The 134,556-nt window shown below is 42.8% G+C and overlaps 1 protein-coding gene and 1 pseudogene across 1 annotated transcript; one reads left to right on the top strand and one right to left on the bottom strand.

The window, feature by feature from the left end:
- Nucleotides 1-15,805: 15,805 nt before the first annotated feature.
- Nucleotides 15,806-75,629, bottom strand: LOC135546884 (DNA repair protein XRCC4-like; annotated as a pseudogene).
- A 166-nt stretch (nt 75,630-75,795) lies between these two features.
- LOC135520764 (protein kish-A) lies at nt 75,796-83,216 on the top strand. The gene is made up of 4 exons (XM_064946578.1): nt 75,796-75,869; nt 77,754-77,863; nt 82,206-82,240; nt 82,375-83,216. The coding sequence occupies exons 1-4, from the start codon at nt 75,867-75,869 to the stop codon at nt 82,443-82,445; spliced, it is 219 nt and encodes a 72-aa protein (XP_064802650.1). The 5' UTR covers nt 75,796-75,866; the 3' UTR covers nt 82,446-83,216.
- Nucleotides 83,217-134,556: the final 51,340 nt, after the last annotated feature.

The following is a 134,556-nucleotide window of genomic DNA, read 5'->3' as shown; positions in this document are numbered from 1 at the left end:
TCATTCATTCCTGTAACTATTCCCCAGGTCATTGCTGTAAATTAAAACGTGTTCTCATTGAACTTACTGGGTTGCCAAGATAATCCATCCATCTGACTGGTGTGGCATATCAAGAAGCTGATTAAACAGCATGATCAGTGCACAGTATTGGGGACAATAAAAGGCTACACTAAAATATGCAGTTTAGCCACAGATGTCTCAAGTTTTGAGGCAGAGTGCAACTAGCATGCTGACTGCGGGGATGTCAACCAGAGCTGTTGCCAGAGAATTTCATGTTAATTTATCTACCATAAACTGCCTCCAACATCTTTTTAGAGAATTTGGCAGTACGTCCAACTGGCCTCACAACCGCAGACCACGTGTAACCAGCCCAGGATCTCCACATCCTGCTTCTTCACCTGCGGGATCGTCTGCTGATGAAACTGAGGAGTATTTATGTCTGTAATAAAGCCCTTTTGTGAAATCCATAGATTAGGACCTAATATATTTATTTCAGTTCACAGATTTCCTTATATGAACTGTAACTCAACAAAATCATAGAAATTATTGCATGTTGCGTTTATATTTTTTTCCAGTATATTTCTTAATGTGTAACAATGATGTGCCAAATCTGTGATTTAGTGCATTAGCCTTTTATAGAGACATTGAACCACTGGTCACTTCTGTTTCACACTGTGTATTTAAATACTGTATCCCTGACGTAAATCAACAAAATATTTCTACAACTGTACATTGTATTTTAGTTTAGTTTATACACACTGCATATGTATTTATACACTGGATTCTTGACATAGCTTATTGTAATATATCTACTGCTGTACAAACCATTCTTTGTTGATTTTGTGTAAATGTTCCTAGATTACATACGTATAGACTGTATTTGATTATTGCTACAGTGCTACTTGGGCTGTTAATCAGATTTGTCCCGCCATTCTTGATTTCTTGTCTTTTTTATCTTTTTTCCTCTTACATTTGAATTGTTCAACATGTTACTGCATTGTTAGGCGCTAGTAAGATAAGCATTTTACTGCGCCCGCTATAACATCTGCTAAACTGTGTAGGGTAAGCATTAGAATAAGACGCAATATTCCATATAGGTGATAATATCTCTCTAGGAGCTGATCCGTCATCAGTATTGTAGAATAATTATAATATTAATGTAAGATTTGAACGGAGAAAGTGGATCCAAGAGCAGAGCTGCCTTTCTTTCCATCCTATCAGTATTGACACTTGCTCCAACTAAGCACTTAGTGGAAGTCCTACGTACTGTTATGGGAAACACATGTGAGTTTTTTGGCCGTTATAGGAACATATATATATCCCATTTAGCAGACGCTTTTGTCCAAAGCGACTTACAAGTCGGCTGGGGCCACTACTTTTACATATGGGTGGCCCCAACATTATGCTCTACCGACTGAGCCACACAGGACCCTGTTAACACAAATTCCTGTTAAAACACAAATTCCATCGCTATTGGGAAACCAGGCCCAGAACAGTAATCCCAATGGGATGACTAACCAAACACCAAATCTGCATACCTGCACACAGTCCTACACGATTTGCAAATACACTTCTGTCAGAAAAGAGGTCACATTTTTTTCTTCCAATGAATCCGAGTAATTCCCAGCATAATGAAATGAGATTGAGTGAATCGATAATTTCATCCACCTACAATCTACCCAACTTTTGAAATTTCCTTCTGAGAAAAAGTGAGTTGATAACAAGAAACAGACTGCTTGCGTACTCATAGACTTACAGTAAATAGATTGCAGAAGTGTGGGATCCATTTCATTCCCTACCCCCTTGCTGTAAATAAGTTAATCAGTACATACTGCTTCATAGGGGATTCAGCATCACATATTTGTGGGGAAAATCTCCAGATTCTGCAACCGAACACGGTATGAGAAACGTCACGTGGGCTAGATTTCAGCTGACTGTGCGTTAATTCATTGGTTTAAAATTGCAACTCACAATGAAAACATTGATTCTTGCTGTAGCTCAGCCACAGTTAAATGAAAAGAGCTAAGTGAGTGAGACGCTTTACAGTCAGCAGTCTAGCCAGGTTGCAATTACATGGGAGAAGGCATGATGGGTGGGAACCTTGTCGATTGCCTAGTCTGACCAAGAGGCATGATAACAACATAATATCACAGACTGCTGATGAGAATAATCTAATTCATGCAATTAAGGAAAATGACTTTGAATAAAATCCATTTAGGATTTTCAAAGCATTTTATTTGAACAAAGCCCAATAATAACAGTTTTGGACCACCCATTGTGACAGCCTGAGGTGTGAATTTATGATAGGGACAATAAAGATCTTGCCATGTTTCCGTCGGTCTCATTGAAAATGTTCAGTCAGTTGGTGTGTGAGAATCACAGAGCACATATAGAATCATGCTCAAGACCACTCTAAAGCGAGGTCTTCATTAGCAAAATTATGGTCCTATTCAATCCATAGCGTTTGCCCAGTAAATTCACATAAGAATATTTCACACGAGACACAGTACCGTCAGATAAACTTCTAAATCATATAACACTAAACAAGATAGTGTTTACTGTGTCCATGTTAAATCACTTCAAGGGAAAGATAGAGGTCAAGAATGTGGTTATGAGCAAAGACTCAACCATAGCTTTGTTAATCCAAAGGATGAGCTTGAGGACATATACACTGTTCCCACGTCACCCTTGGCCCTGCAATAAAAAATAAAATAAAACATTTAAGTAATTTAGCAGACACTCTTATCCAGAGAGACGTACAAAAGCAAGGGTTAAGTGCCTTGCTCAAGGGCACATTTACAGAATTTTACCTAGTTGCCTCGGGGATTCAAATCAATGACCTTTCGGTTACTGGCCCAATGCTGTTAACCGCTACGCTACCTGCCACCATCTGCTAGCAGTTTGGGGAAGATTGTAATGATACTAAAGTAGGCCAAGTGAACATAGAATACTGATAATACAGGAGAAGAAGCTAACCATCTTAGAACACACACATACACACACACCAATTAGACTCGGAAACTCTGGGCTCATCTGGTTGTACTGTACATGCACACTCAGTCTCAATACACTCAGTCACTACAAAGATACTCAGTTGCCGAAGAGGATGAAAACCACTCAGGGATTTCACCTTGAGGCCAATGGTGGCTTTAGAACAGTTAAAGTTTGAAGGCTGTGATACGAGAAAACTGAGGATGAATCAACAACATTGTAGTTTTTCCATAATTGTAACCTAATTGACAGAGTGAAAAGAAGGAAGCCTGTAAATAATAATAACAAATATTCCAAAACATGCATCCTTTTTGCAACAAGGCAATAAAGTAATACTGGAAAAAACGTGGCAAAGCAATTCACTTTTTGTCCTGAGTGTTATGTTTGGGGCAAATCAAATACAACAAATTACAGAGTATACCATTTGCCATACTTTCAAGCATAATGGTGGCTGCATCATGTTATGGGTATGCTTTGAATTTTTAAGGACTGGGGAGTTTTTCAGGATAAAAATAAATAAATAAACAGAATGGAGCTAAGCACAGGTAAAATCCTAGAGGAAAACCTAGTTCAGTCTGCACTGAGAGATGAATACACCTTTCAGCGGGACAAAGACATAAAAAACACAAGGCCAAATCTAGACCGGAATTTTTACCAAGAAGACAGTGAATGTTCCTGAGTGGCCGAGATACAGTTTTGAATTAAATCTGCATAAGAACAGCCCTTAGCCATGGTATATTGGCCATATACCACATCTCAGGCCATATTGCTTAATTATACCATGGCGTTTTTGAATACTCGTTTTTGATTGGCTTGAAGGTCATTCTAGAGTGTGCATTAAATCGCTATAATGCATGGTATAACAGCACGGTATAATTCGATGGCTAGTTCATTCTTACATGTTCTATGTTTGAGCTGCTTTTGAAAGCAAAAGTTGAATTGAAAACATTCTCATTATTGCATTGTTGATTTAGATTTAGAAAGATAGGACTGATGGTTTGGTTTACTAAACTAGCAAGTCTATTTGGCTACCAAGGTAACTACTGTAGCTATCTAGTAAACTTGCTAGCTGCTTCAGTGGATGTTGAACACAATTCCACCGGCAAACAAACACATTTCTAGTGGCAAATGTGTTCAATTATAGCGATGGTATAAAAGGGATAATCAACTAAGGGCTCTATGCGTTCTCTGGAAAATAACGCAACTCAGTGGAAGGTTAGTTCCACTCCGCTAGTGCATCGTGGAACACACCTTCCACGTCATTCACTATTTTCCATAGAACGCAAAGCCCCTCACTGATTATCCCGTACAGATTTATAGAATAATTTCTCTAAAACTGTCAAATTTGTTATTTTACACAATATATTTCCACAGCACTGGCAAACCATGATTGACCAACTCCCTGACCAACATGGTTGACCTTAGGACCATCGTAAGAAGGTTAATATCCGCTCTAGTCTTCTAATTCCTAATTCTATGGTTCCACTCTTGCATGCAGTATCAAATAGGGACAGGCTATAAAAAAACAGCTTCATAGAATAGAATCTCAATCAAGCACAAAACATGAGTTTACAGGTCCTTATCGTGACACAATATTCCTTGTCAACATTGTGTGAATTGTAAAGAACAGGAGTCATATGCAATATACACATACCCACACTGAGAGGCTACAGTAGCCACTTTCTGATCATTCATGAAATGGCAGATCATGTTCCCTTTTTGGTGCTAAACAGACTTACAGGCCTGAGCCTCAGGGCAAAATATGGCCCCCTCTCTCTCTCACACACACAGGATGGCACAGTCAGTTCAAAGAGGGGCAGAAGGAAGGCCTACTGCTGTGTTTGTAATGCCCTGAAATGTATTCCTCCAGTTTCCAACAGCCTGCCTGCTGCCTGACCTACATACCTGTACCACCCCCAGCGTGAAGAGCCGCACTGCCCACTGCGAACACCAAGCTTGATGGGTAATGTGGTCTGACATTGCTGGGCCAACAAAATCAAATAAACTCATGAAAGGAAAGTTACCATAACTAAGAGGAGAACTGAACTGTTCAAATGTCTTCTTTTCTAGAAACAAAAGTCAGTACTATTTTTTTGATTTTCAAGTCCCATTGATTCAAATCAGATTCAGAGCCAAACATAACCCATGATGCTATGTTTTTTGGAGCAAACTGAACCTTTGTATCTGCCAAGCCTTAAGAAAACGCTTCCCAACAAACAAGATCATTCCAATAGTTATCTAAAAATACTGGATGACCTACAACAGACTGCCTGGGTAAAATGAACCAGTTAATTCACTACAATTGTTTCAGTAACAGAATACTGCAAAACCCTCAAATTAAAAGACACAGAAGTTGCACGGGGAAGTTGTACAGGGAACACAACATTCTCTAAATATTGCTTGTTGACTGCAGGAGCTGTGTCAGACATTACAGTAGCAGCACAGTGGGTAGTCTGAACACCACATACCTATTCCCCAGACAAGGAGCCCTATGTCTCTCCTCCAACATGGCAGGACAAGCAGCAGAGCAGGAAGAGTCCTGTCATCACCAGGACTGAGAGAAGGGTGCAGGTGCACACTTAAGTGAATTAAGATGATAAGCAAGTCATTGGACGCTTAATTTGAGGCTGGCATAGCAATCAACGCTTTCTCACTACCAGTGTTAACCTTTTCAGCTGCCAGGGATACTCTGGCTTTGACACATATAAGCCATAATATGGTATTACATGGAAGTCTAGAGTCTCTAGAGATTGAGAAAATAATTTCAAATTCTCTACTTCAAACTCTTCCTCATATACAGTACCAGTCAAAAGTTTGGATACACCTACTCATTCAAGGGTTTTTCTTTATTTTTTAAAAATTTCTACATTGTAGAATAGTAGTGAAGACATGAAAACTATAAAATAACACGTATGGAACCATGTAGTAACGAAAAAAGTGTTAAACAAATCAAAATATATTTTAGATTCTTCAAAGTAGCCACCCTTTGCCTTGATGACAGCTTTGCACACTCTTGGCATTCTTTTGGGGGCTCCCGAGTGGCGCAGCGGTCTAAGGCACTGTATATCAATGCTAGACGTGTCATTACAGACCCAGGTTTGATCCTGGGCTGTATCACAACCGGCCGTGATTGGGAGTCCCATAGTGTGATGCACAATTGGCCCAACGTCATCCGGGTTAGTGTTTGGCAGGGGAAGGCCGTCATTGTAAATAAGAATTTGTTCTTAATTGACTTGCCTAGTTAAATAAAGGTTAAATTCTCTCAAAACAGCTTCACCTGGAATGCTTTTCAAAGATTTGAAGAGTTCCCACATACACTGAACGCTTGTTGGCTGCTTTTCCTTCACTCTGCGGTCCAACTCATCCCAAACCATTTCAATTGGGTTGAGATCGGGTGATTGTGGAAATACCAAATACCAAATACATACATTCTTCATTAAAAGAAGAATGTATTCTTATCACGCTGCGCCTTGGTCTCATCATTACGAAGAACGTGACAAATTTCTTGTTTGATACACAATAAAAAATATTTTGCATAATACAAACCCCCCAAAATCTATTTCAATTCCAGGTTGCAAGGCAACAAAATAGGAAAAACGCCAAGGGGTTGAATACTTTTGCAAGCCACTGTAGGCATGAAGTGCTTTGAAAGGCTAGTCATGGCTCACATCAACACCATCATCCAGGAACCCTAGACCCACTCCAATTTGCATTTCACCTGGAAGGATCCTCAGATGACACAATCTCAACAGCACTCCACACTTTCCTTTCCCACCTGGACAAAAGGAACACCTATGTAAGAATGTTGTTCATTGACGACAGCTCAGCATTCAACACCATAGTGCCTAGAAAGCTCATCACTAAGCTAAGGACCCTGGGACTAAACACCTCCCTCTGCAACTGGATACTGGACTTCCTGAACGGTCGCCCCCAGGTGGTAAGGGTAGGCAACAACACATCTGCCACGCTGATGCTCAACACGGGAGCCCCTCAGGAGTGCGTGCTTAGTCCCCTCGTTTACTCCATGTTCACCCATGACTGAAGGCCAAGCATGACTCCAACACCATCATTAAGTTTACGGACGACACAACGGCGGTAGGCCTGATCACTGACAACAATGAGACAGTCCATATGGAGGAGGTCAGAGAGCTGGCAGTGGGGTGCCAGGACTACAACCTCTCCCTCAACATGAGCAAGAGAAAGGAGCTGATTGTGGACTACATGAAAAGTAAGGCCGAACACAACCCCATTCACATCGACGCGCCTGTAGTGGAGCGGGTCAAGAGATTCAAGTTCCCTGGTGTCCACATCACCAACAAACTATTATGGTCCAAACACTCCAAGACAGTTGTGAAGAGGGCACGCTAATGCCTTTTCCACCTCAGGAGACTGGTAAGATGTGGGTTCACAGATCCTCAAAAGTTCTACAGCTGCACCATCGAGAGCATCCTGACCGGTTGTATGGCAACTGCTTGGTCTCCGACCGCAAGGCGCTACAGAGGATAGTGTGTATGGCACAGTAAATCACTGCAGCCAAACTTCCTGCCATCCAAGACCTATATACTACGCGGTGTCAGAGGAAAGCACCAAAAATTGTGAAAGACAAGTCAGACTGTTCTGTCTGCTACCGCATGGCAACCGGTACCGGAGCACCGGGTCTAGGTCCAAAAGTCTCTTTAACAGATTCTACCACCAAGCCATAAGACTGCTGAACAATTAATCAAAATTAATCAAATGGCCAACAGGACTATTTGCATTGCTGCTACTCGCTGTTTATTATTTATCTATGCCTAGTCACTTTACCCCTACCTACATGTACAAATTACTTTGACTAACCTGTATCACCGCACATTGTATATAGCCTCATTATTTTATTGTGTTACATTTTTATTTTTTACTTTAGATTATTTTGTAAATATTTTCTTAAACCTCTCTGGGATATATGGGACGCTAGCGTCCCACCTAGCCAAAAGCCAGTTAAAATGCAGAGCGCCAAATTCAAATAAATTACTATAAAGATTTAACTTTCATGAAATCACACATGTAAGATACCAAATTAAAGCTGCACTTGTTGTGAACCCAGCCAACATGTCAGATTTCAAAAACGCTTTTCGGCGAAAGCAAACGATGCTATTATCTGAGGATAGCACCTCCGTAAACAAAGAGAGAAAGCATATTTCAACCCTGCAGGCGTGACACAAAACACAGAAATAAAAATATAAATCATGCATTACCTTTGACGAGCTTCTTTTGTTGGCACTCCAATATGTCCCATAAACATCACAAATGGTCCTTTTGTTCGATTAATTTCGTCGATATATATCCAAAATGTCCACTTATTTGGCGCGTTTGATCCAGAAAAACACCAGTTCCAACTTTCAACGTGACTACAAAATATCTCAAACGTTACCTGTAAACTTTGCCAAAACATTTCAAACTACTTTTGTAATACAACTTTAGGTATTTTTTAAAGTAAATAATCAATAAAATTGAAGACTGGATGATCTGTGTTCAATACTGGATTCCCAATGAAAAGACATGAAAAGAGAGTGACCTCAAAAAAATAGAAATCTGAAGGGTTTCGCCTGCTACATAAGTTCTGTTATACTCACAGACATGATTCAAACTGTTGTAGAAACTTCAGAGTGATTTCTATCCAAATCTACTAATAATATGCATATCTTATCTTCTGGGGATGAGTAGCAGGCAGTTGATTTTGGGCATGCATTTCATCCGGATGTGAAAATACCGCCCCCTGTCACCAAGAAGTTTTTAACTATTTTCTTAAAACTGCATTGTTGGTTAAGGGCTTGCAAGTAAGCATTTCACATACAACACCTGTTGTATGTGACAAACACAATTGAATTTGATTAAATCAGTGTCTAGGGGGAATCATCATTCTACTCCGCAGGGGGGCGAGGGATTCAAGTTCAGACTGACACAGAGCTTCAGTAACAGACTCCATCTTGGGCATGCTGACCCAGTCCTCCGCTAGATGCCTCCGTGGTAGACCAGGCCATGGAGGCACCATGGAGAGAGATAGAAGGGGAGTGGATGCTCCACACTACCATCAGTTAAAAGGTTTAGCACATCATGGCAGCCTTGTCATGAACAAGTCAGTAGACAATATAAATAAAAAAGATCTCTTTCAGTAAGACAGGTCACTAAAAGACAAACCACAATGTCAATGCACATGCTGCCTGTACAATATCACTAGTTGGTTTGGGATGTATCAATATTTCCAAATAAAAACTGTGCACATCCCTCCACACCCTCAGCCATTAAAATTAGCAAAAATATTGTCTATGGAAATAACCACAATCTGTGCCACATTTGTCAGAACATTCTGTTTGTTCCATTTTAATGGCCAAGTCTCAGGGCTCTGAGTAAACATGTCTAGTTTATGAGGAAATGTTCTATGTGTCAGTATGTGCCTCTGTGCGTGTGTACAGTGTAAGTGTCAATGGTTCTAGTTTTGTAAACAAAAGACAGTGAACGCAACATGTTTGTGAAGACCCTTTATTGCACTGCATATTCATGGTTTCTCTTTGTGTCTCGTGAGTGTCAGGTTTACTGTGGATCCTTTATGGGTCATTCTTTAAAAGAGTGCGAGATTAGCAAGTTCTCTTAAAAGGTGCAATGCAGAGGTTTTTATCTCAATATCTAATCATTTCTCAGTAACAATTAAGTACCGTAATGGGGTTGGTTTCAATTAAAATGGTCAAAAAGAAACCAAAATAGCTTGTTCGCAAAGAGCAATTTCTCAAGCAAGAATTTTTGTAGAACTGTCCGGGAGTGGTCTGACTGGGGAGGGGGACACTGAAAACTAGCTGATATTGGCAGAGAGGTTCGGAGCTATCTTTCTTATTGGTCTTTTAACTAATTTACCACCTGGTGATGTCACCAGGCAGGCTAAAACCCCATCCCACCCAAACAGGCTGAAATTTCAGGCGGTCTTTTCAAACAGCTTTAATGCTAAAAGGGCTTTATCATAATTTTCATAATTTCACAGTATTACTCCAACCTCATAGTGTGGACATATATATAAAACAGAGGAAAATCATGTTTTTGAGTGCACTGGGCTTTTAACAACAGTTCAGGTATAGGTGCTCATAATGCCTTTACAAGACTAGCAATTCTGTTTAAACAGACCATGATACAATAGATTACAACAGCAGCCGAAGTCAAGTAATTGTAAAACTGAACCTTTACGCTACCGTTCAATGCTAAATATTTGCAAGTTGAGGTGATCAAGACATAATGGCACCATATCAATTTGCAATCCGTATTCTAACCATTAATCAAAGGTAATTATTGCTGTAAGGTTTAAGAAACCACACAAACAACAAATTCAGACCCTTCCCCGAGTCTGACTGATCAGCATTACCACTGGGAACACACAAACGTAGTTTGCTCCAGAGGCGCCTCCTACTATGGCTGACCCTGTAAAACAACACATTTCACTGCACATATCTGGTATATGTGACAATGAAACACTTGTATTTTTTAGAACTGTGGTGGCAGGTCTGAATGTTATCAGACTCGACAAGACACCATGTGAAGGGAGTAGTCTCCACAGTCTCTGACATTCCCCCATGGTGTGCCGCTGCATGGTCTGACTCAGAACTTAGGCCTGGAAGTTGGCAGCTCCAGCTCTGGGGCGAAGTCAAGCTCTTGAGAAATTGCTTCCATATCTTTGGCCTCGAATTGCGACCGCGTCTTCCAAGTGATTAACTCCCAACGCCATTCCCGGGATGCACTGGAGAAGGATAAGTCACTGTCGTCACAAAACCACAAACATGTCTGTAGTGTGTTTTTGACGCACAGCACTGCGTGGAGAAAACCGCCAGAGGCATTTACAGTATGTAAGAAAGATGGGATGGTGTCAAATCATAGCCTGACGACTCACACTAAATTATTCCGCTGCTCTGTCGTTTGCTACATACTTTGGTCAGAGACTGCCATCATTGAAGTCATTTTTACATACAAAACAAAGACACCAGCGATTGGATCGTCTCTAACCAATCAGATTATCAAAGCCAATGACACATTTTCAAACAGACACATTGCGGTTAAGAAACGTTTGGCCGGAGCAAAGAGTCAAGTCAACCTTGTGACCTTGTTGATTGGATCAAGATGTTCAAATTACAGAAGGACAAGATGCAACTTGTCAAGAGACCCGTGCCAGATACAATTCTACTGAAAATGTTGTGTAACATTTCCACAAGCAACAAAGATCTAATGGTAATAAATGTGACCTGATGATATGTCACTGAATATGAATGAAACATGAAAAGATCTTCAGAAGACAGCTGCATAGTTGTTGTGGGTTTTGGTGTGAGGATCTCCTGGCTGGAGAGGTTTCATGGTTTACAGGGAGTTATCCACAGCACTAAGGAAGATTCTAATCAGGCTGGTTGGGAGCTCTGGCTGAAGTCCAGCCATACAGAGAGGGTGGGGGGATAGGGCGATAGAGAAAGGGACAGTGTTTGAAAGAAAGAGGGAGCAAGGGATGGAGAGGAAGAAAGACAAATCCAGGAGCAGTGCTCACTGTCGTAGATCAGTTTTCTTTTCCATTGCAGTGCATGGGCTAGGGCTAAATTGCCCTGAGTATTCCACTCCGGGCAACCGTGATATTTGTTTAAGAAAAAGAGGGTAACAACAAATTAATTCATACCGTTTGAACTGGCCAGAGTGCAAATGAGAGAACTGCATGTTTTTACTGGAGCTAATGAGCTGCAGCTGTTAACGCCTTGTTGTACATGCTGCGTCATGGTGTTCAGCTGCAGTCTTTTGGGTGGCTGTTTATTTGCAGACACCTTGAGGAAGAAGTGATGGGTTCTCAAAAACAAGGCGAGAGGAAGTGATGCGACGCAAATTCATTTGAAAATTGGAGGCAGCAAGCATAGAAGAATAAGAATTTGAAAAAATACTCTAAAAGCTTTAGAGTTGAGCAATTATCACAGACTCATCTACAGTGGAAGAACCAATACTAATGTGTAAATTAAAACTCACAAAGGCTAAAATGTACAAAACGCAAACACCAAATCATAACATCACATTTACATTCAGAAAGTGTGATGGGTCCTCTGCCAGTAGCTAAGGTATATGTTCAAGCCCATTACAGCAGTGCACTTTGACAGAGCAATGATTTACAAGTATCCACCCACCAAACAACAGACCACACATTCTTTGCATGAAACTGTCCACTCAAAAATGATTTCATTTCCAGATCGTTTTAACCCCAAATTGGGCCATATATAGCATTCTTGAGTCAGAATAGACATTTGGGGGGCATTTGGATTTTGTTTGATTTGAATTAATTAATTACTGTTGATATTATGTGCTATTAGTTCTACTTGTCACGAACCGGCTAAAAGTTTGTAACAAAAAGGAGACCACGTGGAGATAAAGAATAACAAAATATATTTATTAACTGAAGTAAACTAAATACAATTAACAATGGTGTGTGTAATCAGTAGTGTAAGTGAGTGTTTGCGTGCATAAATATGATAATGAGGGGTGTTGAAAGGTGCCAAAGCAAACATACAAAACAGCCACAAAAATGCCACAACAAAAATCTATCAGTGTCTGCATGGAATGAGTCTCCTCAATATAATGGGGAAGAGGTGTATTTATCCCGGGACACACCCGAGCCCATTTTGCTGACGACCCTCCCGGCTCCGCCCACCGACATCCTATTACGGAAAACAAGAGCAAATATAAATAATTCGGCAGACAGAGTGGGAGGGTCGTCACATACTGGTGAAATTGTTCTCCCAATGCCTCTTTGTGTATGTGGAGGAATTGCCAATTTATAGGATGTGGAAAGATTAACGAGATCAAGCATGATTCTGTCGAAATGACTCAGTATGTTTACCATTTGAAAGATGCATAGATCAGCTTCAGGCACATATGGACCGGGCTACACAAACAACCATGAAACCTTTAGGGTCAGGCCAACACTTTCTGTTTCTGCAAAGAAATACCAACCGACCTGCATCTAGTTTTTGTATGTATTTTTTATCTCAACCTTGAAAGACCCTTTGGTGATAATTATTAGTAGTAGTAGTAGTATTTATTACATGATTAGCAATATCAAGTTCTTGGCCAAAATAACTTTTAAGCCTGAATGATGCACAAAAATGTACTCTTTGTTTGATGTAGGCATCGAATCGGGATGCCAGTGGCTGACTGGTTAACCACCCTTTACAAATTAGCCTGTTAAGCTTATCAGTTTAATGGTTCATTTGCACTATTTATGGATGTTTGCATAAGGTACATTGTATTAGTGAACATTGCAGGACACTATGAAAGCTGAAAATAGTTTTGAACACCACAAGGGGTCACAAAGGTGCAACACAAAGGTGCAATAAGTAAGATACGGGGCAAGAGAACAGGTGAAGGGGTCTGAAGAAAGTTTCAAGTTACACTACAGCTGTTTTTATCTGAATATCAAAACATTTCAGGGAAACAATTAAGTACCTTACTGTGATTGTTGTCAAAAATAAACAAAAATAGCATCTTAGCAAAAAGAGCAATTTCTCAAGCAAGAATATTGCTAGGACTGTCTGGCAGTGGTCTGAGTGGGGAGGGGGAAACTGAAAACTAGCTGTTATTGGCAGAGAGGTTTGGAACTCTTTCTTATTGGTTAATTAACTAATTTACCGCCTGGTGATGTCACCAGGCAGACAAAAACTCCATCCCACCACAACAGGCTGAAATTTCAAAACAGCCCTTGTACTAAAAAGGGCATTATCATAAATTTCACAATTTCACAGTATTATTCAAACCTCATAGTGTGGAAATAAAAAACACAAGAAAATCATGTTGTTTTCTACTGCAATGGGCCTTTAAGGTTCTGTAAAATTATTGAAGTGGCCAAGCTGCTAGTTTTGACTATGATTAAATCCCTCGAATAGATATTCATTCAGGCTATATATGCATGATATTAGTATGCGTATTCAGGGATGATTGTGTAGACATTAACTTTTTGGCATGGATAACTGGTTTTCAACTGTTAAAAAAACTGGGCACTCACTTACAGTTGAAGTTGGAAGTTTACATACACCTTAGCCAAGTACATTTAAACTCAGTTTTTCGCAATTTCTGACATTTAATCCTAGTTAGGATCACCACTTTATTTTAAGAATGTGAAATGGCAGAATAATAGTAGATAATTATTTATTTCAGCTTTTATTTCTTTCATCACATTCCCAGAGGGTCAGAAGTTTACATACACTCATTTAGTATTTGGTACCATTGACTTTATATTGTTTAACTTGAGTCAAACGTTTCAGGTAGCCTTTTGGCCCATTCCTCCTGACAGAGCTGGTGTAACTGAGTCAGGTTTGTAGGCCTCCATGCTTGCACATGCTTTTTCAGTTCTGCCCAACAATCTTCTATATGTTTGAGGTCAGGGTTTTGTGATGGCCACTCCAATACCATGACTTTGTCATCCTTAAGCCATTTTGCCACAACTTTGGAAGTATGCTTGGGGTCAATGTCCATTTGGAAGACCCATTTGTGACCAAGCTTTAACTTCCTGACTGATGTCTTGAGATGTTGCTTCAATACATCCAAATAATTTCCCCCATCATGATGCCATCTATTTTGTGAAGTGCACCAGTCCATCCTGCTGCAAAGCACCCCCACAACATGATGTTGCCACCACGTGCTTCACGGTTGGGATGGTGTTCTTCGGCTTGCAAGCCCTCCCCCTTTTTCCTCCAAACATAACAATGGTCATTATGGCCAAACATTTCTATTTTTGTTTCATCAGACCAGAGGACATTTCTCCAAAAAGTACGATCTTTGTCCCCATGTGCAGTTTCAAACCAAAGTCTGGCTTTTTTTATGGCAATTTTGGAGCAGTGGCTTCTTCCTTGCTGAGCGGCCTTTCAGGTTATGTCGATATAGGACTCGTTTTACTGTGGATATAGATACTTTTGTACCTGTTTCCTCCAGCATCTTCACAAGATCCTTTGCTGTTGTTCTGGGATTGTTTGCACTTTTCGCACCAAAGTATGTTAATCTCTAGGAGACAGAACGCGTCTCCTTCCTGAGCAGTATGATGGCTGCGTGGTCCCATGGTGTTTATACTTGCATACTATTGTTTGTACAGATGAAAGTGGTACCTTCAGGCATTTGTAAATTGCCCCAAAGAAGGATGAACCAGACTTGTTGAGGTCTACAAAAAAATTCTGAGGTCTTGGCTGATTTCTTTTGATTTTCCCATGATGTCAAGCAAAGAGGCACTGAGTTTGAAGGTAGGCCTTGAAATACATCCACAGGTACACCTCCAATTGACTCAAATGATGTCAATTAGCCTATCAGAAACTTCTAAAGTCATCACATAATTTTCTGGAATTTTACAAGCTGTTTAAAGGCACAGTCACGAGCAGTGTTGGTGCAATGATTGAATAACATCTATGTGCAACTTCTGACCCACTGGAATTGTGATACAGTGAATTATAAGTGAAATAATATGTCTGGAAACAATTGTTGCAAAAATGACTGTCATGTCATGCACAAAGTAGGTCCTAACTGATTTGCCAAAACAATACATTTGTGGAGTTTTAATGACTCCAACCTTAGTGTATGTAAACTTACAACTTCAACTGTACCTAAGTATCATACATATATCATGTCAATGAGGCCAAAATCATAATAATATTAATTTAATACAATGTTGACATATGACATTTTGATAATAATAATGGTGGTAGGGAGGTCAAAGGTAATGAATAGGATCATTCTGATGTTGACAACTACCATATTAGGGCTTCATTGGCTGTTGCACTAACCTGTGAGTTTACTTCTGGTCTGGAGATGGCTTCTTGACCTTTAACTCTGGGCTCTGATGGTAACAGAGCACATGCTTGCTGCTGGGCAACACATCTTTACTGTCTTGCACAATGTCCTCCATAGAGCTCGTCTGGCTTGACATGTCTGGGTGACAAACACATAAACACACAAATTACATAAAAGACACCCTCTCAAAGCTGTTGGTGGTGTCAGTAGTCAGAGGTGATGTATTTACTTTAAGTCAGTTTGGCTGTAAAGTGATTAAGGGGGGCCATTCAGGGCCACATTCTTTGATGAGCTCATTCATTCACAATGCCAGAAAACACACGAAGGTTATGAAAAGATCTATGAAATGTCTATAAAAAAGGTGATTGTACGGAACCAGTTTACACCTACGTATGCAACTGCCCCTTGAGGTTTAATTCACATGTATCAAATGACTGTGTCTAAGGTCCTATTATACTTTCGGTGGCGGTGCAGCCAGCGGGTTTCTCCACGCATCGCGCCGACAGAAACAAACACCTTTCTGGTAAGAAGAGTGGTGGGGGTGTATGCCTTATGGCTAATGAGACGTGGTGTGATCACAGAAACATACAGGAACTCAAATCCTTCTGTTCACCTGAATTAGAATTCCTCACAATCAAATGTAGACCGCATTATCTACCAAGAGAATTCTCTTCGATTATAATCACAGCCGTATATATTCCCCCCCAAGCAGACACATCGATGGCTCTGAACGAACTTTATTTGACTCTTTGCAAACTGGAATCCATACATCCTGAGGCTGCATTCATTGTAGCTGAGATTTTAACAAGGCTAATCTGAAAACAAGACTCCCTAAAATGTATCAGCATATCGATTGCGCCACCAGGGCTGGCAAAACCTTGGATCACTGTTATTCTAACTTCTGCGACGCATATAAGGCCCTGCTCCGCCCCCCTTTCGGGAAAGCTGACCACGACTCCATTTTGCTGATCCCTGCCTACAGGCAGAAACTGAAACAAGAAGCCCCAACGCTGAGGTCTGTCCAACGCTGGTCCGACCAAGCTGATTCCACACTCCAAGATTGATTCCATCACGTGGACTGGGACATGTTTCGTATTGCGTCAGGCAACAACATTGACGAATACGCTGATTCGGTGTGCGAGTTCATTAGAACGTGCGTTGAAGATGTCGTTCCCATAGCAACGATTAAAACATTCCCTAACCAGAAACCGTGGATTGATGGCAGCATTCGCGTGAAACTGAAAGCGCAAACCACTGCTTTTAATCAGGGCAAGGTGACTGGTAATATGACCGATTACAAACAGTGCAGCTATTCCCTCCGTAAGGCTATCAAACAAGCTAAGCGTCAGTATAGAGACAAAGTAGAATCTCAATTCAACGGCTCAGAAACAAGAGGTATGTGGCAGGGTCTACAGTCAATCACGGACTATAAGACGAAATCCAGCACAGTCACGGACCAGGATGTCTTGCTCCCAGGCAGACTAAATAACTTTTTTGCCCGCTTTGAGGACAATACAGTGCCACTGACACGGCCTGCAACGGAAACATGCGGTCTCTCCTTCACTGCAGCCGAGGTGAGTAAAACATTTAAACGTGTTAACCCTCGCAAGGCTGCAGGCCCAGACGGCATCCCCAGCCGTGCCCTCAGAGCATGCGCAGACCAGCTGGCTGGTGTGTTTACGGACATATTCAATCAATCCCTATACCAGTCTGCTGTTCCCACATGCTTCAAGAGGGCCACCATTGTTCCTGTTCCCAAGAAAGCTAAGGTAAATGAGCTAAACGACTACCGCCCCGTAGCACTCACTTCCGTCATCATGAAGTGCTTTGAGAGACTAGTCAAGGACCATATCACCTCCACCCTACCTGACACCCTAGACCCACTCCAATTTGCTTACCGCCCAAATAGGTCCAAAGACGACGCAATCTCAACCACACTGCACACTGCCCTAACCCATCTGGACAAGAGGAATAACTATGTGAGAATGCTGTTCATCGACTACAGCTCGGCATTTAACACCATAGTACCCTCCAAGCTCGTCATCAAGCTCGAGACCCTGGGTCTCGACCCCGCCCTGTGCAACTGGGTACTGGACTTCCTGACGGACCGCCCCCAGGTGGTGAATGTAGGGAACAACATCTCCACCCCGCTGATCCTCAACACTGGGGCCCCACATGGGTGCGTTCTGAGCCTTCTCCTGTACTCCCTGTTCACACACGACTGCGTGGCAACGCACGCCTCCAACTCAATCATCAAGTTTGCGGACGACACAACAGTGGTAGGCTTGATTACCAACAATGACGAGACGGCCTACAGGGAGGAGGTGAGGGCCCTCGGAGTGTGGTGTCAGGACAATAGCCTCACACTCAACGTCAACAAAACTAAGGAGATGATTGTGGACTTCAGGAAACAGCAGAGGGAACACCCCCTATCCACATCGATGGAACAGCAGTGGAGAGGGTAGTAAGTTTTAAGTTCCTCGGCATACACATCACAGACAAACTGAATTGGTCCACTCACACAGACAGCATCGTGAAGAAGGCGCAGCAGCGCCTCTTCAACCTCAGGAGGCTGAAGAAATTTGGCTTGTCACCAAAAGCACTCACAAACTTCTACAGATGCACAATCGAGAGCATCCTGGCGGGCTGTATCACCGCCTGGTACGGCAACTGCTCCGCCCACAACCGTAAGGCTCTCCAGAGGGTAGTGAGGTCTGCACAACGTATCACCGGGGGCAAACTACCTGCCCTCCAGGACACCTACACCACCCGATGTTACAGGAAGGCCATAAAGATCAAGGACAACACCCACCCGAGCCACTGCCTGTTCACCCCACTATCATCCAGAAGGCGAGGTCAGTACAGGTGCATCAAAGCTGGGACCGAGAGACTGAAAAACAGCTTCTATCTCAAGGCCATCAGACTGTTAAACAGCAACCACTAACATTGAGTGGCTGCTGCCAACACACTGACTCAACTCCAGCCACTTCAATAATGGGAATTGATGGGAAGGATGTAAAATATATCACTAGCCACTTTAAACAATGCTACCTAATATAATGTTTACATACCCTACATTATTCATCTCATATGTATACGTATATACTGTACTCTATCATCTACTGCATCCTTATGTAATACATGTATCACTAGCCACTTTAACTATGCCACCTTGTTTACATACTCATCTCATATGTATATACTGTACTCGATACCATCTACTGTATCTTGCCTATGCTGCTCTGTACCATATCTCATTCATATATTTATGTACATATTCTTTATCCCCTTACACTGTGTATAAGAAATTAGTTTTGGAATTGTTAGTTAGATTACTTGTTGGTTATTACTGCATTGTCGGAACTGGAAGCACAAGCATTTCGCTACACTCGCATTAACATCTGCTAACCATGTGTATATGACAAATAAAATTTGATTTGATTTGATCCTAAAGCTAACATGCTGACCAAGTGAGCATCCGTCCTCGTGCACACTTCGATTTTGTTCACCCACACCAGAAGCGATCAGGATACACAGGTTGAAATATCAAAACAAACTCTGAACCAATTATATTAATTTGGGGACAGGTCAAAAAGCATTGAACATTAATGACAATTTAGCTAGCTAGCTTGCTGTTGCTAGCTAATTTGTCCTGGTATAGAAACATTGGGTTGTTATTTAACCTGAAATGCACAAGGTCCACTTCTACGACAATTAATCCACAGATAAAACGGTAAACCTAATTTGTTTCTCATCATCTCTCCTCCGTCCTTAAGGCTTCTTTTTCTTCTTTGGAGTTGGCAATCAACTTTACAGCATTACTACAACCTACCGTAGTGTGGACCTAAGTTCATCTTTCAGTCACTCACGTGGGTATATGCTCCTAAAAACCTATGAGGAGATGGCACATGGGTATATGCTCCTAAAAACCAAATGAGGAGCATGTTGAGCGTCACAAATAGAACCAATTTCTATTTTAGCACCTGGCCACGCAGACGCTTGCTGACGCCCACGAGCAGTGTTGGTGCCACGATTGAATAACATCTACGTGCAAATGTATTTTGCAACGCTTGCGCACGTGATGCGAGTGGTGTGGTCAGCATGTAATTCCTTACTCCAACCGAGGTCCTAATCCTAATTCTTTACTCCAACCCGGATCCTAATCCTAATTCTTTACTCCAACCCGGATCCTAACCCTAATTCTTTACTCCAACCCGGATCCTAACCCTAATTCTTTACTCCAACCCGGGTCCTAATCCTAATTCTTTACTCCAACCCGGATCCTAAACCTAATTCTTTACTCCAACCCGGGTCCTAACCTATTCACTTGCCTGTACTACCGTCTCCTTTGTAGAGTAATTGGCAGGGAACTGTCAGTGTCGTGATGAGTGATGGTCAGAAATGATTTAGGTCAACTGATCTCAAGGAGAGTGACTGGCCATGGTTGATGAACTGAGATGCTGAAAACCTCCCCAGGTTGTAATCACTCTGTTTCCACCTTTAAACCTTTTCCCCCCTCATTCATAGGAGAGCAGGGGTGATAATGTAGTGCCTCATTTAATGTAGCCTACATACATTATAGAATATACAAGGGGGTCACCTGGGGATGCCGTAGATTTAGAGGTCTGTCATAGTCTAAAGGACACCTCATCATCCCCACTTCCCTCTCTGCTCCCTCACACTCATACTTTCCTTCCCCTTCCCAGCCCTGACACTCTCTCCTTTGTTTCCACTCCATAGTTCTTTGGGTCCTAAATGTACTTCCTGTAAGAGACATTTACAGAGCACAGAAAAAATGACAGGAAAATTGTAGGCTAGATGTCCTTTTTCCCTCACACTTATCTGTCTGTCATCCTACTCTCTCTTATCAGGCCATAATCAAGAGGAAAACTTAAACCAGGACACTCACAGACGGACATGGGTCAACTAGGGTCAAAACAGCCACATGGGCTTACTCTGGTCTGGTCATGTTCACAGCCAAACACAAAAACACAAAAGAAGCACATATGGTGACCGATTTTCATTTGAATATTCTAAAATCAGCATAAAGAAAATAGGCACAGTTTACCTTCCGTGGTGTTTCCACGAAATGGACTTGTTGCTTAGAAAAAGTCAGTGTGCGATTACATAGTACACACAAAATGTAAAAAATTATGTGCTGAATAAAAATCTAAAGTTTAATGTGTTTCCATCGCATTTTCAACTTAATAATGTTATATGTTTTGTCCCAAAAACTATTGCATTAAATAGCAGTTGTGCCTACTCTGGTTTTGGCACATGCACTCTGGACAACAGCTCACAGATACAGTGCAGGTAGGCTAGTCTGCATGATGAGATTATTATGGATAAGAGCAAGAATATTCAAATTTATAAAACGGCAGTCAAGCATTGATCATCATGTCACCAAAATAAGACCCTCAATATTTATTGGAAAGGAATACCAAGCTCATCATTGGGCACTCTCACCACACTGAAGTTCATTGTAACTTATTTCATCTGTAGCTTAATAAACTGCATGGTTTCCCAAGTTGTAGTGGAAGGACCACACACCATATCATCGCATATGATTGCTACAATATGATGAATATTATAATCTGTATTTGCGCATAAAGGCATTTCCACCACCATTTCTCGCAAAATGAACTTTACCGACACAAAACGATCCCACCATGTCGAATGAACAAATTACCTGTAAGACTTTACTCGCATGAAAACTGGATGGAAATGTGGTTATAAACAGAATATATAGTCAGTTTGAGAATATTGTGCTAACACACACACACACACACACAGAATAGACCGACCCATTGGACAGAGCCACCATAACTAATCCCGATGCTACAGTACAGATGAGAGAACCATGACTGTGTTGCATTTCAAAACCGCCTGCTCCATCCCTCTGCTCGGTTTGGACCAGACACAAGGAGGCCCTGGTTCCCCCCGTACAGTAGAGACAGGGGGGTGGTTCTCTGACGCAGACAAGGGACCACCTCGCAGGCGGACGTGCTGAACCCCTTGGAAGCAGAGAGGACTACACAGAGTGAGTTTATGACTCACTAGTGAGAGCTTTCCAGGCATCCAATACCCCAGGCGGTGGCGTTTCGATCTAAACCACTGTTCTAACATCAGTTCTGTTGCCATGTGGAGTTTATGGAGCAGTAAAATGAACATGGATAAACTTGGGAGCTCGCAGACATGGACTGGGAGAGCCTGACCTATATGTCGTCATGGTAATTCGTATCATGACCTATGACATCATGAGCAGTAAAGGGAATGGGCGAAAAATGAAACCCAATTGAACACCCCACCCAAACTGTTGCTTGTGCTCGTGGTGCTGGAGTGGACCAATAAGAGTGTTGGTCACACTACTGTAACTTAATAGAGCACATATGAATCAGATTTTACCACAGGTAGAAGCTGCGCTGTCAGTGTTCCTGAACTGCACAGTGATCTAGAAAGCTATAGGTGAACCCTGTGGTTAAGAATGCTTCTGGGCACCTCTCTGTGGGTGTCGGCCAAGGCAAAATGACACTTCCACAGACCAATGGGGTGCTTGATTGATTGACACACAATGTCCTTTTATAGTCATACTTCAATTTCCAAATGGACTCCTAGACCCAATCCCCTATACCCTTGTGGAGATCTGAAATGATTGGATAGGTACATTCAATATGGTAAAAGCATCTCCTTGTCTTCTGATGGGCTAGGTGAGATTTTTTCTTAAACCTATTCAACCCTTTCAACTAAAACAAAAGTGCATTTATTTGTGAATTGGCATGTGCCATGCTTCCATCTTGGTGGAACAAATGGAAGTGAGAACCAATGGAAGAACACCTATGGAAAAAAAGCTTGCGTAATGACAGAGTGCCACAGAATCAACATCAACAGTGTGTTTTAGGGAAATTCATTAGTCAAACCTTGTCATGGTGTCTAAATTACAATGAGTTTCAGTATTTGGCTGCTGTATTCATGGTGGGAAAAAATTGGAATATCAGAATAGAAACACACACACAAACCTCTGATGAGCACGGTGGGTGCCTGAGATGGGTGGAAGCTCTGAGGCAGGTCTCCTCCTTAATGCTGTCTCCAGCCTTGGATTTGACAGTTACCCCAGTTACCCTACGGAGAGACAGGAGTGAGGGAGAAGAGACAAAGAGAGAGAGGGATCACTCACTAAGGCAGCACACTTTATTTGGGGACATCATTGACATCTCTCTCAATAATTAGATATTTTTTTGACATCTGTTTACCTTTTTCTGACATTAGCAATCGATTCAAATTTAATTAAAAATCTCAACAGATTTTCCTGGTTACACAAGCAACTAAATTAAATAAAATTAAATCCAAGACCACGAGGGACAGCAAGAGAGCCAACACAAGCAACTAAATTATGTGTAAAATCTACTATTCCGATAGTATCCCATGTAGAGCTTTCAATGTAGTATGGACTGGACTGTCTGCTCAGTTACACGCAGGCAGACAGACAGGCAGACAGGCAGACAGACAGGCAGGCAGGCAGGTTGGCCTGCTCAATAAATGAGCCACTTGGGCCTCTAACTAACTTCAAAAGTAGGGTGGCTGTCTTTCCTCTTTGGGTTGACTATGGCTACAGCTCACTCAGAGGCATGATGAAATCATACATAACGTCCATCATTGTAGGTTTTTGTCCATCAAAAGTACAACTCATGTCAACTACTTTCAGACAAGTTAGTCCCTCAAAAGACACCGATTGTACGTTTTCTTTTTTATAGGACAATCATCATGCGGCGGAGGCCTATGTCATGAAACTGACAAGTTGGTAAAGAGACAGGGGTGCCGGGGACATGAAGACAGACAAAGCAAAGAACCCGACGGTGTGTTGGAATATGCAGTTGTTGTCCAACCGGTGGTTCTCCTGCTCTTCCACCCGCTGTTGGACGTGTCTGATGGTGTCCTGCAGGGCCCTGATCTTGACCTTCTTCTCATTAAGCAGCATGGTGAAACAGGTCTCCCTCCATTGTCTCCATCTCCTGGCCATGCTTCTCCAGACTGGGGATCACACGTGGTATCATCACATTAGTGGAGAGAGAGAGAGAGAGAGAGAGCGAGAGAGAGAGAGAGAGCGAGAGAGAGCGAGAGAGAGAGAGAGAGAGAGAGAGAGAGAGAGAGAGAGAGAGAGAGAGAGAGAGAGAGAGAGAGATTGGAATATACAAGGTTTGAGGTCATCTGCTTTTTGCCTAAAGAGGAGGAGCCAAGACTTTACCAAAGTAATCAGAAATGCAGACATTGTCTTCCTGAAAGAAGAATGGTATAGAGCAGATGGACCCACTGGTTGCCCTCTAGGTTACAGAGAGCTGGTAGTCCCATCCACCAAACAACCAGGTGTGAAACAGGGATGGGACTTAGGGGGTATGCTTATTTGGTATAGATCACACTTAACGCACTCCATTAAATTAATCAAAGCAGGAACATTTTTCATTTGGCAAGAAATTAAAAAATAAATAATCTCAAAAGAGAAAAATATACCTATATCCCCCCACTAGAATCCCCATACTTTAATCAAGAGAACTTCTCCAACCGAGAGGGGAGATCAATTATTTCCAGACACAGGGATAGGGCTGTGGCGGGCACAACATTTTGTCAGCTGGTGATTGACAAGCAAATAACTGACGGTCTCATGGTAATTGACCGTTAATTAACAAACACACTTAGCATCTCCTGGCTTCCACACATATCCTACAAGCCACTGATGGAACATTGGAACGCAGACCTTTCAAACATATGCATTGTAAAAAGTTGAATAAATCCATGTAATATAGCCTAAACCTTCACAATAAATCCAATACTTATTTTAGACAGGTCTAAAGAAGCATGATATGAAGAAAATGTAGTCTATTTCAGAAGAACAGAATAGCATACTCTGAGTTGTCCTTATGTTAGGTCCTGATCTGGCTATGCCAAATGGCTACGGGCTACACTAGTTAATTTGCTTAGAATTCCGTGACATTATTTTATTTGATAGTATGAAGAATACAATTGAACAAAGCTGAATAAAATATAAAAGGATATTTTCTCCAAACGATTTGAGGGAGTGCGCAAATGCGGCTATTATGTGTTTTATTTTATATAACCTTTATTTTAGAGGTTAACAAAGAAATAGGTACTCCTGCTTAATTTAGAGTTATTAATGTAACTTCAGTTATTCTACAAACATTGGGCTATATGTTTTGAATTTTTTACATTGTAAGGCTGCATGATTCGACACTAATCATGATTTGAAAAAAGTAGCTTGAAAGGCAATAGCTCTGCTTTGTTTTTTTTGTGCAGGCTGTACACACTTGCTCAGGCGGTCTCTCATTCACAATTTGACAAGCACTTGATAATGCCTCGAATTTCACGGAGGCATCCACTTTGTGTGGCTGTAATGCCCCCTAAAAAAATCCATGCCTTTTGAGGCCAGTGGCCGTTGTACTCATGGCCCGGACTGCTGTGTTGTGCCCTTCTCCCTGAGTGCTGCTAGCTCCGAAGCACCTCTCACTAACATGGCTTTCCCTCACGTGATCGGGTCTTCCTCACAGGCTAAAAGTGAAAACAGACACATCAGGGAGGCAACTGCGCCTGTCCTTATCCAATTCTGAGGTGCATATTGAAGATATTCATCAGCCAACAAGATGAGTAGGCCTAACAAACAGCAAAAGCACTAGCCTATGTCAATCTACTATTCCCCATAGTACAAAAGTTGAACAATTCTATTCTGTGCAAGGAATAAATATTCCAAACATAGTCTGTGACAGTTGTGGGATGCGATAGATCCCAAATGAATACAATCACTAGCATCAACAAACATTTATTATGCAATGTGGCTGACGCAACAGATCAGAATGTTTAGCTTAAAATGTTGATAAACGATAAGGCTATTTCTTCACATTATAAGTGCAGCAATGTGCACATAGCAGTAGGCTATATGTGCAAATGTTCCATTAGCGGAAAAACACCATTATCAAAAGTGACCGCAACTGCGATTATGCATGTAAAGCTTTTATTTTAAAGGTGCATTTGTATGGTGAAAATGTTCTTCTACAAAGTTGAAACTTGTGTGCTACTTATGTATGCCAGTTAGGCTATACACTTGCAGATGAATGTGCCTAATTTTAAGAAGTTATTTGGCCTATATAGGCCTATGGGCTAGGCTACATGAGGTGTGCAACTATGATTCAAAAAAGTCGCAAAAAAAAGGCATTGTCCAATAATCCAGAGGGCGCGATCAGAGAATTCATGCAATCCGCCTTGAAACTGTAAACAAGGTGGCTTTCCACCGAGTACGTAGACTTGGAGCTAGGAATGACAAGACCAAGGGTTCCCCGACCAATCATCGCAAAATTTAAACACTACCAACAAAAGGAGTTGATCAAAAGCAGGGGAAGGGAGTTTAAAGGGACCAAATTCGGTCTCAATGACAAATTTCCAAGCGAGATAAACAAATGTTGCAAGAACCTGTATCCGGTACAGAGGCAACAAAGGGAGAAGGGTAAGCGTGCCGTTCTCATTGTGGACAAACTATTTATAGATGGACAGCTATTCCGAGATAGCTCCATAACACCAGAGCTGTACTAAATTCTACAGGGATTTCAGGTTACGAAAACAGAAAGCATGGGACTGTAAAAACATCTGAACACTATGAAGTGGATATGTACACACATGTACTCAATTACATGCTCGCTTACACATACGGACTTAAACTTACACATACACACTAGATCTAACTATCTTCTCTCACTCTCGCTTTCTCTCTTCTCTCTCCCTCTTTTGTCATGAACTGTTTTATAATTGAATATGTTTCTTGTTCGTCTATCTTTTTTATGTCTTTGTCTACATGTTTATATATGTTTACAACAAGAAAGGGGAAGATATCAGAATAGAGGCATTGGGGAATAATAACATATTGTATGGCATACATTTGTACTGTAGTGAAGCCGTCTCTATAGTAATGCAAGGTCTCTCTCATGATCATGTGAAACGTCAATTGCTGGGATGTGTTTTTCAATGCTGTTAAAGATAATTATGATGCAACTATGATGGTGATACGATATGGATTACAATTATCATTGTGAATATTAAGGCTATACGCACTAGATGTTACACATATAGACACTCAACCATGCAAATTGCCGGAGTTATTATTGATTTGGAAAGCACACATTATAGTCTTACTGTTAGATGTCGTACACACTCTCACTACAGCATATCACATCCAATATCATACACATCAACCTACTCAAATTTACAACACACATATCTTGTCTCAATTTTCTAACATTGCTGGCATTGGCTCACAGGCAAACAGGCAAGGGAATAAAACAAATATTGCTGGAACATATTTATTGAATTCTAAATATCAGACATTTGGAAGCTCTAATTGTGGCAATCATAATACCTCTGATGGAAGTAACTTTACAAGCACTAATTATGGTCAATTTAGACTGAGAATGTAGTATCTAGTTATGGTAATGGGTGAAATAAATATTGCCAGTTAAAATTGTAAAGGTTTAGCAGATTATAAAAAAAGAAGATCAGTCTTTACGTGGCTAAAAGACAAGCAATATAACATATACTGTTTACAGGAAACTCACTCTACATCCTTAGATGAAGTTGTGTGGAAAAGGGATTGGGATGGTGAAATAATTTTCTGTCATGGACAAAGGAACTCAAAAGGTGTGATGATATTCATTAACAAAAATGTTTATCTGAATGTGCAAATAGTCAGGAATGATTCGCAAGGAAGGTGGATCTTTTTGAATATGAAAGTGGACGAAAAAGAGATTTGGCTCATTAATCTATATGGTCCAAATCAGGATGATCCATACTTCTTAGAAAACATTTATACCAATTTATTGAACTGACAGGCAACAAATGATCAAAACATTATGGTAGGAGACTATAACACAGTGTAAAGTACCTCAATGGACGGTAAAGGAAATCACAAATATTATGGACACATTAGAAATAGTAGATATTTGGAGACTAAAAAACCCAGACCGAGTGAGATAAACATGGAGGAGACTTAATCAAGCTAGTTGATTTGAATACTTTCTTGTCTCTTTCTCTCTTGCATCAAAGGTTAAAAAAGTTCTAATAGGAGACAGAATGTGATCGGATCAACATCTAATTGGCCTTCCCATAACTCTTATAGAATTTCCACGTGGACGGGGATATTGGAAATGTAATCAAAGTTTACTGGAGGACAACTTTATTTTTTAACTAAGACAAAACATCCACAGCATGATGGTAAACCCAGGGAGTTCTTTCAGAACAGGACAGAATGCTTCATGAAACATTGCTTCGACAGTGGAAAAGTAAGTCAGCAAGCAAGGCATTGTAGTCATTTTATAACAATTTCCAAATGCCTGAAGTTACCACATTCATCTGTACAAACAATAGTACGCAAGTATAAACACCACGGGACCATGCAGCCATCATACCGCTCAGGAAGGAGACGCGTTCTGTCTCCTAGAAATAAACGTACTTTGGTGCGAAAGTGCAAATCAATCCCAGAACAACAGCAAAGGACCTTGTGAAGATGCTGGAGGAAACCGATACAAATGCATCTATATTCTCAGTAAAACAAGTCCTATTTCAACATAACCTGAAAGGCCGCTCAGCAAGGAAGAAGCCACTGCTCCAAAACCACCATACAAAAAAAGCCAGAATACGGTTTGCAACTGCACATGGGAACAAAGATCGTACTTTTTGGAGAAATGTCCTCTGGTCTGATGAAACAAAAATAGAACGGTTTGGCCGTAATGACCATTGTTATGTTTGGAAGAAAAAGGGGGAGGCTTGCAAGCAGAAGAACACCATCCCAAACATAAAGCACGGGTGTGGCAGCATCATGTTGTGGGGGTGCTTTGCTGCAGGAGGGACTGGTGCACTTCACAAAATAGATGGAATCATGAGGGAGGAAAATTAAGAGAATATATTGAAGCAACATCTCAAGACATCAGTCAGGATGTTAAAGCTTGGTCGCAAATGGGTCTTCCAAATGGACAATGAACCAAAGCATACTTCCAAAGTTGTGGCAAAATGGCTTAAGGACAACAAAGTCAAGGTATTGGAATGGCCATCACAAAGCCCTGACCTCAATCCTATAAAAGATTTGTGGGCAGAACTGAAAAAGCATGTGCGAGCAAGAAGGCCTACAAGCCTGACTCAGTTACACCAGCTCTGTCAGGTGGAATGGACCAAAATTCACCCAACTTATTGTGGGAAGCTTGGGGAAGGCTACCCGATACGTTTGACCCAAGTTAAACAATTTAAAGGCAATGCTAACAAATACTAATTGAGTGTATGTAAACTTCTGACCCACTAGGAATGTGATGAAAGAAATAAAAGCTGAAATAAATGATTCTCTCTACAATTCACATTCTTAAAATAAAGTGGTGATCCTAACTGACCTAAAACAGGGAATCTTTACTAGGATTAAATGTCAGGAATTGTGAAAAACTGAGTTTAAATGTAATTGGCTATGGTGTATGTAAACTTCCGATTTCAACTGTACCTATGCAAGTCAGTGTTTTCAACTCTGACATACTTTAAAAAAACAAGTACAGAAAAAAGTTAAGGCTGAGCATGACCTCAGTGTTGCAATGTCAAAAACGGAGCCCAGAATAGACATGCTTGTTGAAAACTTCAACCAGACACACACCTCTCATTAGGACTGTGTGTGTGTGTGTGTGTGTGTGTGTGTGTGTGTGTGTGTGTGTGTGTGTGTGTGTGTGTGTGTGTGTGTGTGTGTGTGTGTGTGTGTGTGTGTGTGTGTGTGTGTGTGTGTGTGTGTGTGTGTGTGTGTGTGTGTGTGTGTGTGTGTGTGTGTGTGTTTCTGGTCTACATCTGTGTGATGTGATCAATGAGTTTATTCCAATTCAGAATAAAAATATGTATTGTATTTTACCAGCAACAGTTCCAACTTAGACTTTCTTTCAACAATAATTTATACAGTAAGATGTACAGTAGGCCTGATCCCTTTTTCATCTGTACTGTTACTTAGGGTTCACTATCAAAAACTGAGCCTGTGTGTGTGTTCTGTTATTCATCTGTGTGATGTGATCAATCCATTTTTTTGCAGTTCAGAATGAAAATTATTAATTGTATTTTAACAGCAACAGTTCCAACCTAGACAGATATGTAAGAGTGTTTTTAATGGGGGAAAATAAACATTAATAGATATTTATATGGATATTTAATTTCATTGTTATTTGTTTTTGTCTATATTGCATTTGTTTAAGGCATAAGGGCAATGAAATGTACCGATATGTATGTATAGTTGCATATTTTCCTAAGCTTAGGTCCCAGGTAAACACAGAATTTCTCATTTGGGTCCCAGGTTGAAAACGTTTAAGAACCCCTGCACTAAACCTCTCTCCTTCTCTAAAAGCTTCACTTATTAAAAAGTTTTACTTTAACCCTTAATGGTTCCCAAGTAGACTACTAAGAAAAGCTCATCCATTGTTTAAAAATGGCCTTTTTCGATTAATTGAAAATTATCCTTTTTTCAAAGTATCTCGCTGTTTCAGCTACAATTTCAATTTCATCCCCCTGAAAATATTGAACAAATATAACAACAAATATTATGGCTGAACTCTAATGTGCTGGTTGATAAAATACCTGTATTTATGGCAAAGATGTTTGAAAATTGTATTTTGTTCTTAAATGATATTGTAAATTGGAATGGTGGAGTTATGTCCTTTGTGGAGTTATCAGAATTGTACGGGAAGGTCAGCTCAATCCAAGAGTACAGCCAATTGATTACAGCATTATCCCAAAAATGGAAGAGGCAGGTGGCAGTGGGAAGAGGTAGGGAACTGGTCTGTCTGTCCAATATAAAGGATCAAAACTGGAGGAGGCAGGTGGCAGTGGGAAGGGGTATGGAACTGGTCTGTCTGCCCAATATAAAGGATCAAAACTGGAGGAGGCAGGTGGCAGTGGGAAGAGGTATGGAACTGGTCTATCTGCCCAATATAAAGGATCAAAACTGGAGGAGGCAGGTGGCAGTGGGAAGAGGTATGGAACTGGTCTGTCTGCCCAATATAAAGGATCAAAACTGGAGGAGGCAGGTGGCAGTGGGAAGAGGTATGGAACTGGTCTGTCTGCCCAATATAAAGGATCAAAACTGGAGGAGGCAGGTGGCAGTGGGAAGAGGTATGGAACTGGTCTGTCTGCCCAATATAAAGGATCAAAACTGGAGGAAGCAGGTGGCAGTGGGAAGAGGTATGGAACTGGTCTGTCTGCCCAATATAAAGGATCAAAACTGGAGGAGGCAGGTGGCAGTGGGAAGGGGTATGGAACTGGTCTGTCTGCCCAATATAAAGGATCAAAACTGGAGGAGGCAGGTGGCAGTGGGAAGAGGTATGGAACTGGTCTGTCTGCCCAATATAAAGGATCAAAACTGGAGGAGGCAGGTGGCAGTGGGAAGAGGTATGGAACTGGTCTGTCTGCCCAATATAAAGGATCAAAACTGGAGGAGGCAGGTGGCAGTGGGAAGGGGTAGGGAACTGGTCTGTCTGCCCAATATAAAGGATCAAAACTGGAGGAGGCAGGTGGCAGTGGGAAGAGGTATGGAACTGGTCTGTCTGCCCAATATAAAGGATCAAAACTGGAGGAGGCAGGTGGCAGTGGGAAGGGGTATGGAACTGGTCTGTCTGCCCAATATAAAGGATCAAAACTGGAGGAAGCAGGTGGCAGTGGGAAGAGGTATGGAACTGGTCTGTCTGCCCAATATAAAGGATCAAAACTGGAGGAGGCAGGTGGCAGTGGGAAGGGGTAGGGAACTGGTCTGTCTGCCCAATATAAAGGATCAAAACTGGAGGAGGCAGGTGGCAGTGGGAGGAGGTATGGAACTGGTCTGTCTGCCCAATATAAAGGATCAAAACTGGAGGAGGCAGGTGGCAGTGGGAAGGGGTATGGAACTGGTCTGTCTGCCCAATATAAAGGATCAAAACTGGAGGAGGCAGGTGGCAGTGGGAAGGGGTATGGAACTGGTCTGTCTGCCCAATATAAAGAATCAAAACTGGAGGAGGCAGGTGGCAGCAGGAGGAGGTAGGGAACTGGTCTGTCTGCCCAATATAAAGGATCAAAACTGGAGGAGGCAGGTGGCAGTGGGAAGGGGTATGGAACTGGTCTGTCTGCCCAATATAAAGGATCAAAACTGGAGGAGGCAGGTGGCAGTGGGAGGAGGTAAGGAACTGGTCTGTCTGCCCAATATAAAGGATCAAAACTGGAGGAGGCAGGTGGCAGTGGGAAGGGGTATGGAACTGGTCTGTCTGCCCAATATAAAGGATCAAAACTGGCAGAGGAATAAAAATACCATAAATAGGAAAGTATACCAGTTTCATTTGAGGACCAGGATGTTGACAACATTGCCATATAGATTGCAAAATAGTCGGGAAGAGATTTTTGATACACCGATTCCAGAGTACAGGGTTTACGAGCTGATATATAAAACAACGCAAGATTCAAGACTTTGTGCTTTTCAGCTAAAAGTGTAATATAGAATTATTACCACCAACAAAATGTTGAATATTTGGGGCATAAAATCATTGAAGCTCTGCAGATTTTGTTGTCAGGATACAGAATCAATAGAGCATTTATTCTGGTATTGCCCTCAGGTAGCCTGTTTCTGGACTCATGTTCAGGAATAGCTGAAAATACATAGCATTGATCTAGCAGGTGTTAATGCGAGTGTAGCAAAATGCTTGTGCTTTTAGTTCCGACTATGCAGTAAAATCTAACAACAAATCTAACAAATTAACAACAACTACCATATACACACACAAATACACACAAATGTAAAGGGATGAATAAGAATATGTACATATAAATATATCGATGAGCAACGGCGTGCGGTATAGGCAAGATGCAGAAGATGGAGTAGAATACAGTATATACATATGAGATGAGTAATGTAGCATATGTAAACATTTTTAAAGTGCCGATATTTAAAGTGACTAGTGATATCTCTATGTAAAATGTATTAAAGTGGCGTTATTTAAAGTGGCTAGTGATACCTTTATTAAGTTTGTTTATTTAAGTGGCCAGAGATTTGAGTCTGTATGTTGGCAGCAGCCTCTCAATGTTAGTGATGGCTGTTTAACAGTCTGATGGCCTTGAGATAAAAGCTGTTTTTCAGTCTCTCGGTCCTAACTTTGACGCACCGGTACTCACCTCACCTTCTGGATAATAGAGGGCTGAACAGGCAGTGGCTAGGGTGGTTGTTGTCCTTGATTATCTTTTTGGCCTTCCTGTGACATCGAGTGGTGTCGTCGTCCTGGAGGGTAGTTAGTTTGCCCCCGTTGGGCAGACCACACCACCATCTGGAGAACCTTGCAGTTGAGGGCGGTGCAATTGCCTTACCAGGCGGTGATACAGCCCGACAGGATGCTCTCGTTTGTGCATCTGTAAAAGTTTGTGAGTGTTTTAGATGACAAGCCAAATGTCTTCAGCCTCCTGAGATTGAAGAGGCGCTGTTGCGCTTTCTTCACCACGCTGTCTGTGTGGGTGGACCATTTCAGTTTGTCCGTGATGTGTATGCCGAGGAACTTAATACCTTCCACCTGCTCCACTACTGTCCCGTCAATGTGGATGGGGAGGGTGCCCCTTCTGCTGTTTCCTGAAGTCCACGATCATCTCCTTTTGTTTTGTTGACATTGAGTGAGAGGTTATTTTCCTGACACCACACTCCGGGCCCTCACCTCCTCCCTGTAGGCTGTCTCGTCATTGTTGGTAATCAGGCCTACCACTGTAGTGTCGTCTGCAATCTTGATGATTGAGTTGGAAGCGTGCATGGCCACGAAGTCATGGGTGACCAGGGAGTGCAGGACAGGGCTGAGAACGCACCCTTGTGGGGTCACAGTGTTGAGGATCAGTGGGGTGGAAATGTTGTTCCCTACATTCACCATCTGGGGGCGGTCAGTCAGAAAGTCCAGGACCCAGTTGCACAGGGCAGGGTTGAGACCCAGGGTCTTGAGTTTGATGACGAGTTTGGAGGGTACTATGGTGTTAACTGCTGAGTTGTAGTCAATGCACAGCTGATCTGGTCATGGATATGGAGGTGATATTGTCCATGACTAGTCTCTCAAAGCACTTCATGATGACAGACGTCAGTGCAATGGGGCGATAGTCATTTAGTTCAGTTACCTTAGCTTTCTTGGGGACAGGAACAATGGTGGTCATTTTGAAGCATGTAAGGACAAGACTGGGATAGGGATTGGTTGAATATGTTCGTAAACACACCAGCCCACTGGTCTGCGCATGCTCTGAGGAAGTGGCTAGGGATGCCGTCTGGGCCGGCAGCCTTGCGACGGTTAACGCATTTAAGTGTTTTACTCATGTTGGCCACGGTGAAGGAGAGCCCACAGGTTTTAGTAGCGGGCCGTGTCAGTGGCACTGTATTGTCCTCAAAGCGAGCAAAGACGTCGGTGTCAGCAACGGGCTGGTTTTCTTTTTGTTATCTGTGATTGACTATAGACCCTGCAGCATACGCCTCGTGTTTGAGCCGTTGAATTGAATTGCGACTCTACTTTGTCTCTATACTGACGCTTTGCTTGTTTGATTGCCTTGCAGAGGGAATAGCTGCACTGTTTGTATTCAGTCGTGTTTCCGGTCGCCTTGCCATGAGTAAAAGCGGTGGTTAGCGCTTTCAGTTTCGCACGAACGCTGCCATCAATCCATGGTTTTTGGATAGGGAAGGTTTATATGGTCACAGAGGGAACCACATCTCCAATGCAGTTCCTAATAAACTCGCTCACCGAGTCCGCGTATAACAGAACTGATGATGCAGGCAAAAAGAAAAATCCAGTCCGGAAGTGCCTCATGTTTTGAAAGCGCTGCGTTCCAATGCGTCCCTATTGAGCAGTGAATGGGCTATCAACCAGATTACTCTTTCTCCGTATTCCCAAAGGTGTCTACAGCATTGTGAAGTAGTTTTATGCATTCATGTTGAAGAATACACGTAAGCGGCTACATTGCGCAAGTGGTCAACAGATGCTCCCAGAGAGATTCTCGCGTAACATACAGAGGTAGCCATTACTCCAATCGGTCCTACTGAAAAACTAATTGTCCCGATGGATATATTATCGAATAGATATTTGAAAAACACCTTGGGGATTGATTATAAACAATGTTTGGGTGGCAGGGTAGCCTAGTGGTTAGAGCGTTGGACTAGTAACCGAAAGGTTGCAAGTTCAAACCCCCGAGCTGACAAGGTACAAATCAGTCGTTCTGCCCCTGAACAGGCAGTTAACCCACTGTTCCTAGGCCGTCATTGAAAATAAGAATTTGTTCTTAACTGACTTGCCTGGTAAAATAAAATAAAAATATAAAAAAAAATAAAATAAAAAAAAAAAAAAAAAAAATGTAAAGTGTAAGAGGCTTCCAATTGTTTAAGGGTCCTGTGTGGCTCAGTCGGTAGAGCATGGCGCTTGCAACGCCAAGCGTCGTGGGTTCGATTCCCGCTGGGACCACCCATATGTAAAAGTAGTGGCCCCAGCCGACTTGTAAGTCGCTTTGGACAAAAGCGTCTGCTAAATGGGATATATATAATGTTTGCCATGTTTCTGTCGATATTATGGAGCTAATTTCGAATATTTTTAGCCGTTTTCGTGACTGCAATTTCCTGGCGACTTCTCAGCCAAACGTGAAGAACAAACGGAGCTATTTCGCCTACAAATAATAATATTTTGGGAAAAAAGGAACATTTGCTATCTAACTGGGAGTCTCGTGAGTGAAAACATCCGAAGCTCATCAAAGGTAAACGATTTAATTTGATTGCTTTTCTGATTTCCGTGACCAAGTTACCTGCTGCTAGCTGGTCAAAATGCTATGCTAGGCTATCGATAAACTTACACAAATGCTTGTCTAGCTTTGGCCGTAAAGCATATTTTGAAAATCAGAGATGACAGGGTGATAAGGCTAAACTGTGTCTCAATATATTTAATTTGTGATTTTCATGAATAGGAATATTTTCTAGGAATATTTATGTCCGTTGCGTTATGCTAATTAGTGTCAGGCGATGATTACGCTCCCTCATGCGGGATGGGGAGTCATCAAATCTGTCGTCCTGCCCCTGAACAGGCAGTTAACCCACTGTTCCTAGGCCGTCATTGAAAATAAGAATTTGTTCTTAAACTGACTTGCCTAGTAAAATAAAGGTAAAATAAATAACAAATATCCCAGTCCACGTGTTCAATGCAATCTTGAAGTGTGGAATCCGATTGGTCAGACCAGCATTGTATTGACCTGAGCACGGGTCTTTCCTGTTTTAGTTTCTGTCTATAGGCTGGGAGCAACAAAATGGGGGGGATTGTGGGAGGGTTCTCAGATGGTTGAGGGACAGCTATTGGGGATCTTGGAGGGTTCAGGTCCCCATGTTTTTGGCCTGGTGGGGGATCTGTTGATGTGCCCTTGGGCAGGGCATTGACCCTGGATATTTCGGTGTGTCGCTCTGAATGGGAGTCTGTTGGATGACTGGTGTGGTGTAGTTGTTGAGTGGCTTCACTGCAAGTATATTGTATGTGTTGGGTATTCAAAAAAAATAAGGTAAAAAATAATTAAAATAAATAAAGGCATTGTTTCTTGCCTTATGCTGGACATCATTCACAAGTGATAATATATAAGTGATAGGCTAATATTGTCACCCATCACTAAATAATATATGTGTGACATTTTTTTTAATTTGAATGGACCATTATCAGTCACCTGTCTCGAAACAGAGGCAGCGTGAAAAAATACATGCACTTAAAAAGTGAATGGAGGGCGCTTTTCCCGTGGTTCATTTTCATGACAGCCAGGTAGGCTATACTCCTGTTGTAAAGATAAGCAATGTGTGTTAATATTACAAAAGTTGAGAAATAAAAATATAGCAGGCCAAGCATATAGAAAGCTGATGGGATCCTCCTCTTTTTAATATTGGCCATCACTCTTGCAATTGCATAGCCTACAGAATGTTGCGCAACATGAGCTCAATGGGCTCTCATGAAGTGTTTGATTAGATTTTCGATTACATTTGCATTGACATCAGAGTAATTAGATGGACAATAGAGTGCCCAGTACCAGGCAGTTAGCAAGTTTGGTTGGCTACTAATGACCATCAGTAGCATCAGAACTTGGAGAAGCCCAATCACCGTGACTAAAAGGTCAGGTGGAATTTGACTGCCTTCATGACTCACAACTCGTGATCTCCGGTGTGGTGGTAATATGGTCACCGCAACAGCCCTACCCAGGGAGATTAACTAGTTTTTGGGGACATAAATGCCATAACTGGACAAGACCCTGACACTCTCAGCACACAGGGGGACAATCACCTACCTGGAGGTGACAGCATTCCCTCCCAAATATGCCCCCCTAGACAACTACGTCAAAACAACCGACAAAAATGGGTCACAACTCTTGCAGTTCTGTCACACACTGGGTCTGTACATAGTCAATGGTAGGCTTTGAGGGGACTCCTATGGTAAGTACACCTACAGCTCATCCCCAGGCAGTAGTACTGTAGATTACTTTATCACCGACCTAAACCCAGAGTCTCTCAGAGCGTTCACAGTCAGCCAACCAACACCGCTATCTGATTTATACCACAGCAAAATCACAATCTACTTGAAAAGAGTAATGCACAACCATGAGATATCGAGGCCGAACAAACTGGGCAGTGTAGTGTAGAGACCTACCAAAAACTATTGGCCAACAACAAATTGGCCAACAATCCAATCCCTACATAGACAAATTCCAGGACAAAATGTTTCCCTGCAATAGCAAAGGTGTAATCTTAGCAGTAGGAAACCTGAACATAGTATTTGACCTAACAGCTAACATATTGCTCATCAAACAATTATTTTTATTAGTCACATACACAGCGTTGCAGATGTAATTGCAGGGTACAATGAACTATTTAAGTTCTGAGCACCAACATTGCAGGTCAAAAATAGAAGTGAATGAAACAACAATAACCAGGGTAGAATGTCCTCAAGGGAATGTCTATAGGGGGGGGGGGCAGCAGAGGGGGAAGTGAGAAGTAAATTAAACAATAAAAAGAATAATAAATAAATATTTATAACTGTAACAATGATAAATGTCCATTTGGGGGTGGGGGCAGGGTAAATTACATCTCAAGGATGATCAATGGAAATTGGATGCACCTGAGCTCAATTTGGAGTGACATAGCAAAGGGGTGTGAATACTTATGTAAAATAGTTATTTCTGTATTCAATACCTTCATAAAAATATCAAAAAACATGCTGTGGTCTCATTCTCATTAGGGCTATTGTGTGTAATCCACTCAGTAACATAAAAAAATGTGGAATAAGTCAAGGGATATGAATACTTTCTGTAGGCACTGTTTGTGGTCTGTCGTACGATATTCACTGTAGGTAAGAAACTAATTTGACATTTGCTCAGGACATTGTTTTCACTGAAGAAATGTTGGAGTCTGCTATTGATGATACTGCAGAGGATTTTTCCAAGCTTACTGTTGATGCAGATTCCACGGTAGTTATTGCGGTCAAATTTAGCTCTACTTTTGTGAATTTGGATGATCAGACCTTGCTTCCAAATATTAGGGAAGATGCCAGTCCATTGAAGACTAAGAATAGCCCATTTGAATTTGTGGTCTGTATATTTTATTATTTAGTTAAGTATACCATCAACACCACAGGCCTTTTTGGGTTGGAGGGTCTGCATTTTGTCCAATAGCTCATCCAATGTAATTGGAGAATCCTGCTGGTTCTGGTAGTCTTTAAATATCTTATTCTGAGTTTGACAAATGATTATCTACTGTATATGTGTTTGCACCTGGTTCTTTGTTATATGGTCAAAACGGTTGGAGAAGTGGTTTATTGCAAAAATGTCTAAAAACATGTTCTCACTTTGCCATTATGGTGTATTGGGTGTAGATGAGTGAAAAAAAGGTGTAACATAACACAATGTGCAATAAGTCAAGGGGTATGAATACTTTCTGAAGGCACTGGCACTGCCTGTATTTTTTTGGAAGAATCAACAACAAGTGAGACAAGGATGCACCTTTTTAACAAATCAAAAACTGAACCCAACCCAAACTCTTCAATATATATGTTGACCTAAATGATAATGATGATAAATACAGTGCCTCCATATAAATGCACCTGCACTGTGAAGTCCGTTAATCATGAAGAACAAGGAACCCCAGGCAGGTCCGAACTTTGTGAAGAAGTTTAAAGCCTTTGGATACAAAAAGCCACATTTCAGGCTTCAAACATAAAGATATAAAACTGTATTTTTTTGTGAAGAATCAGCTACCCAACAAGTGGGACACAATCATGAAGTGGAACGACATTTTTATTGGATATTTCAAAGATATTTTTAACAAATCAAAAACTGAAGAATTGGTCAGATGAAACGAACTTTTTGCAAAATTATTCAGCTGCCGGTGGTGGTGAGACAAGGATGCCACCTTGAGCCCAAACCGGAGACTGGGACTTTTGTCTTCCAATATATATCTACAATGGAATGGTTCAAAAATAAACATATCCATGTTAGAATGGCCATCAAAGTCCAGACCTATAATATCTGTGGATGAAAACTGCTGTTCATGCTCTCCATCCAACCTCATGAGCTATGTTTTGCATGGGAAAAAAATAGTCTATCGATAAAACTATTAATGAATTGGTGAGGGCACTAGAACAGTCTGCAGCACCCGGCCTCAACTTACACTAAAAGCAGCTCATCAACCACAACACACCACATCCCCACTGTCAAACATGGTGGTGGCAGCATCATGGTTTGGGCCTGCTTTTTTCTTCAGCAGGGACAGGGAAGATGGTTACTCTGAAGTCAAATGTTTACTGTTTGCAGATGATTTGCTTCTGTCCCCAAGCAAGGAGGGCCTCGAGCAGGGATCATCAACAAGATTCAGCCGAGGGAGGGGTCATTTTGTTCTTGAGCGGATGGTCGGGACGTTATTACAAATAATTTGTAGACTAACAATTGACCACAAGAAGCCCAAACAGATATATTTGACTAAAACATAATAATTTCAAACCTTGCTTATATTTGTATACGATCACTCTTTTATGTGCGGCAGTACTTAAATTAAATCACTTGGAGCTGATTTGCTGGTGTTTTTACAGTATTTTATGTCCAACATTTGTATTTTTTTAAAGTTAGTTTTGCTCATACAACTTGGGGGGACAAATTCGATCCATGGGCCGCCGGTTGGGGAACTCTGGCCTACAGCATCACCTAGATCTTCTGCACAGATTCTGTCAGACTTGGGCCCTGACAGTAAATCTCACTAAGACAAAAATAAAGGTGTTCCAAGAAATGTCCAGTTGCCAGGACAATTCTATCTAGACACCTTTTCCCTAGAGCACACAAAGAATTATACCGACCTCGGCCTAAACATAAACACCATAGGTAACTTCCACAAGGCTATGAACAATCTAAGAGACAAGGAAAGAAGTGCTTTTCATGCCATCAAAAGGAACATAAAACTCAACATCCCAATTAGGATCTGACTAAAAATACTTAAATCAGTTATAGTACCCATTGCTCTCTATGGTTCTGAGGTCTGTGGAGCACTCACCAACCAATAATTCACAACATGGGAAAATGATCCTTCATGTACAATGCAAAACATCAAACAATGCATGCACAGAGCAGAATTAGGACTGTACCCGCTAAATATTAAAATCCATAAATAACTGTTAAATTCTACAACCACAAAGCCCCCACCTACAGAGATGAAACTAGAGAAGTGTCCCCTCAGCCAGCTGGTTCTGGGGCTCTGTTCAGAAACACAAACAGACTCCACAGAACCCCAGGACAGCAACACAATTAGACCCCCCCCCCCTAAAAAATATATAAAAATAACCATTTCACACACTGGAAAGAATCAAACAAAAAACTGAGCAAACTGGAATAGTATCTGGCCCTAAACAGAGTATACACAGTAGCAGAATACTTGACCACTGTGACTGACCCAAAATTAAGTAAATCCTTGACTATGTAGACTCTGTGTGAGAGAGAGAGACAGGTATGCCTATGTGCCCACTACCCAAATAAATGAGGTGGAAACTGAGATACACTTCCTTACCTATTGCCAAAGTTATGACCATATCACAGACACATATTTCCCACAGATTACACAGATCCACAAAGAATGTGAAAACAAATCAAACATTGATAAACCCCCATATCTGTTAAATACCGCAATGTGCAGTCACAGCAGTGAGATTTGTGACCCATCGCCATGAAAACAGGGCAACCAGTGGAGCACAAACAACATTGTAAATACAACCAATATTTATCTGTGTACTTATCTTCCCCTACTATTTGTACTACAACTATGTGCACAATGTTAAAAACAGTGTACAAAGCTGATAATAATACATTTGAAACATATTTATTCCTTTGAAACCTTTATGAGTGCAATGTTAACTGTTTTTTATGTGCTTTTTTGTTTCTTCTCACTTTTGTTAATGGTTTATTTCACTTGCTTTAAAGCCACTTTGAATTGAGAGAGAGAACTTTGGGTGGGTGTTATTGGGATGATGATGTGCCCCACCCTGGCCAGACATGAGCCACTCTACTGTCTGGCTTTTTCAGCTACTCAAGGGATCAGGGAGGAAATAGAAAACAAAAAAAAGAAGAAATTAATTAATTAATTAAAGTCAATTCCCAGAAATCCCCAATAGTCTTTGTGGCCTGGACATGGGTAACTCTCTCCTCTCACTTGGGCGGCTAGTGATGATGTTATTGAGTGATGATGTCATTGTTGAGTCTCTGGGGAAAGAGGGCTAGGGAGTAGACCTAAGACGAGGAGCACGGGCACAACAACCCACAGATAAGTGGACAGCATCGTAAAAGTGGAAAGTTACTTCCTTTTTTTGTGCCCTCAATCTAAACATACACGTGCACGCGTGTACACATACACAGTCCTTACTCTGCAAGGAGGTGCTGCCGCTCCTGCCGGAGTGTCTGATTCTTCTCCTGCAGCCGTCTGTTCTCTGCCTCCAGGTCAGCGCTGTGCTCCAGAGTGTGGGCTATCATATCCCTATTGAGATCCACAGGGGCAGGGTGCAGCTCCACTGCACCCATGTTCACCTACACATAGAGAGATGATTGGGAAAGTAGAGGGAGAGAGAGAAACAGACAGAGAGGTGGTTGGGAAAGTAGATGGAGAGAGAGAAACAGACAGAAATAAAGAGGGGAACAAGATTAAGTGAAGTTCTCTTCTTGAGTGTGTGCCTGTGTGTTTATGCAAAGTGTTAGTAGGTGTGTGGTGTGTGTGAGGAAACAATATCAGTGTGGGATTCACTACTATCGCTTTAGAACCCACTACAGAACAAGCACCCAGCTCTCTACCCACCCAAACGGGCATTCAGCAGCAAGGAAGCAGCCTCTCAGCACAAGAGGAACTCAAAGTTGTTTATCAGAATCGAGTGCTTTAGAGGAGATACTAGACTTTCAGGATCTAGGCCTCGGTGGCTTGAAGACAAGACTTAAAGTTCCAAAGCTCCCTCTCTCTCATTTCATCTCACTTACTCCTTGGTGAGAGGGAGTGATGTAGGGAAAGAGAGGAGAAAGGCAAGGAGGTGGTGAGACTGAAAGGGAAAGTAAATGCTCCAAGCGTTTTCTCGTTTCTCCTCTCTTGTCCCCCTCACCATCCCCACTCCTTCTAAACAAGGTATAACAGTCAACTTAATTCATCGGTCCAGACACATCTAGCTACAGTACTGTACCTCCTAGGGGCTCTTGACTGACGTGTCATTATGGGGCGTCCCACAATCGTCATTCTCTGTTTTTATACACTAATAACACAGGAATGCCTGTACATGCACACAGTGAACATCCATTGATCTGAGTGCATAGACAGAGAGCTGTCAAATATAGGGGGCCTTTCAAAAAGGATAAGAAAATAAGTCATCAAATGGTGCCAAGGTGAGCTCATCAAACAGAGACAGGGTGGGAGTTGGTTTACTGCATTTCCCTCTCTTTCTGTAACATGTTGAACACACTTCTAAGCTTCACTCTCTCAGGTAATGAGGTAGCCCGCTGTGTGTCTGATGTTGTTTCCTGAAGGAGACAGACTGGTGGTACAGTGAGTGTTCCTTATAAACCTGTCAGCTTGAGGGGGGCTGTCTCTGCTTCTGGCTAGCCGTCTCCCATCTTTCACCCTCCTACAAATGGGCACTTGTCTGGGTCATATCTACTAGCCTATAGGCATCCAAAAAAGCACCTTTAAAATCTGTATGGCAAAGTGACCAGTGACGGTCCTTACTAGTGCATGTAGCTATAACAAAGTGGAAATTTAGCTACAGTAGTAACTCAATCACATCAATTGAGTTATGCTAGCTAATATGTTGTCAAACATGGTGATGTTGTTGAGGTCAAGGTGGCTGGAGTAGCTAACTGAATGACATAACGCACAGCTCCACCCTCTCTCTCTGTCACTCTTTCCTTCTCTATGAAGTGGTCTAAATACCGGATGGAGCTTGCTGGATGAATTAGCTAGCTAGCTATGTTAGCTAGTTAGGCCATGGCTAGTAGTACCTTTTATTGGTTTCTCGCAGTCATAGACTGAATTGTACATATACTTACAATTATAAAATCAATCATAAATAATGAACAAATGGTAAAATCCTAAACTAGCAAAACACCTGAGTAGTCAGAGTTTGAGTGAGGCCAGGGTGCCAGGGACATCATATTCCAGAACTGGATTTATACAAAGCAGATGTCGATGGACAGTAGGTCTGCTGTGGTTACAGAGAAGTGCTTAATGCGCTTGAGGAGGAACTGCTTCCTGCTGGTGCTTGTGGTCATGGTGTCAACCTGGCTGCTCCAGCGCAGGTCCTGCTGGACAGTGAGACCCAGCACCCTGAACTTTGATGTCTATGACAGGGGGACACCATTGATGAAGAGGGGGTGGTGCAGGCTGGGTTTTCAGAGAAGATGACATGCATCAATACACATTTATTCTCATTGAGAAGCATGTCATTGGTAGCGGTCCAGGTGCTGAGATCATCCAGTTCCCTCTGCATTTATGATGGTTGCTGCAGTTTCTCATGTCATATTTCGACACGGTTGGCAGCTTCATGTGAAGCATCATTAATGAGGGCAAGGAAAATGACAGGGTCAAGGAAGGTCAGAGATTAGAAGGTCAGCTAGCAATAATGCAACAAGGATGCATCCACCAGATGTGGAAGCAATTGAGCCTTGGGACGAGGTTACGGTTAACGATAGGTAGCTAACAGGCTAATATTTCGATAGATAGATAGATAGATAGATAGATAGATTTTTTTCTTCAACAAGCAGGACGCACAAGACATTCTCCTAACATTTTTCCTCCTCTGCTCTTTTTTCTTCCACTAAATTCCAAGCATCTGCCTCTAACCCTATCTTTGCCACCTTCCTGAATCCTCCTCCCCCTCCCCCCCCTCCTCCCTCTCTGCAGATGACCGACAAGGCCAACATCCCAGTTATCTGCAAGAGGAAGAGATGCAGGTACAGAGGACACAGAGTGGGATGCCTCGTGAGAATCTTCAGAAAGCGAGTGGGAAAGCTAACTTTACTGTCAATATTACTCGCCAATGTGCAATCATTGGACAAAAAATTAGACATAAGATGGGGGGGGGGGGAAGGGTCTGTGCATATTTGTAAACAACAGCTCATGCATGAAATTTGATGAAGTTTCTAGATTTTGCTCACCTGAAGTAGAGTATATTGTGATAAATTGCAGGCCACACTACTTGCCTAGAGATTTCTCAACTATACTTTTCATGGCAGTTTATTTACCACCACAGACAGATGCTGGTACTAAGACCTCACTCAGTCAGCTGTATAAGGAAATAAGCAAACAGGAAACCACTCACACAAAGGCGGCGCTCCTAGTGACCGGAGACTTTAATGCAGGGAAACTTAAATCAGTTCTACCCAATTTCTATTAAAATGCTAAATGTGTAACCACAGGGAAAAAAATTCTAGATCACCTGTACATCACACACAGAGACGCGTACAAAGCTCTCCTTCGCCCTCTATTTGGTAAATCCAACCACAACTCTATACTCCTGATTCCTGCTTACAAGCAGCAATTAAAGCAGGACCTCTACACCAGGTGGTGTCAGAGGAAGGCCCTAAAAATTGTCAAAGACCCCAGCCACCCCAGTCATAGACTGTTTTCTCTACTACCACATGGCAAGCGGTACCGGAGTGCCAAGTCAGGACAAAAAGGCTTTTCAACAGTTTTTACCCCCAAGCCATAAGACCCCTGAACAGGTAATCAAATGGCTACCCGGACTATCTGCATTGTGTGCCCAACCTCTCTTTTACGCTGCTGCTGCTACTCTCTGTTTATCATATATGCATAGTCACTTTAACTATACATTCATGTACATACATGCGGGAGCACCAACCACTGCTCCTGCACATTGGCTAACCGAGCTATCTGCATTGTGTCCCACCACCCACCAACCCCTCTTTTATGCTACTGCAACTCTCTGTTCATCATATATGCATAGTCACTTTAACCATATCTACATGTACATACTACCTCAATCAGCCCGACTCACCGGTGTCTGTATGTGGCCTCGCTACTTTTATAGCCTCGCTGCTGTTATTTTTCACTGTCTTTTTACTGTTGTTATTTATTTCTTTACTTACCTATTGTTCACCTACTACCATTTGTGCACTATTGGTTAGAGCCTGTAAGTAGGCATTTCACTGTTGTGACAAACTTTGATTTAATATGATTTGAAGACAAAATAAGAGAGGTCAATCTTGAGGATAGAGCTTGCTCAAAAGGGGTGCTTGCAAGTTCACCGTGCTTACTCAATAACTATTTTGGCTTGCCAGATGGTGTATTCATGACAAGTTGGAAAATCTGAACCTCTGAGTTAAAATTAAGTTATTTGCGTAGAGCTTCCTATTGGTTGATTTTGATACTTTCCAAGTGGGAAACTCAGGCCTCACAGCCACAAAGTCATAAACCCCACCTATTTCTACATTTTATCTTCTTAAAATCAGATTTTCTCTAACCCTAACCTTAAATCTAACCCTAAACTTAACCACAATGCTAACCTTATGCACTAAACCTAACCTTAAATTAAGACCAAAAAGCTAAATTTGGTTTACATTACATTTTTCACGATATAGAGCCCTACTGTGGAGGTGTCATAATACCCATAAAACCTAGCGGTCAAACAGGGAAAAGTTTCCAATCATTTTTCTACCATTCATTTTTCCCATAGAGAATTTTAAAAACACTTAAAGGGCTGTGTTTCGTGTATCCTTACCATGGCGTGACGTTTTGATAACCATGTAAATCTCTCGCGGACAAGGTGACTTTTATCAATTTATTCGCCTCTATTTACTCTCAGATTCATAAATGCTAATTAGCATCAAAGTAGACACCATAGAGAAAGAGGATGCAATGCCTCATGATGAGTTGGGAAACCAGAAGGTAGTGAGGTGCTAAATCTTTGCTGGGCTGTGTTGGGGTCGTTGACCCACTGTAATAAAGGCTGGCGTCTTCAAAAGCTCTCATTAAATGCTTGTGATTTTTGTCTAGGCCAGAGTTGTCCTGGCAGGCCACACAGCTGTTTTCTCCTAGCACGGTGAACCTGATCGTGTCGAAGTAGATACTCCTCATCATCACCGTGCTCTCTATGTTTCCCTTCCTGCTCTCTGTTGGTCTCTTTCTCCCCGTGTATTCTCTCTCACAAAGAAGAAGAAAACACAAGCGGAAATCAGACTTGTGAGGAAACCTGCACACCACACTTTTCAGAAAATACTCAGGCCCAGTCACAGTAAAATGAAGGAAACCTGAACACAAGTTTGCGAGAAGTTATGTGTGCACAGTGTTCCTCATTCTTACTGTGACTAGACCATGCTAGTTCACTCTTATACAATATTTAAATAACTTGTACAATGCTAGTTTATTCTGACTTCTGCAAGTAATTTAAATTTTGGACAAACTGTTGTCCAATATTTGACATTTCTTTCCACCAGTGTTTGTATTTCATGGTACTAAAATCAATGTTTAATTCCTGTAAGGATTTCATTGTGTTTGGAGATCACTGATTTAGTTTATATGTTATTCAATACTTTGGCTTGCCGAATAGGACCCCTTATACAGCCCTGCCTCATTCATTTCTCAATAAACAAGGTTATGCTCTTCTGTTTTCAATATACAGCATAATATGTTATTGTTCACTAACTATATAGCTTTCAACACTCAAAAACATGACAATACAAAGCTAAAACACCACAATGCACATTAACCCCCCTCAGACTCCCTGTCCTTGTTTTGTGTGATTGCTAACCTAAGCACTGCCATCGGCCTTGGTGTTGCCAAACAGCCGATGTAACGGCTGTGAAAGAGCCCCAACAACGAGGGCTGATTACGACATGGCCATGTAAATCAGCACTTTAACAATGCACTAATGGCTTCAGGATTCGGAGGAGACCACCCAGGTTATATTGAAAGACAGCTTCCCAACCTCGTAAAAATAAGACCAAAATGAAGATGTTACTGACTGATCCTATGCAGGCTGAGCCCCACAGCCTGAGAGTCTATGAAACTGTAGGCGTGCTTAATAAGAGATGATAAAAGTAATGTGCAGAGTTTCAAATGAGAGAGCTGTTTAACTAGAGGGTGTTTGTACACAGGTCTGTGTGAGTGACCATTACATGTCTGAACGTGCAAAGGTGAATCTGAGCAAAGGTTTAGAAAGTGTACGTGTGTTCAGGGAATGATGTGTCACACTGAGTAACACTTAAGGCTTTGTTCTTACTTTAGCTCCAACCCCCTTCACTTCTTCCGTCAGATCTCCCCCTTCACCCCCGTGCCAGGGCAGCGTGTCAGTCAGCTCAGTGTGGCTAATCACAGGTCAGTCTATCTATACTGTAAAGTACAGTACATCTCTGTGACCCCGTGGTTCAACCCTGGTTCACATTACTCTGCCTGTAAGATGTGCTGTTTAATTTATCACTATAATGATCGGTTCGGGGAGTAGAAGAGGTCATAATAGCATGGGGTAAACTATAACCCTTGTGTACACTAACACGCTGAGCATTGCTGACAAGTCAGAGTGAGCCCTGAAGTCAACTGCAGCTTGGCTACTCCTGTTCTGGGCCTCTTGTATTCAGTTGGTGTTGCAGCTCATTATATTTTGAAGATCATTATGTGCACATTTGTTTCTCTGCTCCCTCTCATTCTGACGACAAACTGTTTCCTTGACACAAGTCCTTCTTGCCAGTGACGAATGTAATGTGTTTAGGCTATGTTGGGTCCATATTGTCCTGTGAGTGGGTGTTTAAAGCCCTGGGGGCCAGGTCACTGGGTGTCCTGGGACCCCTGTCCTGGTAGAGAGAGGGAGGGCTGGAGGGTAAGAAGCTCTGTTAGCAGGGGCCATAAATAACCTGTTTATGAACTAGGGCCGGCTCCATCTAAGACAATGTGAGACAAAAGATCACAGGACTAATGCAAACAATGAGTATGGTTACATAATGTGATTATTGTGAAAAGTCAGATGAATATAATAGTTCAAATTAAAACGTTTACATGCTTTGGAAGAAGAACGATTTCCTTAATAATCCTGTTTACATGGACACATCTGAAATCAGGTTACCTGATGGCACTCTGATCAATGCCGAAAATCACCAAGCAAACTAAACATTCTACCACAGCAACCATGTTATTTTTGGGACATTTAAAGCTTGTATGTGAAAACTACTTCTAAGATGCATACATTCAGTTGTTCTGAACTCACTTCACTCACGCTAGAGTGAGGCTCGCCCGGCTGGCGCCAACACATGAGCAGATCAAATACACTGCTGGAACACCAATGAAGGTGTTTATATGTCCTAATAATTAGAAAGACTGCCCTGAAAACCAGGTGTTTATATGTCCTAATAATTAGAAACACTGCCCTGAAAACCAGGTGTTTATATGTCCTAATGATTAGAAAGACTGCCCTGAAAACCAGGTGTTTATATGTCCTAATGATTAGAAAGACTGCCCTGAAAACCAGGTGTTTATCTGTCCTAATAATTAGAAAGACTGCCCTGAAAACCAGGTGTTTATATGTCCTAATGATTAGAAAGACTGCCCTGAAAACCAGGTGTTTATATGTCCTAATGATTAGAAAGACTGCCCTGAAAACCAGGTGTTTATATGTCCTAATAATTAGAAAGACTGCCCTGAAAACCAGGTGTTTATATGTCCTAATAATTAGAAAGACTGCCCTGAAAACCAGGTGTTTATATGTCCTAATGATTAGAAAGACTGCCCTGAAAACCAGGTGTTTATATGTCCTAATGATTAGAAAGACTGCCCTGAAAACCAGATGTTTATATGTCCTAATAATTAGAAAGACTGCCCTGAAAACCAGGTGTTTATATGTCCTAATAATTAGAAAGACTGCCCTGAAAAACAGGTGTTTATATGTCCTAATGATTAGAAAGACTGCCCTGAAAACCAGGTGTTTATATGTCCTAATAATTAGAAAGACTGCCCTGAAAACCAGGTGTTTATATGTCCTAATAATTAGAAAGACTGCCCTGAAAACCAGGTGTTTATATGTCCTAATAATTAGAAAGACTGCCCTGAAAACCAGGTGTTTATATGTCCTAATGATTAGAAAGACTGCCCTGAAAACCAGGTGTTTATATGTCCTAATGATTAGAAAGACTGCCCTGAAAACCAGGTGTTTATTTGTCCTAATAATTAGAAAGACTGCCCTGAAAACCAGGTGTTTATATGTCCTAATAATTAGAAAGACTGCACTGAAAACCAGGTGTTTATATGTCCTAATGATTAGAAAGACTGCCCTGAAAAGCAGGTGTTTATATGTCCTAATAATTAGAAAGACTGCCCTGAAAAGCAGGTGTTTATATGTCCTAATAATTAGAAAGACTGCCCTGAAAAGCAGGTGTTTATATGTCCTAATAATTAGAAAGACTGCCCTGAAAACCAGGTGTTTATATGTCCTAATGATTAGAAAGACTGCCCTGAAAACCAGGTGTTTATATGTCCTAATAATTAGAAAGACTGCCCTGAAAACCAGGTGTTTATATGTCCTAATGATGAGAAAGACTGCCCTGAAAACCAGGTGTTTATATGTCCTAATAATAAGAAAGACTGCCCTGAAAACCAGGTGTTTGTATGTCCTAATGATTTGAAAGACTGCCCTGAAAACCAGGTGTTTATATGTCCTAATAATTAGAAAGACTGCCCTGAAAACCAGGTGTTTATATGTCCTAATGATTAGAAAGACTGCCCTGAAAACCAGGTGTTTATATGTCCTAATAATTAGAAAGACTGCCCTGAAAACCAGGTGTTTATATGTCCTAATGATTAGAAAGACTGCCCTGAAAACCAGGTGTTTATATGTCCTAATAATTAGAAAGACTGCCCTGAAAACGAGGTGTTTATATGTCCTAATGATTAGAAAGACTGCCCTGAAAACCAGGTGTTTATATGTCCTAATGATTAGAAAGACTGCCCTGAAAACCAGGTGTTTATATGTCCTAATAATTAGAAAGACTGCCCTGAAAACCAGGTGTTTATATGTCCTAATTATTAGAAAGACTGCCCTGAAAACCAGGTGTTTATATGTCCTAATGATTAGAAAGACTGCCCTGAAAACCAGGTGTTTATATATCCTAATAATTAGAAAGACTGCCCTGAAAACCAGGTGTTTATATGTCCTAATAATTAGAAAGACTGCCCTGAAAACCAGGTGTTTATATGTCCTAATAATTAGAAAGACTGCCCTGAAAACCAGGTGTTTATATGTCCTAATAATTAGAAAGACTGCCCTGAAAACCAGGTGTTTATATGTCCTAATAATTAGAAAGACTGCCCTGAAAACCAGGTGTTTTAATCGGCGCAATTTTACTTTGATTTTGACCTTATTGCCAATTAAGATAAGCAGAGTAAGGTGTTTACATGACTATTGCATAATCTGCCTACTGGCATAATCAGTTTAATATCAAATTATTACTATGCATGTTAACGTACTCAGTGTGTGTGTGTGTGTGTGTGTGTGTGTGTGTGTGTGTGTGTGTGTGTGTGTGTGTGTGTGTGTGTGTGTGTGTGTGTGTGTGTGTGTGTGTGTGTGTGTGTGTGTGTGTGTGTGTGTGTGTGTGTGCGTGTGTGATGCACACCGTGAAAAACAAAACATATTGCAGACTTGTTGAACAGCCATTCTTTCAGGAACTGTTGATTTCTCCATCTCAGAAAATCCCCAAAGGATCACCACATCGTATTATACAAGAAGAGGTGCAGAAAGACGGACAGGATGAAGTCTCCGTGGAGAGACGGACACGATGAAGTCTCCGTGGAAAGACGGACAGGATGAAGTCTCCGTGGAAAGACGGACAGGATGAAGTCTGCATGGAAAGACGGACAGGATGAAGTCTCCGTGGAAAGACAGACAGGATGAAGTCTCCGTGGAAAGACGGACAGGATGAAGTCTCCGTGGAAAGACAGACAGGGTGAAGTCTCCATGGAAAGACAGACAGGGTGAAGTCTTGCTTCTCTCATTCCTTTAGTTTTCTTTTCCTTCTGAGACGCAGTGATAAAGCTAAAGGTCAAAGTCTATGCCGTGTGCCAGGCCTTGCCAGGGTGTGGGCAGATAACTGGGCAGAACCAGAACTGCCATCCTGTGTAACTGATATAGGCTACCCTTTCACAGAGAGCTGGGGTATTGAAAAAAAGGCCTCCTTTCAGACAGAGCAAACACATATTTCTGTTTTCATGTGGAATTTGTTAACTTGTGAATTGTGCATTTGCATATTGTTAGTGCTGATAAACACACTTCATAGCACATATATACTTGCTATTCAATAGGGAGCATTCACCTGTCTAGTTATTTCCGTAAGTGAATATAACGAAAAGGAAGCAAGGATACAAGGGAAGGAAGGTCAAGGGAAGGAAGGTCAAGGGGAGGAAGGTCCTTCAGACAATTGAGATGCATCTCTGTGAGGAATTGTTGCAAGGAAACACTATAGACCAGGTATATTTTCTACGAATATTGAACAGTCCAAGTACATGACATCCTTGAGAAATGTATGAGATTCATGTTGAAAGTTACACTTACACTGTGTAAGCAATACGGAAAGGAGAACAGAAGCCATGGATTTGACGGAAGGCAACCTAGTGGTTAGAGCGTTGGGCCAGTAACCGAAAGGTTGTTGGATCGAATCCCCGAGCTGACAAGGTAAAAGTCTGTTGTTCTGCCCCTGAACAAGGCGGTCAACCCACTGTTCCCTGGTAGACCATCATTGTAAATAAGAATTTGTTCTTAACTGACTTGCCTAGTTAAATAAAGGTTACATTTCAGAATACAAAAAAACAAAAAAGAACTAAGCTAATGGATACCACACACGTTTGTAAATGTTTGTAAAAATATCCTATTAAATTAGATACATGGCCTTGATAAGCATAATCCATTCACATACAAAATTACTTATACATACCATACATTCCCCAGCCTTATTACCCCAACCCGCTATGTCCAGATTTACAAACACATCTTCGACACTCAGAATATACCTCCCCACTTTGTAGTTTAACACACAACTGCCATACACACACATCCTTAAGAAATATATCCTTAAAGAAAACATGTTCCATGTGCTCTCTCAATACAGGCATAACAGCCAACATACTGTATATGTATACCCATCCGCCATACAGTGCCCATATGCCGGTCACACAGACACACTTCCATTATTCCCCCGTCTTATACATCCCACACAGATAAATCCCAGAGGTAGTGTGCGGAGTACAACTTAGGACAATACGCCAGGGCTCAGTTTTATTGGAGATAATGAAATGCATAGAAATAGAATGAATAGAACAGGAGTCCCAAACAAGTGAAAAAATATTTGTCTGTTCTATTCGTTGTATTTATAGGCAACCTATCCGATAGGCGAAATACAGGTAGATAACTTTTGAAAAACTGGGCCCAGGCTTTTCTTTACCAGCTTCTCCTGTCAGCCCCCCTCACATCAATAACAGAGCAAGGAATCACAGTATGAGAGGAACAGACGGGGGGGTGAGGGGAGGGTAATAGCCTAAGGAAAAGAGCAGGGAGCCTGTTGAAGTAGAGGGGGGAAGACTGGAGTTGGGATACCTACTTTTTCTATATGGTATCTAAATCTTTGGGTATGGCTGCCCACAGTACACACCCACACCACTCTGCTTCAATCAGAGGCATAAACTAGTGCTAATCAGTGTAGGTGTCTGAGGGGATTCCCGTGTGTGTGTGTGTGTGTGTGTGTGTGTGTGTGTGTGTGTGTGTGTGTGTGTGTGTGTGTGTGTGTGTGTGTGTGTGTGTGTGTGTGTGTGTGTGTTTATATATATATATCTATATCTATATATATATATAGACCTAGTCCAGACAGTCAGTGCCCAGAACAGAAGGTCAGCAGCAGGGAGGGGAGGTGGATTGTAGGACTGGAGAACAAAGGGATAGGGACATGACCCCAGTGAAAATGGAAACACATAGTGGGCATAGAGGGGAACAAGGCATTCCTTATGGGAGCATCCAACTCCCAAGTGAATGTCCTGAAGTCACCCTGGTTACACTGGGAACATCCAACTCCCAAGTGAATGTCCTGAAGTCACCCTGGTTACACTGGGAGCATCCAACTCCCAAGTGAATGTCCTGAAGTCACCCTGGTTACACTGGGAGCATCCAACTCCCAAGTGAATGTCCTGAAGTCACCCTGGTTACACTGGGAGCATCCAACTCCCAAGTGAATGTCCTGAAGTCACCCTGGTTACACTGGGAGCATCCAACTCCCAAGTGAATTTACTGAAGTCACCCTGGTTACACTGGGAGCATCCAACTCCCAAGTGAATGTCCTGAAGTCACCCTGGTTACACTGGGAGCATCCAACTCCCAAGTGAATGTCCTGAAGTCACCCTGGTTACACTGGGAGCATCCAACTCCCAAGTGAATTTACTGAAGTCACCCTGGTTACACTGGGAGCATCCAACTCCCAAGTGAATTTACTGAAGTCACCCTGGTTACACTGGGAGCATCCAACTCCCAAGTGAATGTCCTGAAGTCACCCTGGTTACACTGGGAGCATCCAACTCCCAAGTGAATGTCCTGAAGTCACCCTGGTTACACTGGGAGCATCCAACTCCCAAGTGAATGTCCTGAAGTCACCCTGGTTACACTGGGAGCATCCAACTCCCAAGTGAATTTACTGAAGTCACCCTGGTTACACTGGGAGCATCCAACTCCCAAGTGAATGTCCTGAAGTCACCCTGGTTACACTGGGAGCAAGGACACAATGAACTCATTCATAAAGGCAAAGTCTACTTGATAATCTAGACATCCTTTAGTTTTCCAAAAAGTTAAGCAATTTCATCCATACTGTGATATAAGAAACTTTAAGGAAAATTACCCTGTTGCAGAGTCCGCAAGGTGAAACCCCATTAATTGCTTAATATACAGTACACATTACAACAGACAGGATTTAGTATAGAGTACACATTATTACAACAGACAGGACTGAATAGACAGTATATATTATTACAACAGACAGGACTGAATAGACAGTATATATTATTACAACAGACAGGACTGAATAGACAGTATATATTATTACAACAGACAGGACTGAATAGACAGTACACATTATTACAACAGACAGGACTGAATAGACAGTATATATTATTACAACAGACAGGACTTAATAGACAGTATATATTATTACAACAGACAGGACTGAATAGACAGTACACATTATTACAACAGACAGGACTGAATAGACAGTACACATTATTACAACAGACAGGACTGAATAGACAGTACACATTATTACAACAGACAGGACTACTGTTGGAGCCCACGCAACCATTAATCATAGCCATATACCCCTTTCCTAGCTCAAAATGGCATGTATCTCTGGAAAACAATGATGTGTGTGTGTGTGCATACGTGCGTGTGTGTGATCGTATAGCACTGTGTGTGTGTTTTGGAGTAGGAGGGGGTCTTTATTATGGGAAGCGTGGGCAACTAGTGGAAAGCTTGCCCTCTCAGCAGCAGATCCACCTTGCAGAGGCTGTGGGCAAGATAATGAGACGGAAGTGAGAGGCGGCAATGCCCTGATAAAGATTGATAATTTGAGGCTTTCTAAACAGTTTAGTGTGTGCCATGGAACATGATGACACTATTGGGTCACATTTCTGATTGTACCAGAAAGACTCCAGCAAGATTGTGGGAGAAATCTGCATGTCAAAATGACTGCAGTTTTTAAACAAATATCTGTATGTGCAACTTGTGCAAACAGACAAAAAGATGAATGATGGACACCCAGACAGACCACATGGGTTAGTCCTAAATTGTATCCTCCCATTGTGGTCTGGAGAATCTTCATTTTCAGCTTTCTTCCAATTGTCATACAGAACTGGCCGTCTCAATTTCTTTGTAATTTGCAACCAAATACACAATTTGAGTTGTATTAATTGTCCTACTTTTCAGTCACTCTGGTCCCTGTCTGCTTTTGTTGGTTTAGCGATTTATCCAAAACACAAATTAGCATCATTGCACCACTACACAAAACTGTGAAAATGAAAAACACAAAACGGGATGACATTATTTCTTAGAGAGGAGACTATTGTATCCGAGAGGGGTCTGGATTAGGACTGAAATGATTCTGGATTTCACCACTACTTGTTCTGCCCAACACTGAACATGTTCTTAGTAAGACATTATCTGCAGTTCTTTAAGTAAAACAGACATCTAGACATTTTCCTTGCAGTGTTACCTGTATCAGAGCTTGTCTGTTTCGGTTGGCAAGCTCAACAGTCAAGTCGCCCTGCGTATCTATCAATGCATTCTGCCTAACAAAAGCCACAGCACCCTAGACAAGGGCACCACTATATGACTGTTTGCCAACAATGACGTATCTGTGGTATTCACAGACATGTTTGGTTTTGGGCTGGGTGGGGACAATTCATCTTCATTTCAATCATACTGTTTTCTTTAGTTTCCTTCGCTGTTCTTCCTCTTTTCTGCCACAGAAGCAGGCGCTGGAGCAGCTCCACGCCCAGTAGAGACAGCTAAATGAGACAGTGGTATCATTGGTATAGAATGGGTTGGACATGATATGGACCTTTAGACACCCTACAGTAGTACAATAGCATGGATACTGGCAACACAGTGAGAAAGGCCATGTATAGTCTAGTCATAATATGGATAAGTACAATCTTTAATGTGAGTTAATGTAGCGCAAAGAAAAGGACAGGGACTAAATCCAATAGGAAGCATCATAATCTGCAAAAAACATGATGTTTTTCCTCCCTCTCAGACCAAAGGTTGAGAGAATGCCAGGAGTGTGCAAAGCTGTCATCAAGGCAAAGGGTGGCTACTTTGAAGAATCTCAAATATAAAATATATTATGATTTGTTTTACACTTTCTTGATTATTACATGATTCCACATGTGTTATTTCATAGTTTTGATGTCTTCACTATTATTCTACAGTGTAGAAAATGGTCAAAATAAAGAAAAACCCTTGAATGAGTAGGTATGTCCAAACTTTTGACTGGTACTGTACATTATATATATATATATATATAAAGGATTTGTCTGACATGGTAAAGCAGTCATCCCCCAGCCTGTTAGTTCTCTAGAACCCCTGACAGATGGTGTTCCTGAACAATATCCTGACAGTATCCAACTTCACCTCAACACCAAACCAGCACATCTCAATTTGTTCAAGTAATACTTTCACAGAGGAGCATCAATGAATCAACTGAAGATCCAAACAAGAGAACCTGAACATGTGTCAAGTGCAGTGTACTGTAGGTATTAATCTAAATATATGGCTCTGGGCAATGCATGCAAGTGAGCGGCTGCAAGAATGCCCTTGCCACAAGTCATGGGTCAAATCAAAATGTATTTGTCACATGCGCCGAATACAACAGGTGTAGACCTTACAGTGAAATGCTTACTTACAGGCTTTAACCAATAGTGCAACAAAGGTATTAGGTGAACAATAGGTAAGTAAAGACAAAAAACTGTCTAAAGACAAACAAATAACAGTGGCAAGGCTGTATACAGTAGTGAGGCTATATACAGTAGTGAGGCTGTATACAGTAGTGAGGCTATATACAGTAGTGAGGCTATATACAGTAGTGAGGCTATATACAGTAGCGAGGCTATATACAGTAGCGAGGCTATATACAGTAGTGAGGCTATATACAGTAGCGAGGCTATATACAGTAGTGAGGCTATATACAGTAGTGAGGCTGTATACAGTAGTGAGGCTATATACAGTAGTGAGGCTGTATACAGTAGTGAGGCTATAAAAGTAGCGAGGCTATATACAGTAGCGAGGCTATATACAGTAGTGAGGCTATATACAGTAGTGAGGCTGTATACAGTAGTGAGGCTGTATACAGTAGTGAGGCTATATACAGTAGTGAGGCTGTATACAGTAGTGAGGCTATATACAGTAGCGAGGCTATATACAGTAGCAAGGCTATAAAAGTAGCAAGGCTACATACAGACACCAGTTAGTCAGGCTCGTTGAGGTAGTATGTACATGTAGATATGGTTAAAGTAACTATGCATATATGATGAACAGAGAGTAGCAGTAGCGTAAAAGAGGGGTTGGCGGGTGGTGGGTGGCGGGACACAATGTATGTGCGGGAGCACTGGTTGGTCGGGCCAATTGAGGTAGTATATACATGCTTGTATAGTTAAACTGACTATGCATATATGATAAACAGAGAGTATCAGCAGCGAAAAATAGAGGTTGGGCACACAATGCAGATAGTCCAGGTAGCCATTTGATTACCTGTTCAGGGGTCTTATGGCTTGGGGGTAAAAACTGTTGAAAAGCCTTTTTGTCCGAGACTTGGCACTCCGGTGCCGCTTGCCATGCGGTAGTAGAGAAAACAGTCTATGACTGGGGTGGCTGGGGTCTTTGACAATTTTTAGGGCCTTCCTCTGACACCACCTGGTGTAGAGGTCCTGGATGGCAGGCAGCTTAGCCCCAGTGATGAACTGGGCCGTACGTACTACCCTCTGTAGTGCCTTGCGGTCGGAGGCCAAGCAATTGCCGTACCAGGCAGTGATGCAACCAATCAGGATGCTCTCGATATTGCAGCTGTAAAACCTTTTGAGGATCTCAGGACCCATGCCAAATCTTTTTAGTTTCCTGAGGGAAATAGGCTTTGTCATGCCCTCTTCACGACTGTCTTTTTGTAAGTCGCTCTGGATAAGAGCGTCTGCTAAATGACTTAAATGTAATGTAAATGTCTTTGTGTGTTTGGACCATTCTAGTTTGTTGGTGATGTGGACACCAAGGAACTTGAAGCTTTCAATCTGCTCCACTACAGCCCCGTCGAAGAGAATGGGGGCGTGTTCGGTCCTCTTTTTCCTGTTGTCCACAATCATCTCCGTAGTCTTGGTTACGTTGAGAGATAGGTTGTTATTCTGGCACCACCCGGCTATGTCTCTGACCTCCTCCCTATAGGCTGTCTTGTCGTTGTTGGTGATCAGGCCTACCACTGTTGTGTCATCTGCAAACTTAATGATGGTGTTGGAGTCGTTCCTGGCCATGCAGTCGTGGGTGAACAGGAAGTACAGGAGACTGAGCACGCACCTCTGGGGGGCTCCAGGGTTGAGGATCAACGTGTTCCTACCTACCCTCACCAGCTGGGGGCGGCCCATGAGGAAGTCCAGGATCCAGTTGCAGAGGGAGATGTTTAGTTCCAAGATCCTTAGCTTAGTGATGAGCTTTGAGGGTACTATGGTGTTGAACGCTGAGCTGTAATCAATGAATAGCATTCTCACATAGGTGTTCCTTTAGTCCAGGTGTGAAAAGGCAGTGTGGAGTGCAATAGAGATTGCATCATCTGTGAATCTGTTTGGGCGGTATGCAAATTGGAATGGGTCTAGGGTTTCTGGGATAATGATGAGAATGTGAGCCATTACCAGCCTTTCAAAGCACTTCATGGCTACAGATGTGAGTGCTACGGGTCTGTAGACATTTAGGCAGGTTGCCTTTGTGTTCTTGGGCATAGGGACTATGGTGATCTGCTTGAAACATGTTGGTATTACAGACTCGATCAGGGACATGTTGAAAATGTCAGTGAAGACACCTGCCAGTTGGTCAGCACAAGCCCGGAGCACACGTCCTGGTAATCCGCCGTGTCACTGGGCAGCTCGCGGCTGTGCTTCCCTTTGTAGTCTGTAATAGTTTGCAAGCCCTGCCACATAAGACGAGCGTCAGAGCCGGTGTAGTATAATTCAATCTTAGCCCTTTATTCACACTTTGCCTGTTTGATGGTTCGTCGCAGGTCATAGCAGGATTTCTTATAAGCTTCGGGGTTAGAATCGTGCACCTTGAAAGCTGCAGCTCTACCCTTTAGCTCAGTGCGAATGTTGCCTGTAATCCATGTTTTCTGGTTGGGGTGTGTACGTACAGTCACTATGGGGACGACGTCCTCGATGCACTTATTGATAAAGCCAGTGACTGATGTGGTGTACTCCTCAATGCCATCGGAAGAATCCCGGAACATGTTCCAGTCTGTGATAGCAAAACAGTCCTGTAGTTTAGCATCTGCTTCATCTGACCACTTTTTTATCGACCGAGTCATTGGTGATTCCTTTATTAATTGTTGCTTGTAAGCAGGAATCAGGAGGATAGAGTTGTGGTCGGATTTACCAAATAGAGGGCGAAGGAGAGCTTTGTTTGCGTCTCTGTGTGGAGTACAGGTGATCTAGAATTTTTTCCACTCTTGTTGCACATTTAACATTTGGGAGAACTGATTTAAGTTTCCCTGCATAAAAGTCTCTGGCCACTAGAAGCGCCACCTCTGGGTGAGTGGTTTCCTGTTTGCTTATTTCCTTATACAGCTATCTGAGTGAGGTCTTAGTGCCAGCATCTGTCTGTGGTGGTAAATACACAGCCACGAAAGGTATAACTGAAAACTCACTAGGCAAGTAGTGTGGCCTGCAATGTATCACAATATACTCTACTTCAGGAGAGAAAAATCTAGAGACTTCCTTAGATTTCGTGCAGCAGCTGTTGTTTACAAATATGCACAGACTGCCCTCCCTCGTCTTGCCGGTGCTGAGTATATCCCGCAAGCTGAATATCCATGTCGTCATTCAGCCACGACTCCGTGAAATACAGGATATTACAGTTTTTGATGACCCGTTGGTAGGATATTCGTGACCGTACCTCGTCTAGTTTATTGTCCAATGATTGCACGTTGGCGAGTAGTATTGACGGTAACGGCAGCTTTCCCACTCGCTTTCTGCGGATCCTCACGAGGCATCCTGCTCTGTGTTTTCTGTACCTGCATCTCTTCATCTTGCAGATAACTGGGATGTTGGCCTTGTCGGGTGTTAGGAGAATGTCTTGTGCGTCCTGCTTGTTGAAGAAAAAATCTTCTTCTTATCCGAGGTGAATGATCGATGTCCTGATATCCAGAAGCTCTTTTTTTGCCGTAAGATAGTGGCAGAAACATTATGTACAAAATAAGTAACAAATGACGCAACCCCCCCCCCTCATAATAGCACAATTGGTTGGGTGCCCGTAAAACTGCTGCCATTTCTTCCGGCGCCATTTTTCAATGGGTATGAGAGGGTACGAGAGAAGTGACTCAACACACAAAACCTCAAAATATTGGGGAACCTCCATAGGAAGCCTCTGGGAATTCCCTGGGACTGGATGCTCCTGGACCTGCCCTGTCCTCTGGGAATAAGAGGAGCAGTGACAGTCAGGGTGTTCCCCCCTCAGCTAGGCTAGCCAACAACATCAGCCACACATCAGCCTGTGGTCTGTGTGGAATGGTGACAACTCAGGCAGGCCTGTCAAGAGGGAACGTAGTGTGGAGTGTGTGCCATATACTGAACATGGGGGTGCTATTTCCCCCCAAGCATGGCAGTTTGTGCGAATGGGGGAAAAGCATACAGTGGCTAGTGCATTGTGTAGAAGGGTAAAGAGTGATTCATAACATAGGGAGGCTCTACAAGAGTATAGTCCAACATACCATATAGTACACAGGACTTCTTTACTGAAGCCCAACAAATCAATATGCATATGAACGCATTCACAGTATGTGTAACTTTTCTTGAAATCAATGCAAGCAATGGGTGACAATGCTTAAGAAGGAGAGTAGGAAACTAAACAAAATACCTAAATCACTAATCAATGTGCTTCAGAAAAAGCACCTTCAGGAAACTACCCCAGAACTGGAACTGTCCTGTAGGTGTTTTTAAGCAGGAAGAGAATCCCAGACAAGGTATAGACAATTCCTGGGGCGGCAGGGTAGCCTAGTGGTTAGAGCATTGGACTAGTAAGTGAACGGTTGCAAGTTCAAATCCCCGAGCTGACATGGTACAAATCTGTCGTTCTGTCCCATAACAGGCAGTTAATCCACTGTTCCTAGGCCTTCATTGAAAATAAGATTTTGTTCTTTAATTAACTGACTTGCCTAGTTAAATAAAGGTAAAATAAATAAAAAATCCCAGACAAGGTATAGTCATGTTTAACTAGGCTATTCAGTATGCTACTGTACAAAACCATGAGTTGGTATCTGTTGAAATGAGGCCATATGTAAAAACCCAAAGTTAGCGTCATTGCCACAGAAGTTCCAGCTGACTGAGAGTGTTACAAGAAGACCCTCTCCACCACTCCTCTTCCTTCATCATCCCTTCTACCCTATGTGATAATCCACTGACATCTCAAATTCAACGAAGCATGTAGTTTGTCAGTATAATCTGCACTCATAAACTATATAACCAAAAGTATGTAGACACCTGCTCGTCAACATCAAAATCATGGGCATTAATATGGAGTTGGTCCACCCTTTGCTGCTATAACATCCTCCACTCTTCTGGGAAGGCTTTCCACTAGATGTTGGAACATTGTTGCGGGGACTTACTTCCATTCAGCCACAAGAGTATTAGTGCGGTTGGGCAATGATGTTGGGTGATTAGGACTGGCTCGCAATCGGCGTTCCAATTCATCCCAAAGGTGTAGCATTAAGATTTCCATTCACTGGAACTAAAGGGCCTAGCCTGAACTATGAAAAACAGCCCCAGGCCATTACTCATCCTCCGCCAAACCTTACAGTTGGCAGTATGCATTCGGGCAGCTCGTGTTCTCTTGGCATACGCCAACCTCAGATTCGTCCGTCGGACTGCCAGATGGTGAAGCGTGATTCATCACTCCACACACCACTCTTTACAGCTATCTGTCACTGTTCTCATTGTCAACTAGACCACACTACTGAGTACTGTTGTTAACTTAACATTTAAAGTCAATATAAAATGTTACACATTTTACAGAGATAGTCCCCTATTCAGCAGAGACTGGGTGTGTGCGCCTATAGATTAATAGATTGTGTGATCAGTGTTCCTGATCCGAGATCAGAGTTTACGAGCATAGTGAATGTGATAGCAATAGCACCCAGGTTGTTTCTTTTGCAAACACTCCGACTTTACATAGCTATATCATACAATCACTAGTGTGAGGGGACGCTGTGTTGACATAATGATTGGGCAAGCTGCTGTGGACATTCAAGCCAAAATGAGGAATATCACCTGGTGCCACAATGCTACCTCAGACTCTGAAGCAACAGGTGTAGACAGTTAACCACCTGGCAAGAGACAATCTCTCTCTCCCTCTCCCTCTCCTTCTCTCTCTCTCTCGGAAAGAACGTTAGTTAATATTTCCAACAGTGACTTAACTCAAGCAACATCAATATCAAGAGCATACTGTGTCATGAACTACCATAATAACTTTTCCACCAGCAATGGTGAGGCTATAAAATGCACTGTTAGGAGTTTGATATCAGAGTAACTCATCTAAAACACCTGCTTAAGAGTAGTTTAACAGCAAAACCTTATATTATATATAGTGTATCATTACAACTTCTAGGGGTCATGTGCATCAGATATTAATGTCAGGTTAAGTTCAACATCTGTTTTGTACTCCTTTCTTGTGCTCCCGAAGGAAACTTGCCTCATCTTAGTCACTTTTGTACCCTACAATTATCTTGCTAAGAAGACATGTTACACTTTCAACTTCTGTGTGTGTTGAAAAAGGAAGAGAGAGAGAAAAAGAGCTAAGAAAAGAAGCAGGTGATAACCCAGCTAAGTTGTTAAAGTTTAATGCAAACAGACCCCAGGAATCCTCAACAAAGGCCTACCACACACACACACACACACACACACACACACACACACACACACACACACACACACACACACACACACACACACACACACACACACACACACACACACACACACACACACACACACACACACACACACACACACACACACACACACAGTTTGTATTAGTCCTCTGTATCTGACCTTTTGTCTCACATTGTCTTAGATGGAGCCGGCCCTAGTTCATAAACAGGTTATTTATGGCCCCTGCTAACAGAGCTTCTTAGCCTCCAGCCCTCCCGCTCTCTACCAGGACAGGGGTCCCAGGACACCCAGTGACCTGGCCCCCAGGGCTTTTAACACCCACTCACAGGACAATATGGACCAAATCCTACCTTGAGATCTGTGCAAAGACTAAGAATGTTCTCACAAATCCCCCATTGATTTCTATGCATGATTTACGCACAGGGACTAAACCATTCTGTTCTGATAAGATGGGTAATAAATTGCCAGATTGTTATCTTGGTTTCTCCTCAAGTGGCCCTCAAGGGAACACAACCTTCTTTATCCTGGATTGTGGAGAAACAATACATCTTATCTTTAAACAGCCCCTTGTAAACCCTCTTAGTGACTTCCTGTGTATTTTTTGTGTGTGGCTAGTGACCTACGTCCTTGGGGCATCATGGGAAATGAAGTGTGTGGTCAAACCAATTGAGCCGCACATAAGAAAAACCTATGTGAAACCAGAAGACTTGAGGAACTTGCAATGAGAGCCATTAGGCCTAGTAACAGTTTACATTTGGGGACATGTTCACAGGCCCAGATTAAGCCGACTTTCAAATCCTTGACTAAAAAGAATGTTCAATGGAAACTCTCCATTGGTCCAGGAGTAGTACAGATGTAGGATCTTAATTTGGACCAGTTTGCTACAGCAGGAAAATAAATCTGCAGAAACAAGAAATGTGAATTGTAAAAAAAAATACATTTTTGTAGGGGTGGATACATTCATCGTAAGGTAAAATCAAGTCTGAAATTTCAAAGTGGAATTTACAAACTACAGAATACTTTTTAAACTTGAAATAACAATATGTTTTAAATGTCCTGTATTGCAGGAAAGTTCTCCTGCAACAGTGTGATCAAATTCATATCCTACATCTGTATGAGTAAAAACAAGCAGTGGATTGGGCTACTATTCTACCTGGTATGTTAGCATAAACATTGGGATGTAGCCTGTATCTCCATCTGAAAGGGAAGGAGTTGTTTGGGGTGCCATGCTATTGTAACCATGGCTGACACTTACCAAAACACCTTTCTGGGTCTTCTTGTCGTACGACAGACAACTGTGGTCAGAGGAAAGGTGGAACAGGTACTCCTCCTTTTCTGCCACTCTTCCTCTTCCTCTTTCGCTTTCTCCTCCTCCGGTCAGTGCCTGGTGAAGATCTTCCACATATTTCTCCCTTCACTCCCAACTCCTCCTCTGGTACTGTAAGAGTACAAAGCAGGGGTTAAAACAAGAAGACACAACTTTAGTCCCCAAGGTTTCTTCTGGCATTGATCCTCACTTTTCAATCAGAGATTATACTTAGCTACCTACATGTAGGTGTGTGGACTGGCCAGTAAATAGGACTGGAGTTGTATAAAATTGCTGACGTGACTATACCAAAGTCTCACTGGAAGGACAATGCATACTTTAAATGCATGTATAAAGGAGGCTTAAAGATTAGGGGAAAATGTGCATTATGAGAAACAGCACCACTGTTTGCCCCAGCGCCTTTGCTATTGTCTTTGTTTTGTTGATAAAAACAATGTAGAGGGGCATTTGGCAGTGTGAAAAAAATCTAAAAATCAGTACACTGCTGTCCTATCGCACGTGATACGATATGGGGGACGGTTCATTTTCAGTAAGTTCTTTGTTGTTGTAACATCCCAAACAGACGTGGCAGTCTCACCAATTAAGAATTCCAGCTTTTAGGAAAGCATGCAAGGAAGCCAAGGAGAAGATCATTAACTGCTCTCCAAGGGGCCAGGGTCCCAATTAACACAGGTTCAAACACACACACTCACACATGCACATCTGTCACAATGCCGTTACTGCCTGTCATCTCCCAGATGGACAGCCAGAGAAGAGAGTAGCTATGTTCCATCCATCTATACATGAAAGCAAACATAGCAGTGCTTTGTTGCCATTCCTAAATGACACAAAACAAATGGTGCACTAAGTAACTTCTTAGTTGAAAGACACAGTGTGGCATTCACTCGGACACCCCTCAACACACACACACACACACACACACACACACACACACACACACACACACACACACACACACACACACACACACACACACACACACACACACACACACTCGTGTACGCACACACACGCACACACACACACACACACAAAGACAGGCCTTGTAAGGCTTCATCAATGTAATACACCTGTAAGCTGCACCATATGAGTGAATATGGATGATGAAACAAGCCCGCTGCTGTCCCTCTGGCTAACAGACCTGCAGTCACAGTGCTATGAGTCAAGGTACATAGTTGGGCCAGGTGCCTACTTAAGAGGCCTTATGAAGAGAACCCCAAACACACCTGGTGACAACACAGTCTGGAGGATGGTCAAGGAGTCGGGCCTCTACCGTGTGTGTGTGTGTGTGTGTGTGTGTGTGTGTGTGTGTGTGTGTGTGTGTGTGTGTGTGTGTGTGCACGCATCTACATACATGCTTGTGTAAGCCGCATCTAGCCCTTACCTTCTCCGATCCAGGACGAGCTGCCATCACTGAGGACGAGAGTGAAACCAGCACCCAGGTCTTCGGCCCAGTCCACCCGCAGGAAATAGGGGATGCTTGGGTCCAACACCACACTGATCTGACGGACCGTACCACTCATGCCTCCCAAATACCGTCCCACTTCTAGCTCCAGACCTGCAGAGATAGAGACCCAAGGGACAGACTTTAGACAAGGACAATCTTCATCATGTACATAAAACACTCTTGATGTGACAACTTTTTAAAAAATTAAAAAGCTTTTCTGTTACGTATTTTGAGTATTAACAGTGGTTGCATCAATGCCGGGCATTGTTTCATTGCTCATGATTTACTGTGAATACAAGCCCCCATGCAAATTCACTCAGGGATTGGGCAGTGTCATGTAGTGTGTTGCAACAAAGGTCCTTTTAGGAGGTTGTATATGTGTGTGTGTGTGACGTTAAAACCACAGGGGATATCCATGGGGTCTGGCATTGGGGTGTTGGCTCTCTAACCACCAACAAAGTGCAGAATAAAAGAAAACAGCACAACATCCTGGTTGTTTAACAGCTAACTCAATTAGAATGTTGTGTATCAAAACATATATGTTAGGCCTAGACTGAATCACTTGAATCCCTGCAGGTTTTGCCAGACAAAGATTTATCCTCAATCACAAAAAATGATAATCTGAGGATTACAAACCAATCTCAGATTCCCCTACCTGCAAGATTTCTTCAAATCTCCCAATACAGAAACCATTGATGAATTAGAAATGTATTGAACAATTTGTTTTCTTCGACAAAGCCAGGGAAACTTTTACTTGATTACGAATGTCCATGCCAAAAAGCATGATTACAGCTTCCAGGTGAAGTGAGAGGTGAGTTGGACTATTGCCTGCCAAAGTATAGGGCTGAGTGAAAAGAACAGCTTCATTGGCAGTTGGCCATTTGGACACGTTTGAAGAAATGAAAAGGAGCCCATTCGGAGAGGGAGCCAAAAGTTATGTGTACACATTTTTTTCTCCCTAAAAAAGCCCAAGGAGCAGGTCAAGGTGATTCAAAATCAGTGGTACAGCTGAGACCTGACCTCTCTCACACACACACAGACACACACACAGCAGATTAAAGTTGACCCTTTGTGCTCTGAGGAGGGTTTGGTTAGGCAGGATGGAGGGGTAAAGGATAAGGAGAGAAGGGGGGTAGGGTCAACTTTAACCTCATAAAGAGAGCCCAGCTTCTCATTAGTTACTGTAACATCTGTCTGAAGGGACGATGACCCTGCAGTAATGACAGAAGGACACTCCAATTAAATAAACACTGTGCTGACTCTCAGGAATGGAGCATTGCCCATAGAGCTTCAAAGCCAATGCTGGAATTCTGGCCATGTCATCCTCATATCCCTTACACACAATCAACCCTGTATCCCTAAATCATGACACAAACTCCCTCCCTTTCACCTCCTTCCCCTCACTCCTCTATTCTCCTCTCACTAACTCTGTAATTCTTTGTTCACTCCTCCCCTCTTTCCCAATGTTATGTTTTGTCCTTTCTGTTCTGAAGCACGTTTGACAGGGTCTCAATGGTGCAGTACCCTACTGTAGGGGTTATCAAAAGTTACCGCAGCCACAAAGTAAACCCTGCCTATATCTTCAATTTCTCATCTTAAAATGGTATTTTAAACCTAACACTAACCTTAACCCCACTCCTAACCGTATGCTTAACACAAACCTTAAATTAAGACCAAAAAGCTATAAATAAATAAATGCAACATTAGGAAAATCGACAAAGTACTCCAAACCTTTGAATCCGTGTATAAAATATATTGTCAAATTTCACATTTTATTCTTAGAATGATATCATATATACATTTTCTTATTGTATCAGGTATATTTTTTAAATATATTTAATGTAAAAAAAAGATTATATGTTCCTCATTTCCATAAATACACTGGGTATATTTACATATATGAACACATTAACAAAAAAGGGTTTGAACAGGGCTGCAACCAGCACTCACCTGAACAGCCTAGGCTGCCTTAATTACTTACTCAACAAGTTTGAATAGCAGGATATCCTCAGAATAAAAATCAACACACTTGGATCACACTAGATTACACCTGTCTAAACATCAAATCAAATTGTATTGGTCAAACACACATATTTAGCAGATTTTTTTATTTTTTATAACTGGGAGCCCGTTATTGCGAGTGTAGCTAAATGTTTTCCATTGTTTGCAAATTTATACATAATAATCACTATTATCACTTCCGGGAGGAGCTTTCATTTCAGCGCATCTAATTTGTAAAAATTTCAACCAATTTCTAAGAATGATTATAAAAACGTTACCTTGTCTATTAAGACAAAAAAAACAGGGGGTACATTTAAAAAAGGGTGGAAATACATGTTGTGAATGAAATATTTTGCCATGATGAAATCTTGGAAATAAAAACAATTAAATATTTTTTGGGGTTAAATCCAAACAAGCACTTGTTCTTTATGCGCAGTCTGTTCATTGAAAGAGATGGAAATTCTATATGTAAAATACGACTGTAATATTTCTTTAATGTATATACACGGCTCAAAAAAATAAAGGGAACACTTAAACAACACAATGTAACTCCAAGTCAATCACACTTCTGTGAAATCAAACTGCCCACTTAGGAAGCAACACTGATTAACAATAAATTTCACATGCTGTTGTGCAAATGGAATAGACAACAGGTGGAAATTATAGGCAATTAGCAAGACACCCCCAATAAAGGAGTGGTTCTGCAGGTGGTGACCACAGACAACTTCTCAGTTCCTATGCTTCCTGGCTGATGTTTTGGTCACTTTTGAATGCTGGTGGTGCTTTCACTCTAGTGGTAGCATTAGACGGAGTCTACAACCCACACAATTGGCTCAGGTAGTGCAGCTCATCCAGGATGGCACATCAATGCGAGCTGTGGCAAGAAGGTTTGCTGTGTCTGTCAGCGTAGTGTCCAGAGCATGGAGGCGCTACCAGGAGACAGGCCAGTACATCAGGAGACGTGGAGGAGGCCGTAGGAGGGCAACAACCCAGCAGCAGGACCGCTACTTCCGCCTTTGTGCAAGGAGGAGCAGGAGGAGCACTGCCAGAGCCCTGCAAAATGACCTCCAGCAGGCCAAAAATGTGCATGTGTCTGCTCAAACGGTCAGAAACAGACTCCATGAGGGTGGTATGAGGGCCCGACGTCCACAGGTGGGGGTTGTGCTTACAGCCCAACACCGTGCAGGACGTTTGGCATTTGCCAGAGAACACCAAGATTGGCAAATTCGCCACTGGCGCCCTGTGCTCTTCACAGATGAAAGCAGGTTCACACATCCTCCAGCATGACCGGTTTGGCAGTGGGTCAGTCATGGTGTGGGGTGGCATTTCTTTGGGGAGCCGCACAGCCCTCCATGTGCTTGCCAGAGGTAGCCTGACTGCCATTAGGTACTGAGATGAGATCCTCAGACCCCTTGTGAGACCATATGCTGGTGCGGTTGGCCCTGGGTTCCTCCTAATGCAAGACAATGCTAGACCTCATGTGGCTGGAGTGTGTCAGCAGTTCCTGCAAGAGGAAGGCATTGATGCTATGGACTGGCCCACCCGTTCCCCAGACCTGAATCCAATTGAGCACATCTGGGACATCATGTCTCGCTCCATCCACCAACGCCACGTTGCACCACAGACGGTCCAGGAGTTGGTGGTTGCTTTAGTCCAGGTCTGGGAGGAGATCCCTCAGGAGACCATCAGGAGCATGCCCAGCCGTTGTAGGGAGTTCATACAGGCACTACTGAGCCTCATTTTGACTTGTTAAAGGACATTACATCAAAGTTGGATCAGCCTGAAGTGTGGTTTTCCACTTTAATTTTGAGTGTGACTCCAAATCCAGACCTTTATTTTTTTGAACAGTGTATATATACAGTGGGGCAAAAAAAGTATTTAGTCAGCCACCAATTGTGCAAGTTCTCCAACTTAAAAAGATGACAGAGACCTCTATAATTTTCATCATGGGTACACGTCAACCATGACAGACAAAATGAGAAAAAAAATCATATTGTAGAATTTTTAATGAATTTATTTGCAAATTATGGTTTATCTCAATACTTTGTTATATACCCTTTGTTGGCAATGACAGAGGTCAAATGTTTTCTGTAAGTCTTCACAAGGTTTTCACACACTGTTGCTGGTATTTTGGCCCATTCCTCCATGCAGATCTACTCAAGAGCAGTGATGTTTTGGGGCTGTTGCTGGGCAACACAGACTTTCAACTCCCTCCAAAGATGTTCTATGGGGTTGAGATCTGGAGACTGGCTAGGCCACTCCAGGACCTTGAAATGCTTCTTACGAAGCCAATCCTTCATTGTCCGGTGCAGTGTCATGCTGACAGACCCAGCCACGTTTCATCTCCTGCTGATGGAAGGAGGTTTTCACTCAAAATCTCACGATACTTGGCCCCATTCATTATTTCCTTTACACAGATCAGTCGTCCTGGTCCCTTTGCAGAAAAACAGCCCCAAAGCATGATGTTTCCACGCCCATGCTTCACAGTAGGTATGGTGGTTCTTTGGATGCAACTCGGCATTCTTTGTCCTCCACACACGGCGAGTTGAGTTTTTACCAAAAAGTTGTATTTTGGTTTCATCTGACCATATGACATTCTCCCAATCTTCTTCTGGATCATCCAAATGCTCTCTAGCAAACTTCAGATGGGCCTGGACATGTACTGGCTTAAGCAGGGGGACATGTCTGCACTGCAGGATTTGAGTCCCTGGCAGCGTAGTGTGTTACTGATGGAAGGCTTTGCTACTTTGGTCATAGCTCTCTGCAGGTCATTCACTAGGTCCCCCCGTGTGGTTCTGGGATTTTTGCTCACCGTTCTTGTGATCATTTTGACTACACGGGGTGAGATCTTGCGTGGAGCCCCAGATCGAGGGAGATTATCAGTGGTCTTGTATGTCTTCCATTTCCTAATAATTGCTCCCACAGTTGATTTCTTCAAACCAAGCTGCTTACCTATTGCAGATTCAGTCTTCCCAGCCTGGTGCAGGTCTACAATTTTGTTTCTGGTGTCCTTTGACAGCTCTTTGGTCTTGGCCATAGTGGAGTTTGGAGTGTGACTGTTTGAGGTTGTGGACAGGTGTCTTTTATACTGATAACAAGTTCAAACAGGTGCCATTAATACAGGTAATGAGTGGAGGACAGAGGAGCCTCTTAAAGAAAAAGTTACAGGTCTGTGAGAGCCAGAAATCTTGCTTGTTTGTAGGTGACCAAATACTTATTTTCCACCATAATTTGCAAATAAATTCATTAAAAATCCTACATTGTAATTTTCTGGATTATTTTTCCTCATTTTGTCTGTCATAGTTGAAGTGTACATATGATGAAAATTACAGGCCTCTCTCATATTTTTAAGTGGGAGAACTTGCACAATTGGTGACTGACTAAATACTTTTTTGCCCCACTGTACATCGTCGTTCTGCCGCTGAACAGGCAGTTAACCCACTGTTCCTAGGCCGTCATTGAAAATAAGAATTTGTTCTTAACTGACTTGCCTAGTTAAATAAAGGTTAAAAAATATATATCTACACAAATGTTTGGACACACCTGCTCATTCAAGGGTTTTTCTTTATTCTTAATATTTTCTACATTGTAGAATAATAGTGAAGACATCAACACTATGAAATAACACATTTGGAATCATGTAGTAATCAAAAAAGTGTTAAACATGCCAAAATATATTTTATTTTGAGATTCAGCCATCCTTTGCCTTGATGAGAGCTTTGCCCACTCTTGGCGTTCTCTCAACTAGCTTCACCTGGAATGCTTTTCCAACAGTCTTGAAGGAGTTCCCACATATGCTGAGCACTTGTTGGCTGCCTTTTTCCTTCACTCTGCGGTCCGACTCATCAAAAAAACATCTCAATTCGGTTGAGGTCGGGGGATTGTGGAGGCCAGGTCATCTGATGCAGCACTCCATCACTCTCCTTTGTGGTACAAAAATAGCCCTTGCACAGCCTGGAGATGTGTTGGGTCATTGTCCTTTTGAAAAACAAATTATAGTCCCACTAAGCCCAAACCAGATGGGATGGCGTATCGCTGCAGAATGCTGAGGTAGCCATGCTGGTTAAGTTTGCCTTGAATTCAAAATAAATCGCAGACAGTGTCACCAGCAAAGCACACCCACACCATAACACCTCCGCTTTCATGCTTTAAGGTGGAAAATACACATGCAGAGATCATCCGTTCACCCACACCTCGTCTCACAAAGACATGACGGTTGGAACCAAAAATCTCCAATTTGGACTCCAGACCAAAGGACAAATTTCCACCGGTCTAATGTCCATTGCTCGTGTTTCTTGGCCCAAGCAAGTATCTTCTTCTTATTGGTGTCCTTTAGTAGTGGTTTATTTTTGGCAATTCGACCATGAAGGCCTGATTCACGCAGTCTCCTCTGAACAGTTGATGTGTCTGTTACTTGAACTCTGTGAAGCATTTATTTGGGCTGCAATTTCTGAGGCAGGTAACTCTAACGAACTTATCCTCTGCAGAAGAGGCAACTCTGGGTATTCCTTTCCTGTGGCGGTCCTCATGGGAGAGTTTCATCATAGCACTTGATGGTTTTTGCGACGACACTTGAAGACACTTTCAAATTTCTTGAAATGTTCGGTATTGATTGACAATCATGTCTTAAAGTAATGATGGACTGTCGTTTCTTTTTGCTTATTTGAGCTGTTCTTGCCATAATAAGAACTTGGTCTTTTACCAAATAGGGCTATCTTCCGTATACCACTTTACCTTGTTACAACACAACTGATTGGCTCAAACACGGGAAGAAATTCCACAAATTAACTTTGAACAAGGCACACCTTTTAATTTAAATGCATTCCAGGTGACTACCTCATGAAGCCGGTTGAGAGAAAACCAAGAATGTGCCAAGCTGTCATCAAGGCAAAGGGTGGCTACTTTGAAGAATCTCAAATATAAAATATATTTTTATTTGTTTAACAATTTTTTTGGTTACTACATGATTCCATATGTGTTATTTTATCGTTTTGATGTCTTAACCATTATTTTACAATGTAAAATAGTACAAATAAAGAAAAACCCTTGAATGAGTAGGTGTTCTAAAACTTTTGACCGGTATTGCAGTCTATCACAGCGCCATCCGTTTTGTCACTAAAGCCCCATACACTACCCACCACTGCGACCTGTATGCTCTCGTTGGCTGGCCCTCGCTACATATTCGTTGCCAACCCCACTGGCTCCAGGTCATCTATAAGTCTTTGCTAGGAAAAGCCCTGCCTTATCTCAGCTCACTGGTCACCATAGCAACACCCACCCGTAGCACACGATCCAGCAGGTATATCTCATTGGTCATCCCCAAAGCCAACACCTGCTTTGGCCGCCTTTCCTTCCAGTTATCTGCTGCCAATGACTGGAATGAATTGCAAAAATCACTGAAGCTGGAGCTTTTAAATCTCCCTCACTAATTTTAAGCATCAGCTGTCAGAGCATATTTCACTGTACCTGTACACAGCCCATCTGTAAATAGCACACCCAACTACCTTATCTCCATATTGTTATTTTTTTTTTGCTCTTTTGCACCCCAGTACCTCTACTTGCATATCATCATCTGCACATCTATCACTCCAGTGAAATGCTAAATTGTAATTATTTTGCCACTATGGCCTATTTATTGCCTTACCTCCCTAATCTTACTACATGTGCACACACTGTACATAGATGTTTTATTTTGTGTTATCAACTGTACGTTTGCTTATCCCATGTGTAACTCTGTGTTGTTGTTTTTGTCACACTGCTTTGCTTTATCTTGGCCAGGTTGCAGCTGTAAATGAGAACTTGTTCTCAACTGGCCTACCTGGTTAAATAACGGTGAAAATAAAAAACATTACAAACTGTTATATGCAAATCTCTTTTGATTACAAGGGAAATGATTTTGTCAAATTCAAAACAAATGTACCAGAAAGAAATAGATTACGGCCATGTGACACTATGATCTTGTATAGGGCACATTGAGCTGCCTGAAAAATGTGAACTAGGCCTAGGTGATAAAAGGTCATTCTCTATAGAGGATGAGTTATGGAGGATATGAAGTCAAACAACCCCAGCCACTAATTCAAGGTGCTTCCAAGAGATAAGTGATTCTCTAATTACATATAGCCAAGTCACTGCAGCCAAGGCCTGGACAACCAGCAGTGTAATTAACTGACATTCCCAACATGCTCTGCACTTGCAAAACTGATGATTTGCCTATGGGCAGAAACATCAGAGAATCACTTTGGCGGCATGACAACAGCACTGTGAAATATTGGGACTTTGTTTTGCTACTAGACCTCGTTCATGAAGTCGCTCGCCCCTCCCCCACCAGTCGTTCATGATCAGCCCATGGGAATTTGAACAGATTGGGCATGATTGAAAAATATGGTGTCTCAATATTTTTTGTTAAAAGTGACGCTTCAGGGCATATCAAGTGGCACTGAAACCAATGTTAATGGTCATTACATTGGCAGGTGAATTGCCTACATGGTATATAGTCCCACCTGTCCATGGCTTGCACAATGTTGTAGACATGCTCATTAACTACTTTGTAGCTTACTTTTTGCATATCTAAATAATGGAAAATGAAAATATTTAATTGTGTAGGCCTAAATACATAAACCACGAGGCATCACAGTTGAAACAATAATTTGTACCAACCCTGCAACACTTTATTTACATGACTAATTGTGTAACATACTAGTCATTGGAACACCACGTGTGTATTCATTAGTCGCACACTGTAGCAAAACTTTTGGACCATAGCGAAAGGTTTTGCAATGAAAACTCCTATTGGACAAATTCCAGTAAGTCCCTCCCTGTTTGGATCCTAGTGAATACCCCCCTGGGAACTTTGATTATTGTCTTGTCGACTCATGACCAGTACCTTAAATGATTTAATCAAGGACATGTCTTTTTAATATCAATAATAACTAGGTGAAGAAGGCTAGTGTGCAGTGTGTTATTTAAAATAGATTGTTGTAATTCAAACATTCCAAATCCGATTCAAATAAACACTTCTGGAGCTAACAAGTCTCAATTCCAAGAAATCATGACCAAATTCCCTCTGCATTTTACTGTATAACACAGTTGATTTATGTGTGGTTTCGATTCAAAATTCTTGCATTAAATGGTACATTAGGAGTGTCTAAGAGGCAGGCGTTGGGGAGATCATAAAACATGGTTTAAATGCAATCATGTCAAGATGTCTTCGAGGTATAGTCGGAGGGAGGGGGCATATTGTGAAAACTTGTGACGTGAGGAAATGACCACAAACATGTCTAACGTCAGAGAAAAAGAGAGCACATTATTGCCAGTAACTGTTTGAATGTTTACACCCATAACAGCAACCTGAAATGTAGAAACTTTAGTAATGTCCAATTGTTAATCTTCTCCTTCCCTGCCTACATGATTGTAAACTGTCGGAAAACTGTCACTGTTCGCTGAGAGTTCTACTATAAATAATATAACACATGACTGTGTTGTACCGAACTTTTGATAACTAGCTAGTATCGTTCACTATTTTTCCTCCATTTAAATGTAGCTCATTTGATATTGACCACACCTTCATCAGGAAGTAAGCAAGCAACTTCTCAATCAACTTTGCACACATTCATTATGAATAAAAAAATGTTGTGACTTGCATGACGCAAGAGAAACACATCTTACATGAAACTTGCCTCTTATGAATGAGTTCACCCCAGAGTAAAACCTTGACTTCCGCGTTTCAGAAGTAGGTTAGGTATTGCCACTGTCTCTAGCGTTTAAATTGTACACCACTGAAATAAATGATGCACTGACTGCATGTGTTTTTGACACGAAAGAAACCAACTGAAATAGCTAGCTAATAGTTTGCGCTAGCTAGTGCCCCATATTTTAAATTCTGCACTTCAGAGAATCAACGCATGTTTTGAAAGCAAAGATATTTGAAGTTTGATAACTTAGCCCATAAAAATGTCCGGTAAATTGTAAGCCAATCAGGGAAGGGCTTGTGTTGAGTGCGTAATGACGCACTAGTAACTAGGTCATTTCAAAGGACGAAGAGGAAGTGTGATGTGGCTTTGAGAAATTTAGCTACAAAAATGGTAAGAGTGAGAGTTGTTCAACTTTTCAATATCAATTCGTGACAATGGTTGATATAGCTTTTCGTATATAGTATCCAATTAGCTCTATATGACATGAGTAGCTGGCAAATGTTTCTGCAGACAGTGTGTGTAGCAAGCTTGCTTGTTAGCAAACAGTACTGTAACGTTAGCTAGCTTTGACAACAAGGGCAATAAATCACGACAAAACATCTCGATCTGTGTTGTCTCAGTTTCTCATATCATACTGACCTAGCCCTTTCATTTGATAGCCTATTTGTTAAATGTTGATTGCATGTCCACATGGTAGATGCCAATCAGTGTAACAGTTCGCAAACTCGACGAAATTGTGCCACGTCTGGTGCTTTAAAGACAACCGGGTTTGGGAACTCAAAAATAGGTCAAATGATGACGTCAGTGATCCTCGGGTTGGAAAGTGGGGACTCTAGGAAGAGGCCCGAGTTTTCGAAATGTAATTCCGAATTGGATGACCGTTCAAAACGATTTTTCCCATTCGGAACTCGTTTTTTTTCCCGAGTTCCCAGTTTTCTAATGAGGCATTAGCCTTTCCGTTCCGGGCCACCAATGTAGCATGCCTTTGTGTTTTATACCGCATTCACGTGCTAGTCAGAACTTGAACATTTCTGACTTTCTAACTGGTTATATTTATACACGAGCAGCGTTCAACGAATCAGTAAGTCGAACACTTCCGTGTTTCCCAGTTCCGACTAGAATGTGAAGGCGGCATTATGCGCCGTTTACATCGTGACCTATTTCATTACGCCTTACATCATCTTCACTGAGTCTTTGCCTGTGTTTTGCGTTACGCCTTACATTATCTTCACTGGGTCTTTGCCTGGTGGCGGAGCCTTTATAACGCAAAATATGGAGGAGAGCCTGTCTCATCAGATAGCGAAATATGGGATTGGTATAATTTGTGGCACGTTTCAACAGGAATCTGTGTCAAACTTCGTAAAGTACAAGGTTGCCAACAAACAACGCATACAAAGTAACATTCTCAATCCACCTAGCGAACTAGCAGCCGAATAGGCATCCATTTATTCTTAGTTTGTTGATAGGCTACCAGAGTGAGTACAGGCATTTTTCGGGAATAAACATTGCGAGTAAAACACGTAATTAAATAGCCCACTCCCTACCCCGGTGTTTTATTCTGCCGCTATACAACTTTGTGTGCGTTGTTTGTTGGCAACCTTGAACGTTTTTGGAACGGAATGTTCCACAAATTATACCCACCGCAAAATATGACTTTTTTTTAACAAGACAGGATACATATTGTTTCGGGTGATAATATAAAATGTTTTGTAAAGTTTTTTTTTTTTTCTCAACTTGTTTCTTTAACTTAATTTATAAACCGGGTGGCTTGATCCCTGGATGCTGAACATATGACAAAACAATACTGTTTACTGTTCTAATTACATTGGTAACTAGTTCATAATCACAATAAGGCGCCTCTGGGATTTGTGGTATATGGCCGTATACCACAGCCCTAAGCCGTGGTATATTGGCCACATACCACATCCCCCTGGGCCTTAATGTTTAAATATAGCAAGTCAAGCTAGCTGGCTAAAAGGTAGGCTAGGTTGAAGACACCCCCCCCCCCCCCCCCACCTCCATTACCATCGCATTAAACTTAAACGGGAAGCAACAGTCATATAATATCATTGTCTTAACAGCCAATGTGTATTATTTAACATTACTATTAAAATGGTACTTATTTATAGGAATGGTTAATTGTTTTGAGAAGGTCCTCAGCAAAAGCAGCCACTAGCTAATGTTACAGGCTTGGGCTAGGTTTAGATACCTCTTTTCTTGGTGAAAATTTTAGTCTGCTGCATTTCTTTCATTTGTCACTCTCTCCTCTTGCAGTCTGCCATTTTTAACTTCCAGAGTCTTCTGACTGTGATTCTTCTGCTCATCTGTACATGTGCCTACATCAGAGCTCTAGCCCCCAGCCTGCTAGACAAGAACAAGTCAGGGTAGGTACCATTTGAGTTCAGTTTATACATTTAAGGGCAACTTGGGGTGTTAGCCCATGTTACAGACCGCAATGAACAAGGTCTATAAGTATATCACAAGCAAACCTTGCAAATTAATTCCCGATCTGTGATTGTACTGTTTGTGTCAAGTTTTCCATGTCAGAAGGTCCTTAATTGGTAGAAAATTCTGATTTTAAAAAGGCATTATTTACAGTGCCCAATAAATAATTAAATCCAATTGTTAGATGGTACCAGGGCCTAAAATGTACTTTTTGGACCACCAGCCACTGTGGCAGGTAGATATTTTTTTTAATCTTAAAGCCACTCCGATTTTTATTTTTTTCCAGACAAAATCTATTTTTGCCATGCATATATAAAAGATGAAACTAAAAGCAGACTTGCACATGCTTTGTAATGTTTCTAAAACAAGACATTTCTTAGTAAAGATACAAGCCTACCAGACGAGCTAAATTACTTCTATGCTCTCTTCGAAGCAAGCAACACTGAAGCATACATGAGAGCATCAGATGTTCCGGATGACTTTGTAATCACTCTCTCCGTAACCGATGTAAGACCTTTATACAGGCCAACATTCACATGCATTACCAGGACGTGTACTCGGCGCATGCGCTGACTAAGGCATCTCTTTGCTGTCAGTGGAAGCAGGAAAAACAATAAGAAAAATAATAATAAGAATAATAAGAAAAACAACCAAGCTTGTGAGCAAAACAATGTGAGCAAAGAAACATGAGGACAAAGTCTAATTTTGTAGACTTGCGCATAAATTAGACCAATTTTTTTTATGCCCATGCGCAGTACTTCGCTGCATTTTTCTGTTAGCGTCTAACAACTGCATTTAATACTTTATTGTGCACTTCTCAGTGATGCCAATTTAACAACAGCCTACCGACTATCGATATACATTCTAATGTGGGACACTTCTCCAATGTTATGCCCGAAGACGGAATATTACTGCACTGGACTACCATATATAATGCAGTTATAAGGACAAAGCAGTGCAAGTTCAACTGGAAGAACAATACTTTTTCTATTAACCTGCCTCTAGATAGCCTTGTTTGTTAGCTATTGACAGTGACACATTAATACTTGTTTTAAACTATTTTTGCTTTATTTCTCAACAAATAAACAACTTGTCAGAGAATGTTAGACCAGCCTATTCTCCTCTCCATTGGGTCATTATTTTTCTTGGGAGAACACAGTCCATGATTCACTATAATGAGGCTGAGGTAACCTAGTTTCACACAGCTAGAGCTAGGAGGGACACAGTAAGTATTTTGCGCAAGAATGATTTGTTCTTGAGTGTTTTTGGTTGTGATGTGCCACAGCAAATGTTTCATCATGGGTCCAATGCGTGTTGCAATTGATTGAATCTCTGAGGCTAGCATCACTGCTACATCGACCAATATTCTTATCTCTGTGAAAAGGATTTGTTGGTGACAACCTAAAACAACACTTGTTTCCTATACTACACTCTTTCAGTTGCAAAATAAAACAATCCCTGGAAAACATTCTGTTTGCCCCAAAAACATTTACTTCAGATACATGAGCTAATTTATTTCATAGTGCAAGAGTTTAGAATGGAAAGCCTGCTCTGGTCATTGAGGGATTGGGTTAGAGAGGTGCTGTTGGCCAACTAGCACACACACAGGAGCATAATCTGTCTGACCACACACACACCTAAATATTCAATCTGTGGATGAAAATGCAGTCTTAGAAATGCCAGTTACGGAATTCAAATCACATGTAATTAGTCACATGCGCCGAATACAACAGGTGTAGACCTTACAGTGAAATGCTTACTTACCAGCCCCTAACCGACAGTGCAGTTTAAAAAAATATGGATAAGAATAAGAGAGAAAAGTAACACGTAATTAAAGAGGAGCAGTAAAGAATAACAATATATACAGGGGGGTGCCTCCAGTACAGAGTCAATGTGAGAGGGGCACCGGTTAGTTGAGGTAGTATGTACATGTAGGTAGAGTTAATTAAAGTGACTATGCACAGATGACAACTGAGAGTAGCAGTGGTGGGGGGGGGGGATAATGATGTGAATAGTCTGGGTAGCTATTTGACAAGATGTTCAGCAGTCTTATGATTTGGGGGGGATAGGAGAGCTGTTTCGAAGACTCTTGGACCTAGACTTGGTGCTCCGGTACAGCTTGCCGTGTGGTAGCAGAGAGAACAGTCTCTTACTAGGGTGGCTGAAGTCTTTGACAATTTTCATGGCCTTCCTCTGACACCGCCTGGTATAGAGGTCCTGGATGGCAGGAAGACTAGCCACAGTGATGTACTGGAACGTTCGCACTACCCTCTGTAGTGCCTTGCGGTCGGAGGCCGAGCAGTTGCCATACCAGGCAGTGATGCAACCAGTCAGGAAGCTCTCGATGATGCAGCTGTAGAACCTTTTGAGGATCTGAGGACCTATGCCAAATCTTTTCTCCTGAGGGGGAATTGGTTTTACAGGGTATTCACACTCCTTGACTTTTTCCACATTTTGTTGTACAGCCTGAATTTAAAATGAATTAAATTGAGATGTTTTGTCACTGGCCTACCTACACACAATACCCCATAACGTCAAAGTGGAATTATGTTTTTTAATCAACAGAAAAGCTGAAATGTCTTTGAGTCATTAAGTATTCAACTCCTTTGTTAATACAAGCCTAAAAGAAGTTAATGAGTGAAAATGTGATTTGCTTAACAAGTCACATAATTTGCATGGATTCACTCTGTGTGCAATAATAGTGTTTAACATGCTTTTTGAATGACTACCTCATCTCTATACCCCACACATACACTTATCTGTAAAGTCCCTCAATCAAGCAGTGAATTTCAAACATAGATTCAACCACAAAGACCAGGGAGCTTTTCCAATGACTCGCAAAGAAGGGCACCTATTGGTAGATGGTAAAAAAAACATTGAATGTCCCTTTGAGCATGGTGAAGTTATTAATTACACTTGTTCATGGTGTATCAATACACCCAGTCACTGCAAAGATACAGGCGTCCTTCCTAACTCCGTTGCCGGATTTCACCATGAGGCCAATATTGACTTTAAAACAGAGTTTAATGGCTGTGATAGGTGAAAACTGAGGATAGATCAACTGCATTGTAATTACTTAAGGATCAACAACATTGTAGTCACAATACTAACCAATTTGATAAAGTGAAAAGAAGGAAACCTGTGCAGAACAAATATTCCAAAACACGCATCCTGTTCGCAACAAGGCACTAAAGTAATACTGCAAAAATGTGGTAAAGCAATTCACTTTTTGTCCTGAAAACAAAGTGTTATGTCTGTGGCAAATCCAATCCAACACATTACTGAGTACCGCTCTCCATATTTTCAAGCATCATCGTGTTATGGGTATGCTTGTATTTGTTAGACTGGTGTGTTTTTCAGGAGAAAAAAATGGATTCACCTTTCAGCAGGACAATAACCTAAAACACACGGCCAAATCTACACTGGAGTTGCTTACCAAGAAGACAGTGAATGTTCCTTAGTGTTGACTTAAATCTACTTAAATGTCTTTGGCAAGAAAATGGTTGTCTAGCAATGATCAGCAACCAATTTGACAGAGCTTGAATAATTTTGAAAATAATGTGAAATGTTGCACAATCCAGGTGTGGAAAGCTCTTAGAGACTTACCCAAAGAGACTCACAGCTGTACTCAGCTTCTACAAAGTTTTGACTCAGCGGTGTGAATACTTGTGTAAATTTATATATCTGTATTTCACATTCAATAAATGTGCCAAAACTTCTACAAACATGTTTTCACTTGGTCATTAAAGGGTATTGTGTGTAGATGATTAAAACATATATATTTTGATTTCAGGCTGTTAAACAACAAAATGTGGAAAACTTTCTGAAGGCACTGTAGGTGTCTAGTCCTGCTGAGTAGAATTCATATCATGGAGCTTCTTCAGATAGGAGGCGCCATTGCCTCCTCTTCTACCACCACGATAAGAGCCCGTACATGAGCACGGATGTGAACTGGCTGGCCTGTCTGTGTCTCCTCTGTGGAGATAATGCTCCTGTCCAGTGTCTCTCCTGTGTTATCACACACAGTGGAGCTGTGAAAGAGGCCTTCCTGGTTGCCACCTCATGGCTCAGTAGCTCATCCTCAACCCCTGGTTATAGGCCCCCTACAGCAGCAGGGATGTGATAGGACTTGGCCACTATCTTCAGACTCAAGTATTTCTGTCTTTCCTTTTGATGTGGCTTAAGGGAAAGTCATTGTTTAGGGTTTGGCCACCATGTTTAATAATGAAGTAATACATTTTTTTTGAGCTGTTGAATTAAATATATGTTGTTCCCTTTCAGAATTTTGGGAATATTCTGGAAGTGTGCCAGAATAGGTAAGCTATGTACAGCCTTTTTTTCTTAATCGTTTAGCTGATTGCTAATATGTCGATTTGCTATATAAGAGTAATTGTGACCGAACACAGTCTTATAACTCTTTCTTTTTCTCTCTTGCTCTCTTTTTTTTTAGGTGAACGTAAGAGTCCCTGGGTGGCTTTTTGCTGTGTCTTGATGGCTTTCAGTATCCTGTTTGTACAGTAGCACACCAGACGAGGAGGGGAGAAGAGGAACAAGAAAGGAGAAGAAGCATCAAATGGACTGTACGATCCACAACGCACAGCAGAACCTGGATAGAGAGAAAGGGGAAACCCATCTCCACCATAGTAATGGATAGAGCGAGGGGTCTGTGTATGAGGCTGGGGTTGTCAGTGGTTGTCCCCTCGCCCATAAGGAGTGTGTGAAATTCACCAGGGACTCTTGTCGGTGTGTGTAATGTTTACTCCAGTCATGGGGGGGGGGTAATGTCTCCTCCACTATTCAGTCAAATGCTTTAATGACTCTGTTTCACCCTCTCTTTGTTCATGGGATCAAAACATTGTTTCCTCTCTTGTGCTAGAGGTTGGTCATAGAATTTCAAACATATCGTGAAAGACAGTGGTTTGTATTTTGCCTTGATTGGGCACTAAACTAACTTTACTGTGTTTTTGTAATTGAGAAGTGTAATTTTTTGAGGACATTTATGCTTTCTCCATGAAAATGATATTACGATCGGGGAACACCTGTTTCATGGGGAATTTTATATTTGTTAATTGAACTGCAACGTGGAAAGTTTATAATGCATTTACAACACAAGCTCATAGTCTAATCATATCTCCTTTGTATTATTGAGAGGTTATTGTTGGAAGTCAATGTGATCAAAATAACATGACACCCAGCAGTCATAAGGCTGATTGTCTTAACTACATGTCAGTTTCACAGAGCAGTGTATTTTTCGTGTTGTAATGGGTCTATTTATTAAATAACCTTTTTTGACACTGTTTGAGGTGCCCAGTTTGTTACATAAGATCCATGCATCTATGCTTATTTCATATTTGGCATCTGTCAATCCTAGTTAACCCTTGGACTGCACTATGGTATGGTTGAAGTCTGAAGTTTACATACACCTTAGCAAAATACATTTAAACTTAAGTTTTTTGCAATTCCTGACATTTAATCCTAGTAAAAATTCCCTGTCTTAGGTCAGTTAGGATCATCACTTTATTTTAAGAATGTGAAATGTCAGAATAATAGTAGAGAGTGATTTATTTTAGCTTTAATTTCTTTCATCACATTCCCAGTGGGTCAGAAGTTTACATACATTCAATTAATATTTGGTAGCATTGCCTTTAAATGGTTAGGTCAAACTTTTCGGGTAGCCTTCCACAAGTGTCCCACAATAAGTTGGGTGAATTTTGGCCCATTCCGCCTGACAGAGCTGGTGTAACGGAGTCAGGTTTGTAGGCCTCCTTGCTTGCACACGCTTCTTCAGTTCTGCCCACACATTTGCTATAAGATTGAGGTTCTTGACTTTGTTGTCCTTAAGCCATTTTGTCACAACTTTGGAAGTATGTTTGGGTCATTGTCCATTTGGAAGACCCATTTGCGACCCAGCTTTAACTTCCTGATGTCTTGAGATGTTGCTTCAATATACAGTGGTATTAAGTGAGCCACCAATTGTGCAAGTTCTCCCACTTAAAAAGATGAGAGGCCTGTAATTTTCATCATAGGTACACTTCAACTATGACAGACAAAATGAGAAAAAAAATCCAGAAAATCACATTGTAGGATTTTTAATGAATTTATTTGCAAATTATGGTGGAAAATAAGTATTTGGTCACATACAAACAAGCAAGATTTCTGGCTCTCACAGACCTGTAACAACTTCTTTAAAAGGCTCCTCTGTCCTCCACTCGTTACCTGTATTAATGGCACCTGTTTGAACTTGTATTTTGTATCACATGTATTTTGTGAATTGCACCAGTCCCACCTGTAGCAATGCACCCCCACAACATGTTGCCACCCCGTGCTTCATGGTTGGGGTGGTGTTCTTCGGCTTGCATTATGGCCAAATAGTTATATTTTTGTTTCTTCAGACCAGAGGACATTTCTCCAAAAAGTACAATCTTTGTCCCCATATGCAGTTGCAAACTGTAGTCTGGCTTTTTTTATGGCGGTTTTGGAGCAGTGGCTTCTTCCTTGCTGAGCAGCCTAGAAATTGTTGTACCGGTTTCCTCCATCATCTTCACAAGGTTCTTTGCTGTTGTTCTGGGATCGATTTGCACTAAAGTACGTTCATCTCTAGGAGACAGAATGCGTCTCCTTCCTGAGTGGTATGGCGGCTGCGTGGTCCCATGGTGTTTATACTTGCGTACTATTGTTAGTACAGATGAACGTGGTACCTTCAGGCGCTTGGAAATTGCTCCCAAGGATGAACCAGACTTGTGGAGGTCTACAATTTTTTGGCTGATATCTTTTGATTTTTCCCATGATGTCAAGCAAAGAGGCACTGAGTTTGAAGGTAGGCCTTGAAATACATCCACAGGTACACCTCCAATTGACACAAATGATGTCAATTATTAGAAGCTTCTAAGCAATGGCATCATTTTCTGGGATTTTCCAAGCTGTTTAAAGGCACAGGTCAACTTAATGTATGTAAACATCTGACCCACTGGAATTGTAATACAGTGAATTATAAGTGAAATAATTTGTCTGTAAACAATTGTTGGAAAAATTGTGTCATGCACAAAGTAGATGTCCTAACCAACTTGCCAAAACTATAGTTTGTTAACAAGACATTTGTGGAGTGGTCGAAAAACAAGTTTTAATGACTCCTTCCTAAGTGTATGTCAACTTCCACTGTATGTCTATTGTAATGTTTACAGTAGGGTCATATAATGATAATGTGCTTACCCTATCTGAGCTCTGGATTCTCTCCTGACTGAGGGAGACAGTGAGGGGATTTTGATGCCCTTGTGTTGTCGGCTATGACCTCACACTCATCACTTTTCTATTGCTAAGGTTGTAGCACTCTGGTGAGGTTGACAAACGATACAAGACGCCACTTCTCATTTCTGCACCCTTAATGCAGTAGTGCTCTGTTCTTGTTTAGTCTTCTACTTTAAAAGTGCAGATGAAACTTTTTTTCAATTTGTTTTGAACCTTTGTACTTTGCTGAAGCTTGTCTGTGAGACCAACAACTTGTGAAAAGCTTAAACACTACATTTCACTAGGTATCAATGCTGAAGCCAAAGCTGAACACACACACAAGTTTTCCAACTCTATTTCACCATTGTCAGTTGTTAGAAAAGTGTCAACTGTGGTAACTTAACAGGCAGAAGTGTCGACATACAAGAACCATGGTAGCCTAACCGGCAGCGTCCATCAATAGAATGCCCATATTGGTGCGTATCTGTTTTGGCATATTCTGATTAAGATGACCCATCAAGCAGAGCCTGCCGGTAATGCAGTGATAATCAGGCCATGACGCAGATACAGGAGCCACTGAGGAGTAGTGGCCTCAGTCATCACTGCTGCTATCTTAAAGAGGCCTGATATGGGACCTGAGAGACAGTGTTGGGCTTGTGGACCAAGCTGTCTTGGTTGAAGATGAAAGGGTAAACTCGGGTCTGTTTTTCTCTGTGTGATGGTAGTAGCAATGCCATTACGGAGGGAGAGGGATAGTACAGATTATTAAAACAAAATGAAGGAGTCCTCAGTGTTTATTCAGTCTAGTATGGCAGGACTGAGATGTGACTGATGTGAATTATTGACATTAAGCTTGGCTAATACTTAAACAGTTTGGCACATGTCAACCCTTGTGAAAGTGGAGATGTGCTTTAATTGCTCTGTTCATTTTAATCTGCCTAAATCCTCTTACTCAATTAATAACCATTGACAAAAAAAGACGACCTGGCGAAAAACTCTGGAGTAGGTTGCACAAAACAACAGTTCACCCATTCATGTCGATAATAAAATAGTCTTTCCTGATTCTTGGTAATATATTTGAATTGGCTGCTCTGAATTTACCCACGGTGATGCCAAAGGGTAAAAACCAGAAAAAATAAGACTAGCCATTTCCTGTTAAACCTTTCAGTTGGATTTCCAAGTTTTTGGTGTTATATCATTACCCCCCCCCCCCACACACACACACACACACACACACCACAGGAGGTTGGTGGCACCTTAATTGGGGAGGATGGGCTCATGGTAATGACTGGAGTGGAATAAATGGAATTATATCAAACACATGGTTTCCAGGTGTTTGATGACATTCCATTTGCTGCTTTACGGCTATTATTATAAGTCGTTATCCCCTCGGCAGCCTCCTGTGACACACACACTTCGTGTGAAAACCACACATTATCACAACAGACTTGTCCTGACATGGCACCAACAGTGGGTCTCAATTCACTCTGGGAAACGCCAACACAAAACATTCCACTCTGCTATTCCCCAGGTCTCAATCCCCACTGTGACAATACACAGAGTTAGCTTGACAGGAGCATCTAACAACTAACCCTTTAATGAAATGGTCAAACATTTCTTGATAATTGTGTCTTTGGCACTCAGGGATCATGAAAGTGATATATTTTTTTGTTTTTTATTTAGTTATTGTGCAATTAGACAGGCTGACCCAAAACAGGCTAATTGTTATACAGCCAGCCCCAAACTAAATGGAGTATTAATCAAGCTAAACTAGTGGGATGAATAGCTTAGCTTTGTATAATGATTTCACCTCTACTGTGGCACACAGACAAATGATGACAGAGTCATCTCGGGAAACAAAGCCCTGTCTTTCATCCCTGGGCAAAGGCTGCTTCTCCCAATTCCCTGGGTAGTGTTATAAAGGATAAGCACTTTGTATTTATTGCTGTGTTAAATAGTTACTGTATAGCCAATAGCATCATCATTATCACAATGTATATCCCCAATTGGTTTTGACTGGTCTTGGTTTACCATGTTGGCTTCATGGTTGGCAGTTGTTGGTCCAGCACCTAACTTACTGTACTACAGTGTAGTTTTTAAGAATACGGTTTCAAATAAAGTTTTTATTTTGATTGTAATTTGGTATTTTGGGATAAACCCATGTAACCTCTACATTTATGAGGTATAAAACAGAAGCCCAGATGTAAGTGACTCCATGAAGTGGCACAAAATTAAGATTTCTGATCCAAAACACCTAATTTAATACGCTGGTCAATTTAATGCACAGTTAATTCATATGAATAGATATGGTTCATGTCAGGCCTGTTCTAATACATGTATTCCCTCTCCTTAGAAAGTTGAAATTGATGGATGGTTGGTGGGGAAGCATGAGGACCTAAGACAACAGTACAACACTAAGCTTGGCTCATTTGGTTTAGTTTCTGTCCTCTAGATTTCCTCTCTACATGAATGACTGGAAAAAGCCTGTCATATTGAGCATTGAGGACATGTCTATTGAGAAACAGCACAGCAGACGTATTACTGGTTCTGGGGTGGAATGGGTTCATCATGTTCTCCTCTCACTGCTTTCAGAGCATGTTGCGATGATCACATCTTCGACTGAGGCCCTGCATGGTAGGACCAGACAGACCATGTGCTCCTTTGATCGTTAGCATGGACTCGTTTGACATCTTCAAAGGCAATCAAGCTAATAAACTGTCCACGACCAGATCACAGGAGTCACACAGGAGACCTTTCAACATGTTAGCTAGGGAGGAGAGAGAGAGATGGCTTATTGATGAGAGAGGTAGGGAGGATGTTACAGTAGGATGTTAGAAAGGCCATATGCATGGCTGGAGTTAGTTAGAATGGGATTCTATTGGATATTAATACATTTTTGTTATACAGAGATAGTTTCTCACTTCTTACCTTCTGTTTGACCCCATGTTTATCCATGGCCTTTTCTGTTTGTTTAATTGTTTCTCTTTAGTTTATTGAAGCTTTAGAGGCCAAATCTGTTATTGCTGTGGTGTCACACACAGCAACCACAGGCAGCTAAGCAAGCCCCACTGTAAAGAACACAACATTCTCATTCCTGAAATCTTCAGTCTTTTCCCTCCAATGAGAAAGGATTACAAAGTCAAAAATGATACACTCATAATGTAAATGGTTGACGCCATAAAAAAATCACCTGTCCTCGGTTGCAACACTCCGCTCCCAACATCAGCACAATAACTGTTCATCTGGAGCTTCATGAAATGGTTTTCCATGGCCGAGCAGCCACATGGAAACCTAAGATCACCATCCGCAATGCCAAGCGTCAGTTGGAGTGGTGTAAAGCTTGCCGCCATTGGAAGCGCATTCTCTAGAGTGATGAATCTGAGTTTGGCGGATGCCAGGTTAACGATGCCAGGTTAACGAAGGCTGTTCTAGCAGCAAAGTGGGGACCAACTCCATATTAATAACATGATTTTGGAATGAGATGTTTGATGAGCAGGTGTCCACATACTTTTGGTCATGTATTATATAAAGTGGCTAAAACACTATGTAACATTTTTGAAGTGACCTGTGTTCAATGACTATGTACATAGGGCAAAAGTCTCTAAGGTAGAGTACCGGGTGGTCAAGACTCTCACTGTAGGCTGTCTCGTCGTTTTTGGTAATCAGGCCTTGTTGTGTCTTCGGCAAATTTGATCAAATCAAAGTTTATTTGTCACTTGCGCCGAATACAACAGGTGAAATGCTTACTTACAGGCTCTAAACAATAGTTCGGAGAAAAAAAAGTGTATGTGTGTCGTTAAGTAAAGAAATAAAACAACAGTAAAAATACATTTGAAAATAAGAGGAGCAAGGCTATATACAGACACCGGTTAGTCAGGCTTATTGAGGTAGTATGTACATGAATGTATCGTTAAAGTGTCTATGCATATAAGATAAACAGAGAGTAGCAGCAGCGTAAAAGAGGGGTTGGGGGAGGCACACAATGCAAATAGTCCGGGTAACCATTTGGTTACCTGTTCAGGAGTCTTATGGCTGGGGGTAAAAACTGTTGAGAAGCCTTTTTGTCCTAGACTTGGCACTCCGGTACAGCTTGCCATGCGGTAGTAGAGAGAACAGTCTATGACTGGGTTGGCTGGGGTCTTTGACAATTTTTAGGGACTTCCTCTGACACCGCCTGGTGTAGAGGTCCTGGATGGCAGTCAGCTTAGCCCCAGTGATGTACTGGGCCGTACGCACTACCCTCTGAAGTGCCTTGCGGTCGGAGGCCGAGCAATTGCCGTACCAGGCAGTGATGCAACCGGTCAGGATGCTCTCGGTGTTGCAGCTATAGAACCTTTTGAGGATCTCAGGACACATGATTGAGTTGGAGACGTGCGTAGCCACACAGTCATGGATGAACGGGGTGTACAGGAGAGGCCTGTGGGGGTCTGGGGTAAGGTTAGTGTTAAGGGTTAGGGAAAATATGATTTTGAATGGGAGTTAAGTTTTTGGTCCACACAAGGATAGTAAAATGTGTTTGTGTGTGCGTGCATGTGACTTTTAGGTTACATTCACCCCAACAGATGCAATCTGTTACAGAAAACTAACGAGAGAAAGAGAAAAGCAAAGTCCTGCTGGGCAACTCCCCACGGCCTCAGAAACTGGGGCACTGTGTTTCCTTTGAAGATGGCTTTCGCTCCGAGGGCGGTTCGTTACGCTCTCGACAGCCCTGGGCGGAAGTGGTATGTAACAGGCTATTCCCACATGGCCCTGGGAGCCCTCTCCCTGTGCCAAGATAGCTGAGTCAGCCATAGCTAGGATGTGCTGTTAACCGTGGTCCTGGAAAGGTTACGTAAAACCTAAGCTCTCTCACTTCAAAGAACACCTGACCTGGTGGATTCAGGGTTGTCAAAGCTCCCCAATCTGGGTCACAGGCCCGTGTCACTAGATTATAACCAGGTATGAAGGTGGACAATATAATGATTAACTCTGTCTTATAGTTCTCCATCTGGTTAAATCTCTGTGTTCATTTTAGATACAGCATATTCCTGTTCAGTAGATAATTGTCAAACTGGCAGCATTACCTATGGGAAGTAGAGGTGAATGCGTTGAAACATGCAGGTCTTGTAATGAGGTTGTGGCTAGCCTAGACTACAGTCAGAATGATGAATAACCCATTGATAACATGCTGAGTCATCTAACTCTTCTTAATCTTTCCGAATAATCACTTTCTGACTTATTTTATGAGAAATCCTGTTTTCACCAGTTCCCATAAAAAATGCTCACCTACATGGGTGGATAGATAAATTGGCATTGCCAAAATAGCAAACCACATGTTGGATTTCATATTACTGAACCAATGAGTCATTACTTTCTACAAACATAGAGAGTGAATAAAGATCTCAGGTTGTCTTCTATATTTCCACCTAGACACATCTAGCTTGGGAAAGTCATGCATAATATAACCATTTGCATAATTTAAACAACCTTTACTGTTGGTCCCAAAGATAAACACCTTTGGACGTGTGGACATAGTAACATGAATGGTAATAATACATCAACCATTTACAATACACTATAAAAAAGAAAAGGCTCCTGGAGTATCCTTTAGGGGTTCTTCAAATTGAAACTGTGGGGGAACCCCTATAAGTTCTTCGAAGAACCTTTTAAAAGGTTCCTTAAAAACAAAACTTTTAATGGACCCTCAAAGAACCTTTTGAAGAACCCTTTGGGCTTAATTTTACAAAATCCAAATGTGAGGTAAACTCCCAGCAGAGCCTAAGTCCAATGCTGGGTATATCCTCTTTTGTGTTGATGTTATGGTAATTCCATAGCCAGAATTATTTAGCAGTGCATGATGATCGAACAGGTTTCCTGTTATATTCATCAGAGGTGTAGTCCGTGAATCCAGAAACGTGTAATTATACAGATGATTAACAAAACATACGAACACTATTCATACCTTGGTTTTTATGGTAAATGTGAATGAACATTATTATTTTTGATAATGGTTTTCATAAACATACCATGTACATAATGTAGAGGCCTATGGGATATTCATTGAAGAGGTAAGGGAGGAGGATGATAAATGTGGTGTGCATAACATATCAATACCAATTGACATACCTTTGTATACCTCCTCATCTGTTTACCTTGAGACATAGACACAAAAGTGAGCAGTTCATCAGTCATATGCGCCCAATACAGTTAGCCTTCAACATATTCTTATAGCCTACATATTCTTACCTCTGTTGATTGATATCCATTGAATTGTGTTCATGTTCTGTTTTAGAAAGATTTGCACAAATTTGAAAAGATTGATAGGATCATCGTGAATCAATATGAATTTAGATCATACAAGGAACAAACCTTACCTTAAATTGAGGATATCTTTACATTTCCCAGTTAACTGCCTGCACCTGCTGTCCTTTCAAATTCAAATCCAAATGTTTCAGTTGGGCAGTTAGGTTCCTGCAAGAACCCCCATCAACTAAGGAGGTTCCTCGATGAACCCCACCTCCTATGGGGTTCTTGGAAGAACCTTTTGCGGGCAACATTCAGTGCCAAGAACCCTGAGGATCTTCAAAGAACTTTGAGGATCTTAGAAGAACCCTTGTTGAACCTTTCATTTTTTAGAGTGTAGCTACAGAGTCTACTACCTACCTTCTTTTATATTTTCGAATTCTATCAAATATTGCCTTCCAATAATCCATGACCCTCATTCTGCAGTGGGTGCTATGTTGTGTATTTTTATGAATCCATTTCTTTCTGTCTCAGTGTTAGACAGTAACTAATTCAGTAACTGGATTCAGTAACTAACCCAGTAACTGGATTCAGTAACTAACTCAGTAACTGGATTCAGTAACTAACTCAGTAACTGGATTCAGTAACTAACTCAGTAACTGAATTCAGTAACTAACCCAGTAACTAACTCAGTAACTGGATTCAGTAACTAACTCAGTAACTAACTCAGTAACTGGATTCAGTAACTAACTCAGTAACTGGATTCAGTAACTAACTCAGTAACTGGATTCAGTAACTAACTCAGTAACTGGATTCAGTAACTAAGTCAGTAATTGGATTCAGTAACTAACCCAGTAACTGGATTCAGTAACTAACTCAGTAACTGGATTCAGTAACTAACTCTTACCATATCAAAGGGGTATGTCCCAAATGGCCATTCACTCCAAGCCTGTTCCCTGCAGTTACAGGTCTGTGCTCTACAATGCAACATGTTATGGGACAAATGGAATCCCTGACAGCCAATTAGACCTTTGATCAAACAGAATGGGACTCTTAGAACCTTTTACTCCTGGGTGCCTGTTGCCAAAGCATTGACACAATGAGTTCCATTACAGCCTTGACTTCATATGATAGGCTGTCAGATAATAGAGTGATAGAGATACAACAAAAGGCAACTAATTATTGTGGTTGAAATGACAGGGGAAAATGCATCTGGAGGGGAATGATTTGGACAGGCACTGGTGTTTCCTAGCAATTGTGGACCAAACATGTTAACATGCCATGCTAACGAGGGAGCACAACCAAAGCCCGGTCTTGTGTAAATTAGACAAAGCAAGTAAACTATTTTGCCAACTCTGATTGCTAATTAGAGGGTGTTGACATGTTTTGATTTGGTCTGCATCGCAATCCACTGCATTAGCAGAAAAGACAGATTGGAGAGATCATTCCACCACGATGAAAATAATAACCCACTGGGCAGATACTGTTTCAATCAACATAGTCTCCACATAATTTCAATGAAATTACATTGAACCAATGTCGAATAGACGTTGAATTGACGTCTGTGCCAAGTGGGAAGATATTATTTCAACCCCTTAGAACACAGTTGCACTAGCCAAAGGTACAACGCTTTCAAAGTGTGTAGACCAAGTTTGACACAGAACAATTACGAGTAAAATGTAACAACTTCAGGCTTACAGAGAGCAGTGTCTGTGTATCCTCAATTCCTGACAGAAGCCTTAAATGACACTAAAGTAGCTCACAGAGTGTTATACAGGATAGGATGTTTTATTAGTGCCATCCAATCACATTTTCCATTTTAAGACAGACCACAAGCCTATTGAAGTTTTACAGGCGGGACTATCAGTAACTTTATCCTCTTTGAAACAAAGTGTTTCATCTTCCACTGGTCCTCCCACCACCCACATTGTTTCAATTGTATCTCTACAGGGTGGTGTTGGGTTTAGTAGGTCAGCCTACCTGATCTATAGTTGCTTAGTGAAAGTGGGGCAGGGCGATGGCAAGATATATACATGGGCATCTTACATTCACTTTTTTAACGAGGATGGCCTCTCAGACAAACCCTTGCTGGGGTTTCTGCTCGATTCACCTTCAGACATCTTAGGCCGATGGAGTTGGATAGAGGGCACATCTTTGCCATTATGGCTTCTTTGACAGCATGGACAGCGCCATTAAGGGCTATCTGAATTTTAAAATACTCAATTTATTATTCTTGTACTTAGAGTCTATGGACAGTCAGTAAACAGACTGAAAGGGTGCATACTACCACCTGAAGTCTGTTGTCTGAACAGGCAACAAAGCCAAGGTTGTTGATTTACTGCCACCTGCAGTTATAGAATGTTTTTCTCAGGACTCAGGAGCACATTCATTGTCTGACCTCTCCTGCTGAGATCCTTCAGGATGTCCCGCCCAATTGACTACTTTAAAATGGTCGAAAGTCCTCAATGGCGCTGTGCATGCAAAAACAGGCATTGTGTCAAGAGCACCCTATAGAATTCCATGCTCATTACACGTTGCATTGATTGTTTTTGCGACATTGCTTTTGCCAAATAAACCTGGGTCCATGGAAACTTGCTTTGTGATGCGTTCTGTATGATAATGACACAGAAAATAAGTAATCTTGTGTAAATTACCTCACTGCCAGTGCTCAAAGTTTCTGTCTCCCTTCCAGGAGGCCTGAAGAGTGTTTCCACTCAGGCACTTGAGATAGACACCCGAGTCCAGCAGGCAGGGTTCCAAACATGAGCTTGGAGAAAGCTGCTGGAGTAAGTCAGATCAAGGGATGTCTGTCTTTCTTGCCTTTCTTGCCTCATCCGTCAGACCTTCTATACTGTATAAACAATGTCAGCTCAGGGAACAACACAACATGCTCAATCATATGCTCACTCAACTTGCCTACTCATATGCTTGAGTGGAGCCAGCTGATCGATGATAACAACCATCTCCATTTAGATACTCTGACTTTCTCTTCAGGTTCTTCCCACCAGTGGTGGAAAACGTATCCAAATGTCATACTTGAGTGAAAGTAGAGATAACTTTATGGAAAATGACTCAAGTAAAAGTGAAAGTCACCCAGTAAATTACTACTTGAGTAAAAGTCTAAAAGTATTTGGTTTAAAATATCAAGCTGAAGTAGGAAGTTTACATACATCTTAGCCAAATACATTTAAACTCAGTTTTTCACAATTATTGACGTTTAATCCTAGTAAAAATTCATTGTCTAAGGTCAGTTAGGATCACCACTTCATTTTAAGAATGTGGAATGTCAGAGTAATAGTAGAGAGAATGATTTATTTCAGGGTTTATTTCTTTAATCACGTTCCCAGTGGGTCAGAAGTTTACATACACTCAATTAATATTTGGCGGCATTGCCTTTAAATTGCTTACCTTAGGTCAAACGTTTTGGGTAGCCTTCCACAAGCTTCCCACAATAAGTTGGGTGAGTTTTGGCCCATTCCTCCTGGCAGAGCTGGTGTAACTGAGTCAGGTTTTGTAGGCCTCATTGCTCGCACACACTTTTTCAGTTACCAGTCTAATAATTTCTAGATGACACAGGCTAATTGAGTGAATGTCAGTGACTGATATACACCTGGTGTATTCTACTATTCTAACTCTCAGAGATCCCCGGCTGGTGTGGGAGGGGGGGAGGGAGGGAGGGAGGGAGGGAGGGAGGGAGGGAGGGAGAGGGGCAGGGAGGGAGGGACGGAGGGAGGGAGAGTGGAGCACAGGTCTCTAAGGACACTTGCCCAATGACTGCTCTCCACACTTTCTTCTACTCCATCCAGGGAGGGAGGGAGGGAGAGGGGCAGGGAGGGAGGGAGGGAGGGAGAGGGAGAGGGAGAGGGAGAGGGAGAGGGGCAGGGAGGGAGGGAGGGAGGGAGGGAGGGAGGGAGGGAGGGAGGGAGGGAGGGAGGGAGGGAGGGAGGGAGGGAGGGGGAGGGAGGGAGGGAGGGAGGGAGGGAGGGAGGGAGGGAGGGAGGGGGGAGGGAGAGTGGAGCACAGGTCTCTAAGGACACTTGCCCAATGACTGCTCTCCACACTTTCTTCTACTCCATCCAAGTCCCCTGTTTCTTCGAGCTTTCACAGAACAAGGTCACTTCAGTCCAGGCTTTTCTTCTTGGAAGCAAAACAATGGTCCCTTTCACACAGCGCATATTGATCAATAATCTCACAGAAACATAATACCACAAACTACGTGCGATGCTGATATTCAGTGAAATGTTAACTGATTTGACTGGTCATGGTATAATTTATTGACATAAATGTAATTAGACAATCACATACAGTACCAGTCAAAAATTTGGACGCACCTACTCATTCAAGGGTTTTTCTTTATTTTTTACTATTTTCTACATTGTAGAATAATAGTGAAGACATCAAACTATGAATTAACACATATGGAATCATGTAGTAACCAAAAAAGTGTTAAACAAATTATATTTGAGATTCTTCAAAGTAGCCACCTTTTGCCTTGATGACAGCTTTGTACACTCTTGGTACATTGTTGTATTTTGGGGAGTTTTGTTTGGCAATAAAAGCATTCAATAGGGTATTTATCTAAAGAAAAGTACACTTACATGTAGGAAATGCTTGTTTATGTCACCAGACATAAAGACAAAAGATTATTGTTAGTATCTTAGGGAAATGTATAAAGCTGGTTGTTTGGATGCTGATTGGTCAAGCAGCCTTCCAAGCCTTGCCGTATTGGCCATTACAGGCACGTCACTATGCCTGTGAAAATGATCACTGCGTCTCAAGAATATAATGGTCATGTTGCTGTCCAAATCACATTATTTCCCCTTGCTTCCACACTAGTATTTGGTTTGGTACAGCGGGGGCTAATTTAACAAATAAGACTCACTATCTGCCTGTCCGACCTCGGAAACATTGTTTTACTTTAGAATTTCGATAAGCCTTGCTTTCTTCCTGTCCGACCTCAGAAACATTGTTTCACTTTAGAATTTCGATAAGCCTTGCTATCTGCCTTTCCGACCTCAGAAACATCGTTTCTCTTGGGAATTTTGATCTCTGTACCATACATGGAGAGTGAACGTGTCCAGACAAAAGAGGGCTTGCTGTTGACGTACAGCGAACGCCTCCTGGAGGCCATGTTGGAAGACCAACGCATTAATTCGTCTGACAACAACAGCCGAGTGGCTACCCTTGAGTTTCAAGTTTTGGGGAGATAAAAAATTTCACCATAAAAATGCCCCTTTATAACAAAGGATTGCATCTATCATCGCATTTGCTGACTAATGTAAGCCTACTATTCCTAATGTGATAAGTAGATTGGATGGTGATAATTTAGGCTATTAATAATCGCTTAGTGGCATAGGTTTATAGGCTATATCAGAGATGCTTCTTTCCTTTGCACAGGAAAAATGTGGTCATTGATTAAAAAATTAATGCAATTCTACTACCATTTACAGTATATGACTGGAGACATTAGCAGACTTTTTTAATCCGATGGTCGTCTAGGCCTACTATACTGACATGATGAGTACGCCTTGACCACGCCTTGAAGCAACCATGTAGTCTAGGCTGAAAAGGGGTCCTGGCTTAAAGGGATCCAGCTTTTGTCAAATTTTTGTAATAAGTAATATTTGGGGACTTTAGCTAACACTAACATTTTTCCTAACCTAAACTTAATTTTCCTAACCTGCTGCGTAAAATCCCCTAATATGCTATGAAATAGCCCTCCGTAAGGCAATCAACCAGCCATGGCGTGGACACTGACGTCTTGCTTCCGGACAAGCTAAACACCTTCTTCGCCCGCTTTGAGGACAACACAGTGCCACCGACCCGGGCCGCTACCAATGACTGTGGGCTCTCCTTCTCTGTGGCCGACGTGAGCAAGACAGTTAAACGTGTTAACCCTCGCAAGGCTGCCGGCCCAGACGGCATTCCTAGCCGCGTCCTCAGAGCATTCGCAGACCAGCTGACTGGAGTGTTTACGGACATTTTCAATCTCTCCCTATCCCAGTCTGCTGTACCCACTTGCTTCAAGATGTACACCATTGTTCCTGTACCCAAGAAAGCAAAGTAAAAAAATATATTGAACTTTTATTTAACAAGGCAAGTCAGTTAAGAATGAATTCTAATTTACAATGACAGTTTACCAAAAGGCAAAAGGCCTCCTGTGGGAACAGGGATTAAAATTTAAAATAAAATAAAAATATAGTACAAAACACACATCAAGACAAGAAAGACACCACAACACTACATAAAGGGAGACCTAAGACAACAACATAGCATGGCAGCAACACATGGTAACTGAACTAAATTACTATTACTCTGGAGCACTCACTTCTGTCATCATGAAGTGCTTTGAGAGGCTAGTTAAGGATCATATCACCTCTGTCATGTTCTGACCTTAGTTCCTTTGTTTTGAATTTTTTTAGTATGGTTAGGGCGCGAGTTGGGTGGGTTGTCTATGTTAGTTTGTCTATGATTTTCTATTTCTGTGTTTGGCCTGGTATGGTTCTCAATCAGAGGCAGCTGTCAATCGTTGTCCCTGATTGAGAACCATATTTAGGTAGCCTGTTTTCCATTATGTTTTGTGGGTGGTTCTTTTCTGTTTAGAGTTGTGTTGCACCTTACAGGACTGTTTGTTGTTTGTTTATTGTTTTGTTTTCAGTGTTCATTAAAATATTTAAAATATTAACACTTACCACGTTGCACCTTGGTCCTCCTCTCCTTCCTCAGATGACAAGCGTTACAACCTCTACCTTACCTGACACCCTAGACCCACTTCAATTTGCTTACCGCCCCAATAAATCCACAGATGATGCAATCGTCATCGCACTGCACACTGCCCTATCCCATCTGGACTAGAGGAATACCTATGTAAGAATGCTGTTCATTGACTATAGCTCAGCATTCAACACCATAGTACCCTCCAAGCTCATCATTCTGCTCGGAGCCCTGGATCTGAACCCCACCCTGTTTAACTGTGTCCTGGACTTCCTGACGGGTCGCCCCCAGGTGGTGAAGGTAGGAAACAACACCTCCACTTCACTGATCCTCAACACAGGGGCCCCACAAGGGTGCGTGCTCAGCCCCCTACTATACTCTCTGTTCACCCATGACTACGTGGCCACGCACGCCTCCAACTCAATCATCAAGTTTGCAGACGACACAACAGTAGTAGGCCTGATTACCAACAATGACGAGACAACCTACAGAGAGGAGGTGAGGGCCCTGGGAGGCTGGTGCCAGGAAAATAACCTCTCACTCAATTTCGACAAAACAAAGGAGCTGATCGTGGATTTCAGGAAACAGCAGAGGGAGCATGCTCCTATCCACATCGACGGGACAGCAGGGGAGCAGATGAAAAGCTTCAATAATGATCTGAAATGGTCCACCCACACAGACAGTGTGGGGAAGAAGGCGCAACAATGCCTCTTCAACCTCAGGAGGCTAAAGAAATGTTACAGATGCACAAGTGAGAGCATCCTGTCGGGCTGTATGACCGCCTGGTACGGCAACTGCACCGGCCTAAACTGCAGGGCTCTCCGATGGTGGTGTGGTCTGCTCAACGCATCACCGGGGGCAAACTACCTACCCTCCAGGACAACTACAGCACCTGATGTCACAGGAAGGCCAAAAAGATAATCAAGGACAACAACCACCCAAACCACTGCCTGTTCACTCCGCTATCATCCAGAAGGCGAGGTCAGTACAAGTGCATCAAAGCTTGGACCGAGAGACTGAAAAACAGATTCTATCTCAAGGCCATCAGACTGTTAAATTGCCATCACGAGGCGGCTTCCACCTGGTTACATAACCCTGCTCCTGAGAGGCTGCTGCCCCATTGACATAGACTTGAAATCACTGGCCACTTTAATAATGGAACACTAGTCACTCTAATAATGTTTACATATTTTAGCTTTACTTCTATTCTACTGTATTTTAGTCTATGCCACTCCGACGTTGCTCATCCTAATATTTATATATTCCTTAATAATTCCATTATTTTACTTTTAGGTATTGTGTGTATTGTTGTGAATTGTTAGATATTACTGCACTGTTGGAGCTAGAAACACAAGCATTTCGCTACACCCACAATTACATCTACTAAACATGTATATGTGACAAATACGATTTAATTTGACAAAAGCTGAATCCCTTCTCGCCTTGATCAGGAAAAGGGGTGATGCAAATTGTACAATATGACATTCATGTAGCCTGGAGGAGATTACTGTCCAGAAAAACTCCAGTGGTTATCATAGATTCATATTCATATAACAACCCAATGATCATTTGAAACTGTATTCATAAGAGGGAAAATGTATGGACATTACAGCATAGGACAAAAGACTCATATATTTCTGGTTCCGGGTTGGAGCGAGCGGTCGCATCTACACTTCGGTCCGCAGGTAGTATAACTTTTCATTACATTTTCATTACATTTCATTATAGTACAACGGTTTGATTTGTCTAATCTTAGCAATTTCTTCTTAGCTAGCTACATAGCCGTCTTTGTATCAAAGATAATTGCGTAATTATCGTATTTCGTCGTCCTAACGTAGTCTACACTGCTATCTGCCCAGCAGCTAGCTAACGTCCACCGTCTACTAGCACTGTAGAAACTATTACACTCAACTGAACGACTCGATTAGTGTAGTGTTAGCTAGCTACATAGTTGTCTTTGCTGTCTTCGTATCCAAGATAATTGTGTAGTTTAGAGTGTGTAGACTTAGAGTGATTATCTTAATTTACCGAGGTTAGCTAGCCAGCTATTTGTCGTCCTTAACGTAGGAGATACTGCTAGCTAGCTAGCAAACAGCTAGCCAACGTCTACCGAATAGAACTTCAACAACCCGGTCAACATTCTGCTTCGCTCCACAGGTAGTATCACATTTTCATTTCACTTCATTACAGTACAACGGTTTGATTTGTTTGATCGTAGCTAGCTAGCTACATAGCCGTCTTTGTATCTAAGACAATTGTGTAGTCTAGAGCGATTTTCTAGGTTAGCTAGCCAGCTATTGTCGTTCTTTTAACGTAACGTAACGTAATCAACACTGCTAGCTAGCCCCCGAATAGCAGCACTGTAGAAACTATTACACTCGACGGAACAACTTGATTAGTGTAGTGTCAACAACGCAGCCACTGCCAGCTAGCCTACAAAGTCAACAACGCAGCCACTGCCAGCTAGCCTACTCCAGCAGTACTGTGTCATTTCTATCATTTTAGTCAATAAGATTCTTGCTACGTAAGCTTAACTTTCTGAACATTCGAGACGTGTAGTCCACTTGTCATTCCAATCTCCTTTGCATTAGCGTAGCCTCTTCTGTAGCCTGTCAACTATGTGTCTATCTATCCCTGTTCTCTCCTCTCTGCACAGACCATACAAATGCTCCACACCGCGTGGCCGCGGCCACCCTAATTTGGTGGTCCCAGCGCGCACGACCCACGTGGAGTTCCAGGTCTCCGGTAGCCTCTGGAACTGCCAATCTGCGGCCAACAAGGCAGAGTTCATCTCAGCCTATGCCTCCCTCCAGTCCCTCGACTTCTTGGCACTGACGGAAACATGGATCACCACAGATAACACTGCTACTCCTACTGCTCTCTCTTCGTCCGCCCACGTGTTCTCGCACACCCCGAGAGCTTCAGGTCAGCGGGGTGGTGGCACCGGGATCCTCATCTCTCCCAAGTGGTCATTCTCTCTTTCTCCCCTTACCCATCTGTCTATCACCTCCTTTGAATTCCATGCTGTCACAGTTACCAGCCCTTTCAAGCTTAACATCCTTATCATTTATCGCCCTCCAGGTTCCTCGGAGAGTTCATCAATGAGCTTGATGCCTTGATAAGCTCCTTTCCTGAGGACGGCTCACCTCTCACAGTCCTGGGCGACTTTAACCTCCCCACGTCTACCTTTGACTCATTCCTCTCTGCCTCCTTCTTTCCACTCCTCTCCTCTTTGACCTCACCCTCTCACCTTCCCCCTACTCACAAGGCAGGCAATACGCTCGACCTCATCTTTACTAGATGCTGTTCTTCCACTAACCTCATTGCAACTCCCCTCCAAGTCTCCGACCACTACCTTGTATCCTTTTCCCTCTCGCTCTCATCCAACACTTCCCACACTGCCCCTACTCGGATGGTATCGCGCCGTCCCAACCTTCGCTCTCTCTCCCCCGCTACTCTCTCCTCTTCCATCCTATCATCTCTTCCCTCTCCTCAAACCTTCTCCAACCTATCTCCTGATTCTGCCTCCTCAACCCTCCTCTCTTCCCTTTCTGCATCCTTTGACTCTCTATGTCCCCTATCCTCCAGGCCGGCTCGGTCCTCCCCTCCCGCTCCGTGGCTCGACGACTCATTGCGAGCTCACAGAACAGGGCTCCGGGCAGCCGAGCGGAAATGGAGGAAAACTCGCCTCCCTGCGGACCTGGCATCCTTTCACTCCCTCCTCTCTACATTTTCCTCCTCTGTCTCTGCTGCTAAAGCCACTTTCTACCACTCTAAATTCCAAGCATCTGCCTCTAACCCTAGGAAGCTCTTTGCCACCTTCTCCTCCCTCCTGAATCCTCCTCCCCCCTCCTCCCTCTCTGCAGATGACTTCGTCAATCATTTTGAAAAGAAAGTCGACGACATCCGATCCTCATTTGCTAAGTCAAACGACACCGCTGGTTCTGCTCACACTGCCCTACCCTGTGCTCTGACCTCTTTCTCCCCTCTCTCTCCAGATGAAATCTCGCTTCTTGTGACGGCCGGCCGCCCAACAACCTGCCCGCTTGACCCTATCCCCTCCTCTCTTCTCCAGACCATTTCCGGAGACCTTCTCCCTTACCTCACCTCGCTCATCAACTCATCCCTGACCGCTGGCTACGTCCCTTCCGTCTTCAAGAGAGCGAGAGTTGCACCCCTTCTGAAAAAACCTACACTCGATCCCTCCGATGTCAACAACTACAGACCAGTATCCCTTCTTTCTTTTCTCTCCAAAACTCTTGAACGTGCCGTCCTTGGCCAGCTCTCCCGCTATCTCTCTCAGAATGACATTCTTGATCCAAATCAGTCAGGTTTCAAGACTAGTCATTCAACTGAGACTGCTCTTCTCTGTATCACGGAGGCGCTCCGCACTGCTAAAGCTAACTCTCTCTCCTCTGCTCTCATCCTTCTAGACCTATCGGCTGCCTTCGATACTGTGAACCATCAGATCCTCCTCTCCACCCTCTCCGAGTTGGGCATCTCCGGCGCGGCCCACACTTGGATTGCGTCCTACCTGACAGGTCGCTCCTACCAGGTGGCGTGGCGAGAATCTGTCTCCTCGCCACGCGCTCTCACCACTGGTGTCCCCCAGGGCTCTGTTCTAGGCCCTCTCCTATTCTCGCTATACACCAAGTCACTTGGCTCTGTCATAACCTCACATGGTCTCTCCTATCATTGCTATGCAGACGACACACAATTAATCTTCTCCTTTCCCCCTTCTGATGACCAGGTGGCGAATCGCATCTCTGCATGTCTGGCAGACATATCAGTGTGGATGACGGATCACCACCTCAAGCTAAACCTCGGCAAGACGGAGCTGCTCTTCCTCCCAGGGAAGGACTGCCCGTTCCATGATCTCGCCATCACGGTTGACAACTCCATTGTGTCCTCCTCCCAGAACGCTAAGAACCTTGGCGTGATCCTGGACAACACCCTGTCGTTCTCAACTAACATCAAGGCGGTGGCCCGTTCCTGTAGGTTCATGCTCTACAACATCCGCAGAGTACGACCCTGCCTCACACAGGAAGCGGCGCAGGTCCTAATCCAGGCACTTGTCATCTCCCGTCTGGATTACTGCAACTCGTTGTTGGCTGGGCTCCCTGCCTGTGCCATTAAACCCCTACAACTCATCCAGAACGCCGCAGCTCGTCTGGTGTTCAACCTTCCCAAGTTCTCTCACGTCACCCCGCTCCTCCGCTCTCTCCACTGGCTTCCAGTTGAAGCTCGCATCCGCTACAAGACCATGATGCTTGCCTACGGAGCTGTGAGGGAACGGCACCGCAGTACCTCCAGGCTCTGATCAGGCCCTACACCCAAACAAGGGCACTGCGTTCATCCACCTCTGGCCTGCTCGCCTCCCTACCACTGAGGAAGTACAGTTCCCGCTCAGCCCAGTCAAAACTGTTCGCTGCTCTGGCCCCCAATGGTGGAACAAACTCCCTCACGACGCCAGGACAGCGGAGTCAATCACCACCTTCCGGAGACACCTGAAACCCCACCTCTTTAAGGAATACCTAGGATAGGATAAAGTAATCCTTCTCACCCCCCCTTAAATGATTTAGATGCACTATTGTAAAGTGGCTGTTCCACTGGATGTCATAAGGTGAATTCACCAATTTGTAAGTCGCTCTGGATAAGAGCGTCTGCCAAATGACTTAAATGTAAATGTAAATGTAAATGGGATAGGGCAACCTGATGTGTTGACTATTGGTTGTTCCAGCCCAACAATGGAGTTGTTCTTTATTTGACACTAAAACACCTGAAACATTTAAGAGCCATGATGGTACAGGTGACCTGAAGAAGTGATATTCTAGCATCAGCTGTGCTTCTCATTGGTTTATGTATTGTAGGTTTACCAGCTGACCAATATCAATATCCCCATGTCAACTTGTCCACTAATCATCAATGAGTTGAATCGGGTGAGATTGTGTGCTGTTGGCGGTACTCAAGGACTGGAGTTGGGAACCACTGCTGTAGGTGTATGGCTGCATTGGTGTGACATGACATGACATGAACAGCTGCAAAATGTCTGATATCCTGAAGAAATGTGACAATCAAATTGAACTCATTAGAGAGTTATTGAACAAAAATGTCATGTTTATTTGAGATGACAGAAACACAGACAAATTAGAGACAGATGCCCTTCCCCTCTTTATTGCAGAATTGGGATCTGTTATTAATCAACATTGACACTAGTTCATCTTGAATAATAGTTAAGTTAACAATTTAAAAAGTTTCAATACTTAACTTCAAAGAATCAACACTATTTCATATAATTCATATAATATAAAGTATACAACTAAGCTAACTCATATGTAAAGGTTAGACATTTTAGTAACACGTTGGCTATTTGTAGTAAACCATCATTTCAGGTGAACAAGAAAAAGTTAATACCAGATGTGGCCAACCTCAGTCCACTGATCCCTGATCTACTGAGGAGACGTCCGATCCAGACCAGCAATAGCACACTTTATTAACTCATTAGTTTTGATGCATTGAATAAGGTGTGTTAGTACTGGGCTGGAACAGAAGCCTGCACACCCAGCAGGTTGGCCTGCTCCAGTTGTAATATGCTTATACATATTCACAAAATTTGCCAACATATGTACACCTAGAATCAATGGTATACAAGGATGTACCCTTATTCTCTCGGGACATACATACATTCATTTGCATACTGGGTTTCATGGCTCTCTACGGTCCCTGGGGTTTGGGGAGAAGAGGCCCTTCTGTATGGGGCTAACCTGTCCCGATGCAGTGCCACCTTTCTCCCCCTCCAGGATGCTGCAGGGCCCCACCCAGTGGCTGTATAACTTGGGGCATCTGCCTTTCTTTCTTAGGGGACTGTAGACCCAGACCAGCTCCCCAGCCACAAAGTGCCTTCCCCGGGTGTGCACGTCATAGTTCATCTTCTCCCTCACACCTGCATTCACCAGCTGCTCTCTGGCGAAGGTGTGGGCTGTCTCCAGGCGGAGACAGACATACTCTCTGGGCATACTCTGGCCCCTGGGGGAACTGGAGGGATATCCACGGGCCGACCAAACGCCATCTCCACAGGGGTGCGGATCTCTCTCCCCAGCATGATTAGGGCAGGTGTGCAGTAGGTGGAGTCTTGGACAGCGGCAACACATTCCATGAGGACCATAGGCAGGAGCTTGTCCCAGTCACGCTGGTGTTTTGCAGAAACGATGGCTAGCTGCTGTCCAAGCGTTTTGTTGAAGCGCTCCACAAGGCCATCACTTTGAGGATGGAGAGTAGTAGTGCGGGGCATCCCCAGCCTCTCACACATGGTGGCGAACACACAGTTTCTGCCTTGGTCATTGTGGATGCACTCCGCAGCTCCAAACCTGCTGAACATCCCCAATGTCAGGGCATCGACGATGGTCTCTGCCTCTTGGTCAGGCAGAACATAGGCCTCGGGTCATTTTGCGAAATAGTACATGGCCGTGAGCATCCAGCGGTTTCCACTGTCTGTGTTGGGGAACAGCCCAAATACATCCCCTCACACCCTCTCCATGGGAGCCCCCACTGGGAACTGTTGGAGCTGAGCATGAGAGCGGCCTGGAGGGGCCCTTTCTCGCTGTGCAGTTGTCACATCAGCTGCAAAAGTCCTCCACATTCCTCTTGTGCTGCCCCCAGTAAAAGCCCTGAGGGAGGCGGCAGAGTGTATTTGTGACCCCAAAGTGTCCAGTCCCCAACCCCCATGAGTGCTCTGGAGCACAGCCTCCCGCAATCATTTTGGGACCACCACCTGCCACCTCTCCTCAACCGACTCCTTCCATGCCCGCTGTAACACGCCATCAGCCAGCCGCAGTCTCTCAAACTTTGACCACAACCCTTTGGTCGCGAGTGAAAGCGCTGCCACCTCTTCCTATGATGCCCTCAGCTTCGCCTCTACCCACTGTAGCACTGGTTGTAGGTCTGTGTCCCGTCCCTGCTGCTGCCCCCATTCAGCCACGTCGACAGTCTGCAGCTCACAGCAGACAGGCCCGCTCGCCCGACACACTGTGGCACAGACCCCCTCCTCTGCACACAGCTCTCTCTCCCATCCCTCTCTCCGCTCACAGTGGTGGCAACTGTCTGCAGTACTGGGCCGACAGGACATTGCATCGGCATTGGAGGGGCGTGCCCCTGCCCTGTGCCCACTGTGAAGTCGTACGGATGAAGCTCCTCCAACCAGCGTGCCACATGCCCATCTGGCTCTCTGAAAGACATGAGCCACTGGAGAGCAGAGTGGTCAGTCCTTACAGTAAAGGACAGGTCACCAAGGTAGTACTTGATGTGTTTGATGGAAGCCACAATAGCGAGGAGTCTGGTGACACAGCAGCGGCGCTCATGTTTATCAAATGTTTTGCACCACCACCCTCTCCCCCTCTGGCCTCACCTCAGGCCAGCACCCCACCCATGCCCACATTGCTCACGTTGTGTCCAGGATAAAGGGCAAGGTGAGATCAGGGGGGGGCGTGCACAGGGGCCTCGATCAGTGCATATTTGAGGGTGTTGAAGGCCTCCTCGCACTCCACTGTCCAAGTGAAGGCCTTGTCCTTTGTCAGCAGGCGGTTCAGGAGAGCAAGGGATGCTTGCGGAGCCCTGTACAAACCTCCTGTAGTACGAGGCCAGGCCCAGAAAGCACTTCAGCTGATGCTGGTCGGTGGGGGTGGGCCAGTCTTGGACAGCCCCCACCGTGTCCTTCATGGTGCTGATATCCTCCTTCCCCACTCGATGTCCCAAGAAGGACACCTCTCTCCTCATGAAGTGGCACTTACTTCTCGGAGTGGAGGTTCAGGCCTGCAGCAACCACCCTCTCCAGCACATGCCGTAGCGTCCCCAGCGCTGACTGGAAGGAGCTGCCATTGGCCGGGATGTCGTTGAGGTATTCCAGACACTGCCATCCAGCACCCTTTCCATCAAACACACAAAAGTAGCTGCAGTGATGCACAGGCCGAAGCACAGGCCCTTGATCTGCCAGTGTCCTCTGTTAGTGGAGAACGCCGTTTTGGCTCTGGCCTCGGGGGAGAGGGGCACCTGCCATTAGCCACTGCGTAGGTCTAGTGAGGAGAACCAGGAGGACCCCCTAACCAGGTCCAGCAACTCATTGATATGTGGTATGAGTCCCTCCTGGTTACCTCATTCAGCCGCCTATATTCTGCACAGAACCTCAGCTTGCCCCCCTTCTTAGGAACCATGACGACTGGTGCTGCCCAGGGGCTGTCTGAGGGCTTGCTGAAGTCTGCCTGATGTATCTCCAACACAGCCTTGTCTGCTGCCTCCTGGCGTGCCAGCGGGACACAGCGGGGACGCATCTTAATGCCTAGCATCACCTGTGTCGATCTCATGCTGCACCAGATGAGTCTGATCCACCTCTTCCTCACTCAGCGCAAAGCTGTCTCTGAATTCAAACAGCAACTGCCACAACTGCTGCTCGGTGTCAAGACCAACACAGTTCCTCCCCCATATCTCCCTCATTGCAGACAGTGTCCTCTCCTCTCCTATCTTGGGGAGCTGGGCTGGGGGGGGGCGCGGCCCGGGCTCACGGAGGGATGTGTCGTGGAAGTATCTGGGGATTGTAACACACATCCGTAGGTGACAGAGGGGCTGGGGAAAAGTCACACACAGATGTGGGGGAGGGGGGCAGCCATGAGCCTCTGCTGCTTTAACTGTTGGGGTAAAGGGGTTGTTGGGTTGAGTGAATGTGACATTAGGGGGAGGCATGGTGACTGCTGGCCCTCCCTGGGAGCTCAGTGTGCCCCCATTTAGGTCTAACTCTCTCCTCATGAAGTGGCACTTACTTCTCGGAGTGGAGGCCTGTGCTCCTAAGAAAGTCCAACCCCAGAATACAAGGGTCCTGCACAGCCGCCACCCACATAGGATGACGCACAGACCTGCCCCCTACTGTCAGAGTCATTATTCCCTTCCCTTTCATGGTGCCAGCTCACCTGTGACTGTGCGGAGCTGCACAGTTGTGGGCTCAAACTGAGTCCAACCTGGCTCAATATCTGGCCTCACCAGGGTTACTGTGGACCCAGTGTCCACCCCCTCCACAGTAACAGGGACATGACAAAAGTCCCCAACACAGGTCTGGCCCAACACAACAACAGGTTCCATCCACTTGCTCTCTTCTGTTTCTGGAGAATGTGGAGCCTTGCTCCCCCATCCATGTCAGTGGGCTCCTGAAAATGGTGGTGGTTGGGAAAGAGAGCCAGAGGTCCGCATTGCCCTGTCTATGCAGACCCCGAGCTGTTTCCCTGAGCTCTGGGGGACACTGAGCCCTAGCAATGGCCACACCCCTAGCAGACACTGGGACCAGGATGTGTGTTTCGTGCCGCCTGTAGCGACACAGCACGAATTAGTTAATTCATTTCAGCCACCCATGCAGGCTTTTCTGGCTCTGGGCTGCTCTGCCCCTCTGCCTGCCCAGTGGGTCTGTCTACTTGCACCCCCACAGGAGCCCCAGCTGAAGTCCCAGCCCACACAAACTCCCTCTCTAAAGCCATGTCCAAGGCTATCTGCTATGACTCAGGATGAGCCAGCTGGGTCTGTATGCGCAGCTCCGTAGGAGAGAGCGCCTGTATGAACTGGTCCCGTGCTAGCTCGCTCTGCACGTAAGGGGGCATGTGAGCATATGTCTGCCGAGAGAGACTCTCAATGTCATTAGGTAGCACCCATAGTGGCTTTCCAGGCTTCATGCGTCTATTACTCAGTTCGGAGCGCAGCAGCCCAGGCTGTAGACACTGTCCAAAGCGCCTCCTCAGTGCTCCCTCAAAGCCCCATAATCACGTCTGTCCTCGGGGCTAATCAATATCAAACAGGCCAGAGCATCATCCATGAGGCATAAAGCCGACCGCAGTGCCCTTTCTTCATCCGACCGCCCCCGAACTGAGCTAACAGTTCAAACTGAGCATGAAAAGCTTCCCAATCCGCCTTACTGGAATACTTCGGGGTCTTAACAGATACGGACGCAGCCGGGAACTGGGCACCGCCATGTTTGTTTACATCCTGAGCCACAGATTCCTCATCCAGCAGCATCAGATTCTGCTTCAGCCAGCATCATTCTCGCGGTCTCCCTCAAGCGGCCTCTGTGCTCTGATGCCCTGGCGATCTCCTCAGCCAGATCCTCTGACATCCATGCACATGCACCTCTTTGGCCATAATCTTCCCCTACCTCCACCTTCACTTTCAGATTCCCTCTAAGCATTTTCAACCCCCGTTCTCACTTACATTAGCTAGGTAGTCAGCTAGCTAGCTGGCTAACTTTTATCTATGTTTTTACTTCTGACACCAATGTAATGACCTGGCTAGATCATAAAGGAACAATTGTCCAGACAGAGGATTGAGTTTACGAATTTACGGTTTATTAACCCAACTTCACACAGGCTACTGTTTAGCCGTAGCCCACGCCAAATAATACCCTATGAAACAACCTCTTTTGAGGACCAGACGTAAGAGAGAGAACAATGGCTAAACATGGTCTTAACTTGCAATGCTCCATCCCTCTGCCAAACCTCCCCCCACGCCACTCCACCAACCACCAGGATACCCGGCATCAGAACATTCCAGGCATTCTCATGATTGGCAGATAGCAGGTTGATTGGCATGTCAGACCCCACGTACACTGAGTACTGGTAAGTACAACACAACCAACTAATAGCATAACACATAACACACAGTTGTCTGTGCGGGTCACTACAGTAGCATAACATAACATGTACAATGACCTTATGACAGCTGTAGTTAACTCTTCAATGACCAAATAGGATTTACAGTAATACTTGTTTATAACTCGTGACTGCTTCATTACATGTTTTTAGTTGTCTTTACCAAAGTTATTTGACCAACAAATAGAAAAGTACAGCAGCACAGCAGTCCAAATGATCATCCATCAACAAAATGAATTCCCTGTAGGAAACAAATAATTACTGTTGAATGAGCTTACAGCAAAGGCTTACACTATTTAAGTATTATAAGCAATTCAATGGTATCTTAGTGACATGTGAAAGGCTTTCTGAGATGGAAGATGTTTGCTTTGTTTGTTTCTTTGTTTTCTCTCCACATCTTTAGTCTCTGTCCAATCCAACAGACCTATGGCACTGATACAATAGACGCATAACCAATGGCGTAACACAACACTGACAGCACAAGAGGTCCCAACCACCCCCCTCTTTCAATTGAAACCAGGATTTGTAACCAGGTTATGTCAAGAACTGGACGTCTCCCCATTTGTTGTGCAACCATCACCCCTTGCAGATACAGTGGGTATCCTCTGTTAAGCCAATGTGTAATAACTAACTTCATAACTCATGCAGATAGAAACCTCCCGCAAAGCTGAATTGGCACGTTTTATCTAAAGTACATCAAATCAATTTTTTTAATATAGCCCTTCTTACATCAGCTGATATCGCAAAGTACTGTACAGAAACCCGGCCTGAAACCACAAACAGCAAGCAATGCAGGTGAAGAAGCACGGTGGCTAGGAAAAACTCCCTAGAAAGGCCAAAACCTAGGAAGAAACCTAGAGAGTGAACAGGTCAGTACATGGATCTCAGTGTAGTGGACTGTACCCCTGTTAAAAGAAACATGCTTTATGTCCATGTCAATGCTGAAGTGTTTCCAGGATATTTGGTTGCTTATGAGTGTATCAATGGAACAGATGGTTTACATATTAGAGACCAAAGATGGAAGTATGAAAGGTCAACCATCCTTTCAATATTACACTTTCAATATTACAATTTCAATATTACACTTTCAATATTACACTTTCAATATTACACTTTCAATATTACAATTTCAATATTACAATTTCAATATTACAATTTCAATATTACACTTTCAATATTACACTTTCAATATTACAATTTCAATATTACACTTTCAATATTACAATATTACAATTTCAATATTACACTTTCAATATTACAATTTCAATATTACACTTTCAATATTACACTTTCACACTTTCAATATTACAATTTCAATATTACAATTTCAATATTACACTCATTAGGTGTAATAAGTAGGATTTGGTTTTATTTTTTTAGATACAACATTTTCTGTACTTGAACATTAATATATTCACTTTCCGCAGTTCAGACAAACCAACGGCATGATTCACAGATCTATACCGTCAATGGGCTCATTGATCGATGTGAATAATGTGTATGTTCCCCAAATCCAGCAACACATTTTATTTAATTCAACTGTTAATTGGCTTGTCATATGTGGTTATGACGACATGTCACAGTTACAAGCTCAACGTATTTTCAGAAGCCATTAGCTTGATTCAATAATTAAAGACTGAAATGTCATGTGTGACTACAACATTGATCTGCTGTACCAAAACATTGAAAGAGAAGTGTAAATGATTATGAAAGAAGCAAAAAACTAAAGGACTGAGATAATGAAGAGGCCTGATCAACTGTTCTGTACTCTGCAGAATTACTGTAACCTCTGGGCCTTGACTTTTGCACATTGGAAAATGTTATTTTATGTTGAATCCAGAGAGTTACTAAGACCTGGCCAGCTGGCTCATACAGCCCTCTATCTGTCTCTGACAGTCTCTCTCTCCACATCTCGCTGCAGTTTCTATACAGGAAATGAACAATAAACATGCACGTAGATTTCTTAACTGCCACATTGGTCATATAAACAGAAAAACATCAGTGAACCCCAACTCTGGGTTTAGAAGTTATTGGAGAGCAACACATTAGACGATGCTGGAAACCCAGGTTCTCCTCTGGTGGGTAACTTCACTATATGGCCAAAAGTCCAACATCTTATTCCAAAATCGTGGGCATTAATATAGAGTTGGTCCCCCCTTTGCTGCTATAACAGCCTCCACTCTTCTGGGAAGGCTTTCCACTAGATGTTGGAACATTGCTGCAGGGACTTGCTGCCATTCATCCACAAGAGCATTAATGAGGTCGGGCACTGATGTTGGGCGATTAGACCTGGATCGCAGTCAGCGTTCCAATTCATCCCGAAGGTGTACAATGAGGTTGAGGTCAGGGTTCTGCACGGGCCAGTCAAGTTCTTCCACAGCGATTTCAACAAACCATTTCTGTATGGACCTCACTTTGTGCCCCAACTGTTGCAACAAAGTTGGAAGCACAGAATCGTCTAGAATATCATTGCATGCTGTAGTGTTAAGATTTCCCTTCACTGGAACTAGGGGGCCTGAACCATGAAAAACAGCCCCAGACCATTATTCCTCCTCCATCAAACTTTATAGTTGGCAATATGCATTCAGGCAGGTAGTGTTCTCCTGGCATCTGCCAAACCCAGATTCGTCCATCGGACTGCCAGATGGTAAAGCGTGATTCATCAGTCCAGTTGCAGTGGGCTTTACACCACTCCAGCCGATGCTTGGCATTGCGCAAGGTGATCTTATGCTTGTGTGCGGCTGCTCGGCCATGGAAACCCATTTTATGAAGTTTCCAAATAACAGTTCTTGTGCTGACGTTGCTTCCAGAGGCAGTTTGGAACTCGGTAGTGAGTGTTACAACCGAGGACAAACTATTTTTATGCGTTACGCCATTCAGCACCTGGCGTTCTGTAAGCTTGTGTGGCTGAGCCGTTGTTGCTCCTAGACGTTTCCACTTCACAATAACTGCACTTACAGTTGACCGGGTTAGCTCTATCAGGGCAGAAATTTGATGAACTTAGTACGGGCCATTCTACTGCTAATGTTTGTCTATGGAGATAGTGTGGCTGTGTGCTCGATTTTATACACCTGTCAGCAACGCGTGTGGCTGAAATAGCCGAATCTACTCATGTGAGTGAATGTCCACATACTTTTGGCTATGTAGTGTATCTCCAAAACTGCACTAGTTATTAATGAAAAATACAAAACACATTGATTCATCTAATAAGTCTGTCAGAGAACGATCATCATTATGACATCACATCTTTTCTTCCCATTTAGACACAAAAACATTAATTACCTTTTCTATTTGTAATTATAAACTGGGTGGTTTGAGCAGTGAATACTGATTGGCTGATAGCTGTGGTATATCAGACCGTATACCACGGGTATGACAAAACATGTATTTTTACTGCTCTAATTACATTGGTAACCAGTTTATAAAAGCAATAAGTCACCTTGGGGGTTTGTGGTATATGGCCAATATACCACAGCTAATGGTTGTATCCAGGCACTCCGCATTGAGTCGTGCTTAAGAACAGTCCTTAGCCGTGGTAGTTGGCCATATATCACACCCCCTCGGGCCTCATTGCTTAAATAGGCCCTAGGAAGACTGATCATTGGAATGAAAGTGAAGACATAAGCACAAACAAAACACATTCAAGAAGTTCCTACACTGCCTTTTGCACCACCCATGAAGAAAGGATTGTTTGTATTAAAACCCTCTGAGAGCCCACAGGAAACCCACTCTGTCTCACACCCCTGACCTCTCTCTAAGTGTCAGTCACATTGCTTTGAATGACCCTAAAATCCCCCCAAAAGAAGACTCTAGTTATTTATTTATTTTATTTTGGTGATGACCTGTTTCTCCAGCTACCACCGGAGAGGGTGACCTCTCTCTGACGGACAAACAAACTCTCTGGTCAGGAGTCAGATGTCAAATCGGTTGAGATCACAAGGTCATGCCACACGTGGATGTGTGTGTGGATGGTGTGTGTGTGTGTGTGTGTTTGTGTGTGCATGCGTGTGTGGTTGCCATGGACACTGGCTCCTGGACCCTCAGTGTCAGCTGTGCACCATATAGTCTCCCAGTGAGAGGTGGAAGTCGAGAGGAGCCCGCCCCTGGTCCAGTCTAGAGTGGTTTGATGAGTCACCTATCTCCAATCACATACATTTTGCCCCACAAAGGAGACCAAGCAATTTGCTGCATAGTTTAGCTCTAGGTTATTCAGCTCTACACATAATGAATGAACGGCAGTGAGATGCAAAGGTAAAGGCTGAAAGCCTTGTCCCTAAATGTGTACATGGGATATTCTGGGATCGCATGACACAGGTCAGACATGGAGGGATGCCAGTTCTCAGGCAGTTACAGACCAATTCAATCCTATCAGCAAAGCTCAGGACCCCCTGGGAAAATAGGTGGGGAATAAGGGATGTTCTGCTGTGTCTGAGAACAGTAACGTCTCTGTGTTCGAGTAGTGCGATGGAATGAGCTTTAGGGCTTGCCTCCTTTACTTTGCCCCTAAGAAACCAGGGAATTCCCACTGTGATAGCCTGATTGATTGGGATGGTTGTGCTTGTATTGACGAGTAATAAGCTGATATGGTTTGACCTTTGAGCCTCTTCAACACTAATTTGGTGGTTTAGTATCACGTTGTCACCCTCTGATTATTCAACTAAATTTTGTTTGTCAACATGAAGCATCTGCATCTTTATTGCTTCAGTGAAACCCACAAACCACCGTTAATTCCCCCATGCCAATGGGTGGGACTGGTATGCGACATGGTGACCAGAGAGTGGTTCAGGAGGAATTCCAGATTTAGGAGGAGATTCCCCACCAGCATCATTGACGGCTACATGGAGTCAAAATGTTCTGCCTGAAACAAGACCAAGTTAATGACAAGCCACAGGAGGAGGTTCTACTGACACAGCTTACATGTACTCCATCTGATGGGATATAGGTTTGTACTATGGGTGCAGATCTAGGACCAGCTTACCAATACCCTTCCAAAATCTTACAACCCGCTCTGCCGACGAGTATTTTGCTCCACTTATACAGGAGTAATAAAGGAATAGTACACTAATTTGGTCAGGGGAAAAAAAAAAATATATATATATATATATATTTGTGTGTGTGTGATTTATCAGGGGTATTTATCAGAAGCCACAGCACCCCTACTCCCCGCAGCTATGGTTCCTGATGTTTGAGGAGTGCTTTTCTCAGATTTGGCAGAGTATACTATTTGCAGGCTCACTGAAGTACAAAAGCTCCTCTGTTCCCTCCCAGCCGCTCAGACATGACTCAGAGTGAGACGTCTCTTACTGAAGGGGCTCCCTCTTGCCACGTCTCGTACTGAAGGACATCTCTCCAAGACTCACTCTCAATGTGCTGGGCTCACTTTGCAACCACATACCTCTACTGCAACAGACTACTTTTGAACACTACTAGCAACTTTTCAGTTTTGACAGGTGAAGTGAGGAATGATGTCCCTTTTCTGTACAAATTGACTGCTAGGGCAATGTTTCACATGAAATTGAAATAGGAAAATTCTTAATGAAATGATTGTATTTGTACATATGGGGCATTGTAACATCGTATTTGGGTTGTATTGCCAGGTGTGCACTGTCTGTGTGGTCATCCCCATCTGCTGTCTGTGACCTCTGACCCCAGAGTACATTCCTGAGAGAGTGACGTAACATCTGCCCCCAGAGAGAGGCATCACTGCGTGGAACAATCATATTCTGTATACAGGATAAAATACGTCAAACTAATTCATAAATACTACCATTCAAAAGTTTGGCGTCACTTAGAAATGTCCTTGTTTTTTAAAGATAATATATATTTTTGTCCATTAAAACAACATCAAATTGATCAGAAATACAGTGTAGACAATGTTAATGTTGTAAATGACTATTGTAGCTGGAAACGGCAGATTTTTTAATGGAAAATCTACATAGGCGTACAGAGGCCCATTATCAGCAACCATGACTCCTGTTTTCCAATGGCACGTTGTGTTAGCTAATCCAAGTTTATCATTTTAAAAGGATAATTGATCATTACAAAACACTTTTGCAATTATGTTAGCACAGCTGACAGTGTTTTTGAGCCTGTAATCGAACCCATAAATGCTGATGCTCCAGATACTCAACTAGTCTAAAGAAGGCCAGATTTATTGCTTCTTTAATCAGTAGAACACTTTCAGCTGTGCTAACATAATTGCAAAATGGGTTTCTAATGATCAATTAGCTTTTTAAAATTAATATATTCACTTTCCGCAGTTCAGACAAACCAACGGCATTATTCACAGATCTCTACCATCAATAAGCTCATTGATCGATGTGAATAATGTGTATGTTCCCCAAATCCAGCGACACATTTTATTTAATTCAACTGTTAATTGGCTTGTCATATGTGGTTATGACGACATGTCACAGTTACAAGCTCAAAGTATTTTCAGAAGCCATTAGCTTGATTCAATAATTAAAGACTGAAATGTCATGTGTGACTACAACAGTGGTCTGCTGTTTCACAGAACATCCTTATTACAACCTGATGCAATCAAAATCCTCAAATACCAAAACATTTAAAGAGAAGTGTAAATGATTATGAAAGAAGCAAAAAACTAAAGGACTGAGATAATGAAGAGGCCTGATCAACTGTTCTGTACTCTGCAGAATTACTGTAACCTCTGGGCCTTGACTTTTGCACATTGGAAAATGTTATTTTATGTTGAATCCAGAGAGTTACTAAGACCTGGCCAGCTGGCTCATACAGCCCTCTATCTGTCTCTGACAGTCTCTCTCTCCACATCTCGCTGCAGTTTCTATACAGGAAATGAACAATAAACATGTACAGATTTCTTAACTGCCACATTGGTCATATAAACAGAAAAACATCAGTGAACCCCAACTCTGGGTTTATAAGTTAAACTTGGATTGTATGCCTATGTAGATATTCCATTAAAAATCAGCCGTTTCCAGCTACAATAGACATCTACAATATTAACAATGTCTACAATGTATTTCTGATCAATTTGATGTTATTTTAATGGACAAAAAAGGAGCTTTTTCTTTTAAAAACAAGGAACTTTATAAGTGACCCCAAACTTTTGAACGGTAGAGTATGTGTTAAGGGTGTGTACTGGAGGCGAAGTCAGGTGCAGGAGAGCAGAGTGTAGTGAACAGGCACACTTTTTATTCCAGTCCAACAAAAGCACAAAAGTACATAAATGTGCCCAAACATGGAACATAGACAAAAAGTATGGCGCGTAACAATATCCACATAACATAAATACAAGTTCACACAAAGACATGGAGGGGAACAGAGGACTGAATACATGCAGTGTGATTAGGGAATGAAACCCAGGTGTGTATGGAACAAGACAAAACAAATGGACATATGAAAAATGGAGCGGCGATGGCTAGAAAGCTGGTGACGTCGATCGCCGAACGCCGCCCGAACAAGGAGAGGAGCCGACTTCGGTGGAAGTCGTGACAGTATGTGCCGTAAACCGAAGATAACTTAATTTACTTCTCAAAATCATTTTATGTTTCCTTTACGGACTATCAGTTTCAAACACTTTTGTTCTCTCCCCTGTGTTTTTTTAATCATTATCAGGATTCAAGGAGGTCTTATGTGTCAAGTACTATAAACACACTCTTAAAATGGTCTTATTTCTATGTGCAGCAGGGTCCAGTAATAGATCTGTACACCAGAATGTGAAAGGCTAGATTCACTGTGATAGCTTAAGTGGAGACTTCAGCAAGAGTTCATGTAGTAGGGCAAAATGTATGATGCAATTTTTCCATCAACCCAATGTCACACAAGGAAATGATTGCACAGGGCGACCAATATATCCCCATACTTTGCCTTATGTCATTTGAGAAGTTTTGCACAACAGCTGACTTTTTGACCTGGTGCATATACAGATATAGGATCTTAGTTTGATAACCCTGTTTCAGGAAATGTTAAACTTGTAGTGTATTTGAGGTTTAAAAAGCTTCAGAAGTTTGTAATTTCCACTTTGAAATTTCAGATTTGATTTTCACTTACAAACATTTGTATTAACCCATAGAAAAATAGCCATGAATTATTATCGACATGGTAATTCACATTTCCTGTTGCTGCAGGATTATTTTCCTGCTGTAGCAAACTGGCTCAAAATGAAGTTCCTCCATCTGCATAGGATATGTATAATTTGATATCCATCAAGGCTTTAAAGAAAACAAACTTAGGTGACACACTTCTAAATCTCTCCGACAGCCCAGAATATAAAGCCTGTATTTTCCCACGAGGAAACCCTCACCTTTATTTGTTTATCTTGTATACTAGTCCCCATTTGACCTCCCCTCATGGGAAGAAAGAAAGATATGCCGAAAAGCAGGTTGTTTAGTCTTACAGAACAGATCAAAGAACTCTCTACTAAATGACAAACAGCCTCTTCCCTCCCTTTACCCAGTGGAAGTGTTGTTTGACATGTGTCTGAAATAAATACAACATTGCACACCATATTTTATAGGGGACTTTTACGCAATATGACCAGATGTTTAATTTAAGCTATAAACCTCTCACTTTCTTTAAATAAGGCTGTCAGTAAAACTAGAGCGAACAAAAATTCTGTGCCTCTAAAGATCATTAAGGCAATATAGCTTGTTCTCCACACAAATATTTTCAGAGGGAAGGTTAACTTTTGTTTCCTTTTATTTAATTTATTGAGGACATAATATGGACTGTTTAGCTTGACATTTACACATCAGTCCATTAGCTTACTCCATTTGAGGTGAGTCATGCTCACTCGTGAAGATGTTGAATACAGATGGAGGTATCAGGTTTGTAAATTACATCTTTGCTTTGTTACACTCTAGTCATAAAATGGAACATGTCTTTCAAGGTTTACCACACTACCACATTCCATCCCACCAACATTAAATACATTTGGTCAGATTGTTTTCTTCAAATGCTTAATGTTGATCTATAACTTGATCTATGGTTATAGAGTTGTCCCTGACCATGTTACCTGACCAGTAAAAGGATTTTACCAGCCTGAGTTTACTGGTCAGGGATTGTGGTCAGGAAAAGGTTTTACCAGACTGAGTTTACTGGTCAGGTGATGTGGTCAGGAAAAGGGTTTACCAGACTGAGTTTACTGGTCATGTGATGTGGTCAGGAAAAGGTTTTACCAGACTGAGTTTACTGGTCAGGTGATGTGGTCAGGAAAAGGGTTTACCAGACTGAGTTTACTGGTCAGGTGATGTGGTCAGGAAAAGGGTTTACCAGACTGAGTTTACTGGTCAGGTGATGTGGTCAGGAAAAGGGTTTACCAGACTGAGTTTACTGGTCAGGTAATGTGGTCAGGAAAAGGGTTTACCAGACTGAGTTTACTGGTCAGGTGATGTGGTCAGGAAAAGGGTTTACCAGACTGAGTTTACTGGTCAGGTAATGTGGTCAGGAAAAGGGTTTACAAGACTGAGTTTACTGGTCAGGTGATATGGTCAGGAAAAGGGTTTACCAGACTGAGTTTACTGGTCAGGTGATGTGGTCAGGAAAAGGGTTTACCAGACTGAGTTTACTGGTCAGGTGATGTGGTCAGGAAAAGGGTTTACCAGACTGAGTTTACTGGTCAGGTGATATGGTCAGGAAAAGGGTTTACCAGACTGAGTTTACTGGTCAGGTGATGTGGTCAGGAAAAGGGTTTACCAGACTGAGTTTACTGGTCAGGTGATGTGGTCAGGAAAAGGGTTTACCAGACTGAGTTTACTGGTCAGGTAATGTGGTCAGGAAAAGGGTTTACCAGACTGAGTTTACTGGTCAGGTGATGTGGTCAGGAAAAGGGTTTACCAGACTGAGTTTACTGGTCAGGTGATGTGGTCAGGAAAAGGGTTTACCAGACTGAGTTTACTGGTCAGGTGATGTGGTCAGGAAAAGGGTTTACCAGACTGAGTTTACTGGTCAGGTGATATGGTCAGGAAAAGGGTTTACCAGACTGAGTTTACTGGTCAGGTGATGTGGTCAGGAAAAGGGTTTACCAGGCTGAGTTTACTGGTCAGGTGATGTGGTCAGGAAAAGGGTTTACCAGGCTGAGTTTACTGGTCAGGTGATATGGTCAGGAAAAGGGTTTACCAGGCTGAGTTTACTGGTCAGGTGATGTGGTCAGGAAAAGGGTTTACCAGACTGAGTTTACTGGTCAGGGATTGTGGTCAGGAAAAGGGTTTACCAGACTGAGTTTACTGGTCAGGTGATGTGGTCAGGAAAAGGGTTTACCAGACTGAGTTTACTGGTCAGGGATTGTGGTCAGGAAAAGGGTTTACCAGACTGAGTTTACTGGTCAGGTGATGTGGTCAGGAAAAGGGTTTACCAGACTGAGTTTACTGGTCAGGTAATGGGGTCAGGAAAAGGGTTTACCAGACTGAGTTTACTGGTCAGGGATTGTGGTCAGGAAAAGGGTTTACCAGACTGAGTTTACTGGTCAGGTGATGTGGTCAGGAAAAGGGTTTACCAGACTGAGTTTACTGGTCAGGTGATATGGTCAGGTTAAGGGTTTACCAGACTGAGTTTACTGGTCAGGGATTGTGGTCAGGAAAATGGTTTACCAGACTGAGTTTACTGGTCAGGTGATGTGGTCAGGAAAAGGGTTTACCAGACTGAGTTTACTGGTCAGGTGATATGGTCAGGAAAAGAGTTTACCAGACTGAGTTTACTGGTCAGGTGATATGGTCAGGAAAATGGTTTACCAGGCTGAGTTTACTGGTCAGGTAATGTGGTCAGGAAAAGGGTTTACCAGACTGAGTTCACTGGCCAGGTGAAGTGGTCAGGAAAAGGGTTTACCAGACTGAGTTTACTGGTCATGTGATGTGGTCAGGAAAAGGTTTTACCAGACTGAGTTTACTGGTCAGGTGATATGGTCAGGAAAAGGGTTTACCAGACTGAGTTTACTGGTCAGGTGATATGGTCAGGAAAAGGGTTTACCAGACTGAGTTTACTGGTCAGGTAATGTGGTCAGGAAAAGGGTTTACCAGACTGAGTTTACTGGTCAGGTGATGTGGTCAGGAAAAGGGTTTACCAGACTGAGTTTACTGGTCAGGTGATATGGTCAGGAAAGGGGTTTACCAGACTGAGTTTACTGGTCAGGTGATGTGGTCAGGAAAAGGGTTTACCAGACTGAGTTTACTGGTCAGGTGTGTTACAACACAGAGGCGGATGCAAGATGCAAGCAACGATGGTTTTAATGAATGTAGTTCACAGCAGCAACATGACAGACAGACTGTACTCAGAAGGAATCCGACCCAGGAACTCGGGCGCATCTTCCGATCATAACGTGCTGAGAAAACCAGGGAGTGTGTCCAGATGAGTAGGAAGGAGCACAGCAGATAATCCACACAAGAAAGAGCACGGACACACGACACAACCTCAGAGAAGAAACAACGATCTGACAACAAGAAACACTGGTAACAGAACATATAAAGGGAAGATAAGTGGTTCCAGCTGGCGCAGACAATCAGGCCGAGATTGGGAAACCACGCCCACACAAACACTGGAGAGAGAGAGAGAGAGAGACGGAGGCAGTGGATTCATGAACCGTGACAATACCCCCTAGGAACGCCTCTTGGCGTTCCCAGGCGAATTTACCTGTCGATTGAAATCATCGATAAGGGAGTGATCCAGAATGTCCCTAGCAGGTACCCAACTTCTCTCCTCCGGGCCGTAACCCTCCCAGTCCACCAGGTACTGGAATCCGCGTCCCCTCCTTCTAGAGTCCAAAATACGATTGACCGAAAAGGTGGTCTCCCCATCAACAAGTCGTGGCGGCGGGGGAACCGGGACCGGCGGGTTAATGCGTGCCTGAAACACAGGTTTTATTTTAGACACATGAAAGGTAGGATGAATTCTCCTATACGCCGGAGGAAGCTTGAGCCGGACCGCCACCGGACTAATGATCCTGGTGACTCTGAACGGGCCGATAAATTTGGGGGCAAGCTTGTTCGAAACGGATCGGAGTGGAATGTTCTTAGTAGAAAGCCACACTCTTTGGCCAACGACGTATACCGGAGGCTTCGACCGGTGGCGATCGGCCTTAGCCTTGGTGCGCGCCCCCACCCGGAGAAGAGTCTCACGGGCTCTGCTCCATGCGTGACGGCACCTCTGGATGAAAGCGTGAGCGGAGGGAACAGTGACCTCGGACTCCGTACTGGGGAAGATAGGTGGCTGGTAACCTAAACTACACTCAAACGGAGAGAGACCCGTGGCTGCCACTGGCAACGAATTGTGAGCGTACTCAACCATAGAGAGTTGTTGACTCCAGGAAGAGGGATTCTTAGAAACCAAACATCGCAACACTCTCTCCAAATCTTGGTTGGCCCTCTCCGTTTGACCGTTGCTCTGGGGATGAAACCCTGAAGACAGGCTGACACTCGCTCCCAGTAACCTACAAAACTCTTGCCAAAACTTGGACACAAATTGGGGCCCCGGTCAGAAACTACGTCCATCGGCAGGCCATGTAAGCGAAAGACGTGATCCACGACAGTTACCGCTGTCTCCTTGGCAGATGGTAATTTAGGCAAGGGAATAAAATGAGCCGCCTTCGAGAACCGGTCCACCACGGTCAAAACAACCGTCTTGCCCTGGGAGGGCGGGGAGGCCGGTAACAAAATCTAGCGCGATGTGGGACCAGGGTCTCGAAGGGACCGACAGCGGTTGGAGTAACCCATCTGGGGGTCGATTAGAAGTCTTCCCAGTGGCACAAACCGAGCAGGCCAAGACAAAACTGTGAATGTCACGAGCCATCAATGGCCACCAAAAGCGTTGCTTAACCAAAAGCTAGTGCGGCTGACTCCTGGATGACACGCTACGTTGGAGCAGTGCCCCCACCGAATAACATCGGACCGACACCCTCCGGCACAAACAACCGATTAGGCGGGCAACCGGGCGGAGGCGTGACCCCCTCTAAGGCCGTTTTGACCCTCGATTCAACCTCCCATGTGAGTGTGGAGACCACTAGGGTCCCGGGTAGGATGCACTCGGGAGTGGATGGGCGTTCGGAATGGTCAAAAATGCGAGAAAGGGAATCGGGTTTGACATTCTTGGAACCCGGGCGATACGAGAGAGAGAAGTCAAAACGTCCGAAAAAGAGTGCCCACCGCGCCTGCCTGGAGTTGAGTCGCTTGGCGGTTCTGATATACTCCAAATTCTTGTGATCGGTCCAAACTATAAAAGGTACCCCCGAACCCTCTAACCAATGGCGCCACTCCTCCAGTGCTAACTTCACTGCCAACAACTCTCTGTTGCCAATGTCGTAGTTGCGTTCCGCAGGTGATAACCGATGGGAAAGGAACGCGCAAGGGTGCATCTTGTCGTCAGAAGAGGAACGTTGGGAAAGTACCGCACCTACCCCCACCTCTGAAGCGTCCACCTCCACCACGAACTGACGCGAGGGATCGGGAGCTATGAGGATAGGAGCCGAAACAAAGCGGCTCTTGAGTTTGGCGAATGCAGCCTCGGCTGTATCGGACCACCTGAACGTCACTCTGGGAGAGGTTAAGGCGGTAAGAGGAGCGACTATCTGGCTAAAGTTGCGAACGAAACGCCGGTAGAAATTGGCGAATCCCAGAAACCTCTGTAGGGCCTTACGGGAATCTGGGCTTGGCCAATCCACCACAGCCTTAACCTTGTCGGGATCCATGCGAATACCTTCAGTCGAGACGATGTAACCTAGGAATGGAACGGATTGTGCATGAAAAATGCATTTCTCCGCCTTGACAAAAAGTCCATTCTCCAGCAACCTCTGAAGCACTCGTCTGACGTGTTGAGCGTGTTCCTGGAGAGAAGAAGAAAAAATCAGTATGTCATCCAGGTAAACATATATGAACTGATCAATCATATCTCTCAGCACGTCATTGACGAGTGCCTGGAAACCGCTGGGGAGTTGGATAGCCCAAAAGGCATGACCAAATATTCGAAGTGCCCTCTGGGGGTGTTAAACGCGGTCTTCCATTCGTCCCCCTCCCTTATGCGAACCAAATGATATGCATTACGTAAATCCAACTTAGTGAACACGGATGCTCCCTGTAACCTTTCAAAGGCGGAGGACATCAACGGTAAGGGATAGGTATTCTTCACTGTGATGTTATTCAACCCACGGTAATCAATGCAAGGACGCAGAGATCCGTCCTTCTTCCCCACAAAGAAGAACCCCGCCCCGCTGGAGAAGAGGAAGGACGAATGAATTTAGATGCCAGAGAACCAGAGATGTATCTCTCCATAGCCTCCCTCTCAGGAACAGAAAGTGAATATAACTTGCCTTTAGGCGGAGACTCACCTGGCAATAATTCTATTGCACAGTCATAGGGACGATGCGGAGGAAGGAAGCAGCACGGGACTTACTGAACACCTCCTTCAGGTCGAGGTATTCAACGGGCACGTTAGACAAATCCACTGCCTCCTCTAGAAACACAGAATCAGACACAGACGAACAAGCAGACACTAAACAGGACTCAAGACACTTGTTACTCCACATGGATATAGAGTTATGACCCCAGTCAACTCTGGGGTTGTGTTGGGTGAGCCAAGGGTGGCCGAGAACTAATGGTGCAAGGGGTGAGTCCATGAGTAGGAATGATAGTGTCTCAGTGTGATTGCCAGAAGTGATGAGTGTGATAGGTTCAGTGGTGTGAGAAATGTTGGGGAGTTCTTGACCATTGAGAGCGTTGACGGATATCTTGTGCGTGAGTGAGGTGATAGGGATCTGGAGTTTGTGAGCGAGCTTGAAGTCCATGAAATTACCCTCTGCTCCTGAGTCCAGTAAGGCTTGGGTGTCGTGCGTGTGGGTGGCCCATCTTAGTCTTACCGGGAGGAGAGTAGATGATGAGGTCTTCTCTGTGGTGACACCACCCGATAGTAGCCTCATGTTTACTACCGGGCCTGATCTTTTACCGGGCAGGAGTGGATAAAGTGGCCCGCTCTACCACAGTAGAGACAGAGTCCTTGGGATCTCCGCCTCTCCCTCTCTTCCCGGGAGAGGCGAGCTCTCCCCAGCTGCATGGGTTCGTGAGCGGAGGCTGAACTGGCCGTGTTCCCGACGCTGGCATGCCAGCCCTCCGTGTCGTTATACGGTCTGTTAGGGCATGCTCGGCGGCCAATACGACTCAGACGAGCGTCGACCCTCAGGGCTAGTTCCACTAGTCCATTTAAACTCCTGGGAAGGTCCAGAACATAAATCTCCTTCTGGATCCGGTCCTCCAGCCCATGCAGGAACATGTCCCACTGCGCCTCCTCGTTCCACTGACACTCAGCGGCCAGAGTGCGGAATTGGATGGAGTATTCCGATACTGAATGGTCTCCTTGGCGAAGGTCAGCGAGTAGTCTGGCCGTCTCCCTACCCGCCACGGCCCGATCGAAGACCCTTCTCATCTCCTCGGAGAGTGTCTGGAAAGAGGTGCAGCATGGGTCCTGGTTCGCCCACACCGCCGTTCCCCAGAGAGACGCTTTGCCTGATAGCAGTGTGAGTACGAATGCTACCTTAGACTGTTCACGGTTGAAGGTCCGTGGCTGCAACGAGAAATGCATGGAACATCTCGTAAGAAAGGCTCTGCAATAGTCAGGATCACCTGAATAACCCTCTGGTGTCGGTAGCCGTGGCTCTAGCTGGGAATCCGGCTCTGGCGGGGCGGGTTGAACTGCCGGTGTAGGTGGCGCAGCGGAACCCCTCAGATGTTGCAATTGTTGGGTCAGCTGGGATACCTGCGTCGAAAGGGCTTGTACTGCACGACCTGTGCTGGAGATGTTCTCCTCTTGTTGATCCATTCTCGTGATACTGCGGGAAAGGAATTCGGTCAGACTCGTTGAACTCGCTGCATCCATGGTCTGGTCAGATCGTTCTGTTACAACACAGAGGCGGATGCAAGATGCAAGCAACGATGGTTTTAATGAATGTAGTTCACAGCAGCAACATGACAGACAGACTGTACTCAGAAGGAATCCGACCCAGGAACTCGGGCGCATCTTCCGATCATAACGTGCTGAGAAAACCAGGGAGTGTGTCCAGATGAGTAGGAAGGAGCACAGCAGATAATCCACACAAGAGAAGAGCACGGACACACGACACAACCTCAGAGAAGAAACAACGATCTGACAACAAGAAACACTGGTAACAGAACATATAAAGGGAAGATAAGTGGTTCCAGCTGGCGCAGACAATCAGGCCGAGATTGGGAAACCACGCCCACACAAACACTGGAGAGAGAGAGAGAGAGAGAGAGAGAGAGAGACGGAGGCAGTGGATTCATGAACCGTGACAAGGTGATGTGGTCAGGAAAAGGGTTTACCAGACTGAGTTTACTGGTCAGGTGATATGGTCAGGAAAATGGTTTACCAGACTGAGTTTACTGGTCAGGGATTGTGGTCAGGAAAATGGTTTACCAGACTGAGTTTACTGGTCAGGTGATGTGGTCAGGAAAAGGGTTTACCAGACTGAGTTTACTGGTCAGGTGATGTGGTCAGGAAAAGGGTTTACCAGACTGAGTTTACTGGTCAGGTGATATGGTCAGGAAAAGGGTTTACCAGACTGAGTTTACTGGTCAGGTGATGTGGTCAGGAAAATGGTTTACCAGACTGAGTTTACTTACTGGTCAGGTAATGTGGTCAGGAAAAGGGTTTACCAGACTGAGTTTACTGGTCAGGTGATATGGTCAGGAAAAGGGTTTACCAGACTGAGTTTACTGCCTACTAGGCACAGATGCCAATTCAATGTCTATTCTACTTGGGTTCAACTTAATTTCATCGAAATCATGTGGAAACAGTGTTGATTCAACCAATGTGTGCCCCGTGGGTGGTCAGGTGACGTGGTAAAGAAGAATAGTTTTACCAGACTGAGTTTACTGGTCAGGTGATCTGGTCAACAAGACTGAGTTTCCTGGTCAGGTGATGCGGTCAGGAAAAACGAATGGCCTTACTTATGGGCAATAGCAGAGGACATTAAATGTTGCCGTGATTCATGACATCCTCCATTCATGATTCCCAGAAAGACACAAGTTAATGATCTGGGGCTTGTGGAGAGCTGAGTCTCTCTATCGTGTTGATTTGAGGGTGCTAATGTTGAGGTGCAGGCCTACTCTGTTGAGCTAGTGGTCTGATATGGATAATGGACCATGGCTCTTCATTGGCGGTGTCTTCCCATCCTACCCCATGTAGTGTGCGTCAAGCCCATGGGACAGTAACAAGGTCCATATGTAGCCTCTTCCTCCAGCCTCCCCCTAAAACCTGAAGGGGGTAGTGCTAACAGGATGACAGCCTATTGATTTACTCACAGAAAGAAGAAGGGGGGAATGAAAGAGAGAGAAAGAGAGAAAGAGCATAATAGCTCAAATAATTTGTAGTAGAATCCCCCCAAAATACGGTCAAGAATCAAGACTAGTTGCTGGGTTGGAAGGTGCCTGTAACTACCACCAGAAACTACTAGATGTGTGTTTAATGTGACTTAATCTGCTAGTCATTTTCGCTGGCTTATCTTTTTATGACTATGCTTTTATGACTAACACTTTTTATGACTGACATTTTACTACCAGAAGCACTTGAAGAAGTCATCCTTTTCAGGAGGAGAAATCAACAATTAGACCGTGGGATCGTATGGTAGGGGTGGTGGATCTGAACTTCTCCACAATCATGACCTAACTGCTCCGTGCTATGTGGTTAGGGTGGGGCTTAGTAAAGGCAAATCAACCATTAAAAACATCTCCCCTGGCCTTACCCAGATACTTAACCTAATTTCTCACAGTAATAAAGTCATCAATCCATCATTAATTGACAGGACAGTATTGCTAATGCAGTACAGGAGTTTGGGCTTGTCATGCTCTCTGACTCACTTCAAAGAACCATCAGATACACACCCTTAGTCCCAGTCCCCCCAAACTCGATCTGGTCCAATCTGAAATTGGGAAATCCTTGTTCAGAGATTTGTCATAAAAGAGTCTAAAACGACAATCAGATAAGGTCACATTAAGTACTCCCATAAGTAATGTTGTGTCTCACCATAATCGTTCCCTTAAAAGGTGACCAAAACAGTCATTGATAAGGATACGTTGAGGTTTCTTGCTGTTACAAAGCAGGCCTGTCTGTAAATGAGCAATTTGTGGGATTTTTTTGGTAAGTCATTCAACATAAAATTTCTAGACCTGTGATGCTTCACCTTGGCAAAACAAGGACAAAACAAGTAGCTTTCTCATAGACTGTATGTAGTATGGCTATTGTTTAAGAACTAGGCTTTACTTTCTAGGGGAATGGAAGGGGCCCACTGAATGAGTCTCCAGTCTTCCCACAACTAACACTATCAAAGACAGGAGACACTGTTGTCTGAAACCATACCAGCCACAGATATGCATTAGAATAATTGATCATTGGTGATGTGTTTTTGGGGTGTCCACATCAGAATGTTCTGGAATATGGATTGTGTTCCTGCTGGGATCTTCCTGAATTTGAAAGAACTGCAACATTATCAAGAAAGGATAGAGTTAAGTTTTAAAACAAGAAAGAAGATGTCAGCCACCCTTTGGACACACTGCGCCTCAGCATGTTTACAGCAGATGTCAAATTAACATGCTAACAAATAACATTGGCAAATAATAAATATTTTACACCTGTCAAAATGGCAAACACCATAATGATGCGTTTGTTGTCTTCTCTCAGCTACAACTCAATGGGACCAAATTACAGGCAACATGTTAACAATTTAAGAGATTTCATAACAACTAACAATCAAGATTTATTCATGTAATAAATAAAACCAGAGGGATATTTAGGAGAGGAAATAAATGAAAGATATGTCACATCTTGGGTGTATCCATTGTACCAGACAATAGATATATTGTGTTTAAAATCTAAATCAACAAAGTTTCTCATGCCTACTTAAGAAAATATATATGATTGGCACATGTTGGAGGATCTGTGACGATATACATTGGGGCAAAAAAGTATTTAGTCAGCCATCAATTGTGCATGTTCTCCCACTTAAAAAGATGAGAGAGGCCTGTAATTTTCATCATAGGTACACTTCAACTATGACAGACAAAATGAGAAAAAAAAAATCCAGAAAATAACATTGTAGGATTTTTTATGAATTTATTTTCAAATTATGGTGGAAAATAAGTATTTGGTCAACAACAAAAGTTTATCTCAATACTTTGTTATATACCCTTTGTTGGCAATGTCAGAGGTCAAACGTTTTCTGTAAGTCTTCACAAGGTTTTCACACACTGTTGCTGGTATTTTGGCCCATTCCTCCATGCAGATCTCCTCTAGAGCACTGATGTTTTTGGGCTGTTGCTGGGCAACACAGACTTTCAACTCCCTCCATGGATTTTCTATGGGGTTGAGATCTGGAGACTGGCTAGGCCACTCCAGGACCTTGAAATGCTTCTTACGAAGCCACTCCTTCGTTGCCCGGGATCATTGTCATGCTGAAAGACCCAGCCACGTTTCATCTTCAATGCCCTTGCTGATGGAAGGAGGTTTTCACTCAAAATCTCACGATACATGGCCCCATTCATTCTTTCCTTTACACGGATCAGTCGTCCTGGTCCCTTTACAGAAAAACAGCCCCAAAGCATGATGTTTCCACCCCCATGCTTCACAGTAGGTATGGTGTTCTTTGGATGCAACTCAGCATTCTTTGTCCTCCAAACACGACGAGTTGAGTTTTTACCAAAAAGTTATATTTTGGTTTCATCTGACCATATGACATTCTCCCAATCTTCTTCTGGATCATCCAAATGCTCTCTAGCAAACTTCAGACAGGCCTGGACATGTACTGGCTTAAGCAGGAGGACACGTCTGGCACTGCAGGATTTGAGTCCCTGGCGGCGTAGTGTGTTACTGATGGTAGGCTTTGTTACTTTGGTCCCAGCTCTCTGTAGGTCATTCACTAGGTCCCCCCGTGTGGTTCTGGGATTTTTGCTCACCGTTCTTGTGATCATTTTGACCCCACGGGGTGAGATCTTGCATGGAGCCCCAGATCGAGGGAGATTATCAGTGGTTTTGTATGTCTTCCATTTCCTAATAATTGCTCCCACAGTTGATTTCTTCAAACCAAGCTGCTTAGATTCAGTCTTCCCAGCCTGGTGCAGGTCTACAATTTTGTTTCTGGTGTCCTTTGACAGCTATTTGGTCTTGGCCATAGTGGAGTTTGGAGTGTGACTATTTGAGGGTGTGGACAGGTGACTTTTATACTGATAACAAGTTCAAACATGTGCCATTAATACAGGTAACGAGTGGAGGACAGAGGAGCCTCTTAAAGAAGAAGTTAAAGGTCTGTGAGAGCCAGAAATCTTGCTTGTTTGTAGGTGACCAAATACTTATTTTCCACCATAATTTACAAATAAATTCATTAAAAATCCTACAATGTGATTTTCTGGATTTTTTTTCTCATTTTGTCTGTCATAGTTGAAGTGTACCTATGATGAAAATTACAGGCCTCTCTCATCTTTTTAAGTGGGAGAACTTGCACAATTGGTGGCTGACTAAATACTTTTTTGCCCCACTGTACCTCAAGATTGATTATTTATTTGTTAACTACTGTCTGTTATAGTAAAAACTATTCCATTCATAATAAACAAAATCTTCTGTATGGATCAGACAAAAAAACAGCCATATCCTTGAACAATTCCCCACTGTCTGGTACTAGGAAAGGCTTTGATATGGGGTTGGTTACATGGGAATACGTGGGGGAGTCTGTGGCGTCTGTGTGTAACAACAAGCATGCTGATGAAGGCTACAGTATATGCCGGAATTACAATATACTGTATAATGTCCACTGTTCTCCAAGAGTGACTGGATATCTTTCACATATCTAGTTTGTTCCTTTAGTCAAGAACCATAGTTAGAATCCAAGGTAGCATCAGAAAAGCTTTTCCTCTGGTGTAACAATGTAGAGGACCTCAGAGGTAGATGAGACCAAACTCCCTGGAACAACTACTGGAGGATGATCTTGTTTCAGTTTCACTTGGGACTGATTCACTGTAAAAACAAAAACTAAAAAAAGCATTTCTCAAGTTCATAATCAGTGGGGGGAGTTAATACAGTTCCTTATAAGCCTCACTGGAGTTATTTTGTTTTATCAACAAATGAAAACAGGAAACTCACTCCTTCCTGTTCTTCACTCCTTGTTCTTGGATAACTTCTCTATGGATATCATCACCATTATCTATTTGAAGGTATACTGTGGTGCATGATGGCTTCATGGATAGCTGTGTTGAAGGATTTTGTTTTTTGGAATTTGGGGTTTATTTTGTTCAGAAAAGTATTGAAAATATGAGTTACATACAATGTCACTTGATTCCATGTGAATCATTTAAGTGCCTATACATAGTTGTTGTTTGTTGTCTCACGCAGAGAGAATCGATCATGGTGTATCAAACCTCATACTACACCTCATAGCATATTGCATCTCTACTGTACATGAACATTTTAGTCATTTCGCAGGCGCTCTTATACAGAGAGACTTACGGTTAGTGCATTCATCTTAGAATAGCTATGTGTGACAACCACATATCACAGTCATAGGAAGAGCCCAGTTTCTTGCTTCATATAGATAATCCTCATCCACAAAGAAATCCATCACCACACTTACTGGTGGATAGTTTCTACATAGTTTGTATAGTGTTAAACACACACACCGTCATCCCATGCAGACTACTACACACATGCTGCATGCATGCACACACACACGCACGCACGCACGCACGCACGCACGCACGCACACACACACACACACACACACACACACACACACACACACACACACACACACACACACACACACACACACACACACACACACACACACACACTGGTATCAGAGAAGAAGGCTCACCATTCTCCAGCAGGGAGAATAAAAGTGGGAGGGTTGAGTCCAAGATGGCAAAGGGTCAGCTGAACTGGAGGCGAGGCACCACACCCTAATAAGGTAATATCACAATGATCCAGTTGAATGTAGACACAAATATAATACTTTTTTGTATTACAACTTTTCTGAAATATTGTATTAGAATATGCTAATTAGGCAATATCTAATTAAAGCTGGAATAATAATGGTGAAACAGCCACATCTATGTGCAATATTACAACAACAAAGAAGTTACTGCAAACAATGAACACTGTCTTGTCCACCAGCGCATCATTGAACGCATGATAGAAGAACAGAATATGTACTGCAAAAATGTTTTACCATGCTGCACAATGCTCAACGCTAGCTTGGCAACGAAAACAATAACACAGTTGGTGGGGTGGCCAGTGGTGCTGTTTCCCCCTACCACGGATTCCATTTTTAAATATGCACAATTTGCATATATGATAAATCCATTTTTCAGGACACTGGATGAAGTCAGACTAAATACTGGTTTCATTTTGTTTAGACACTCCAAGATTGGAATTGTATAGAATAGATTGTGGATAAATGCTTTTTTCCAAATAAATGTTTCAGAAGAAAACAAATTTGACCACACATCAACAATTCAAGTCTGGAAAATATTTCTATTAATAACCAGACAAAATTATGTGACTGCAGATGCTTCTGAAACTGAATTTCTTTTGTTGGTGTGTGAGAAGAGTCTGACTTCTGGAAAATGACAGTAAAGACAAGTACAATGAATTTAGCCTACCAATTGCCAAATGCCTGTCTTAAACATCTCTACAAAGTAAGTTACTCCATAAAGTTCAGTTTGTAACATTCTCTATGAAGTGGGCTTTTAAATTATGTGAGATTTGAAATTATGGATTTATGTAAATGTTATAATGAATTACATTCTGATGACGGTAGTATGATAACCAAAAGGAAATATACATTTCCATCAAGTTCTAGACATTTTTATGTTAACTTTTTGAAAGTACTAATAGTAAAGGACAAAAATACCCCAAAATCTCAAAATTGATAAGTAGATGAAAAAATGTAATTTCAGCCTGTGGTGCCTCTCCTTAACCTGGTCAATGGCACGTTAATGAACTGTAATCTTCCAGTGATTTCCTTTTCATTAGGCTATGTTTACTTATGGAGTCAAAGAGGAGTTTAGGACCGCCTACTGAGACTGGGTCCAGGAAGAGTCTACACTGAACACCAAAGGAAACTAGGAGCCTCTCTCTTTCATCTGCCCCGGACACTGTCTTTCCTTTATTTTACATTACTGTAGTCTATAATGTACTGTATGCAACAATGTCAATGCATTGAATTCCATTCCATTTTCTGAACATAGGCAGACCCTACATGTTTCAGTTTGGGTACCTCTGAAACAGCGACAGAAATGAATAATCACCACAGTACAAAATGGAGAGGCAGAATATCAACATGCTAATACGGATAGATTGCTTAGGGAATTAGGATTAGTCACTGGTTAGATGTGGTGATATCCAGAACCAGATACTGGGACAGTGGGCTGGGCCAGGCCGGGATCTTGGCCAAAGCCAGTCTGACCCAGTACATCAGCTCTGGTCCAAGCAGAATGACCATAATGACAAACACATGGCCTGGCCACAAACAGAGCTGAAGACCAAGATACAAAATATATTTTGTGTGTGTGTGTGTGTGTGTGTGTGCGTGCGTGCGTGTGCGTGTGCGTGTGCGTGTGTGTGTGTGTGTGTGTGTGTGTGTGTGTGTGTGTGTGTGTGTGTGTGTGTGTGTGTGTGTGTGTGTGTGTGTGTGTGTTTTACATCTTGAGATTTCAGCCTAAAGGTTTGAGAGAAGAGTGCTATTCATACACACAGTAGACAGTCTGGACTGGTATGAAATTCACCACTGTCTACAAATCAAAATACTTTAAATAGATCTTTACAGGACAAATTCTAACCCATATACTGTTGTTCTCTGTCAATAATCCTACATTTCTTCACAAGCTATTGTGCAATGACATCATTTGACCAAAGTTTTCTCAAGAAAGGCAATGCTTTAGCGCCATCCAGTGGTTATATTGGGAAACTCAGTCTGTTCCTCTCTCCATATTAGTGCAGCTGTGGACACACTGGTATATATGAATGTATATCAAATAATTTCTTCATCTCTCCATTTAGATGTATGTAGAGAATTCATGTGAAGTATGTATGTATGTATGTATGTATGTATGTATGTATGTATGTATGTATGTATGTGCGTGCGTGCGTGTGTGCGTGTGTGTGTGTGTGTTTCACTTGCTTTGCCAATGTAAACATATGTTTACCATGCCAATAAAGCCCTTTTAATTGAATTGAATGTGTGTATGTTATAGAAGAGAGGGTGTTGCTGATCATAGCTAACACAACTGCCCAAAGTCATAAAAAAGATGTTCAAATTCATAACTAAACAGAAGTCTATTGTACTGTAATAGTTATGCATTATGTGCACTGAAATTCCTCCTTGGGAAATTGCGTCAGTTCTCTCAGCCCACCACAAGGGGGTGGTATGGTCGTTGTTTCCAAAAATGTAAAAGGCCACTAGGTGAATGTCATTCAAGGTCACAATTGGCCCTCAGTTTCATCATCTGAGTACAAGGAACATTTGTGGAATGTAGCCAAAAGTCTCAAATGGGCTAAATGACAATGGGCTTTGATATGGTGATGTAGGCATAAACTGATGGTATTGCTAATGACCATATATACAGCTTTGAAAATGTATCCATGAAATAACAAATGGTGTTCTTTGACTTTTTGATTTTAGTAATAATAAAGACAAATGCTTATGTTTAACCTTTGTGAACTGGTTGGGACAGGCTTTTATTTACTGTTAATGGTCATATCATCTTATGACATGTGTTATGTCATGTTTATGACAGTCCTATGATGCTGTTATGACATAACATTCAAATGAAATG

This window comes from Oncorhynchus masou, chromosome 1 (genome assembly GCF_036934945.1).
Source record: "Oncorhynchus masou masou isolate Uvic2021 chromosome 1, UVic_Omas_1.1, whole genome shotgun sequence".
Lineage (NCBI taxonomy): Eukaryota > Metazoa > Chordata > Actinopteri > Salmoniformes > Salmonidae > Oncorhynchus > Oncorhynchus masou.
The sequence above is the reverse complement of the archived record's forward strand: the minus strand, read 5'-3'. Positions and strand labels throughout refer to the sequence as shown.

What these genes read in the sequence shown, in the direction of transcription:
- LOC135520764 (XM_064946578.1), top strand. An exon ending in CTAGACAAGAACAAGTCAGG is followed by an intron (nt 77,864 to 82,205) that starts GTAGGTACCATT and finishes GTTCCCTTTCAG; the next exon opens with AATTTTGGGAATATTCTGGA. An exon ending in CTGGAAGTGTGCCAGAATAG is followed by an intron (nt 82,241 to 82,374) that starts GTAAGCTATGTA and finishes CTTTTTTTTTAG; the next exon opens with GTGAACGTAAGAGTCCCTGG.